A 144179-nucleotide genomic window follows, 5' to 3' on the forward strand; every position below is an offset into this window, starting at 1 on the left:
ATTCTGGCAATGCCAGACACGAGCATGTGACCTTAACTGCATGTACTAAAAATGCATGTAAACTATTTAAATCCCTTCATGTAAACTACTAAAAGGCTACTGTAAATATTGTCAGGAAGAGCTGGAAAGAGAGTGAGATCAAGCCGTCACGTTCAACTGCTTGTCCATAAAATCTCGGCGCAGGAACGAGAATCGCGGCAGATAAACAACCGAAGGTGTCATTACGAGGAAGTCACTTCTCTGCGAGCAAACAGGCCCGGGCCAAACGTTAATTCGTGCCATATCACGAGGATGACTCACAGACATCAGGAACGCCAGATGAAGGAGAGTCTCATTGATACATTAAAATTAAGTAAACAACTACAAAAGAAAAGTTCATCAAGGAAATAAGGAAACTCTCTGACATAAACTGTTTACATATAGGGTTCGATTTCAGATGCAGCACAAAACCATCTTGGAATTTAAAGTTTAAGTATTTTGAGGGATTTAAGAGAATAAAGAACCAGTAAAATAGTGCATTTGCAAATAATATTTTTATTTTGAAATATGCACACAACTCTTGATCGAATAGTTTTCGTGCTTAAAAAAAATCAATGTATGTTTCACTTTTACAGTGTTGTATTTTACATTTGATTACTTTCTTTGCATTTCTTATTTACTGTTAGACAGACTTACATGAAAAGTTGCTTTTTGTATCTTTGTTCTATTGTATTTGTTCTATCATTGTTTGTTCAGACTGTTCACTAAACTTCAATAATCTTGAACTATTCACTTATATTAGCTGTTGTACCTACTAGTTTCTACTGCTCAGTAGCTTGCAAAATAGTCTGAAAAAATAAAATAAAATAAATAAATCATGGATTATGATCCTTAGTGAAAAACATTATACTTCTGCCATATCTTAATCGATTGCCTAATGATGAAAACGGCTTGTCTTGCCCAGTCACATTCTGTTGCATTACATAATACTTCGCATGAGCCACATAACAATAAAGCCTTTTCAATTCAAAATGTCAAATCAATTTTGCATCACATGGCTTTACTGCTGGTCGTAATATTTCTATCGCTAACCAGATCAGTCTAATTCTAAATGTTTAACTACTTCTCTTTCTCTATCTCACACTCTTTCACAGTTAAAACAGAATCGTTGTGCTGGAATTAATATTTGCAAACAGCAAATCTTTGATTTGACTGGCTCCTCAATCATTTAGATGAGTGTTTTAGACCGCTGAGCCAGACCAGACTAAAAATGTAATTCTTTAGACTTCTTGTCATCCTTACATCAAACAGTGCGGCATCAAGAATATCAAATATTTTCTGAGACATTTTGGCCGTGTCTGATTATTGCGGTGGACTGACTTAGTGTCTTGTGTGATTATTATATAAATATGTTGAGACAGAGGAAGACAGACGTCCAAAGACCGAAGGGAAACACCTTTCATTTGTAATCATCAACGTCGGCATGCACAACATGGCTTTGCTAACTGATGTTTTACACCCTTATGTAAACATCTAAGCATGCAGCGTGTTCGACAGCACAGATGACAACCAAATAGTAGAGACATGCTGATAAGTGACGTAACATTCTTTCTTAAGAGTACAAACAATTGCTTTACGGTCTTAGTTCCAACATCTAAACACTTACTCATTTTTTTTTTTTTCATTTTATTTTTACTGCAAAATGCTCTTAATATAAATTTGGATATATAAATCCGTGAACATACAGTATATTCGTGTAGCAAATATAGAAAACCTCAGCTGCTTGATCGCATGTATTGTCGCCAAGTGTAAACTATGTTATCGCACATCTGAAGACACATGAAAAGTATAAAGTACGAATAAATTGTTTTGTACAACTGTTATATAATTACACACTATTTATAACAATATGACTCATTTCTGAAAAATGCAATTCTTTTGGAGTCATGTCCTAGTGGTGAGTGTGATCTAAGCATTTTCTGATCCCACTTCCTTGTCCTCACTTGGGTCAAAATCCTCCATATGTAGTATGAAATTAGAACTGGTACGACTCCATCTTTGTGCAATCCAGTCTCACTGGATTGGATGTTTGTGAATCCTCTTTGAAGACATTAATCTAAATTTTAAAAAGAAGAAGAAGAAGTAGAAAAAGTAAAAAGGAATCACTGGGGATTACTGTCAGTCACTGACATCTGGATAGTACCTGATTACATGTAATCTGCATTATGTAATCATATTCCAAAAAAATAAGTACTTGTAATTAGATTACATTTTAAAATACTTGTAATCAGACTACAGTTACTTTTTTATTGATTACATGATTACATATTATTCACACAATGGCAGTAACTTCATATGTAATGGATAGTAATGAATTACAGTACTAACTACAATTTTTGTCATGTAATATTAATCAGTAATGAAGTACAATTTGTGAGAGATCAGAGATTTGTTTAATGATATTTCTGTCATTAAACACTAGTCTAATACTAAATCTTTAGCTATTACCTCACACTCGTTCATCATTACAACCAAACTGTGAATATTAAAACCCTGTCTTCTTTGATTTGATTGCCATCGCAACCATTTTGACATTGACATGTGCTTTTGTTTTCCTGGCCTAGTGGTTATTTGGTTAGTGTGATCTAACCATTTTCTGATCCCATTTCCTTGTACTCTCTGTACTGTACAGTAAATATAACAGCAAAGACTTTTCGTGACCCTTTATGCAGTACTAAACAAGAACTGGTAAGACTCTGTCTTTGTGCAGTCCAGTCTCACTGGATTGGATAGGGAAATAGGGAAACCTATTTGAAGACATTAGTCAAAATGTGAAAAAAAAAAAAAAAAAAAAAAGGCATCGTTGGGCATTACTGACGGTTGTTGACAGAGCTGGGTAGTAACTGATTACATGTAATCTGGATTACGTAATCACTAATCAGATACCAAAAACAAATTACTTGTATTTAGATTACATCAGACTACAGTTACTTTTTTATTGATTACATGATTACATATTCATAAAACAAACAAACAAACAAACAAAAAAACTACAAATTATTCATATGTAATAGAAATTGGAATACAGTAACTACAATTTTTGTCATGTAATTTCAATCAGCAAGGGACTACATTTTGTAAGTAATCCACCCAGCACTGGTCATTTAATATTTCTATCATGAAAACACTAGTCTTATACTAAAAGTTTAGCTATTACCACTCGTTCACCATTATCTAAATCATGAATAGTAAAACCCATCTTCTTAGATTTGATTGGTATCTCAGTCATTCTGACATTGACGAGTGCTTTTTGTCTGGCCTAGTGGTTAGTTAGTTAGTGTGATCTAATCATTTTCTGATCCCACTTCCTTGTCCTCTCCATACTACACAGTATTGTAAATACAATGGCAAAGAGGCCAGATGTAGTATGAAATTAGAACTGGTACAACTCCATCTTTGTGTAATCTCACTGGATTGCATGTTTGGGAGTCCTCTTTAAAGACATTAGTCTAAAATTGATTAAAAAAAAAAAAAGTCATCACTTGGCATCACTGTCTGGTAAGTAACTGATTACATGTAATCTGCATTATGTAATCAGATTCCAAAATGAAGTATTTGTAATTAGTTAGTTACTTTTTTATTGATTACATGATTAAATATTAGTTGCACAGTAGCGATAAATTATTTATATGCAATGGATAGTAATGGATTTCAATACTAACTACAATTTTTGTCATGTAATTTGGAATCAGTAACGGATTACAATTTATAAGTAATCTAGCCAACATTGGTCGTTTAATATTTCTATCATTAAAAACTAGTCTAATGCTAAATGTTTAGCTATTACCTTTCACTCGTTTACCATTATCTATTCTAAATCAAGATTTGACTGGCATCTCAATTATTTTGACATCAACGGATGCTTTTTTCTGGTCTAGCGGTTTTGTGTGATCAAACTATTTTCTGATCCCATTTCCTTGTCCTCTCTGTTCTGTATAGTACATACAACCGCAAATAAATACTTTTCATGTGGGTAAGACTCTGTCTTTATGTAGTCCAGTCTCACTGGATTGCATGTTTAAGAATCATGTTTGAAAACATTAGTCCAAATTTGACTAAAAAAAAAAAAAAAAAATCACTGAGCATTACTGTCGGGCGTTCACAGAGCCGGGTAAAAATTAAATACTTGACTACAGACTACAGTTACTTTTTATTGATTACATGACTACATATTATTCAGACAATAGCAATAAGTTATTAATATGTAATGGATTACAATACTAACAATGTTTGTCATGTATTTTGGAATCAGTAACAGACTACAATCTGATCATTAAACACTAGTCTAATACTAAATGTTTAGCTATTACCTCCCACTTGTTCACCATTATCTGAACTGTGAACAGTAAAACCCTGTCTTCTTAGATTTAATTGGCATTTCAATCATTTTGACATTAACAAGCACATTTAACAAGCACTTTTATTCTGGCCTTGGGGTTGGTTTGTCTGATCGAACCATTTTCTGATTCATTTCCCTGTCCTCTCTGCGCTACGGTAAATACGACGGCAAAGACTTTTCATGACTCTGTATGTAGTACTAAACAAGACGTGGTAGGACTCTGTCTTTACGTAATCCAGTCTCACTGGGTTGCATGTTCGGGAATCCTCTTTGAAGACATGAGTTCTTTTGCAATTCTGCTCTGTGATGCCAGTGGCGCAGAAATGACACACTTCAGCTTTAAACAAGGACCCGGCTGCAGTCAGCATGCGGAGAGGAAATAAATATTGTTAAACGGGGCTGTCAGCTTTGATTGCATCACGGCGAACGTCCTGCCATTGATCAAACCCCTGGCGGCGAGCGGGGGCCGCACGCCGCCTACCTCTCATCAGACATCTGCTCGGACCACCAGCGAGCTCTGTTTACGAAAGCCCGCGGCAGACACGCAGCCGTCCTCCCCTGGCGGCTTGACTTTCTTCAGTTGAGAGGCAAAACAACGAGTCGATTTTCCCCAAGCCGGCCATTGAGCAGTGACTCAAATGTCATAACTCACTCCTGTTTTTCACTTATCTAAATTTGTTGTGACAGGGAGGCTGTCTGTTAAAGAAACTGAGAAAGGGGGGGCTGTGCGTGACTCTTCCTTTAATGCGATCGTAAAAAAAACGACAGAATAAGGCGGCGGGCGAATGGGTCAAGCAGGTTGGAACCCGCCAAAGATGACAGCAAACGGCGCTTTAATATGCATACAATAAAAGCAACAGGTTGGCATTCATCGTAAATCTGATCGGAGTTACGAAACATGCCCCGCGAGTGACTCTTGTTTTCATAAGCCATCTTGCTGGCGCACGCACACCCTCAGCGAAGTGTGAACCATTGAACCGTTTCTACGCATGTGGCCGTTTCGTGCAAAGCCCATGTTTCCACGCGCTCACCTGAAGGGAGTTCCTGACACTGTTTGCACGCAGGCCTCTTTGTTGCTGCGGCTGCATTTTTTTTCTTGTGCTTTTCCCTCCCCTCGCGCTTTGAAAATAACCCAAACAGGTTCTGCGTGTAGTAACTGTGATATTATCTAAGCCGCCTTCACCTGCAGGGGATCCCAGTCGAGTCTGCACGAAAGAGGCCCGGGGCCAAACAAGAGGAGCAGCACCCAGACAAGACCGGCCCTGCCGACACCTCCGACTCGCAGCCCGATACTTCGAGCGCCAGTTTCATCCGACGACGCTTTGCGGTCGGATTCGGGACCTCTGCTTTTGATTGTGATTGACAACCGCGCAAACATAGCAACAAAAATAGTCATCTTTCACCCTCGGAGCGCATGTGAAGGGTGTAACTGTTTACTCTGATGACTTTGGTTTTTGCACTTCAGATCTAAAATAGATGAACTAGGCCAGGAATGCAAGACTGTTAGACTGAAAAAAATAAATAAATAAATAAAAATAAATGCCGGATTCCCTTTAGAACTCAGAAATTCATACATTTCACAAATTATTACAAAGAAACACTGAATGTGAAAATTGAAAGTAAGATTTTCTTGTAAGACACACTCCGATAATTTTCGAAAAGTCTTTAATTACAGTCCATGACTAGTCAAATACTACTTAACTATTAATAGTGTCAAAAAACTATTTAACAGCCTGCTCCAACGTCATTTGAAAACTTCTGCCATGATTTACATTTGCACACAGTGATTTTTTTCAGCTGACCTTATTGCATATGCATTTGTAGGAGTTTTACTTTAGGGTTATGTTTACACGACAAAGATATAATAAAAATGGAAATGCATTTTTTGAAAGTTTACATACAGACGACAACATCAAAAATGATCCCCGTTCACACGGATCTGCAAAAAACAACTAAAGATGGTGTATTATGCATGCCAGGCCAGTAGTTGGCGATGTCGTCCCTTCGTAAAGAAACAGTACGCGCATGCGCACACGCCTACAAACTGAACGTGTAATACGCGTACACATGACATCACTTAATGTGTAATATGCGTACGTATGACAGAGGCGATAACAGTAGCGTTTTTAAAAACGTGCATTTTGAAACCTATTCTAAAATGTTTGCATTTCAAAAATGCCTTTCTTGCAGCCAACCCTGGTGAAAAAAACAGCATATGCTGGTAGGCATGTTTTGATGCTGGGATGCTGATTAGGTATGTTTTGGTCCTGGTTTAAGCTGGTCCTTTGCTGGTTTATGATGGTCCTTGACCAGCAACATGACCAGCATAAACCAGCTAAGGACCAGCTTAAACCAGCATCAAAACACACCTACCAGCATATGTTGTTTTTTTCACCAGGGAAAACACATCAAAAGTTTTCTGTTTTTATTAAACGCCTCCTTAAGCTCAGATTTACTAACAATGCTCTTCTTGGTAGATTGCATTGGTCATTATGGAAATTATCCACATCTGTTTTCTTTATTTTTGCGCATTGTCAATAGATCAGCCGATCTGACGGTAATTTGCCCTGTTTAGTCATTCTGGCCTGTAATATAAATTCATGAATTAAATTAGTTGATTAATATATTAATATTGTTTTTATTATTATTTTTATGATTATTCTACTTCCTTTTATGTAAGCACTTTGAATTACCTTTGTGTATGAAATGTGCTATATAAATAAACCTGCCTTGCCTTGCCTTGCCTAATAATACATTGATCATGACCATGTCTACTGTAGATGTCAGTATTGGCTGGTATGACCAGAGCTGGGAAAAGTTACTTGTAAAAGTAATGGATTAATATATTGCGCTACTCCCTAAAAAAAGTAACTAATTGCGGATTTTATATGGAAAGTAATGTGTTAACGTGTAAATAATGTGTGTTATGTTTTCTCATCTGGGCTGGGCTTGCTCATTTGGTTTTAATATAAAAAAGTTATATTTCTGGCAAACATAAAAGCCCTTTCATTCCCTTGGGCTGAAGAAAATGTAAATTCACACTCAAACAAACCTTTCATTTGTGCTGCCATTCTGGATTGCATGAAGAATAGGAAAAAGAAAGTTCAACACTCTTCAGCAATAAAATGAAACACAAATGTTTTGTTCCTCTAAAGTCATTTTTTGTTTATTAGTATAGTTTGGATCCTCAAAGGTCAGCAGCAAAGACGTTAGTTAATAAAATGGGATTAAATACATAAAGGATATTTGTGTTATTAATTATTGCTGGCCTGCGTCATATTCTGAGTTTGTATTTCACTGTTTTTGTTCATTTTGAGGAGTACTGAATCTGTTTTTCTCCAAGTGAGATGAGTAAATGCATGTTGACATTTAGTCAAAAACTACAGCATCACCATGTTCACACAGCACACACACTGCCTGTGCACTTACTCCCGATTTCTCTCAAAATGAGGACAGGAGAGAGCTGTCAATATATGGAAAACAAAGTAACTGGCATTACTTATCTGAGTAACTCGCGTATCTTCTTGTAAATTAAAAACTAATGCACTACATTAGTTACTCGGGAAAAAAAAATCTGATTACATAACTCACATAATAAATGTCACTGGTCACACAGTTCTCTTAAAAATGACTAGATGTTATGAAATATGCTTACACAAACTAAGGTGAAGTTGACTGATAGATTGATGGGTCTGTCACGAAAATCTCCTTTGTTATTTAAGCCCAACAATATGTGAGCTGTTTTTGGCTAATGTGAGTAAGGAGGAGATGATTAATGGTTTTGAGATTCAAAATCTTAGACAGTCATGGAAAATCCTGCTTTCTCAGTTAAGTAAAAAACTGGAGTGAATTCTGATTTATTCAGCGGTGAAAATGGAGTTGTTGACAGTGAATCAGTAAATGTGAATGGATTTGATAGTGCTGTCTGAACTCTGTTATTACCGGAGTTCATGTCGTCTGCTTTGATGGTTTGATGGATTCGCTGTAGCGCTTCTCCCGTAGGCTGTCGGTGATTCATTAAAATATGTTTGGAAGTCCCACAGATTTTCAATGAGACCCCATTCACGGAGCAGACAGAAAACAAGCGCTCTGCTTTGCATTTGCTTCCCTTAACTGTGCATTTGAATGTAATTGACATTGCATAAGCTGCCGTGGTTTGGGAGCGAGATAAGATTGTTGGTATATCATCGCATGCCGCGTTCAAACCGTGCATTTCGATTTGGCCATAATGGTCGACATTGTGACACTTCAGCATCCAGACAACTGTATGCAAACAAGCGCAAACCTATCAACGTTCAACAGGTCACCGGGTTTGGCTTTGCCCGCAGAACACAATGGATCTCCAGACTAACAGAAGATCTGCAGAGAACTAGCTCAGTCAAAGAAACATCACATCAGATAAAACACTTGATTCTGGCAATTGCAGTTTGGTGTTATTCAAATGGCCCGTTCCCTAAACACTTTCACTTTTTCTCATTTGCGGCTTTGCTGCAAATGAACCTTTCAACTCTGTGAAAAATTAAATGGCGATGCTGTAAATAACCTGGGCGGCTTTGTGTGGAACAGGCTGCTGCCTGCTGAAGTTTCTATTTTGGTTGTGTTGTCTTCTCACCTCAGGGCTGCGGTAAACAATCTGTCAGAGCAGGTGGAAGCAAAAATGCACCGGTACCATCAATTAAGATTGCGAGAAACCAAGTTCATGTACAGGTGAGGAGAAGCACTGTGTTCCCTCCTTCATTTCTGTGCCAGCTGTAATTGCTGTCTTTGATGGGTTTCGTTATGAAGAATGAGTCTTGACTGAAAAAAAAAAGAGCTGAACACAAAAATAAAAGTGCAAAATGTCAATGTGAGTTTGGATTCATCTTGACTTTTCCACACACTCACACACACACACACACACACACACACACGTTTGTTTTTGTGAATTGTGGGGACTTTCCATAGACTTCTATAGATTTTGTACTGACCAAACGATATTGTCTATCCCCTAACCCAACCCTAACCCTAAACCTAGCCCTCACAGAAAACATGTTTGCATCGTTACACTTTCAGATAAACATCATTTACTATTTTTAATCATTTTTTAACATTGTGGGGACCGCAGGCCGGTCCCCACAATGTCAAAAATTTCAGGTTTTACTATCATTGTGGGGACATTTGGTCCCCACTATGTAGCAAAAACAAGTACACACACACACACACACACACACAACACCTAAAGACTGACTGAGATTATTGTGGCTCTGGTTGTGCTGCAGTGCAATTATTGCATGTTAAAATTAAGCAAGCACTTAGCAACCACACAGTAACACATTAAACACCTTCACAACCATATTCCGACAGCCTGGCAACCAACAACAAACTAGTATCGTGGTGATGAGTTTTGCACATAAACACCACAATCTTCAGAAAATGCAACAATCTTGTCTTGCATGAAAGAGAAACTTATAGATGGGATTTTTTTCCCCCTAACTGACTGGTTGTAGGTGTAGGTGTATTGCACTTGTTGAGTGCAATATTAGAACATTTAATTTTATTTTGTTTATTGTGATTATTATAATTTTTTAAGTAAGCAGGGTGATTGTAACAAGGGTTGTAACACCGAGAAAATTATTCAGACTGTAAAAAGAGCTTGGGTTCCCTTTTGAGATTTAATTGCATATTTAACCTTCTCTTTTGCTACCTGTGATTAATGCAGGACCATAGAAATGTATTATATTAATATAAACAAAACTAAACTGATTTGTTATAATACATTTTATTACATCCCAGTAAATTCACACATAACAAAGAACAAATTGGAAATGCATTTAAAAACAAGTTCAGTGATTTTGTTCTCATTTTCCAAAAACAACAAAACAAAACAAAAGAAAACAAAAGAAAGAATGAAACCCTTAATAAGACATATTTGTTTGGAAATTTACCTGTTTTTAGTGACTATATCTTGAATTAAATGTTTTTTTTTTTTTTTTTTTTTTTTTTTTTTGCTGAATTAGCAAAACACAAACAAACAAACAAACAACAACAACAACAAAACCAAAACAAAACAACAACTTATAATTCAAAATATATGCAGTTTTGCATCTCTTATCAATTTTACATTTAATTTAGTGTAATTTTATTTTATTTTATTTTATGTTATTGTTTGTTTTCTTACTAGAAAATAAGCCAAAATACATATTAAGCTTTTGCAATATTGCAGATTTAACCTGCCTCACACTACCTGTGATTAACACAGACTCAAAAGACCTTATAAATCAAATTATTATGCATTTTGTAATGTGCAATATTTTGTTAAAAGGAAAATGCGTGATTATTATTATTACAAGCAAGCATCACTTTTACTGCATATTTAATATAACTTTTTTTTTTTTTTTTAATTGATCAGCATTTTTAAGGGCTTACTATGTCTAGATGATAGATTTGACACTGAATATTTGCAGTAAGTAACCACCTAACAACTACTTGTAACAGCCAGACAGCATGTCTGTGACTTTCTAGTTCTACTAGTGAATGCATTTAAAATAAACCTTTTATTTTTTACATTTCACTAGTCACTAGTAAATCGTTATGCAATATTCAGTGAACTGCATTTATATTTTTACCCTGGAATGGCTAGACGGCCGCTCAACAGCTCTGCATACCAGCTTGCAAATGTCAGTCAAGAAGTAAACTATTAGCGCCCTTGTTAAGAGCTGTCATTATACAATCAGCTGCTTTAAAGCTCTCCTGTTTCAGAGCGTTACACTAGTCTACACAGGATCCTGACCTGTCACGGCTTGTTCTACATATCTCATATGGGGCAAGTTGCGTTTGAAATCTAATGTAGAGCGAACAAATAAAACACTACAATCCTCTGACTTTAAAATCTGTGTGTGTGTTGAATGGCGACTGACTGTAAATATAAAACTTCCACTAAAATGTAAAAGTCCAATGCTACAGGACACAGTAAACATCAGGGCAGAAGCAGGATTTCAGCTCTGTGTGTGTTCTGATATAGAGAACAAATCATCGCCTGACATTTGACAAGCACACAGAGCTATTACACCCATTAATATTTACTGACTTTATCCACCTGTGATATATTACATTGCTGTAAATTCACCTATAGCAAAGAAGAAAAAAAAGAAAAGAAAAAGAAAAGAAAGAAAGTGCACTGAAAAATGTGCATATCTTAGTCAGTTTTTGTTATAATTTTTCGGAAAAAAATCTTGAAGTATAGTGATATTTTACCACAAAATGTAAATTCTGTCATCATTTACTCAACCTCATTTTGTTCCAAATCTATATGAGTCCCTTTCTTCTGTTAAACACACACACAACTTATTTTGAAGAAAGTTGGTAACCAAACATTTCCTGGTAGCCACTGACTTCCATAGTATGGGAAAAAAAAAAAAAAAAAAATTTTACTATGGAAGCCAATGGCTACCAGCAACTAGCAACAGAAAATTCATATAGGTTTGAAGCAATATGAGTAAATAATGACAGAATTTTCATTTTTGGGTGAACTATACTTTTAATTTTTATTGCCACATTAGTTAATCCTTTACTTAAGTAAATATACAGCAAATAATAATAAATAAATAAATACCCCTCCCCCCCATTTAAGTATGAAAACAGTTAGTGGAAGGAATACAATAATTGTTGTATTTTTTACTGGAAAATTATCCAATTATCCATTTAAGAAATTATTATTTTGCACTGTGAAATCTCTGGAATGCATCGAGAGCAAGTGTGGATTTTTGTGAAATTTCTTACATGTTTGTCCATAGAAAACAAGTTTAGTTTCGATCTTAGATCTAAGATCTAAGATCTAAGATCTCAAACTGTGCTCTAATTTGCAGTGAAAAGAGATCTTAATGGGAGCTCAAACATTTCATGACCTTTTCCATGACATTTTATAGCTCTTACAATAATTGTCCCAGTTATCCATTATTATTTCTCAGAAGTAATTTTGGGAGGAACATGTATAACATAGTTGATACTTGAATGAAACTCAATTATGTTTCCTGAACCACGAAAGAGCAACTCTGGCTGGGCGAGAACATGCGAGAAGAGTCTACAAACAAAGTGTTTTCCCCTTGTTTCTGTCATCTTTAATCTGAGGACAATTACTCTTTCAGTGCTCCTGCACAGGACAGCACGGCAGCGAGAGAGGCGCTCGTCAGATGGGGGAGGGACGGCAGATCTCGTGCAAACCTCATGCGTGAGTAAGTTGTTTGGCTCTTTTTTCAAGTTAAGACAGAAAAAAAAGAGTAGCGCGAGGGAGGGAGGGGGAAAGGTTAGCGTGGATCCTGCCAGGGGAGTGGTGTGCTTCGATACTGCGGCGGGACAGATTACCACCGTGATTCTGATCGCATGAAAGAAAGTGTGCAGATCTCTTTCTCGCTGGATGACGGGGTTATTGCGTCGGTGCAGTGATAATGGATCAGTCAGCTGGGTCACTGCTGCTATTTGGTGCCTTTTGTGTCTCTAGTAAAGATCAAGATCTTAAAATGCTGAACAATATACATTTTAAAGTTGTAAAAATAATAATAATAATAATAATAATAATAATGTGAAACATTCCACAGCATTTTAAACCACCAAATATCACAATATTCCCCATGCCCTGAGACTAGTGTATCTTATTTTCATGATAAATACAATACTTACAACGATGGATTTCCCCCCCCAAAAATCCAATTTTTGCATATACAAATACAAATAATTATTTATAATTTTTTTTTGAATGTATAAGTACTATTTATTTTTAAAGCATTTAAAAAAATATATTATTTACATTTAATTTAATATAATGTACAAAATGGACATCCTGTTAAAGTCATGTGTTTATTTCTGCATTTTATGCTGTCCAAAAGGTACCTTTGCACCATTCACTCTGTTATTGAACTGAACTGAACTGAATTGAGCTGAATAATGACATGACTGTCTTTACAGAGCTGCTTTACAGCTGAAATTGCTTCACAATTGATACATTTTACAACATGAACACTGTCATTACCCTGTTTATAGCTGCTATCTTGTATAAAGCATTATATATAAATATGACTTGACTTGATTTGACGAGGTGGAGCGATTAAATGGCTGGATGAGGCGTGACGGCACACTTTCTGTTAGATATATAGAGCTCGGATGTATTTATTCACACTATTTGACAACACTGAAAATAGCGAAATGCCATTAGTTTGTGCAAAAAATGGCCAATCCATAAATTGTTCAAGTGGTTCTGTCTTGATAAAGTAGTTATTGTGTGTGTCTTGCTTTAAAATGATTCTTCAGATAATAACCAAATTTAGATATCTTGACGTCCACATCATATGTCTATGGAAGCCTGATTGCCCATGGAATTAAAACAACAACAACAACAACAACACTTTATAAACACTCATAACTTGAAGACTTTTTAATCTCACAATTCTGTCTTTTTTTCTCACAATTGCAAGTTTATTTTATTTTATTTTTATTTTCGATATGTCATAAATTGATTATACAATCCTCCTGATTACATCTCCAGCCCGGTGTCCTTCATCGCTTCACATTGTGTGACTCCAGAATTCAACTTTTCCCTTGTGAGTAACTTTGTTCTCTGTCATTTTAACTGCCAGTCTCTGTGTGTTCTTGTTTCCATCAGGGCTTCTACAGTATCAAGGTGAGAGACCTTGGTACCAAAATAGATGATTCACAATGGGCTCCGCAGGTCGAGACCTGTTTCTGCACCAGCCTCTGTTTTCTAGCCCTCATATCAAAGAGCGTGAAAGAACTTGAACCTTGCTCACCTTCAACTGCTGATCCTGTACTGTAATTACAAAAGAAATAAAATCAGCTAGTGTGCTTTGACAGACGCCACATGTCTGCATTTTAGCAGGAAATCTAATACTATCCAATGGATCTTTCTTTATCATCATATTTATATCATACATATATATATATATATATATATATATATATAGTGAAATTCTTCAGGATGTTTAAAGATTTAGTTTGAATTGGGGACAAGTATTCCCACCCAGAACAGCGTTTATAGATGATCATCAACAAGACATGCCTAGGAACTTTAAATATAGTCTTCTGAACTTTTAATATCACCCTAGAATGCATGCACATTTCCAAACAACAGTCATGCTTTTATAGTTAATTATGGAACAGAAAGTGTGAACGACTGTGATTATTTGCTTGATGGAGAATAATGCGAAGAATGCATTGTATTATGCATTATGTATAGGTGTTAAAATGACAGAAAACTATGCCTGGAATTACAGGCATGTTCCCATTAAGGTGTTTGTGTCCGGCCCTGATCTGGAATCTGTAAGGACGTTTATTCATATAATACAAAATGAATATTGCATAATGTTGCGAGCAAATACATTTTTAATGTTATGTTTTCTTTCGTGAAGTCACTGAGTCAATGAGGCTGTTTCTAGAGAACACACGTAAAGCGACATTCTCCTAAATTGGCAACTATTCTGGGGTGCATTTCCCAACAGCATCGTTAGCCTACTATGGTCGCAAGTTCCGTCGTTACCAACATAGTTCAACGACTTGGTGTTTTCATAGTTCAAACGAACTTTCGCAAACAGCGTCACAAACTTACAGTGGTTGGAGCTACAGACAAAAAATAGTAAATTAGTCATCAGGTGCCATGTTTAATATCGCTGCATTTTAGAGATCTCTAATCAGTTAAATAGCATAAATTATTACTCGGTGACGTCATTAACAACGGCCCTACATTGTTGAACTAATGTGGTTCAAATGACGGAGATGCAGCCGCGTTCAGGAAACAGTCGTGACTAGCTAGTTCGTTTCCACAACAATGCATCCTACTATGGAGGTTAATCAGCGAGTTACGTCGTTGTATGGGAAACGCACGCCTGATCATTTGTGATTGGCGTATTTTCAAAATATAAAGCCAAATGGCTAAACCTCTTATGAAATACCATTTTAAATGTCTAAAGATCTCGGAAAACCAGTCACACTTTAGTTTGGAAAATAACTTTTGCCTCGATTAACTCCTAATCAGGGGTGCGTTTCCCGTACAACGACGTAACTCGCTGATTAACCTCCATAGTACGATGCATTGTTGGGGAAACAAACTAGCTAGTCACGACTGTTTCCCGAACACGGTCGCATCTCTGTCGTTTAAACCACATTTAGTTCAACATTGTAGGGCCGTTGTTAATGACGTCACAGAGTAATAACTTATGCTATTTAATTGATTAGAAATCTCTAAAATGCAGCTATATTGAACATGACACCTGATGACTAATTTACTAATTTTTGTTCCCTGTCATTTCGCTCTATTTGATGTTTGATTTATCTTACGGGGTTCCCTTAGGTATTTGCATGCACAATTCAAAAATGGTGCTTACAGAGGAAGCTTAAAATGTTAGCAATGCCTTTTCAAATATGACCTTTCATGCAGTGTGTCATGTAGCTGTATGTGAACATAAATGATCTGCAAAGTTGTGAAACCAACAGTGCACCATAAATAAAGTAATTGTTAATCAAAAAAAGAGTCGCTCACAATCACCTGAACTAGTCGTCAGGAATTCAAATCTTATTCTGTTACAGCTATACGTCACGAAGTAATACGTTTGCATAAAGTCCGCCCAGGTTCTACGTTGCAAACAACTTGCCCGCCCACAAACACAGTAAAATTTCCATGTGGTTTAGGTCATGTCGAGAAGACGCTGTATCCTACACTGTGAGTAAATTTGTTTTATATTCACTTCCAAAAGATGAATCTACAAAGATTGTATGTTCTAGGGATTGTTGAAAATACCTAGTCGTGTATGTTATGTTGTGTAACAACCCTGCACATGTCATGCTAACCGGCTAACTCATGCTTCTGTAGTTCTGTTGTTCAGCTGTGGACCCACTGTAGTCTAAAAATTTGTAATTGATGCAGCTTGGCTGTTGTCTGTCTCATTAGTTGAAGTAAAGGATGGTGCACAAAGCGGCTTTCACACCGAATGCTGAAAGCGCTGCGCTATGAAACCCATTCTTTTCAACTGATTGTGCTGCTCAAGGAAGGCTTGTTTCTGCGTCGACCACTGGCGCGCACGCTGCACTCAAAATGCAAATGAGTTGAAAATGCGCTTTCCGAGTTCGGTGTGAAAGCCGCTTAATGCATTATCCAATGTTGAAGTTTACAACATAGAGGTGAGCCCGGTTCGCTTACATAAGCAAATTGCGAGCACTTTCCACGGTAGACCCTGCTAACTTGTCGATCAGCCACTTCAACCGCTTCATCGTCAGATTCCGACTCGAATTGGTAAGATAAAATCGATGCCATCTTTTCTATATATCGACAATTCTCCAGGGCTGTCGTTCAGTTATGGCAATGGGCGTTTCGTTTTCCAACACCCGCTGTACGCGGTAGACCAATCATAAAGGACTGCGCTTCTGACCAATCACAGCAGTGAGGGCTCACGGAAATGAGGGGATTCTTCGAACTGCTTTGCACGAGTTGTTCACAAATCATTTAAAAATGAGGTCAAATTAAATCTGTTTTTGGAGAAAACTAAAGTGTTTTTTGACCTTGCAGACATGTAAACCTGTTTTAGGAGACTCATAAAACAATATTAGCAACCTTTAAATGGCATAATAGGAGCAATACATGTACTGCAATAATTGTACTGCATGTTAGCTTGCTTAATGTGCTCAAGAGCATACCTTGCATAAAGTCATTGCATCACTGGAGCGGTTGTTAGAAGCTCAGGTTCCCATAGAAACCTGAAGCTAGACCAGCCAAGGCGCGTTATGACTGCGCATGCACATTGGCTGGTCTGTCTTAAAAAACAAGCTTTTTAAGTGATATTTGAGCATAAGAAACAACATTCAGTTCATTTCAGATTTCATTGCTGATTTAAAATATGTAACTTAATTATGATCTTAACAAGCCATTATTGAGATTTTAGGATTTCCCCTAAGGGAAAAATAGGACTTGGTCTTGTGTGAGCAGCCCAGCATTGCAAATATGGCCGCTGAGTGAACAGACTTTCCTTGAAAGGGGACTTTGTAAGGTATTGGCAGAGTTGGGTAGATTACTTACAAATTATAGTCCATTACTGATTACAGATTACATAATGAAGTTAGCAACGTAATCTAGGTTACTCATTTTGGGTAATGTAATCTGACTACTTTTTTTTTTAGATTACTTTTAAAATTGAACTTGTTGAAATGTATACCATTGAACATACCATATTGATATAAAAAGCCAAGAGAAAGTATATATATATATATATATATATATAAATTACACACACACACACATATATATATATATATATATATATAATTTTTTTAATCTACATAAAAAAATGGTTTCCCAAAGTGGGTTTAATCTAAGAACTGCAGTAGGTTTGTGAATTGATAAAAAGTTAATAATTAATTTTTACAAAAATAAATAAATAATAATAATAATAAATAAATAATTTGAACACTTTAATATTAAAAATAGAATATTTGTTTTCCTGTTTGCCAAGTCAGTGTGATCCTTAATCAACATCAGAAAACTGAAAACATGCAAGTGTGTGTTAAAAAAGTGAAATATTAATTTCATCATTTATTGTTTCTTGACATAATCAGCATTATTGCAGGTACTTAAAGAAGTTTTGGCATTAAGAAACGCAATCAAGTAGGGAATAGGTGATCTTCTCACCTCAAAGAGGTTTGGCTGACAAATTGTTTGGGAATTCATGCATTACATGAACAAACATTAATAAACATGAAAACAATGATATGACACACCCAAAGTCTTTCAGAATCAACGATTAATGATTTACTGCCATTGTGTGAATAGTATGCAATCAGGTAATCCATAAAAAAAGTAACTGTAATCTGATTATGAGCATTTTTGGAATCTGATGCAGATTACATGTAATCAGTTACTACGCAGCTCTGGGTATGTTGTAGGATCAAGGAATCTAAATTACGGGCATGCTGAAAAAAGGCTAATAAGCAGCTAATATGCAAGTAATATGCATGCTAATAAACAAGCAGTTAACAGTAAAAAAATTGGTCCCTAATAAAGCATGAAAATCATCACGTAATCAATCAACAGCTGTTTCCTAACAATCAGATATTTCCTGATGTATTTATTTGGTTATGGTTGAGTATCATTAAGTGCATTTTAGTCATTTTGGTTTAGGAAACTGTGGTTTGCCCTTCTGGTTAATTCATTGCAACAGCGGTGACATAAATGCTGCAGCTCCTGATGGCTTGTCACCGCGTTTTAATTTTCGTCATGCGGTAACTCTGCTTGATCACACCTTGACAACATTTGACCGCATTTTCATAGTTCATTGAAATGAGCGAATTTAAGCACGCAATACTTCTCAAAGAGGCCGTCGGACTGTGTGCCAGTTGTTCCTGAATGATTTTCGTTATAATGTGACTGTGTGGAAAGAATCACTCCAGGCTTGAATGGTGAATGCGCTGTTTCTGTTTGCGATTATAAACAAGCGTTATGAAACTAGGCTGTGGAAAACAAATCGCAACCGTGGTTCGTTCACCAGTTTTTGAGCTCAGCAATGGCTTTGAGGGATCGAAACGGTGTGGAGATGCTCATTTGATGATATCCACATGAATCTGAGGAAGACTGTAATGTAAACTGCATTAAAGGATCGCCGAGTCTGAAGGTTATTACTGTTGTCAGCGCGAAGGAGATCATCTGGGCAAAACAATGGACTAAAGACTGATACGCGGAGTTTAGCTGTGATAAATTTCTCAATTGCACTCGCATTGTTCGAGAAAAAGCCCATCAGGACTGGCCTACACTCATGACTGTTTATGCTCGGGCCTGTTAGTTGTGCGCTCCAGATTACTGGAAACAATTTCAATCTGGAAAGCCACATATAAACACAGGAGGGGAAAATTAGAGGGTGCACATGCCTATAACTCCACTGGTCCATCATAATTTTCTGTTGAACCTGCCCTGCAGAACGCAGCGCTACAGACCGCAGTATGTGCCGTATTTATTTGGCTAGGCTAGTGTGGAGTAAGCAGGTCCAGGCCAGGCTTTCATAGAGGAATACCCATTCATTCCTGACTGCTGGAAGAAAAATAACTCAGCCTCTGACATTTCACATCACGGATTCGGCCAAGTTTTAATGAACCGCATTCAAATATCAGTGCAAGATCCAAAATCTTATGCTCATTACGGCGATTCGGTTAAGTGTAGAAAACCAGGTGGTGTGCATTTATTGCACATTTTGACCAATTTGAAAAACGGCCTGATTTCCTGCAAATCTCATCATCAGAGTTACTCACGTTCATTAAAAACAAGCTTTACATTTTCTGTTTTGCGTGTGGCGACCCGCGTATGACAATAATTACTTTTGTCTGATCTAATTAGCTCTGACTGCTTCAAAAAATGAGCGAACCTTGAAATGATATTTACAAATCTAATTGAAATCATACATTAGTCACTAAATAGACCAATCTTGCCTTTTGAAATTTGAATTGCATAGGTGAGATCGAAATAATACGTTGTGGACATTCAATAGACGACTTATTATAATGGCTTAATTAGTGACGGACTGTATGCATCACACTTTTTCCCCTGTCACGCCCTTAAGTTGTTTTCACGGTCTCATACGGCGAAAGACCATTAACTGGTGATGAGGTACTGCAGGTATTATTACGCGGTTGGCCACAGTATGGAAGTGGAACCTACTGCTTCATCCAGTGTGCCGACTGTGAGGAGTGTGTGGTAAACCTCTTCTCACACATTAATGAATATCTGCAAAGCACTTCAAATCTAAATATTTGACTTACGGTTCAGACTGCTGGTGAGAGCAGGATTCTCTCACCGTCACACCTGCCAGAAACACCGACCCAACACATGAAACCTGTGTGAGAGAGTATAATATTGCATCGTCTGGTTAATGGAGAGCAACATGCAGTCAACAGGTGCGTCTTCAGAATGATGAGATTGGAAGATGGTAATGTGTGTCTCAAGCAGGTTCTGTAACTAAATAAATGTCCATTAAAAACGTGTAGCGTATTAAACTTGACAGCTGATCTTTCCCTTGTTTCTTGGCAAAAGAGAAGAGAAACCATTCATGAGCCATTTAAAATATGCATTTCAATTCTTCAGTACTACGAGAAAACAAAAAGTGCGTGTATCAAAATGTAAATGTAGATTTAAAAAAAAAAAAATCTATTTCCTATCATTCATCAGAGAAAAGGGTAATCAAATGTCAAATGATTATTATATATAGACCAATCTAATAATTACTTCAATAAATAATCAAATAAATCTTAATGTTTTGCTGATGTTTTGATAGGTGCTAATAAGCCCTACTTAAAATGAGACAATAGCAATTGCATTGACAGAAGATGTAAGCACAATTACTTAAAAATATCAACAACTACAAAACTTATGAGCTTGTGTCAACCTTAAAGCTGAGGGCTTTTCAGGTTTTTAAAGGGACTTTTTTTCATTATTGGTTAGGGTTAGGGGACAATTGTTTTTTACGAGGTATATTCAAGAAAAGATGTGACCCTGGACCACAAAACCAGTCTCAAGTAGCACGGGTACATATTTGTATATTTGTAGCAATAGCCAAAAAATACATTGTATGGGTCAAAATTATTGATTATTATTATTATTTTTTTTTTTTTTTTGTATCTCGGCCAAATATTGTCCTATGCTAACAAACCATACATTGATGGTAAACTTATTTATGCATCAATCCCAATTTTTTTTTTTTTTAAATTGTAAGACCGGTTTTGTGGTCCAGGGTCTCATCTCATGTATGAAATGCCTATGAGTCTCCAGACACAAATGATGACACTGAAGCATATATGGAATATCCACACTGCTCCAGATTTACAATCATAAAGACATTCTGACACCACTTGAATGTTCAAAACAAAACTATTATGTTTGTGCGGTGCATGTTTTAAGCATAATTCTAAAACACATTCTGCTTGTTTATGTAATATAAGTTGTTTTTCTGCATTAGACATGCAACACAGGTCAAAATGTGTCCATTCAGTGTTTAATGACTGAAATCTTTGATACAACCTAAATCCAGCTTGAAAAGTAGAAACAAGCTATACTCTAAATTCATCTTATTTACCTGGCTGAATGACATTCATCATCAGTTCTAAGTGTAGAAATGTGATGCTAAACAACTCATGATATCACTGTTTTGTTTTTTAAAACGCCCTCTTTTTAAGCAATTAAACAGTTATGCTCTACCCATAGGAATGTTTTAGACCAGAGGTTAAGCATAATATCATCAACGAATGTAACACTGCGGTTAATGACTAATGAGTAATGTGATTAACAAACTAAACTGACATCAAAATGTTGGCAAGTGGATTACAGTATGTTGCGACTTATTATAAACAACACCATAGAGCAAAGTCTATAGCAAAGATCACATACAAAACTGGTTGTATGATTAAACCAATTCTAACTTTTTTTTTTTTTTTTTTTTTTTTTTTTTTTTACGACTATTCTTTCTACAGGTAAAGCTTTGGTTGACTGCGCGGCATGCCATGTCTGATAAACGCACGCCACCTGGTTTCCTGAGGTGAAATTCTTCTGCGAGCGCATGGAGCAAAGGTGAGCAAAGACGCAGGTGAAGCCGCCTCGCTATGACGAAACTCGGCTCAAATCAACAAAGCAATTCATCATGAGTCTATCTGATGTTTGTCCACATACGCTCGACCGCTTTATTTCAAAACAGGGTGTGCATGATCCGTGTGTTTTTCTAAGAGTGTTTTTAAGACTTAAAGGCAGCCGCTCAGGCCACGCCCCCTGTAGGCATACCCGGAGGTGAGCGGCTATATTAGACAGCTGAGCGCTTGCTCGGGATGTTAAGTGCACTTATCTGCAGCAGGTACAAGTCCTGTCACTCTCACGCTTTGGATTTTGGTTGACAGCTCCGCGTGGCTATTCTAGCACTCAAGCAGCTTCCCTCGTGTCTTTCTGAGGACCCTTACTGGACAGAAGCGTTTGGACTGTTAACAGTGTCACAAATGAAACTGGAGGTTTTCTGCGGGGGTCACTACGACTCCAAGCCCGCGGAGCTCTGCAGCGACGCCGAGGGCAGCATCCCGTCGCCGATGTCCGCGGAGGAAGAGCTGGGCTCGGATGGAGACTGCGTGGCGCACAGTCCGGCACCTGTTCCTCCGGGCGCTGAGAGCAAAGGCAAGCCCTACACCCGGAGACCCAAGCCTCCATACTCATACATCGCTCTGATCGCCATGGCCATCCGTGACTCAAACTCGGGCCGCCTCACTTTGGCCGAAATCAACGACTACCTCATGAAAAAGTTCCCGTTTTTTAGAGGCAGCTACACCGGCTGGAGGAACTCGGTGCGCCACAATCTGTCTCTCAACGACTGCTTTCTCAAGGTGCTGCGGGATCCCTCCAGACCGTGGGGGAAGGACAACTACTGGATGCTGAACCCGCACAGCGAGTACACCTTTGCGGACGGAGTGTTTCGCCGAAGGAGAAAGCGCATCAGCAAAAAAACAGGCAAGGAGCCAGAGGGGCCGAGCCAAGCTCCTGCGGTGGACACCAGGGACTCTATCGTTACGCCTCCTTCCAGCGCCAAGTTTACGAGCTCTTTCGCCATTGACAGCATCCTCAGTCGACCTTTCAGGAAAGAGGAACGCCCCGTTTACAAACCCGACACCTGGCAGAGGGGAGTGGACATGCTGCCTTATGTCATGCGGGGCTCCCCTGTGGCTCTTCCTCACACGCAGGTGCTTCGGTCCTTCGGGCCCCCAGAGGACCCCGCCATCAGCTGCCGTCACCAGCGGGACTTTTTCCCATTCCAGCTGACATCCGAGTGCCTGTCGATCCCACACACGACTGCGGCGGCAGCAGCGCCCGTGTCGGCGTCTGCGGGCTTTCACCCGTTCAAGATTGACTATTTGTTGTCGTAATATGGCGCGGGTCTAGGGTGGGCAACTTTGGCACTTTCTGAGCACTTGTGACTTGACAAAGACATACATTTCATCTGTCTGCATAAAGGTCGTCCGGGAAAGTTTTATGCAAAATGACAAAGAGTGAAAGTTGTGAACTATTTAATATTCTATTTGTACTGTCCTACTGAACGGTTGTGTTGTTTTTAAGCTGTCGTCTGTCGTGTATTTATTTGTCGGTTGTGTTTGTGTTGAACCAGGTGCCTCAAACGATTCTTAAAAAAGTAAACTTGTTTTCATTTCAGATTTACTGTTTAAGATAAACCATTCAAGAGAAAAGCTGAATTTGAGTTCTTACAAAGGAAGTGAGGCTCCTGCATCTAAACTGGAATTATTGTAAACTATTTTTCTGACAGAATGCATGCGCATTTTATATTGAATAATAAAACATGTTTTCAAATTAAACACGATCTAATTGTTATCAGTCAATAAGTTCATGGCCAGATGTTTTAAAAGATGTGTTATCCTGTGAGCTAATCATAGCGTAGATTTTTGCCCAATTACTGGCGGTGCTGTTGATTGAAACTAATAAAACAACGTATAGGTGAATTCAGGTAAATTGGGATGCTTTTTTTCCATTGAGATGACTGTTGGGGGGATGATGTTATAACAATGTTATAATGTTTGCTATAGCCAGAGAGTTTTATAGCAGTACCTGCAGGTGGTGTTATCATAATGCCCTTCTGTCTGGGCGCCTCTGTTTGTTTTCAAACTTCCCTTGCATCCGTATCCTTAACATGTGTATATTAATAGTTCAGCCCGTTGAAAGCGTGGCAGTTTTGAGACTTTGGTGAAGGACAATAAAACAAGATAAAGCAGCTCTAGTTTGAGGCAGCTATGTTGAAATGAATTCCCAGTTCCATACGTTTCCACGAGCTGTCCACGGTCCTGAAGATAAGATGACATAACTCAGTTGTCAAGGCCAAGTACAGTATTTACCTGCTAAGATAGGTAAAACCATACGATGCGTCATTTCTAAATCTAGTGTCTTCCTTTCTGCCTTAAACACTACCCTTTAAACACACCCGTCAAATATTTTTATTATAATAAATGATTACAAGTAGTAATATTAGTTATTAAAGTAGTATCAGTTTTCGTTATTGGTGTTACATTTTCGTTCGTTTGTTTTATTTTATTTTTATGTATTTACTTATTTGCTTTTATCTATTTATTTTTATTTCATTTAATTTTTATTTTATTTATTTTATTCTTTTGGCTAAATAGACACGTCTCAATAGATCAGTTTCCTAAAAAGCAGACCGTTTCAGAAGCACAAATTATAATATCAAATCCACAATAAATTGACGAAATAATAAGTTAATGAAGTAAAAAAGTGAATGTAAACATTCGTGTGCATGCGCGGGAAAATTACCCACATAAGTTCAAATATCGATATATTAATGTCAATATATTTGTATCATTTATAGCTCCTAAATGACAGTCACAAATGTTGTTCACGTAACTGAAATCGAAATCATGTTACGTCTGCAACACTGTGATTAGACACCACTTGTGTCTGCCAAACTAAAAAAAAAAAAAAAAAAAAAAAAAAAAAAAAAAAATCGACCTCAACTTATAAAGTGTAATGTGACGTTAAAGAGAAAGTCATTAGCACCCAATCAAACTGACAGGGCCCTTTGCCATTTAAGGCATTTAAGGGTCTGTCATCTGGAGAGACTATACTGCAACCTACAGGATGTAATGTACAATATCTACTACACAACAGCAGGCAAAAGTGTGGTATATTAAAAACAAGATTACTGTAATGAAAAAAAAAAAAAAAAAAAAAAAAAAATTTGCACGGTTAAATAGTACTCTTATTTTATATATATATATATATATATATATATATATATATTTAAAAGTTTGATTGTGAATTCACGTTTTATAGATATGTAAAATAGTTTATTTTTCTTTTTATATTTTTATATCATCAAAATGAATATGCAGCGAAAATTAAAACCCACGTCAGCAATTCCCCAAAGAGCGTAATCTTTGTTATCATCATGCAGTTTATTTGTTTGATTGCAATTTAAACAATTGCTGAAGTTGTTGGACTTGTGAGGGAGAGAAACATTCGTCATTCGTAGGCGCCTCGAGAACTCAGGGCTTTGTTTTTTCTTTGCAGAGTTTCCCCGAGAGCGGACACAGATATATTTAGCAATTCAATATTTATATTTTCTGTCCAGAACTGCAAATATCCGTCCCCCGAAGTGCCTCTTGTCACGCGGAGAGTAAAAACCTCTAATATTGGCATTACTCGGCTCTAAGTATTGACAAACAGCACTCAAATGCGGACTCAGAGACCCGACGTAGATTTGTCACCTTTAGTCAAAAGGTCACCTATACAACAGTGGAGGAACCCGGCGGTCCAGTAGCTACAACAATATTATCCCCGCAACGAGAAACCTTCAAAGTCTTAAACGTATTTTTCTTCTGCACCGAGCACGGCTTTTTCTAAGCCAAGCGTGCATCCTGAACGCAGCAGGGATAGCGGGTTTGATGTTGCCGGGAATTTTTGGGGCGATTATTTTCTTTACCTTTATTGTTATGACGAGGGCTGATTTTATCTCCACATCCTTTTGTTGTCTTTGATAAAGATGTGAGGCTGCTTGTTTCTGCCTATGAAGCACGGCTGTGAAAATTGCCCTCGCACTGCATTCGTGTGTTTTAGTGCGCGTATTCATGACGAAGCCAAATTAAAAAAGACCAACTGCTGTGTAGGCCTAATGTTTAAACTGTAAGAGTCTAGTAAACAGTAGTAGAATCGATTAGTTTACAGAGCAAATAAATATACACACAAAGAAAGGCCTAATCATTGACACGTGTAATGATAATAAAACAAAATTCGTTAATTATAGAACCGTCTATTGGATTATGCAAGCACAAAAACAATTATTATTAGTAGTATTGGTATTATTGTTATCCATTTTGCACGCACTGTTACGTTTTAAATGAAATATTTAAAACAAAACCAAGTGACTGCACATTTATTGTTGTTTTTCTTTCAAGATAATCATGAATGTTGCGTTGAACTGGAGATTTTCCCCCCTTTTTTTTCGTATGGCCAATTAAGCTCACTTTCCACAATTAATTAGTCCTTCTCTCAGGGGGGATGATAGGGGTCCGGGATGGTAAACTGACACTGCGCTGTGTGTGGTATCCGAGCACTGGCGCAGCGGCTGATGGAAAAAGCCTGCTTCCACTCATGTCAAAATCATTTATCCAGAACAGCCCTTTACAAGAACTTGTATACACTTGGAGAGGGACTTTTTTCGCCCACCCCCATCATGCGTACTTGACAAGATGCTCAACCAGGTCACTGCCTTACGTGCTCGCATTCTTCTCTCTTCGGCGAAGCGACGAACGCTTATATTTCGCACGTTGTTCCCTCGACGTTCAAACGCGCCATTACATTGTGCCACTCACTAGAAGTGCTTTTCTATTTCAGCCTCCTGTCCTCCAGTGCCAGAACTCTCACCAAAACACGCCATTAATTACTGGAGGTCTGACAGCTTTCGCCCCGGTGTTTGGCGTGTGGCGCTGTTGATTGAAACGTCGGACTAGGCTTGATAAATGGCGTTATTGCGTGTATTTAGGCTGTCAGAGGGGAGGTGGGGAGTCTCTCTGCTCGGACTCTGCACAGCCTCCTGCCAGACCGATAGCTGGAGGCATGCCAGACATGGAAAGGGGTGGGTCTCCGCAGTTTGAGGAGATTTCTTGGAGGAATTTAGTGGGGATCTAGGGGGCAGAGAGAGATTTACGAATTGATAGGTGGTCGCGTTTTGTTTGGCCGCACGTCTTTGCGCCAGAGGACTCTGGAGCATTGAGTTTCCTTCTCTTAAAGGATTAGTCCTCACGATGGCCACCAAGAGACTAAGGAGGGGTCGCTATCCTGGCGACACACAGCTGGTGGCTTCAACCGGGAACGCGTCCTGCGAGCAGAGCAGAATTGTGGCGCACTGACCTCGGCCGCCTTGAAGAGACACTGGCTTTTAGGAGAGATTTGCCTGGAGTAACCACAGTTTTCTCCTTTATTTTTTAGTCCTGACTCTCGTTTTTGAAGGTTGAACCCGTCTTTTTTACACCCATTCAGCTTCCTTTGGGCTACAAGGCTTAGCAATGACGACTGAAAGCTCTCAGCAGCAGCTGGACCCGCCGCCTCCCCTCAGATCCAGCCCGGCATCCAGTGCCATGCACTCGGCGCTTCAGAGCACACAGACAGTGCTGGAGAGCACAGCTGCGACCGGCAGCAAGGGCAAAAAGTCCAACTCGGGCATGAGACGCCCCGAAAAGCCGCCTTACTCCTATATCGCTCTCATAGTCATGGCGATACAGAGCTCTCCGACCAAAAGGTTAACGCTGAGTGAAATCTATCAGTTCCTCCAAGCTCGTTTCCCGTTTTTTAGGGGTTCCTACCAGGGCTGGAAAAATTCTGTCAGACACAATTTGTCCCTCAACGAGTGTTTCATCAAACTTCCCAAAGGCCTCGGGCGGCCGGGCAAAGGCCACTATTGGACCATCGACCCTGGGAGCGAGTTCATGTTCGAGGAGGGCTCTTTTCGACGCAGGCCCCGTGGTTTCCGAAGGAAATGCCAGGCTCTTAAGCCTATGTACCGCATGATGAACGGCATCGGCTTCGGCGCTTCGATGCTGCCCCAAAACTTTGACTTCCAGTCGCCCTCCGCGTCCCTGGCCTGCCATGCCAACGGCTACAATCTGGATATGATGAGCAACCCGGTACCTGGCGTCCACGCGGGTTACGATGGCCTCAGTACAGGCCATCATGTCTCGCACATGTCACCGAGCCCGGGTTCTACATACATGACGGCATGCCAAGTCGCTTCCAACGGCGAGTACGGCCCAGACAGCAGCAACAGTCCGCTCCACTCGCCGCCGGCCATGAGCGGCTCTTTGGAGTGCCATTCGCCGTATGGAGCCGCCTCGGCACATTGGGCTTCATCAGGTGTGTCTCCTTACATTAAACAGCAGCCACTAGCTTCCAGCAGCCCGACTTCCTCTGGATTACACTCGAGTATGCCGCCTTATTCTCTGGAGCAGGGCTATCTGCATCACAACGGCAGAGAGTCGGCCGACATCTCAGGTACAAAGTCGCTAATGCACACACTCTTTACAATGTCTCGATTTGATATTTCTTCATATAGTTAAGCAGGTTAAGAAAGCATTATATAGTTTCCCATTAAACAATGTTTTAATATATATATTAATACAATGTCGTTTAAAATAAGAAAGGCCGCCTAAATATTACAAGCACACAAATCTATGTTAAATCAGGTTTGTGTACTATTTAACAATTTAACCTATTAAAGTAGCACAGCTTGTCGGAGCAATTTTATTAATGCTTTTAAAATGTATTTTATTAGGCTATAATCATTGTGCCTATTCATCGATAATTATTTACAATAAAAGACCATGATATTTGCAGAAAGGGCAAATTCCTTGAGTCATTTATAATTTTTTATTCCCTCAAACTGGGACATGTGAGTAAATTGTTTTCAGAGGCCTACATAGTTTTATGTGTTACATGCGTGTTAAGAGCGCATTTAGACGAATGAATTAAAGTTTCTGCGTGACAATTAAGAATTACTCACGCATTTTGAGTTGATTTTCCTGCGGTGCTTTTTTTGCAGACACAATATAATTAGGAAAATAGCAAATGTCTGACGCAGAAGGCCTTTGTGAGCTGTTTGGGATTTTTTTTTCTTTCCATCATTTCTTAAGGTTAAGAAAACAGTGCTGTCTTTAATGCAAACTAAAGAGGATTTTACACGTGTATTTAGTTTAGCCAGTGTGGGCTGTTTAACTGTGAGACTTCGTATGAGGCCCGGGTGATCAAAAAAACAAACACCTAGCCCCCTAAATGACGTTTTAATATAAGAAAATACAAGAAATATATTGTTAAAATTCCATTAATGCGCTGAAACAAAAATGGGAGGAAGTTTGATGTTGGTTGAACTGAGTTCATTCAGAGATACAGAAAACAATACCATTGTTGTTAAAATACTGGCTTGGCGTTGAAAGGACTAAAATACATTGTCTGAGCTGGTAATAAGCATGTCGTCTATTAAAGCTAAAAACAATATTGTTTTTCTGTATAAAGCGCTTAAGCTCTGATGCTTCCACTTCTAAGAAGATTGTAAAGACAATTAAGCACACTTTCGATGATGATATTATTCTAGCAATATATATCAATAATGGTGTTTTTTTCGTCAGCAGGAATGTCTCGATACCAAACCCACACATCGCCAGTCTGTGACAGAAAAGACTTTGTGCTGAACTTCAACGGTATTACATCGTTTCATCCATCCAGCAGTGGATCCTACTATCACCATCAGCTACATCATCACCAAGGAGTCTGTCAAGATGTAAAGCCATGCGTTATGTAATTTAAACTATGACAAGCAGAAAAAAAAAAATCCGAACGTACGGACTGAACTCGCAAATGACGAGATTGAGTGCGTTTGATGCACGGTTATCTATGAAGAATAAATAAAATCAATGGAAGGCGAAGTTGAGCCGCTCATCTCTCCGTATTTACTGAGAGAATCTATGAAGGAAGAAATGAATTGATCGGAACTGAGGACTCCACAGGGAGGGACAGCATTTGGGCTTTTTTTTTTTTTTTTTTTTTTTTGGAAAGATTGTGACATATTTACAATCTTGGAAAAACCTCGTAATGTCCGCAAATGAGGAGACACGATGTTTAACAAAGCTGTTTATCCAGTCCATAATCAATAGCCAAGTCTTTTGTTTGATTTGACCACGATTCTAATGAGAATGAGAGGGGGGAGTGTTCAATAACTGAGCATATAAAGTCATAGTAAAATTAAACCTTGTTATTTTCGAGGCACTCAGCAACACAGCGAAATACTGAATTCAATGGCGTGGGAATCGATGCATGTCACAAACCCACTTGAATACAAAGTATCTTATTTGTCTAAACCTTATGTGTGTTTCTTTTTGACGGCTCTTCAGTGATTCCACCTCTTATATTTTCAGGGGTGAATGTGTAGGTCTGTGGGTAATTAAAGTGTAAAGAGGCCTACGAAAAAAGTATTAGAATAATAATGATTGCACTTTTGTTAGTTTAACAAGTTGACAAATTACAGTTATGTACAGTACAATAAAACAATGTATTCTCAAAATCAATAAGTGTATTTATTTATTGCTTAACCATGTTTAAACGACAAAGACTCCTTTATTTGTAACTGGTTTGAAGGAAATATATTTAATTGTTTAGCCTTATTAATTAAAACAAGTTTACCAATTCCCTTAGCAATACACGAAATTCCCTCAAACTTGTACTTACAAGCTTTTTAGGCTTCTTAAAAATAACCGGTTAAATATTTACGACATCTATATTTTAGTTTTATTTATTTATTTTTTCAGTATTGATTTATTTTTTTAGTTTTAGTATGCATTAAATAAATTGTTTGTAAAATCTTAGATTTTAGAAATAAAAACTCGCTTTTTCACCATCAAATACGCGTTCTTATTAGATTGTTGTAAAAAATAAACAGCTAGTAGCATAGGTAAAAATAAATAAATAAATACAATAGAGACAATAAACGATTGAAACTGGGTTTCGACCGTTAAGTCAACATAACCCTAACAGAGAAAAGAAAGCCACACTTTTGACCAATTTATGATCAATAATCACAGCGGTTTTCTACCTCGTCCGAAATAGGCGCACTTATAATACGCCTTTTATATGCACTCTGATGCCCTCTGAATCAAGCATACAATTAATAATTAAAATATACATTTTAATACATTTCATTTAAATTTACACAAATGTCTCAATGAAATTTCGATTTAAATAAAATCTCAATGGTCAAAAACACAGTTCCGACTCCCATGAAATCAGTGACAGTCCAATAAAAGCAGGGGCTGAATTTCTTAGCAGAATTTGAGGATTATTGAAATTACCAACGAGCAGAATGAATAGAGAAAGTCAACAAGCGTGCCGAGGTTAACTCCGCTTAACCCCTACCGCTCAACTCAAGGCCTGTGCTTTACCAGCCTACCGAATTTCAACAGTTTAACGCGGTGCAATATCGCCATCTACCGTTATACCAAACACTCTGCAATAATGAAATAATGATGCATAATCGTCCGTTTTTGCCCTCAGTCTTTGTATAGTAAGTATATTTACGAATATGTGTATATGTCGAAGCTTATTTAAAATGCCTTTGTGTATACTCTTTTCCCTCAAAATAATACACAACTAAAACAAAATTTCTTACTAAAAACAAAACACATTTTATCCATTGTCAAATAATATCACTTCTGTGTCTTAAACGTGGACTTCCAAGCCTCAAATTATAAAAATATTAAATATAATTAACATAAAGGAAATATTATTTAATTTGTACATAAGTATATCACAATAAACTTTCATGCCTAACACTTCGATCTGTGTTTTCCCTCTCAGAGAGGAACAGCTTACTCTTCTTCACAAGGCATTTAAAGAAGCTTTAAAAATAGTTTAAAAACACAACGAATGCGTCATTCCTTAACATACTTCAGTAAAATGAGCTAACCTATTTGCTTATCGTTTGTAATGTTATTTCTACTAACATTTCATTTAATTTCTACATATTCAGTATTAACAATTAACCAACAGTTTTCCCCTAATAACCTACCAATTTGCTGTATATTGATAGTAAGCAAGTCAGGTGGTGTACTTATTATGTTTAGGTATGGGGTAGGGATAAGAAATCTAAAATATGGTCAAGCAGAATAAGGCGTTAATTTCGCGCTTTATAAAGACTAATAAACAGGCAATATGCTAGTAATACGCATGCTAATAAGCAACTAGTTAATAGTAAATAGTGATCCCTAATCGAAAGTGTTACCAGTTTCAAATTACAGTTTGAATTGCCTTTGTCCTTATTGCTTTAGTAACCGTACATAGTCAAAAGTATACCGTATCTGCTGGTCAACTGTAATGTTTAAAAAAAAAAAAATCCTAAAATCTATTACTTACAAATTATTATTCATTTGGTGGAAATACGCTTCGGTGACAAACAGAGGGTGTGAATAAATAACAAAAGCGGTCGCTAGGTGATTACTAAGACAGGTGCAGGTAAAGTGTGCACTTAAAATAAGTTCTTTTCTACTCCTTCTCCTCGTTTAATGAGACGTGAAGGTAATACGTCTCAGAACAACCCGATTTTGATAACAAATGTCACCTACCAACTGTTTCTGCTGAAATTTCTCTCTCTTTCAGCCACACACACCGATTTAATACTGGCAGTCGATGACAAAATAAATGATCAAACGTAACGTGAATCTCACCGACACCGAATCTGGAGCCTAATTCATGGAATGATTTTAAACCGATTTCCTGTGATGCGCATTTACAGTAGAAAGCATATCTAAAAGCACACGTTAGAAATGAAAATAAAAGACACATTTTGACGATCTTTACGCAACCTCCTTTCAGATATGTGACCGGCTCCCAGATAGCACACGTAGAGCCTACGTCTGCAAGATGACTGTTAAGGATTGTTTAATCTAGGGTGCGTTTCCCAAAAGCGTCGTTAGCTAACTATGGTCGTTAGTTCCATTGAAATTTATTGGCAATGACGGAACTTACGACCATAGTTGCTTACGGGAAACGCACCCCAGGATAGCATCTGCTGTGCACAAACATCTGATAAACGTTTTTAAGATGTCGGATTTACAAACGTTCTAAATCATAAACATCTTAATGACATTTTCTAAACGGCTATTTGATATTTGATAGGAAACGTCCTATAGACGTATTGCAGATGAGCAAAACTATAAAAATATGTCTTGCAGATGTAAATGCAGACGTCACATTGAGGTCTCCGTGATCAGGGCCGCTGCTGGCCAAATGGGTACCCTTAGCAGAATTGTATTGTCGTGCCCCCTCCCTCGAATATTATGGAAGTAAAACAAACAAACATAAACACCTATTATGCGTGGTCAAAATAGAACTTTTAAAAGTAAATAGATCAATAAATAAGTTGTAATTAAATTGTATTATTTATAAATTACACTTGTAGCTGTAGACAGTTATATGATACAGATTTAATACAGTTGTCTTGCTGTTGTTGTTTTTTATTGTCTTAAACATTCAGAAATCACACAGCAGAAATTACGCAGTTTTACTATGATAAAACTATGGTTAAATTTGTTTTTGTTGAAGAAATTATAATAGCTGTAGAATTTCTATCGCAAGATTAAGTGGATATTTGAATTAAATGTTTAAACACTATTTAACAAGGATTTAATCGTCCTCTAAGTGTAGCAACAACAATTATTAGGCCTTTTGGCGCCCTTTGCAGCCATTTGTAATAATATTTACATGTTGTACATAAATTGTTTATTTCGTATTAGCCCACATTATGTATTTTAACAGTGCTATTTAATGAAACAATTTGATTTTTTTATTAATTAACCAATCATTATTGCCTCATTGTTTTTATATAGTCTAATGTATTTTAAGCATGGAAACGAATAGTAAGGCAGATGAGTTTACCGACATTAAAACAAGTTATTAACGTCAACAGCCAAAACAGTTTCACAGGGTTATGATCGTAGCCTACCTGAAAGTGATATACGGGCTTCATTTTGTGCTTTTTTTCCTTTTCTTTTCTCGGCGCCGGACTGCTTATTATGATGATTTGCAGACAGCCGCAAACATTACGTGAGATGAGGTGATGGCGGTCGCGGGCGCGAATGCGGGAATGGCGCGTCACGTGTGCTTAATTTACCGCCTACTGCTTTCACAGTTAAATAAATAAATAAACAAATAAAGTTGCATTTTTTCTGGTGCAACTGGGAATGTGCCCCCCTGAGAGTTGGTGCCCTACGCAGACTGCATAGTCTGCGCATAGGGAGCGCCAGTACTGGTCATTAGGGCGCTTCCCTTACGAAAATTAACCATGGTTTTACCACAGTATTTCATTATCGGCCGGAGCAGTTATCCTACTGTTCAGCAGTAGTCGACAGTACTATACATTTGCCGGACATATGAAACGTGTTCTTTGCCGGTTTCTTTGGCCTCTGTTCACGGTGTACCACACTGTAAAAAATAAAAAACACAATTTGTTGAGTCAACTCAAAATAATTTGTTTCCCTGCTGCCTTAAAATTTTATGTTGATTCAACTCAAATATCTAAGTTGTCACTTAGTATAATTTAACATTTCAAGTTGAATAAATTTTTTTGAGTTGACTGAAGCCAGGTTACAAATTATTTTAAGCTGACTCAACAAATTGTTTTTTACAGTGCATGTCTGACCTGAGAAATGTTTTCCCTGAAAATATTTCATAAGTTATTATAATAAGGTGACCAGATTTATGAAATAGACCCTGGGGGTATAGTTCAGTGGTATGTTAGTTCATAGCTGAGTTTATTTATTTATTTATTTATTGCTATGGGTTCCATACACTGTTAATAATGTTTGCTGGCTAAACTGACCTGACTAGTTTTAATACAATTCATCAATGAAATATAGTAAACAGTAGGAATCTTTGCAAATAGCAAACAGATCAAAACAGACCAACAAGTATATTGTAACAACATTTTGACTTTACGAAAAATAATAAAACAAAATAAAGATGAGAACACAATAAAACTGCATTTAATAATTATCTTGAACATTCTCTAATTATTTTTAATGTTTTCTTTGTCATAAAATATGAATAGCCTATGCTGTAGCTAGAGTATCTACAACTTACATGTTTTATATTTGTACTTGAGCAGTATTTACTATTTCTTATTTAGGCTTATTATTTTGCATTAAACTCTTTTTGCTTTCTGCAAATGTAATTGTTCAGTGGATTAATATTAAGTGTTTTATTTATTTAATCCACGGGGTGTAGTGTGGGAACTTTTGTGAACGTTTAAAATTGTGTGCAAAATAATCATGCACGCCGTTTAGGTCCTTTTATTTAGTTCATAAATTTACTTTAATTACTTTAATTTAACATAAATAGTGAGTCACTGCCGTGTCTTGCTGGTTTGCAGTGACAATGAAGATGGGAACATGACATTTATTTTGGTATTCTTCTGATCATTATTTTTTATGGTCTATTACATAAGAAGTTAGACTGGTTTCATTTGAATCCGATAACAAAAAAAATAAAAAATAAATAAATAAATAAAATAAAATAAAATAAAATAAAAAAAATAAAATGATTACCCATTGACTAGCTGCCAGTGGGTAAAACAAGTTGCTAAGCCACGGTCTTAACATTGTGACTATATGTATGCAACTGTCGGTAATTTAAGTTCGAGATAGTAGTCAGTTAGCTTGCGGCGCCCTCTGTTGTTGAAAATATAAACTGCATAGTTCCGTTTCCCAAAAGCATCGTTAACTAACAATGGTCATAAGTTTTTTTTTTTTTTACAAACTGTTTGAAACATGCTGTAAAACACGTTTCTGTAGACAGGTCCACTCGTACACAGGACACCAAGATATGTGCACGGAGCACCTAAAAGCAACTGGGGTCTAGTGGGTAACTTAGTTGACAATGGTTTTTTAGACACGAATAAAACAAGTTATATCACAATAAACGCTTATTTTTTTTAAGCGCAAAACTATGAAATTAATTTATATTTGAGGTAATTATCATGCTTAAATGCAGAGTAGAATGAGCAACTTTACATAATAGGATAGCTGAATACCAGGGTTGTATGTGATATGAACATAATTTTTGAACAAAAGACATGACTTTTTAAACATATAGTAGTCAGATTGGGAAAAACTCTAATTGTGTACTAGAAAATAAAGCATCTGGGCTTTATATTGATGAAAATATATTAAAAATATACTTCACGGACTTGAGATGTACCCACAATTATAGAATGACCCAACTGCTTTTTGAGAAGTAACTGTAAATTCAGTCACAGTCATGTCAGTAAGCAGACAGTGAGTATCTGGGAATGAAACATTCTAGTCGTGTTATGGGGGTCCAGCATATTCTGCATAGTTTTGCTCCAACGTGCCCCAGCACACCTGTCTGAAAGTGTCAAGTGATCCTTCGAATGGCTGGTTCAGGTGTGGTTAATCAGGTTTTGAGCTGAACTCTGCAGGATATTGGCCCTCCTGGAGCAGGACTGGACTCCTCTGATCTAAGGATTATCTTAACAGGGTGTTGCTTCAGCTGTTACTGTAGAGAGATGCATTTGACTTTAGCTCTAAAGTTCATTTATAATTGGTTGACATAACATCACTTATCCAAGGTTACACAACAATCAGCAACTTCTGTCATGTACAGTTGTCAGTTATCACAGTCGTCGCTTAAAAAGAGCTTAAGATTAGACAAGTGATATGTGAATAACTGATAACTGTATTTTCATGAATATTTTGTGCTAACCAGCCAAACCTTGACTCTTTGGGTGTGCTAGCAGTCCATTTATCACAAGTTCCCTGCATCTGTATGAGGCTGACACCTAGTGGACATTTGTATTATTTGGGAATTTACAGACACGCCTGTTTTTCCTGTCTCTTAAACAGAGAACCAGGAAGCATCAGTGTAGAGAAGCTGAAACTTAAGTGCTGTTGTCCTGTTGCAATTTTATATCAGTGCTCACTTGCAAAATGGCAGACTCCTGTATTTCAGTGGATCAGTTCAGCTGTCCGGTGTGTCTGGATCTCTTGAAGGATCCAGTGACCATCCAGTGTGGACACAGTTACTGTATGAGCTGCATTACAGACTGCTGGAATGAGGAGGATGAGAAGGGAGTCTACAGCTGCCCTCAGTGCAGACAGACCTTCAGTCCAAGACCTGCTTTATTTAAGAATGTAGTGTTTGCTGAAATGGTGGAGAAACTGAAGAAGACCAAACTTCAAAGTGCGGTTCCTGCTGGAGCTGGAGATGTGCAGTGTGACGTCTGTACTGGAAGAAAATACAAAGCCATCAAGTCCTGTCTGGTGTGTCTGAACTCTTACTGTCAGAATCACCTTGAACAACATGAGAGTTTGTTTAAAGGAAAGAGACACAATTTGACTGATGCCACTGGACGACTGCAGGAGATGATCTGCCAGAAACATGAGAAGATCCTTGAGGTTTTCTGTCGCACTGACCAGAAATGTATATGTGTTCTGTGTACGATGGATGAACATAAAAACCACAACACTGTATCAGCTGCAGCACAGAGGACTGAGAAACAGGTATTTAAAACTAGATGATAGTTGTGATGAAATATTGCTGACACTTCAGCCGTTTCATATGTGTTCATATTGGCACCTTACATTTACAGAATTCACACATCACATGGAAGCAGAAATGAACAACAGCTGCAAGAAAAGTTTCAGTTTGCTGAAAATGCACCATAAGCTTTCATCAACACAATCTTTAACAAAATAGACCTTGTTTAATCAATATAAAATAACATGAGTTCTTTGACCAAATGCAAGTTAAATTCAGTAACATACATTTTTTGTTCAGTAAATCTGGTAACAGTATAAATGTGAAGCCCTACATCTGTGTCAGTTTCACTTTTCATGTTTAGACTCGCCCTGCCTTATGCTTCATGTTAGTTCATGTACAACAATCAGTCATCCCTTGTGAAGTTTGACAATTTCAGTTTACATTTCAGGAGTGAATTTCCTGTATTTAGATGGGCTTATGTATTTAAGCGTGTATGTGGCTGCTCAACAGGCCACTTAACCATAAAAAACAACAACAAAAAAAGTTTTATCCACATTTTGAATGTATTATAATATTATTACCTAGACATGGTACTCATTATCTTACAATGTTCCATTATAATCAGTGGTAACCTTTAAACTGCTTCTCCCTACTTCTACTGGGTTCGTCTGTTCACATGATGATTTAGTGTCAGTAATTTTCTGTGACATTCACTATCATCTGTTTATCCTGCAGAAGCAGCTGAAGGAGACGCAGAAGACGTTCCAGCAGAGAATCCAGCAGAGAGAGAAAGATCTTCAGCAGCTGAGAGAGGCTGTGGAGTCTCATAAGGTGAGTCTGGAGAAGAAGAGAAGTTTGTCTCAGTCTCAGTTCAGACTCTCTTGTCTCTTTCAGTCCCACTGAAGCCTGAATCACTGTGTGTCCTAACAGCGCTCTGCACAGACAGCAGTGGAGGACAGTGAGAGGATCTTTACTGAGCTCATCCGCTCCATTGAGAGAAGCCGCTCTGAGCTGATACAGATGATCAGAGATCAGGAAAAGCGAGCGGTGAGTGGAGCTGAAGGACGACTGGAGCGACTGAAGCAGGAGATCAATGATCTGAGGAGGAGAGACGCTGAGCTGGAGCAGCTTTCACACACACAGGATCACATCCAGTTCCTGCAGGTAACACAGATCTAGAAGAACACCATCATAGTGGACTTGAGACACATCCTGCTGTGACAGGAGACTCACAGAGAAACATTTCATGAGTGTCTTATTATATAATCATCAGTCAGACTCTCATCTGATCATCTTCTTTTGAAAGAGACACTGCTTACAAATGACTTTCAGCTGTGGAAATCTTGCTCAAATTGGTCTCGTGTCAGAACTTTTCTTTCACTTGTATACGCGGCGTCCCTGTGTGGAGCTGATGAGTTTTGAATTCCGTTTTCTATAGAGTTTCCAGTCTCTCTCAGCACCTCCTGAATCTACAGACATAAATGACAACCCTTTCATTCCTCTTGTCTCTTCTGAAAATCTGTCCATCAGATGAGAGACAAACTGAAGGATTTCTGCAAAGAGGAGCTCAGGAAGATCTTAGACAGAGGTAAAGTCCTGGAGATTCATCTGCTCTCAGAAACGAGTCCATCATCATCTCATATCATGGAGAACATCATATTAGAAATGTGTTAGGAATGGATGCAGGATCATGAGAATCACACTGTTCATGTCTGTTGATTTCCACAGTCACATTCATCAACATTGTTCCCAGGACCAGAAACGACTTCCTACAATGTAAGTCAGTAAGAAAACAAGCAGAAAAACTCACTGAGTGTGTTCATGTTCTTCCTGTAGAAGGCGAAAGAAGAGTTTTATAATTGATGATGTAAATGATGATTTGCACAGGATATCTGCTCATCTGTACTGACACACTGATGATACACTGAACATGAAGAGTTCAGCTACATGAAAACATCAAACAGATTCATAATTCCTGATTCTGATGTGTTTTATCTCCATCAGACTCCTATCAGCTCACTCTGGATCTGAACACAGTGAATAAATACCTCCATCTGTCTGAGAGAAACAGAGTGATTACATACACTGACACAGATCAGCCGTATCCTGATCATCCAGACAGATTTGAAGTGTATCCTCAGGTGTTGTGTAGAGAGAGTGTGTGTGGACGCTGTTACTGGGAGCTGGAGTGGAGTGGAGGTAAATATGATAGTGTGTATATATCAGTGTCATATAAGAGCATCAGCAGGAAGGGACGGGGTAATGAGTGTTTATTTGGGTCTAATGATCAGTCCTGGAGTTTGTACTGCTCTTCCTCCACATACTTATTCAAACACAATAACATACAGACTGATCTTCCTGTGACGTCCATCAGCAGTAGAATAGGAGTGTTTGTGGATCACAGTGCAGGAACTCTGTCCTTCTACAGCGTCTCTGACACAATGAGCCTCATCCACACAGTCCAGACCACATTCACTCAGCCGCTCTATCCTGGGTTTTGGGTTGGTTCTGGATCATCAGTAAAACTGTGTTGATAAATCAGAATAGACTGATGAGGGATTCTACTCATAATGCTTTGAGCTGCATGATAAATCAGTAACAGTGAGATGTTATTGTTACGAAGTGAACAGAGGAATCATGCGGATCCATACGCAAAGCTATATTTAGAGATATCGTCAAAACATAGTCAGGGTTGAACACTGGCAAACAGGTATATAGAGAGCAAGACACAAGTCCAGAAGACAGGCGAGGATCGATTAATAGCAAACGTAATCCAGAGGGCAAGGCAAATGGGTAATCCAACAGACAGGTGAGAAATCCAGGGCAGGCAGAGAAACAGACAGGACGAGATAAACCAGGCTGGGATCAAGACACAGATTAAACAGGACTAAACTAGAATATCACTCAGGAAACACGGAAAGGCTCTGTAATGTTGCTATCGTTAGACACAGAGATAAACGCAAACAATACTCAGCAATCAGAGAAGCATCTGGGTGCGTGTTAAATAGTGTGTGTAACTTACTGCAGGTGAAAAAAACGCAATCAGTGAAATGGGACATGGGAAATGGAGTCCGGAGTACCATGTAACAGTCTGTGTGGTGTGAGTGTCAATATGATGAGAGGGCGACATCTGGTGGTGAGCGGACAGAAAGCCACGGACAAGATTCGTGACAGTTATAGAGTCTCTTCTTTTCTCTTTGTGACATTAATACTGCAGCTGAACTTCTGTCACTGAAATGACATGAATCGGAATAAATGTGTGTAATAAATCGTCATATAGACAGTAAGATCAGTGTGTGTGTGTGAGTCCTGCTGAGTGACCATGTGTTTCTGTGCTTCACTCTTTTAGTTATAAAGTATTAATATTATTATTATTAATGAATATTTTCATCTTTAAAGGTAGGGTAAGTGATTTCTGGTAGCCAGTTTTGATATTTAAAATCACCAAAACAAAAACGTCCCTACCCCAAAAGGCTCTCGCCCCTATTTTGATAGCTCCACCCCACATATACACGGCAACAATTATGGCAGAATCTGCTGTGCCAGCCACCGCTTGCAGATGAACAAACAAGCGAACGTAGCACATGAACATATTCAAGCAAAAGCTAGCATATATTAGTTCTGTGAAACAAAGCAAAACCAATGTTAAGAAACAAAGCAACCTCGGTGTCCGATCACAGGCCTACCTGCCCCTCTCTCCAGCGCTGGAAAGCTGGTCTGATATTTACACAGGATCTACTTCTTGCCTTACGGCAGCGTTTCCCAATCCCAGTCCTCTCGCTTCCCTGCTCTGCATATTTCATATATATCTCTTATCACAAACAACGTTTGTTCTATTTGACCGTAAGTGCCCTGCAAAGTTGACATCACACAATATTTCGCCATGATTCCAGTTCGAAACGAGTGTATGTTCCATTCAGAGGGCATTAATGTGTGCAAGACATGACTTTTAATTGTATTTATTTACAGAGGTATATGATTACTTTTATTACACAACATTTCACCACATTATTAAGTACTAGTACTTACAGTACTAGTTTGTTAGTTATCTTATAATCCATTACAGTGTACAAAACAAAATAGCAGCAGCTGTGTTTGTGTGAAACAATATAGCGAGTCCACAATACCAGGATAACAGAATTAAGAGACTGTACACATAATATTGAATTGAGATTTAATATTTTATTAGCTAACCAAACACAAAGCTTCCACCAAGAAAAACTGTTAAGCTTATAGCACCGACTTAAGTTGCCCAGATGAGTCTGTGTTATTAGCTTTTACCAGTTATTATCAGGGAATAACATACCTTGGAATGTCATGACTGACCAATCAGAATCAAGCATTCCACAGAGCTGTGTAATAATTTCATTTAAAGCACAGCCAACACAAATTCAGACTTAACACTTCTTATTTACTTTGAGATCATTCTGAGGTTAAATACAGATTTATCATAAGAAATAGTTTAATAGCTTTGATACTGGTTTTGAAATCAAATGTTTGCATAGTGATGAGAGGAAACGCTGGCATCTAACAGTGCCTTGGAAAAAAAAAACACTCTTAAAAAATAAAGTATATGCATAAAGCCAAATAGGATGTAAAACTGTTATCGAATAGGCATGTGTCATATTCTGTTTTAAACTCCTGAAACATTGGTGTCATTTTAGCGCAGTCAATGCAATTTATGAAAGAAGTCAATTAAAACTGTTTGTGTGTGTGTGGAAAAAATCAGATGTAACCCCCTTTGTAATAATTAACATTTTCAAAAGTAACTGTAATTTAATTCTTCCTAACTACTGAGATAAGGTTCTGTGTTATAACCCTTATTGTTTGTATACATCCATTATTTTGGAGTTTGATGTGGGAGTGGTCTGCATATTATAATCATTCAGCAATGGTGTTTGATCAAATTAAATACACTTTTGAAATCCTTGAGGCATTCCGACATATTTATACAGTTTATCCTGGTCTAATTTTAAAGAGGTCATGAGATGAGAAACCAAATTTCCCTTGATCTTTTGACACAGAAGAGGTCTTTTTATGCTTAAAACATCCTGCAAGTTTCATAACTTAAAATGTCCTTATCATCAATAATAATAATAATAATTAAAAAAAAAAAAAAAAAAAAAACCCTCAGAAAACGGCTAGTTTGGATCCGAGGTGCAAGGTGACTTTACCAGGGTGCAGTCGTTTGCATAAACACTGCCACCAGAGTAAGACATCAACGAATAGTCATCTTCTCACCACAGGCCCTGGTGTTCAGTCGCTTAATGGCTGATCACTTAAATATGCTGAATGCGAGCGTTGCATTGAGTATACAGATGCATGTTCACTTTCTGACAGTCCACAAGCTTGAGTCTGTCAATACGACAAATGGAATGAAACATCATTCGCTTTGACACATTTGGTTTAAACAGCTTGTTTGCATCTTTGGATAGATATCAGAAGAATTCCTGCATAAGAATCAAGCAGGTAGTTTACTTTTAATGGCATCACGGATCATGCCAGAGGATTGTTTGGACTTCAGAGCATGCTGTTTTGTAAACAAGGCACAGTGTCATGGACAGTTCACAAAGAAACATTTGTTGAAAGATGAAGCGGTGCTAGATCTGACTGCAGCTGCATCATGAACTGTAAGTAAATGATTTCATAATGTTTTTTTCTGGAAATTACTGTTTTATTTTGATTGTGTTGTCAAAACACTCACATGCAATAGTGAGAGGACGGGGCATTGCCTTAAAGGACACACCCCTTAAAACAGGCCATTTTAGACGGAGGGTCAGAATGAGGGTTGAAAATAATCATTTTCCACATATTTATTTAATGTATTTATTTATTGTGCAAAAAAAAACTTTATTAACTTCATAAGTAAACCTCAAGGAACAAAAATCCATGTCATGACCCCTTACATTTTAACTAGGATAACAAATTTCACTAAACCTACACCAGTACCATATTAAGACCACAGTCTTCCATTTCGTTTTTTAATCCATTTATTCACCACCCCTGGGATCATAATGGCAGCACACAAAATTTTAAGATATTTATTTTATTCATTTATTCTATTGAAAAAAAGAGAGGATTTTTCTGCTCGTTTAATCATTGCTCTTAAGCATTTGACCAGCTTCCTTTATTTACATACAAAGTAACATGAGTGAGTTTGTACCCTTGAATGAATGTACCCTTCTCAGCTTGTCTTGTGGGACATTGTGGCCCTATTATTATGTATTGTGAAATCAATAGAACTGTCCTTGTGTGTCATTTGGCCTTTTATTTTCCCATTGACTCACTTGTTGGCAAATGTTCTGTCTTTGGCCTTCTTGTTGTGGTCTTGTCCAGTCTCTTTTGTTTGGGTGTTCTGGTCTTACACAGACTACAATTTGTGCCAGTGGCTGCAGCATGTTTCCAGTGGCATTCGTCATGTTCTGGATGACAGGGGTAGATACTGCTGCTGTACTCCAACTGGGTTAGGCGTGTTTACAGGAGCCATCACTGTTTATTGTTCGTCTTCTTTGTCTTTGATCTTTAATCTTCCTTTTCTTGCTGGTTAATTCTTCAAGTTCATATTCTGTCAAATTTCTTTGTAGCTTTCTGTCTTGGTTTTTCAGCTTCTGTTCATTCTTCCTACATTGTTTCACAGCATAAGTTCTTGTGAGTCTTGGAGTTCAAACAGACCACATCTTTCAACCTGACCTTCACTGTTGGTGGCATAGTATCCAGATTCTCTATATCACCTTAGTACTCCTTCCAGCCACATCAGGTTCATCTGCGTTGGGTATTCAGTTCTTAAAGCAAGCCATATCTCAGCTCTGTGTCTGTTCTTGGATTGTCACTTGCTTGATGCAGATGCACCCCTCCAAGGACTTCATTTATCTTGGATACTCCCAGTCATTGAAATTAAGCCCAAATTTTAGTCCAGATCTGTCAATGAGATCTGATTAAGGTCTAAATATAATAGATCATACACATACACTTTTTTTTTTCTACAGTGCTTACTCTATATTGCAGTATATATCCTGTTCAGAGATCTACAAAGATTCTAATATTGAATACAATTATGTCAGGATTTGGCGGTAACTGTCGCAATTCAGCAAAATATGTTTCCTCTTCAGCTACCAACTTGTTAGATGTGAAGTAAGAAGACTACTGTTATTTTGCTCTATTATTCCTGACAAAGGATAAATTAATCTACGTAGGCACAGTCACAAACGGGTTGTTCACTCTACTACTTGATCTAATCTTTTTATCACTAAAAACTAGTTGCTTGTTTATTGATTGCTGCTTTTTATTTAAATTCTTTGCTTACATAAATCCTATTTTGACCTCTTTTAATGTCTCTTCTCCTCTAATTCAAATCTCCCTTCTAACAAACGTTTTTCTCTCAAAGTCCAAATTCAATAAATTATGCAAATAAGAGGCACTTATAATCTCACAAGTTTTCTCTCACAGTCACTCCTTTCTCTGTCACAGACACTCTTTCTTACTTTTATCATAGGAGAGAAATAAACTTTGTTTAACTTTATAAATAGTGACAAATTGGAAAATATTTAAATAAATAAATAAGCAAATTTCTTGGAAAGTTCTTAGTTTTTAAATAATGCTTCTAGTTTTTCCTCACACTCTTTTTTCTCCATTCACACAGCAATACACACACACACACACACACTTGCTGCAGCTCTGCCCCCCTTTCACTCTCTTTCAATTACTCCTGCTCACACGTCACACAAACAAAGTCTCTATTTATTTTGCTAAGGGCAGTAAAACCCTTTTTCTATTTTCATTCAAAAAAATCTCTACAATTTTCAGGGCTCTCAAGTCTCACACATTCACCGTGAGACACACGCATTTTAACCAGTTCACACGCTCACGCCACACACTGTAAAAAAATTTCCTTGTAAAAAACCGGTAATCTACTGGCAGCTGTGGTTGCCAGCATCTTACTGTAAAAATACAGTGTGCTACTGTTTTTGAAATTAACAGCAAAGTGCCGTTTTGTCATCTACAGTATACAACTGTAATTTAGCAACATATATCTGTTATAGTACATACCTTATATGTCACGGTTCACAGATCTGCCGTGTTCTCACGTCTCGTGATCTGTTGGTTTGTCATGTGATCGTGTGCTCGCTCAGCTGAGCTGCCAATCAGTCCGGCACAGGTGTTTCCCATTACCTCAGCCTATAAATACTCACCTCATTCTCTGTCCCCTCGTCCGATAGTTCGACTGGATGTCGCGGTGTTGGTTCTGTCTTCGTGTGTGTCAGTCTTCAGTTGGGATCATTTCATGTTGGATTTCGTCGTGTCTTCGTGTCTGCACCACCTGGACTTCAACCACCACGGGACTCACGCCACTTCACTGCCTGCCATCTAACCCCTGCCTCACCCAGCCGAGAGACTTCACCATCAGACTTTGTTCACATTCTGTCTTCTCAATAAACCTCCATTTCACCTGCATTTGCTTCCTCCCTCATTTCAGCTCGTCACATTATATTTCTCACGCTAAAAAGTAAGGGATAACTTGTCCCGCTATATAGTGTTAATGGACGAGGCGGGTGAGTTCGTAGCTTTCTTGACAGTTAAATGTAACCTACCAGCACATATCAGAAATTAGATTTTTTTTGTTTTTAGGTAAATTACGTGATCCCGCTTCAGTCACGTTCGTCACTCGGCAACCCATTCTTCTTCTTCTTCTTTCTTTTTCTTCATTTTACAATTCCTGGACAAAATCACTTGCCTGTGATCAAAGATAGTGAGAGCTGATGTTGGGGGATAACAGCTTAAACTAAGTTTTGGCTACTGGAAACTAAGGAAAGGACTACATATTGGTAAATCTGATAAAACAAATTTATCCAAATTGATTACTTCTCTAAATTTCTAACTAATGTTTTCAACTGTTAATACTTTTGAAACGTTTAAAGCAGGCAGAGTTAACCTTACAGCAGCACTCAACAATAATTACTGTCAGACTTACAAAATCCTTCATCACTTGAATTAAGATTATTATAATTTATTTTAAAGCACAGCCACCACAAAATCAGACTTCAGCACCTAGTTAGGTTAAATACAGATTTTAAATCAGAATATATAGCTTAATAGCTATAATACCATTTTAATGGTATTCATTTTAATCAAATCCTTATGACTGGAAACACTGGCATCTAACACTGCCTTGGTGGAAAAAAAAAAAAAAAAAAAAAAACAGTTAATCTTAAAAAATAAAGCGTATACATAAACTCAGATATGGAAATAAATCAGTTATTAAAAAAGCATGTGTCCTATTTTGTGTCCTAAACTTTTGAAACATTTTGTCTCATTTAGAGCAGTTTGGGAAAGAATTTAATCAAATCTGTGTGAAAATATTCAGATGTAACCCCTTTGTAATTTTCATTACTAACTGTAATTTAACTAGGCTATACGTTGTTTCTCAGCAACTGTAACTGAGTAGTTACAATTATTTTGTAATTAAATTATGTAAATCCATTACATGTAACTAGTTACTAGTTAAGTTTGAGCCTCTACCACTGTCATCAAGGCATCAATATGTGCAACAAACTCTTGCCATACAAAATGCCATTCTGAAATATGTACTTTCTCTCTCTCACACACACGGCTTGACATGCTCAGGGCAAGTTCTGCAATACTGTATGTGTGGGCCTACAATATGTACTTTGAGCACTGCTGTTCATTGGCTTTTGGGGCCAAATTTCTTTTGATTTTTGATACATTTGTATTTTTGAAACATACAAGACATTTTATTTTATTTTTTATGAATTTGACTTTAATCAAACTTACCAATTGTTATAGTTTCTATTTTGTGCTGGTCAATTATGAACAATAGATAAAATTTAACTTCTAGCAAAAACTGGAGAGAATTTGCATGGGGCTGAGGGGCTCCTCTCCTAACAGATATAATCTCACTCCAAACTTTTTCTAAAACTTGAGAGCCCTGATTTTACAATTATTTGCATTGTTGTGTTCCATATCACAGAAGCCACAAACAGACACATGTGTGAATAAATCTGTTTTCAGGAATATTTTAATGCCTTATAAGCCATATGTTGTTTATATAAAAAAGTATTTCTTAGCATATCATGATAAAAAGCCAAACCTGACACTTTCTTTGTGCTAGCAGTCCACTTAGCATTAACTCTCAGTCTCTTTATGAGGCTGACACCTAGTGGACATTTGTATTATGTGAAAATTCTAAAGACAGTTTTTCCTGTTTTTCCCATCTCTCAAACACAGAACCAGGAAGCAACAGTGTAGAGAAACAGAAACCTAAGTGCTGTTGACCTGCTGCAACTTTATATCAGCGCTCACTTGCAGGAAAATGGCAGAAGCCCGTATTTCAGTGGATCAGTTCAGCTGTCCGGTGTGTCTGGATCTCCTGAAGGATCCAGTGACCATCCAGTGTGGACACAGTTACTGTATGAGCTGCATTACAGACTGCTGGAATGAGGAGGATGAGAAGGGAGTCTACAGCTGCCCTCAGTGCAGACAGACCTTCAGTCCAAGACCTGCTTTATTTAAGAATGTGGTGTTTGCTGAAATGGTGGAGAAACTGAAGAAGACCAAACTTCAAAGTGCGGTTCCTGCTGGAGCTGGAGATGTGCAGTGTGACGTCTGTACTGGAAGAAAATACAAAGCCGTCAAGTCCTGTCTGGTGTGTCTGAACTCTTACTGTCAAACTCATTTTGAGCGTCATGAGGAGTTTCACCCTGGTAAACGACACAAAGTGATCGAGGCCACTGGACGACTGCAGGAGATGATCTGCCAGAAACACGACAAGCTTCTTGAAGTTTTTTGTCGCACTGATCAGAAATGTATTTGCTTGCTGTGTATGGTGGATGAACACAGAAATCATGACACTGTGTCAACTGCATTACAGAGGACTGAGAAAGAGGTGAGGACTGAAACTTAAGGAGAAATAAAACACTATATTATCCCATTATATTAGTAGTAGTATAAGTATACATGATATTAGTATTAGTATTCTAATGTTAGTCTGGGGAGTGAATCTTGATCTGAACACTGATGTGTAAGTTGTGGCATTACTTTACTCTGGTATTACATGGCCACCCACATCCCTCTGATCCCAATAATTTTTTATAAAATCTTTTTAGAGAACAAAACATGTTCTTATGAACCTATATGGTTCTTTTAATAAAATACATTATGGAATATAAACATATATGGGTATAATTGTTACACTTTTACTTAAACGTTACTATTAATCATCACTGAATGTTTGGAATAACTTCTGACTGCAATCCATTGTGCATTTTGGTCAAATGACGAGGCAGGAATATATTGTTAGTAATATTTTAGATTAATTTTATGGGGAAGATATGCATTTACAACTTCTGCATTTACTCAAAATTAATGTGACTAGTAGTGTAACTAATAACTGTTGCCAGACAATAATACATAAAGTATTGATAATACTTTTGAAAGAAGTAACTAGTAATGAGTAATATATTATTTATTAACTCAGAACTGCCAGATATAAATTTGTGACAGACATGAGCTGTTATTTGCATTGCTTTACAAACATATGTTCAAGGGCGTGTAGAGAAAAATGGTGATCATGGTCACAAATGAGGCTATTTCAAATCCTGGCATTTCAAGAGGGTAAAAACAACAACAAAACAACAACAACAACAACAACAATAAACTTATATTTTAAATTAATGAGTTAGATTTAAGATATGGAATGTGCAACATGTTATTGTGGAGTAATCTCTTAATAAATATCAAGGACATTTTGAGCGAATCATATCCACTTTTGAGCTAACATTACAGAAAATAAATAAATAAATTTCCGCCACTTATCCACTCCACCAATATCGGAGTCACAAAACCTTAATATAATGATTTAGTGGTATATTGTATTTTATGTAACATTTTTTAACATTCCTTAACAGAGAGACTTAAAGGAGATGCAGAAGACGTTCCAGCAGAGAATCCAGCAGAGAGAGAAAGATCTTCAGCAGCTGAGAGAGGCTGTGGAGTCTCATAAGGTGAGTCTGGAGAAGAAGAGAAGTTTGTCTCAGTCTCAGTTCAGACTCTCTTGTCTCTTTCAGTCCCACTGAAGCCTGAATCACTGTGTGTCCTAACAGCGCTCTGCACAGACAGCAGTGGAGGACAGTGAGAGGATCTTTACTGAGCTCATCCGCTCCATTGAGAGAAGCCGCTCTGAGCTGATACGGCTGATCAGAGATCAGGAAAAGCGAGCGGTGAGTGGAGCTGAAGGACGACTGGAGCGACTGGAGCAGGAGATCAATGATCTGAGGAGGAGAGACGCTGAGCTGGAGCAGCTTTCACACACACAGGATCACATCCAGTTCCTGCAGGTAACACAGATCTAGAAGAACACCATCGGAGTGGACTTGAGACACATCCTGCTGTGACAGGAGACTCACAGAGAAACATTTCAACCTTTCAACAGCTTGAGCTGTTAGATGAACATTTAGGTTCTTAGCAGATGTTTTATCATCCAGACTATTTTCTAGGAAATTCACATAGAGTCTAAGTGTCAAATACTAGAATCTGTAGCTCTAATGTGATATAATGAATATGAGAAGAATGAAGCTGATGCTGTGAAAGTGCTGGATTGAGTTACTAAAGATCAGTCAAGTCAAATCTGATGTTGGTGCAGGTTATTGGGTGAAGTGTGGAGCTGATGAGTTTTGATTTCTGTTTTCTGTAGAGTTTCCAGTCTCTCTCAGCACCTCCTGAATCTACAGACATAAATGAGAAACCCATCAGTTCTCTCGTCTCTTTGATGGTCTGAGAGAATCTGTTCATCAGCTGAGAGACAAACTGGAGGATTTCTGCAAAGAGGAGCTCAAGAAGATCTCAGACAGAGGTAAAGTCCTGGAGATTCGTCTGCTATCAGAAATGAGTCCATCATCATCTCATATCATGGAGAACATCATATTAGAAATGTGTTAGGAATGGATGCAGGATCATGAGAATCACACTGTTCATGTCTGTTGATTTCCACAGTCACATTCATCAACATTGTTCCCAGGACCAGGAACGACTTCCTACAATGTAAGTCAGTAAGAAAACGAGCAGAAAAACTCACTGAGTGTGTTCATGTTCTTCCTGTAGAAGGTGAAAGAAGAGTTTTATAATTGATGATGTAAATGATGATTTGCACAGGATATCTGCTCATCTGTACTGACACACTGATGATACACTGAACATGAAGAGTTCAGCTACATGAAAACATCAAACAGATTCATAATTCCTGATTCTGATGTGTTTTATCTCCATTAGATTCCCATCAGCTCACTCTGGATCTGAACACAGCTTTTGAACACCTCTGTCTGTCTGAGAGAAACAGAGTGATTACATACACTAACACAGTCCAGTCGTATCCTGATCATCCAGACAGATTTGATGTGTATGCTCAGGTGTTGTGTAGAGAGAGTGTGTGTGGACGCTGTTACTGGGAGCTGCAACGGAGTGGAGGTGTGTATATATCAGTGTCATATAAGAGCATCAGCAGGAAGGGACGGGGTAATGAGTGCGTGTTTGGATCTAATGATCAGTCCTGGAGTTTGTTCTGCTCTTCCTCCAGATACTCATTTAAACACAATAACATAGAGAATGTTCTCCTTGTAAAGCCCATCAGCAGTAGAATAGGAGTGTTTGTGGATCACAGTGCAGGAACTCTGTCCTTCTACAGCGTCTCTGACACAATGAGCCTCATCCACACAGTCCAGACCACATTCACTCAGCCGCTCTATCCTGGGTTTAGGGTTTATTGTTCTGGATCATCAGTGAAACTGTGTTGATGAATCAGAATAGACTGATGAGAGATTCTAACCATAATGCTTTGAGCTGCATGATAAATCAGTAACAGTGAGATGTTATAGAGTTTCTTCTTTTCTCTTCATGACATTAATACTGCAGCTGAACTTCTGTCACTGAAATTTATTGGGCTGTTCAAGAATATATTGCCCACAATGCTGTGCTGGACTGAGAGCGCTCCAGAAGGAAGAGAAGTGAGTAAATGATTCAGTATATGTGTGTGTGCTGCTAAAGTAACTCATCCCTGTATAATGCTGCACAAAACTTAAGTAAAAATGTTCCTTTGCTTTTAACTCAAGTTGTCAGTGGTCATTATTGCCTGCTAAGCAAACAAAATACAACGCCACGTTTTAGTTATTAAACCTGAATATTTGGTCCTATAGGGATTTTGCTTATAGGAGCACAGCCAGGAGTGGGTCGGGCTCCTTGAGACATTAACAAAGTAATTTTGGGATAAACAGATTCCTTGCTCAAATTCTTTCCACAGGAGATAATGAAAATCATCTACAGTATTAACATCACATTTGGAATCATGTCACAAATAAGCATTTCGAGTTTGTTGAAAATCTGGACATAGAATAAGTCTAATAGTACGTCAAGTAAGTAAAACACTGTATAGACAAAAGTATAGGGACACCTGACTGACACCAACAAGGACTTTAATGACATTTCATTCTAATTACATATTGTTTTACATTAATAGTCAGTTCATTATTGATTCAGTGATGTCATCGTCATTGTCTGTGCAATCAAGGTGACAATATTGCCATAATTGCCCCCAGCTGAGCCAAAGCTGACAGTGGCAAGGAACCAAAGCTCCATCAGTGTCAGCTGCTTTACAGAGGACAGAGAAAGAGCTGAGGACTGATGAGAAATGACACTTTTGCTTAATTTATAGTTGTATTCTTTACTAGGAAACAATAAAGAGGTAACAATGTTATTTGTTCTTTAACAACAATAAATTGTCATAATAATAAACCCTAACCAAGTGATCGGTGCTTGTATCAAGGAAAGGGTGCTTTGTAATGATTATCAACTAACAGTATCCCATTATAGTAGTGTTAGCAGGCTAATATTTGTGCAGAGTTTAATTATTCAATTGTTGATGTAAATATTTTCTTTTATGCTCTTCACAAATGTATAGAAGCCTGTTTCTCTCACAGAATAAATGAATGAATAAAAAGGTAGTTGTGACCTTTCTGGCTTTTTTTTTTTTTTTTTTTTTTTAACTCGCAATTCTGAGTTATGCCAAATTGTGATATATAAACTCATCACTGTGACGGTGATATAAAGTTAAACTTAAAGTCTTTAGGATCACACCTCCTTGACTTAAGATACACATCCCTTACAAAAAATTAACCATGGTTTTATTATAGTAAAAGTGTAGTAACCATTTTTTGGCGTATTGATTACCATTTGTATAACCACAGTTTTACTACAAATAACATGGTTAAACTGGTTAGTGCAACAAAACATTGTTAATTTGTGGTTACCATGGTTTAACTATAATATACCATATGGTAACTGTCTTTTTTTATTGTAGTAAAACATGGTTCATTTTCATAAGGGATGTTCAGGGGTGTGTAGAGACAAATGGTGATGTCACAAACAGAGCTATTTCAAATCCTAATTTCAAAAAATTAAAAAAAAATAATTCATATTTTAAAGTGGGGAGTTAGATTTAAGGTGTGAAATGTGTGATATTTTATTTTGGAGTATCCTCTTACATTAATAAATATCAAGGACATTTTGTAAGATGTGATATTATTTCCTCATGAATTTAAAGTCCAGGAACTCCTCCCTCTCCTCTCCCCTCCCTGCATCTCACTCCTTTCCCCCAAAGATTCCACTGAAAGTCACTAAGAATGTCCATATACATGTGTTACATCTTGTGAATATGTTGAATTTTCCCTTTTATGTTTGGTATCATTCTAAAGGTCTCAGTGCGAGTGGTAAATTGGTCTCAATTTCACAGCAGTCACTTATATTATGAGAAAGACTGAACACTTTTGTAGAATTGTGGTTTGCTGCTGAGGGGTGTGTTTTCTCCTTAGGGTCGGGTGAGAATCTCCAGCCAGGTGTGACCCTGGGTCACGAGATCTCCTGGCAAACCAAAAGGTCTTTATGTTTTTACAACTGAGTGGAAGATTTGTTTGTTTTGGTCTGGGTATATAAGCGAAGTGACAAAACACTACGGGGGGATTCTGTATTCAGAAGAACCCCCACACTGTGTGTGAGAGTCTCTGGAGCTTTGCCTCCAAATCTCTTACATGCTGCTGTGTATCTCTCTGCGGTCAGGTGTGCATCTCCCACTCTTAGATTTATCTTTGAGTAATTGATGTTATGTATTTATTTGAATTGGAACTGAATTTAATTCTGAATTGGATTCTCATGGTTAAACTATATAATTGGCATGATACATTTTTACCTGACAAATAAAACATTATATTTGATTCATTTTAGACTCTTCTGAAATCCTTATTTCTAGTAGATTGTGAGGAGGCTGTTGCTACCGCAAATTATGACCAGGATAGAGCAAACTGCAGGCTCAGGATTGAATGGAGCAGTAGGCACATCATCTGAGACCTCCTGATTTCTGTCTATCACTGATGTTAGCAAGTTGTACGGAAGACTAAAGTAAACTACACTTTTTGTGAAGGCAAGCAGTAGGCGGCTGTCAAAAAGGGTATTAGTCACCTACATACCTCTGACTCAGCATCAGACTGGCGTTTTTTTGATCGTGAGATCGGTGTAATCGGCCGGCGCCAGACTCAAAAGAGGCATCGGGTCCCCGGTGAACGAATAACTGAAAGTATAGCGAGTCCGAAATGATCAGATATCTAAATTAATACATAACTAATATTTGTTATCAGCCTAAATTAAACACCAAAATTCTAACGATCGTATGAAATTGGGGTCAGATTAAACATGGAGCTAGATTAAAATTGAAACTAAATCTTGATAAATTAAGTGAACTTTGCAGAAGCGCTGTGAAAAGACCAAACATGCATTAAACCTTCAACCAGACAACTGGACTCCGCGTTTGGGCCAGTGGATGGATCCTACATTTACAATAGCCACTGGTCCACTCCACTAATACTGGATTCACTCAACCTTTATATAATGATTTTATGGTATATTGTATGTAATGTGACATTTTTATATCTGATAAAGGTAAAATAGAGGAAATGTATTTGTTCTTGGAAATGAGTCAAAAATAAATTCAAGAGTCAAGTGAGCCAAAACATTATGACAACTCATAGGTGAAGTAAATACTGTTGATCATCTCAAGGTACTTGCTGGACCAACCAGTCCAGTTCACTGCTCTACCTCACAACTTAGGACATGAAGGATCTACTGCTAATGTCTTTGAGCCAAATATCACAGAACATCTTCAAGGGTCTTGTAGAGTCCATGACTCAGCAGGTCAGTGCTGTTCTGGCAGCACAAGGAGAACCATCAACAAATTAGACAGGTGGTCATAATGGTTTGCCTCATCAGTGTATTATCTAATATACATACATTATATATGTATATAATATTTTTTACATTATGTAATATAATGTAAAAACTGTGCAGTGCATATAGGATGGATGTGGATTAATTGTTTTTAAACTGAAAACATCTAATGGTTTCCTTATTGAAATGCATCAAGATCATTCTCTCCACTGAACACAAGACCAGAAAAGAGTTCCTACAATGTCCTACAAAGTTACTATAAAGATTTATTTATACAGCTGTAGCTCAGTCTAGAAATCTGAGGTCACACTGAAAATCTGGGATTTGTTCACATCAGCTCCAGTGCTGCATCAACGCAAAACTGACTCCATCAGTCTCCTGCCAATTGACTCTGGATCTGAACACTGTGAATCCATTCCTCAGACTGTCTAATGGGGACAGATTACTCAGACTGATTTTTACTGTGAATATCCTGATCATACAGACAGATTTGATTACTGAAAGCAGGTGTTGTGTAGAGAGAGTGTGTGTGGACGCTGTTACTGGGAGCTGCAGTGGAGTGGAAATGTGTATTTATCAGTTAAATAAGAGCATCAGCAGGAAGGGACGGGGTAATGAGTGTAGGTCTGGATCCAAAGATCAGTCCTGGAGTTTGTACTGCTCTAAATCCAGGTACTCATTCAAACAAAATAACATAGTGACTGATCTCCCTGTGACGTCCATCAGCAGTAGAATAGGAGTGTTTGTGGATCACAGTGCAGGAACTCTGTCCTTCTACAGCGTCTCTGACACAATGAGCCTCATCCACACAGTCCAGACCACATTCACTCAGCCGCTCTATCCTGGGTTTAGAGTTATTATTGATCATCAGTGAAACTGTGATTGTTAATCAGAATTGACTGACGAGAGATTCTAACCATAAAACCATAAAGAACCATAAAGTGATTTTTTATTATATTTTTCTCATTGTGTTATTTCTGTTTTCTGACTGTTATGATTAAATATTCTACCCAACTGATGAACAAAGGTGACATATCTTCTGATCACAGCCCTCAATTTATGTCTTAGTTGTGGGCAGAGGTGCTCAAATGCTTGGAGTCAAAGTGTTCCTGCTCCATATTGGGCACTATCCTGAAGGAGTTACTTTTGATCGACTTAAACAGCTCTTGGAGACCTGGATCAGCCAATGGTTTTGGTGGCGGCTCCTAGAAGAGTTTGTCCATCTACCAACAAGCAGGTGGACTTCAGGGATGAGACTTTGACTGCCAGTGAATTCCAAAGTGGTGCAGGTTCACAACACTGCAGGTCACATGACCCATCAGTAGTGGTCAGAGATGGCAAAAGTATCCTTTACTCAAGTAGAAGTACAGATACTCATGTTTAAAAATACTCTGGCAAAAGTAGAAGTATTGACTACACTTTTTTAAAAAAAAATACCCATTACTACTATCTGTTTTAATGCCACGCTGGTAACTGGACCTCATGTCATATTGACACATTAATACAAAATAACTTACATTTAAAATTTGCTAGCTAATGAATATATCAAGGCTAAACAACCAGAAAAAAGATCTGTCTTGAACTTCCACTTTCCTTTTCAGTCTCTTCATTTTTCATGATATCTCTTTGCCTGTCACTTTGTGTGTGTTTGCTTTTTCGCTAATTTTCTTGTCCCTGTCACTTTTTTCATCAGCCATTTACTGTTATGAGCAGAACTGTCTCCAACTTGTTGCAAAACAACCACCTCATTATATTCTATTTGCAGTAACAATTTTATTTTGGTTCAATTTAAAGTATCACATTATGACCAGGTGTTGTTGTTTTATCTTAAAATCGCTTAAATACTATAGATTTAAGAAAACTATTTTCTAAATTGCCTAAATGTCAAAATTAGTACAATAATGATTAAATCATGACAGTATCTTTACAGAAAAATCCTAATACTGAATGTTATTGCATTATCATTGTTACGAATCTGGTCGGTGACCTGCGGTCCGCTCACCACCAGATGTCGCTCTCACCCTGTCACAACACGGAGACTGTTGCACTACACCCCGGACTACATTCCCCGTCATTCAGCGCGCTGATTGGGTCAGCACCTGTGACCAATCAGCGGCGCTTTAAAAGCCCCGGTCTTTCCCCATGCAAGCCACGGTGCGTTGTTGTTGTGTTAATCATTGTTAGCATTTCCTAGTTCCGTTGTTCCTAGTTCCCTGTGTATAGCTTTCTCGCCTGGCCATCTTGTCTCGACTGTCTCGCCGCCTGCCTACTGGACTCTTGCTCGTTTATTGGATCATTCTCTGGTCTCGTCCCTTTTCGGATTACGTTCGCCACGGATCGACCCACGCCTGTTTCACGGACTTCCATTGTGCCACGCCTGTTTACTGTTGTTTTGACCCTGGCTGTGTGACCATGTCTTTGCCTCGTCCCACTAATAAAAGCTCGCAAATGGATCCGCTCGCCTCTCATCTCACTCACTCCGTTACAATCATGAGTCATATTTTTCTCTTACCAAAATTAACCATGGTTTATTACAGTAAAAGTATAGTAACCATGTTTTGTTTGTTTGTTTATTTTTTGGCGGATTGATTACAATCTGTTTTAATTGAACTACAACTATAGTTTTACTACACATCTCATGGTTAGACTATGGTTAGTGTAGCAAAACCATGGTTCATTTGTGGTTACTATGGTTTAACTATAGCAACCATGGATTTTGGTTTGAATTTTCGTAAGGGTTGTGTTGTTATCTGCCCTAGCTCTTTCTGAACGCATTACAAAACAATGTTTTCTAACATTTGTTTGCTAAATTACTACTGTAACTTTACAGTAGATAATAATGATGTTGTCACACCCCTGGACTTTGAGTTGGTTTCTCCCATCCCCCAACCCCGTTTTTTTTTTTTTGTGTACTATGGTTTATCCCTAATTGCCTTTGAGTTTGTAATCACCATGTCTATTTATTATGTGTGTTCACCATGATGTCTTGTCAAACCTTAATGTTGCCACCCCGTGTTCCTGTATTTACCCCGCTTCATTGGATTATTAAAGACTTTCACGTTTTACTTCGTCGTTGTTCGTTTGTTTTGTGTAATCGTGACAGATGTCCTTCAGCATAGACTATTTTGAGTGATGACAGCGATTTAGTTTAGTTTCATTTATAGTACTACTGCTGTAGTTTTGTCTTTGTTTACTTAGTTAAGCATTAAACTGCTAGCAGCTCTTAGGAACCTGTTTACAGATGAAACTGACCTGCACTTGAAGTCCTGAACAGGTCAGTAGTTTTGCCTCTATGATCCACCTGGGCGCTTCCACTCTGTTCTCGAGTCACTGGCAATAATTACTCTGATAGAAACCGTTTGGCGGAGAGGTGGAGCGCATCCAAGCCGAATTGCATTGCCAGTCAAGACTAACCGATCCATGATTTATTAGAGATTGGTTATCGAATGGTGATCCACCAAATTCTGATTAAAACTAAAGTAACAAGCCTGGTTTGAAAATGTAAGAAGAAGAAGAAAGTACAGATATTTGTGTAAATATGTAAGGAGTAAAAGTAAAAAGTAGTCAGAAAAATAAATAGTGAAGTAAAGTACTGATACCAGTAAAATCTACTTAAGCACAGTAACAAAGTATTTGTACTTAGTTACTTCCCATCTCTGGTAGTGGTTCCTGCCAGCTGGATGAAGACTGAGAAAATCTGATCCATCGGTGTGATCATGAAGGAACTGTAAATCTGGACAGATGTTTTAGTCCTGCAGTACAAGTTCAGTAATTAGGATTCAGTGTACTGCAGTTTTTATGATTGTTGTCCTGCTTCTCTGTAACTTGTGTTCTTTGAGTGTTGTCTGAGACTGACATGTAGACATTTTATTATAAGAGTTCCCCATTCCTAGTCCAGAAGAGTCACTTTCCCACAGAGTTCAGTTTGATCTCTAATTAAACGCACATGAATCTACTAGTCAAAGTCTTTCCATTTACTTTAACAACGGTCAGATGTGTCTATATTCAGCAGGAGCAGGAATGAGGAATCTGCTTTATAGACTCGCAGACACGCCTGTTTTACACACGTCACTCAAACACAGAACCAGGAAACAGGAATCACCTGAGTACAGGAAAGGAGAGACTGAAGTCTAGTTGAGCTGTTGTGTTTCTGTCTCTGTATTCATGCAGTAAAATGGCAGAAGCCAGAATTTCTCAGGATGAGTGGGGCTTGGATATGTTTAGGGGCTTGTAGAGAAAAAAATAGTGACGTCACAAACAGGGCTATGTCAGTTCCTCGTGATTCAAAAGGGTAGAAAACAAAACAAACAAACAAACTCATAATTTAAACTGAGGAGTTAGAGTTAAGATATGAAATGTGCAACATGTTATTGTTGTGTAATCTCTTAATAAATATCAAGGACATTTTGAGTTGCGAATCATAACCACTTTTAAGCATTCCAACTTAAAAAAAAAAAAAAAAAAAGGTTTTTAACCACTGATCCACTCCACCAATATTGGAATCACAAAACCTTTGTATAATGATTTAGTGGTATATTCTATTTAATGTAACATTTTTAAGCATTCCTCAACAGAGAGACTTGAAGGAGACACAGAAGATGTTCCAGCAGAGATTTCGGGAGAGAGAGAAAGATCTTCAGCAGCTGAGAGAGGCTGTGGAGTCTCATAAGGTGAGTCTGGAGAAGAAGAGAAGTTTGTCTCAGTCTCAGTTCAGACTCTCTTGTCTCTTTCAGTCCCACTGAAGCCTGAATCACTGTGTGTCCTAACAGCGCTCTGCACAGACAGCAGTGGAGGACAGTGAGAGGATCTTTACTGAGCTCATCCGCTCCATTGAGAGAAGCCGCTCTGAGCTGATACGGCTGATCAGAGATCAGGAAAAGCGAGCGGTGAGTGGAGCTGAAGGACGACTGGAGCGACTGGAGCAGGAGATCAATGATCTGAGGAGGAGAGACGCTGAGCTGGAGCAGCTTTCACACACACAGGATCACATCCAGTTCCTGCAGGTAACACAGATCTAGAAGAACACCATCATAGTGGACTTGAGACACATCCTGCTGTGACAGGGGACTCACAGAGAAACATTTCAACCCTACAATGAGACTCCACTGATGTGCTTGAGCTGTTAGATGGACATTTATGTTCTTAGCAGATGTTTTATCATCCAGACTATTTTCTAGGAAATTCACATAGAGTCTAAGTGTCAAATACTAGAATCTGTAGCTCTAATGTGATATAATGAATATGAGAAGAATGAAGCTGATGCTGTGAAAGTGCTGGATTGAGTTACTAAAGATCAATCAAGTCAAATCTGATGTTGGTGCAGGTTATTGGGTGAAGTGTGGAGCTGATGAGTTTTGATTTCTGTTTTCTGTAGAGTTTCCAGTCTCTCTCAGCACCTCCTGAATCTACAGACGGAAATGATGATTCCTTAATTTTTCTCTTCTCTTCTGATAACATGAGAGAATCTGTTCATCAGCTGAGAAACAAACTGGAAGATTACTGCAAAAAGGAGCTCAAGAAGATCTCAGACAGAGGTAAAGTCCTGGAGATTCATCTGCTTTCAGAAACGAGTCCATCATCATCTCATATCATGGAGAACATCATATTAGAAATGTGTTAGGAATGGATGCAGGATCATGAGAATCACACTGTTCATGTCTGTTGATTTCCACAGTCACATTCACCAACATTGTTCCCAGGACCAGGAACGACTTCCTACAATGTAAGTCAGTAAGAAAACAAGCAGAAAAACTCACTGAGTGTGTTCATGTTCTTCCTGTAGAAGGTGAAAGAAGAGTTTTATAATTGATGATGTAAATGATGATTTGCACAGGATATCTGCTCATCTGTACTGACACACTGATGATACACTGAACATGAAGAGTTCAGCTACATGAAAACATCAAACAGATTCATAATTCCTGATTCTGATGTGTTTTATCTCCATCAGATTCCCATCAGCTCACTCTGGATCTGAACACAGCATATAAACTCCTCTGTCTGTCTGAGGGAAACAGAGTGATTACATACGCTAACACAGTCCAGTCGTATCCTGATCATCCAGACAGATTTGATGTGTATGCTCAGGTGTTGTGTAGAGAGAGTGTGTGTGGACGCTGTTACTGGGAGCTGCAGTGGAGTGGAAATGTGTGTATATCAGTGTCATATAAGAGCATCAGCAGGAAGGGATCAGGTAATGAGTGTTTGTTTGGATATAATGATCAGTCCTGGAGTTTGCGCTGCTCTTTCTTCAGATACTCATTCAAACACAATAACATACAGACTGATCTTCCTGTAAAGTCCATCAGCAGTAGAATAGGAGTGTTTGTGGATCACAGTGCAGGAACTCTGTCCTTCTACAGCGTCTCTGACACAATGAGCCTCATCCACACAGTCCAGACCACATTCACTCAGCTGCTCTATCCTGGGTTTTATGTTATTGGTTCTGGATCATCAGTGAAACTGTGTTGATGAATCAGAATAGACTGATGAGAGATTCTACCCATAATGCTTTGAGCTGCATGATAAATCAGTAACAGTGAGATGTTATAGAGTCTCTTCTTTTCTTTTCATGATATTAATACTGCAGCTGAACTTCTGTCACTGAAATAACATGTTAGAAGGAAGATCAGTGTGTTCTGCTGAGTGTCCATGTGTTTCTGTGCTTTTCTCAACCTCTATTTGTGTTGATGGAAATCACTCTTTTAGTTATAAAGTATTAATAATGAATATTTTAATCTTTAATAAATTATTTTTTAATTACACATTTGTGTTATTACTGTTCTCTGACTAATATAAATAAATCTTTTACTCACTTGATGAACAAAGGTGATGGTTCCTCCACCTCATTATATTTCTTCTTTCACCCTAAAATCAGTTGTCATTCAAAAAAAAAAAAAACACTCATTAAAGAAACCATATGTTGCCCTGTGTAAGTATAAAATCAGAATATTGCTTAAAAATAGGAGTTGTGAATAGCATTGTGAATGAAGCAAGCAGAGTTCCAGAAGTCAAAACAAGACTTTACTGAACACAGCAAGAAAACCTAGATGACAGCGCCACATCTGAATCTGTTCTGTCCGGGCTTCAACTTTTATACCTTATTCTTATCAGCTTTTGACCATTGGTATCACCGTTTCATTGATTTCTTTACTAACTATACAATCTTAGTGGCCAAAACACTGAATCAAAAAACAAATCAACAATTTGTGTTAAAGCATGTGCATGGAATATCATAGCTTTGCCAATGGTTGTCATGGCTATGTAGAGTACATCAGTTAATTACACGTAATATAAGATGCAGAAGGGACACTGATATTGGTGCACTGGTTATCCTCCAGTGCCAGAGGAACGCCAGACATTTCCAGTAGCCTAGAGCACTCTCTGGTGGTGTTTCCATCATTGCCGGTGGTGCTTTCCTGTGGCATATTCTGTGGCCCAAAAAGCATTATCTGGTGTTGGAGCAAACAGTGGGGTTTTAAACCTCCAGTTGAACTTACTCACGCTGCTAAGCACTGAGGGCTTGTCAATCCTTTCTTCTCATTTTTGATGGCTCAGTCTCTAGATTTCCAGTGTAAGAAACTAAATGCATATTATACTCAAAAAGATTTTCAGCAGCAGTGATCAGTAATACATTTATATGCTAGTAATCAGATAATCAAAAACCTTTTTCCCTTTTAAATTCTTGTTCCATCCTAAATATCAAGGTGGGAATATCACCACATCTAAATTATATAACTCTGATCAAAAGCTACAGAACTGCTGTGGGACCAGAGAATAATCAAAATGCAATTAATATGGCCAATCAAGAAAATTTGAGGTGGCCTCTGTAGTGATCATTGGAAATGTAGCACCTGTGCTGCTTAGGCAATGATGAAGTCCTTTTTGCTTGAATCAGTGATCAGTTGAATGTGTTTTGCTGCAGTTTGGGTGTCTCTTTCCTCCTCTGATCCATTTGGTCTGTCACTCTGTGATGGCCTTCCAGGGCCTGGTGTTGCAGTGTGACATAGAGGTTTGACTCTGGATGCTGTTGTCTCTTTGCCTTTTCTCAATCTGGTATTTTATCAAGCCAGAGAAGAGGCAATTTTGCATGATGGTATTATACTTTTTTGTCATTTCTGTATTAACTCAGTGTCTCTCTATCACAGCCCCTCAGAAGTGTCAGCCTCCTCTTTCAGAGAGCAAACGAAGGCCCATCAACCAATGTCTCTTCTTTTCTCTGCAGCCATGTCCTTGTGTCTCTCCGTCAAACATGTTGGACAGTCTTGTTGCCTTTCATTTGTTTATGCAGCTGTCCCAGTAGACTGCTTATTGATTAAATTCACCAATAAATCGGTCAAGTAATATTTCTGCAATATTATCGTTTATTTCAGGTTGATTTCCTTTCAGTTCATATGTTTTGAAATATTTTACTGTAAGTTTCTCAAATTAAATCTCTTAATTACCTTCTTTACGGATTGTTATGGATTCTTCAGAAATAATATTAATAGAACTAGCAAACTAGGCAGCTCTAAGAAAGTCTCTGTGTCTTCACGTAGGGACCTACTGTAACTGTCTTTTCCTTCAGACCATGAAATAAGGTTTTGTGTTATAATGCTTATTGTTTCTGTGCATCCATTATTTTGCAGTTTGATTTGGGAGATGTCTGTTTATTATGGTCACTCAACAATATTATTTGATGAAATTAAACATTTTGAAATTCTTAAGGCAAACCCACATATTTATACTGTTTACCTTGATAGGAAAAGGGAAAAAAAAACGTGTCTGCCTTTCTCTTCTAAAGGGACACTGAAAAAGCAGAACAAAGGTCAATTACAGTAAAACATTATCTGCAGGAAAAACAGTAGATAGCAGCACATATGGATTTGGGCCTTCAGGAGACCAATCTTCTACTACTCCATTAACCGCTATTAAATCATGTACTAAACAACATTTTGATTTGTATGTCTTGGCAATATGCATTTATTACAATAACTGGCTGATTCAATCAATACTGCTACTTCAATCAACCCCTCAGCAGTGCTTTTAATGGCTTCCACAACCTCTTGTCTTAACAGATATTGTTTTCTTGGTAACTGCACTCTTGGCCCAATTTTAAAGGGATCATGACATGAGAAGCCAAAATTCCCTTTATCTTTTGACATAGAAGAGGTCTTTTTATGCTTAATACATCCTGCAAGTTTCATGTCCTCATTATAAATAAAAAAAACATTTATGTAATAACCCTCAGAAAGTGTCTCAGGTGCAAGGTGACGTCACCCATAAACACTGCCTCCAGAGCAAGACATAGACAAACAGTCATCTTCACACCATAGGCCCCACCCACTGGTGCTCAACTGCTAACGACTGACACTTGATCACACTGAATGTGAGTGTCAGGTCGTGTCAAAAGCAAATAGAAATTACAGTCACTGCCGCAGTTTGTCTACATTGGATACAGTATAAAGATGTGTGTTCGTTCTCTGACACAGGCCACAGTCTGTCAGCAATAGGACAACTGGAGTGAAATAACGTTCACTTTGACATGTTTGGTTTAAACAGCTCACATCGGGTTCATCTGTGTTGGGTTTTCAGTTCTTAAAGCAAGCCATATCTCTTGATGTTTGTCCCATCTATTCTTGGACTGCCACTTGCTTGATGCAGATGTCGCCCTCCAAGGACTTTATTCATCTTGGATACTCTTAGGCATTTAGCCAACAATGTCTCCTATTACCAGCAGCTTGCCTGTTGTCTCCAAGCACTTTGATCAAGGTCTTGATTTTCATAGGCCATGTACTGTTTTTGCCTTTGCTTGATCAGGATTGGACACTGCATTGGATTTTTACTGGGTTGATTCATGCTACTAGTACATCTCACCTGTCTATGTTTTTTTCCTTGCACCCAGCGTGGCTCTTCTTCCTTCTGCACATCCTCAAGGAGCAGTGTACCTCTTTGTACTCTCCTCTATTAGGGCTGTACTCTGGTCTTTGATTGTATGTTTCTTTCTCTCGATTTCTTCTTTGCCAGCTCTTTTCTCAGGGCTTGCTTCCCTTTTCCCCCTCTTCTCTCTTTCTTTTTTGGTTAGAATCACTCATTAATTGTGACTCTTTCTTAGTCGCAGTCCCCACTAAGTCTGTTCAAATAGGTTAAAGATGCCCATCTACATATAATAGATCACACACAATTTTACAGTGCTTACCTACTCTATATTGCAGTATATATCCTGTTTAGAGATGTGCAAAGCTTTGAATATCTACTACAGTTACTGACAGTAATTGTTGCAATTCAGGAATATTTTCCTCTTCAGCTACCAACTTGTTAAATGTAACGGAAAAAGTTGACTGTTATTTTGCTTTATTATTCTGAATGAAAGATAAATTAAACGTAGGCAGCCACAAGCTGGTCGTTCACTCTAGCACTTCATCTAATCTTTCTTTTTTGTTTTTTTGTTGTTGTTTTTTTAGCACAAAAAAGGAGTTGCTTGTTTATTGATTGCTGCTTTTGAATTAAATTCTTTACTTACTACATACATCTTTTAATGTCTTTTTTTCTCTCTCTCTTCTCTTCTCATTCAAATCTCCGTATTTTATAATATCATAAGTTTTCTCTCACAGTCACTTCTTGCTCTGTCACAGACACTCTTGCACTCACTTTTATCATAGGAGAGAAACAAACAACTTTGTTTTTATTATACATGGTGACAATATGGAAACTGGAATTTTTTTTTTTTTTTTTTGTTCTCGCTGATTGCAGGCCTCAAGCCAGACTACTGGTTGGCTTGCCAATTTATGTTGTGGAGAAAAGTCATCTCCACAACATAAAGAAATGTCCTTTGTGGGGTAATCCTTAAATTGCGAAACTCTACTTTGACCAGATTCATCTGTTCACATGATGATTTAGTGCCAGTAGTTTTCTGTGACATTCACTATCATCTGTTTATCCTGCAGAAGCAGCTGAAGGAGACGCAGAAGATGTTCCAGCAGACAATCCAGCAGAGAGAGAAAGATCCTCAGCAGCTGAGAGAGGCTGTGGAGTCTCATAAGGTGAGTCTGGAGAAGAAGAGAAGTTTGTCTCAGTCTCAGTTCAGACTCTCTTGTCTCTTTCAGTCCCACTGAAGCCTGAATCACTGTGTGTCCTAACAGCGCTCTGCACAGACAGCAGTGGAGGACAGTGAGAGGATCTTTACTGAGCTCATCCGCTCCATTGAGAGAAGCCGCTCTGAGCTGATTCGGCTGATCAGAGATCAGGAAAAGCGAGCGGTGAGTCGAGCTGAAGGAGGACTGGAGCGACTGGAGCAGGAGATCAATGATCTGAGGAGGAGAGACGCTGAGCTGGAGCAGCTTTCACACACACAGGATCACATCCAGTTCCTGCAGGTAACAGAGATCTAGAAGAACACAACAGTGAGATCTGATATTACAGGACACTTTCACTAAATTTGTTGACATTTTGATCAATTAACATTTATAACTTCACCAATATTATGAACGGATGTTGCATTTTTTCATGAGGGTAGAATTATCAGAGTAAATTCTATCAAGTGATGATCTCAGTAAACAGAGAGAAAGACTTTTAATTCATCTTCATTTCTTCAGTTTGTGTGTATTTGACTGTATTCTGATGACTGTGTACATGTCTTTGTCTGTAGAGTTTGCAGTCTGTGTTTGTTTCAGAAAATCTGTCTTTCTACTGAGAAAGGAGCTTGAGGATTTCTGTAAAGATGAAATAGAAATTCTGTCTGATAAAGGTAACATATGACATTTATTTGCTCACATAACTGAATTAACCATCAGCAATGTAAATGTAAAAGCAGTACCTGTGGGATGGATTGTTTCTGAGCTAAAAATGTCTGCTGGTTTCCATAGTAAAATGCGTCGAGATCATTCCCTACCCTGAACCCAAAAGCAGAACGGAATTCTTAAAATGTAAGTTATGAAGACATACAAGCATACAAGGAATTCATTTATATAGTTGTGGATGTAACAAGGGTTCCAGAAGTCTGAGACTAGATTGAAAATCTGGGATTCAAGAAGTAAATTAAACCAGGAAATATACTGAAAGCAGTAATGAATATGATGCGACTAATCAAATACAAGTAAATAAGTGTCATTGATCATGTGACTCTTTGTACAGATTTTCTTCCATTAAAACACAAGATACTCTTTTGATGATCTCAAATCATGTTGAAGAATCCAAACCTGATCATCAGAAATTCTTCTGCAGCACTTCAGTATTCAGCCCAAAATATCAGAATCTAATTGGTAGTGGACAGTTCGAAAAAACTGTTTAAACTAATTTAAGTATTAAATCCAAGTAATTTTTTAGCTGTAAAATGGTTTAGCTGCTTGGCGGTATTTCAACCAAATATTATTTTTATTTTATATCTAAAAAAAGAGAGAGATTCAAGCAATTAAAACACAAACATACATTTATTAGGTACATTAAGTTATTTTTCTCTAAAAGGTTGAAGTACTGTTACCTGTGTTTTTTTTTTCCCTCCATCAGACTCCTGCCAGTTGACTCTGGATCTGAACACACTGAATCCAGTCCTTGGTCTGTCTGATGGGAACAGAGTGATCTTTCAGGGTGACACAAACTATCGGTATCCTGAACATCCAGACAGATTTGACTACTGGGAGCAGGTGTTATGCAGAAAGAGAGTATGTGGACGCTCTTACTGGGAGGTTGAACGAAGCGAGAATGGTATTGTGGATGTAGCAGTGTCATATAGGAACATTCGTAGGAAGGGAGAGGTTGAGAGGAGGGATTGCTTATTTGTAATGTAATGATCACTCCTGGAGTTTATGTTGCAGCAAGTACTCTGGATACTCATTCAGTCACAATAATGTAGAGACTGATCTCCCTGTAAAGCCCACTGGCCGTAGAATAGGAGTGTATGTGGATCACAGAGCAGGAACTCTGTCCTTCTACAGCTGATTTTCTGCTGTGGGTTAACTGTTTGAAATATTGCATAAATTACAATTGACTGAAATGCTTGTATTGAAACATTTTGCATTCTACCTGTGATAAAACTGTGCAAGATATTAAGTTTTGTGATGGCCACTGGTAAAAAGCCTTTTGGCTGTGTTTATGATCAATCTGCACAAGGGTGACTGTAAAATATACATTTTAGGTATGGAAATGAAATATTTTGAGTTTTGATGTGGGGTACTTTGGGGGCTTTTTAACCACCCTCAAATACATCCGACCCCAACTGTCCTCTTTTTTGCAAACTAAAATGATCACCCTACGTTAGTCAAACGCATTTGCGCTTTACGTTAAGTGTTTCCCACTTGAGGTACTTTGTGTTGTACATTACCATGACGTTCATGCGCACACGAAACTACTACGATGGTACCTCAATGTTTCACAGACACATTTTGCATAGTTGTGTTTGACACATAAAAACTGTAACAATATATCTTACAAGGTAACATGATGTAACCTTGCTCTCACTTGAAATGTGTCCCCACATTAAGTCCTTGAATTTGAGGGCCTGGAAAGTCCTCGAAAGGTCCTTGAATTTGAAGTTAACCAAAGTGTGGGAATCCTGTGTAATACTGATTGTTTACTGTAAAATCTAAAAACCTGATACTGATGTTTTATGGTTTTAAAGCTATAATAACTAGAGGAAATGAATGCCTAGTACACAATGCAATGTAATGAGTCTGGATGTTACAGTTTTGTTGATAAAATATGAAATTATGAAATACTAACAGTTTTTTTTTCTTCAATAAAGATGCATGACAGCACTGACGAGTGGGAGAAAGAAAATAGGCTAAATTATTTTATTTTTAGCTACTTTTGTGCAGTTTCTATTTAATTGATTTTAAGTGGATGGGTATGTAAAATTGTTAGTACAAGGTAATCTTCTAGTCTAGTTTTATTTTTTGTTATAATGCATGTAGGTGAAAGTAGTTTTTGTGCCGTTTTGGTTCTTTGGTGTTATTTATATTTTATTTATTTATTTATTTATTTATTTATTTTCTTTCCTACCTAACAGTTTTGCCAGGTTTTGCTAGAGAAAATACAAGCTAAACAAGCAAGCCCAAAATAAGCAACCCCTGGTTTTGGGGGTGAGGCATATGTAAATCAGTCAGAACTAAACAATAAATGTATTATCTACAGCATTTAAAGATGAATCTGGAACAACTGAAAGAGATTTTGTTCCAAGTTTCTATTATGATCTGCCTAATATGTTAATTTTCGTTCCTTGAACCATCAACAGTGCTGTGAAAAAAGCTGTGACACAGACAGTAAGGAAGATACCTCATTCTTTTGGTGAGGAGCAGAGAATGTGAATGTTCTGGAAAGTGATTTTGTGCCTCTCTGTGATGGTACCACAAGGCACCACTCACTCACTAAGGTCACACAGACCTAATGATATATTCTTAATTGTTATTGAATTTCCACATAACTCTATTTGTAGATTAAGACCTTAAAGGGATAGTCCACCCAGAAATGAAAATTACCCCATGATTTACTCACTTACAAGCCATCCTAGGTTCATATGACGTTATTCTTTCAGGTGAATACAATCAGAGTTAAAAAAAAAAAAAAAATGTTCTTGCTCGTCCAAGCTTTATAATGGCAGTGAATGGGGGTCAAGGTTTTAAAGTCTGATAAAGTGCATCCATCCATCATAAAAAGTACTGCACACAGCTTCCGGGGGGTTAATAAAGCCCCTCTGAAGTGCATCAGTGTGTTTGTGTAAGAAAAAATATCTAAAACATTATAAACCGTAATCTCTAGATTCCACTAACTGTCATATACACGTGTTCACAAGAGAGTGGCATTCCAGTGGTTGACACTGGATGTTGACATTTTCTTCTTTTTTTTTTTATCTGTTACCCAGTGATAAAATGAGGCATCTAATTAGATTTGATTTTGTTTCTGGAGGTGTTTCTGTCAGACCAAAGGGCGAGATTGGTGACATTATAGTACAGAAAGTTGTTTTGAAAACCGCTGTCAACACAGAAGAAAAGTATTATTTATTATTATTAGAAATGCAACGTTTTATTCTTAAAGCACAGCATACTTTGTTTCTTTTTCTAACAAGGCAAATAGAATGATAACACACTCAGTGTCAATCTACGAAACTCCCTATTCTCTTTTCTCAAAAATAGAGAGAAAAATATGTCTTTTTCTTTTCGTCATTTAATAAAACAAGAGTTTATCCTCCCTGCTGCTGGTAGACAAAACCATTTTCTTTCTTGTTCAGTGCTTCCAGAATTAAATCACTGAGATGGTACTTCTGAAATTAGTAAGGGCGCTCTAGTCTTAATGAACATCTATTTTGACCTGTCCATTGCTATGGTTATTGCGATGTCGAAAGGGAATCCCAACAAAATATGCACATCAACTGCAGCATGTATGTGTGAACGTGTATGTTTTATTTTCTTTTACAAACTGAATGGATTATATACAGCCTAGGGGACATGTATAAATGCTATATTTTCAGTGTTTTAGGTAGTTTTTAATATTTTATTACAATTAAATACTTTCTTTTAAATTTGCAGTTGGATTAATGTGAAGGACACTTTGCTCAATAATAAAATGTATGTTATAGCTAACTTTTATTTGTACATGTCCTGGGGACAGAAATGGCACTCATTCAGTGGAATTTGCATTAAGGGATCATTTCACATTTGGTATGGAATCTTGAAATGCTCCTGAATCTTGGAGTATGGCCTTGTGTACTGACTGTGAATTAGCTGTAGACCAGAGTTTCTCAAATCTTATCCAAAGCCGCTGTCCGGCAGGGTTTTTAGCTCCATCCCTGATCAAACACACCTGAACAAGCCAAACAAGCTCTTCAGGATTACTAAATAATTTCACATTGCAGGCAGATGAGTTGGATTAGAGCGAAACTCTGCAGGACTGTGGACCCCATGGCTGGATCTGAAGAACCCTGCTGTAGACCTTAAGTGAGCGGGAATGATTGTGTTTTTCCTTTAGGAATCAAATCCTCTGAAATTGCTGTTTGACCATCTCAGAGGACTCTTTCCCACAGTTTACAAGTAATGGGAGTTCTATTAATATTTCGTCAATTTATAGTTTTATATACTTTTAAATTATTTTATATTATTTTATATATTCAGCCTATTCCGGAACCTGACAACTTTATGCTATGTTAAATATTAGAAGTATTTTTTCTGAAATGGATACGATCAAGATCTGGGGTGCATTTCCCAAAAGCATCATTAGCCAACTATGGTCGCAAGTTCCGCCCGTTACCATCATAGTTCAATGATTGTGTGTTTCCGAAACCATAGTTCAAACGAACATTCGCAAACAGCGTCCCAAATTTACGTGGTTGGAACTACAGCTCTTGACCTGTGGTTAATTCAATTCAATTCAATTCAAATTTATTTGTATGTGCTTTCAACGATACATATTGTTGCAAAGCAGCTTTACACCAAATTAAAGTTTCTACAATATATTTAGTAGTAGCGTACTAGTGGTGACTATGTCAAGTGGATGTACATATGACAGAGATGTATGACGTAATCAAACAAACAAAGAACACTATAAATTAGTAGCAAAATTCAGTAGTGCTGTATGTTGTTTCAGGGTTGGCATCATCTGAAGTCCTCTGAGGGGTTGGCATCATCTCTTCTTAAGTGTTCTGGATCCAGACTGAAGCTAGTGAATTCCTAGTTACCACGGGATGTCAATCCCATGGCAAAAACGGAGAACAAATAGGAACATAATTAGCGTAGCTGCTGTTCAAACCAAGCAAAGAAAGATTTGTTAAACCAGAGCTAAAAGATTAATAATGAGCATTTGATCAGATATAACTGCAGGAAAAGTTTATGAGATGCATTATTTGAATGCTTGGCTAAAAAGATGAGTTTTTAATCTAGATTTAGACTTAGATCTAGAACAGAGAGAGTGTGTCTGAACCCCAAAAGTTATCAGGAAGGCTGTTCCAGAGTTTGGGAGCCAAATGCGAAAAAGCTCTACCTCCTTTAGTGGACTTTGCTGTCCTAGGAACTACCAAAATAGGGAGCGTGATGGATTGTAGCGTGGTAGAAGACTAGTTAGGTACGCAGGAGCTAACCCATTAAGGGCCTTATATTTTGTAGCTGATGGGGAACCTAATAGGTAGCCAGTGCAGAGACCGTAAAATTGGGGTAATACGATCATATTTTCTTGACCTGGTAAGGACTCTAGCAGCTGCATTTTAGACTATCTGTAGCTTGGTTATTGAAGATGCAGGACAACCACCTAGTGGTTACAATAGTGCATTACAATAGTCCAGTCTAGAGGTCATGAATGTGTGAACTTGCTTTTTTACATCAGAAATAGGTAACATATTTCGTAACTTCTGACACAACAGAAGCAAGTCATTAGTGATTTTAACAAGTGCAGTTTCTGTGCTATGATGGGCCTGAAACCTGACTGAAATTCTTCATAGAGATCATTTTTTGCAAGAAGGAACACAGTTGAGCAGACACAACTTTTTTCTAAAATTTTAACATAAATGGAAGATTAGAAATGGGTCTGTAATTTGCCAGTTCACTAGGGTCTAGTTGTGGTTTCTTAAGAAGAGGCTTAATAACCGCCAGCTTGAATGGTTTTGGGATGTGACCTAAATATAACAATGAGTTAATAATATTAAGAAGCGGTTCTTCTGATACAAGTAACAGCACTTTCAGTAATTTAGTGGGTACAGGATCTAATAGGCATGTTGTTGGTTCAGACGCAGTGGTAAGTTTATTTAACTCTTCCTGTCCTATAGTTGTAAAGAACCTTGGTTGTTTTAGTTATGAGTTTGTGGATATGCTCTGCCCTAGCAGCTTTTAGAGCCTGTCTGTATCTGGACATGCTGTTTTTCCACGCAATTCTAAAAACTTCCAAATTAGTTTTTCTCCATTTGTGCTCAAGATTACGAGTTTCTTTCTTAAGAGAATGGGTATTAATGTTGTACCATGGCACAGTACGTTTTTCTCTAGCCTTTTTCAATCAACAATGGGGGCAACAGCTTCTAATGTATTAGAGATTATGTTGCTAGTCATTTTGTCTAGTTTGTGTGTATTAATGGGTACAGTTGAGATAAATCAGGCAGGTTATTTCTTAAATCTATCTTTGGTGGCTGGAACAATAGTTCTGCCAAGACGATAACGTGGAGCCATATAGTTAATATCAGTAATGCGCAGCATGCACGATACAAGGAAATGGTCAGAAACATAATCGCTTTGAGGTACGATATCTGTATCAGTAAGATCAATTCCATGTGATATAATTAAATCTAGCGTATAATTAAAATGATGAGTGGGCCCGGTGACATTTTGCTTGACTCCAAAAGAGTTTATTAGGTCAGTAAACGCAAGTCCTAACGCATCATTTGTATTATCAACTATCAATTATCTGGATGAAATTTTGCATACATTACATACTTCTAGTGGAGAGGTTAACATTTCCCACAAAAAAAGGGCCACCCTAATATATCTAGTCAGGTACATATGGCATAGCAAATGGTAGACCAAACCCTGTCTTACATGACACCCTAAACCCTCACGGTCTTCCTCTGAGTCCACACTTTCGTGATGTAATGCTGCTTTGACTGTCGGGTAGAAGTCTGCTTCGGAGGAGTACGTATCGAGGACACATAATGACCACAAAGGGGGCGCTTACGAGCACCCCCTCTGAATGCTAAAATGATGAATGAACCACACGGTACTGTAGACTTAACAGGCACATGCACGCAGGTAGCCATTGTAAGTCCGTAAGACCGCAAGTGCATATGAAGTGTTCCATTTGGGACAGGGCCAATGAGGCAGAGGGAACTGTGCACTGATATGAGCAGCGTGATGAGCATGTACAGGTGATGCCAATCAGCAATCAGGTGAGAGAGATCTGGTGAGCGTTGGGGGCGGGGACTGTGGTGACTGAGGTGACTGAGACTCCCTGACACAGTTTATTTGGTTTCTGGGGGTGGTACAGCCCATGGTGCAAAATGTACCACATAGGCCCTGTCCCTAATGGAACACTTCATGTATACTTGCGGTCTTTCGGACTTAACAATGGCCGGTGTGTGCACGTGTCTGTTATGTCAAGACCGTAGGGTGTCCCATTCGTCATTTCAGCATTCAGAAGGGTGAGCTCCACAGCAGACTTCTACCTGACAGTCAAAACGGCATCACGTGACAGAAGTGCGGACTCTGAGGAAGACCGCGAGGGTTTAGGGTGCCATTTGGGACAGGGCCACAGTCCCTCCAGATGTCGCTGGGGCTGGTTCAGCAACACCATAAGGCCTTGTGGTGATCGCAATATTGCTTGTTATACTTGAGCCTTTTCTTCAAGCACCTAACTACGTCTATGCACATTAATTCAAATAGTTTGTTTTCCCCCACAGCATAAATGAATATGACATTTTCATGGCCGTTCCCAGCAATGCCAACCATTACACATTGGAAAGATCTATCTATCTATCACAGCAGCTGTTTTTCACGTACAGTTGTGCGTTATTACAGTTGTTGTGTAAAAGGAGCTTGAGATTTAGTTAGAATACCCTGCCAACCATGTATTGACTCTTTGGTTGTGCTAGCAGTCCATTCAGCTCCAACTCCCTGTGTCTGTATGAGGCTGACACCTAGTGGACATTTGTATTATTTGGGAATTTACAGACACACCTACTTTTCCCATCTCTCAAACACAGAACCCGGAAGCAACAGTGTAGAGAAACAGACACTCAAGTGCTGTTGACCTGTTGCAACTTTATATCAGCGCACACATGCAGGAAAATGGCAGAATCCTGTATTTCAGTGGATCAGTTCAGCTGTCCGGTGTGTCTGGATCTCCTGAAGGATCCAGTGACCATCCAGTGTGGACACAGTTACTGTATGAGCTGCATTACAGACTGCTGGAATGAGGAGGATGAGAAGGGAGTCTACAGCTGCCCTCAGTGCAGACAGACCTTCAGTCCAAGACCTGCTTTATTTAAGAATGTAGTGTTTGCTGAAATGGTGGAGAAACTGAAGAAGACCAAACTTCAAAGTGCGGTTCCTGCTGGAGCTGGAGATGTGCAGTGTGACGTCTGTACTGGAAGAAAATACAAAGCCGTCAAGTCCTGTCTGGTGTGTCTGAACTCTTACTGTCAAACTCATTTTGAGCGTCATGAGGAGTTTCACCCTGGTAAACGACACAAAGTGATCGAGGCCACTGGACGACTGCAGGAGATGATCTGCCAGAAACACGACAAGCTTCTAGAGGTTTTTTGTCGCACTGATCAGAAATGTATTTGCTTGCTGTGTATGGTGGATGAACATAAAAACCATGACACTGTGTCAACTGCATTACAGAGGACTGAGGAAGAGGTGAGAACTAATGAGAAATAAACTTATGCTTATTATGCTTATCAAGTTGTATTCTTTAAGAGAAAACAATAAAGACGTAATATTGTTGTGTGTTCTTTAACAACCATAAATGGTAACACTTTACTTGAAGGGGTGTGCATAAGACTGACATGACACCTTCATAGTCATGGCATGACACGTCATGAATATGAAAGAGGTTTTATGCATGTTTATGTCAACTGTCATTACGTGTCATTCGCTCAGTTATGTCATTTTTAATGCAAAGATGACAATGATTGAGATGCGTTTGTTATGACAACTTGACATTACCAAGACAAAATAACCTGTCATAAACATGACATAGCAGATAGCAATAAACTACTTAGCTTTATGTGTGAACATTACATTAAACCGTCATGTGGTTGGTTTTGACACTGGCTGTCATGAGGCCATTATAATTGTGTCGTTAATTTTTTTCTTACCACTTTTTTTTTTATAGTGGTACAACTTGAATTTGTCACTAAAATGTCATTAAGTGCTAATACTCAAATTATTTTATAATAGCATCATGAATATTTTTCATTTCATAATGTTTTTTTTTTTTCTTTAAGTTTCCTCCAACAGAAGGTCAGATAATAGTCCATTTCAAATGTCGTAAAAAAGATGAACAGGTGTTAGAGAAATAAAATCCATAATCCAATAATAATAATTAAATGGATAAAATTGTATTTTATTGCATTTAGAAAGCGATTCACCCAGGGTTATGCTGTATTTTTTATTTTTTCAATCACTGGAGTCCTCTTGAACGGTTAACAGACTGATCCTTCTTATCTGGCTTGATAACAAATAATTGCTCAACAGGTGCAAATGCATTTTTATTTCTTAATGTTTTTCCATTTTCATCATTTTATTTCCTTACAACAAAAGATTGGTTCCCATTCATGAGCAAATGCTGTCATATAGTACAACAGAAATAGCATATAACATATCTTGCTGTCATATAGTACAACATTGTCTTGGTAATGTCAAGTTGTCATGACAAAGACACTGACAGGTTATGATGTATTGGTTTATGTCAAGATGTCATAACAAACGCATCTCAATCAATGTCAACTTCGCATTAAAAATGACATAACTGAGTGAATGACACTTAATGACAGTTGTCAGTAACATGCATAAAACCTCCTTCTTATGCATAACATGTGTCATGTCATGATTATGAATGTGTCATGTCAGTCTTATGCACACCCCTTCAAGTAAAGTGTTACCCAATAAATTGTCATAGTAAATCATAAACCTTAACCAAGTGATCAATGCTCAAAGCCAGTTTTTCTCTTATGGAATTAAAAAAATAAATAAATAAATGCATAAATAAGGTTATTGTGATATATTAACTCAGAACTGCAAGATATAAACTGGTGACAAACCTGAGTCGTTAAGAACATGTTTTCCTGATTTACTTATGCATGTTTAGGGGCGTGTTGAGAAAAAAATGGTGTTGTCACAAACAGGGCTTTTTCAAATCCTGCCATTTCAAAAGAGTAGAAAACAAAAACTCAGAGGAGTTACTGAAGAGTTAAATTTGAGACATGAAATGTGCAATATGTTATTGAGGAGTAACCTCTTATATAAACAAATAACAAGGACATTTTGAGTTTGCATTTCATAACCACTAACATTACAAAAAATGATTTTTAGCTACTGATCCACTCCACCAATACTGGAATTACACAACCTTTATATAATGATTTGGTGGTATATTATATGTACTGTAACATTTTAAGCATTTTTTCCTCAATAGAGACACTGGAAAGATATACAGGTAAATTGCCATCAGAGAATCCAGCAGAGAGAGAAAGATCTTCAGCAGCTGAGAGAGGCTGTGGAGTCTCATAAGGTGAGTCTGGAGAAGAAGAGAAGTTTGTCTCAGTCTCAGTTCAGACTCTCTTGTCTCTTTCAGTCCCACTGAAGCCTGAATCACTGTGTGTCCTAACAGCGCTCTGCACAGACAGCAGTGGAGGACAGTGAGAGGATCTTTACTGAGCTCATCCGCTCCATTGAGAGAAGCCGCTTTGAGCTGATTCGGCTGATCAGAGATCAGGAAAAGCGAGCGGTGAGTCGAGCTGAAGGAGGACTGGAGCGACTGGAGCAGGAGATCATTGATCTGAGGAGGAGAGACGCTGAGCTGGAGCAGCTTTCACACACACAGGATCACATCCAATTCCTGCAGGTAACACAGATCTAGAAGAACACCATCATAGTGGACTTGAGACACATCCTGCTGTGACAGGAGACTCACAGAGAAAGATTTCATGAGTGTCTTATTATATAAGCTTCAGTCAGACTCTCATCTGATCATCTTCTTTTGAAAGTGACCCCGCTGTGGAAATCTTGTTTAAATTGGTCTCATGTCAGAACTTTTCTTTCACTTATATAATCTGTGACCCCATGTGGAGCTGATCAGTTTTGATTTCCGTTTTCTATAGGATTTTCAGTCTCTCTCAGCACCTCCTGAATCTACAGATGGAAATGACGATCCCTTCAGTTCTCTTGTCTCTTTTGATGATCTGAGAGAATCTGTTCATCAGCTGAGAGACAAACTGGAAGATTACTGCAAAAAGGAGCTCAAGAAGATCTTAGACAGAGGTAAAGTCCTGGAGATTCATCTGCTCTCAGAAACGAGTCCATCATCATCTCATCTCATGGAGAACATCATATTAGAAATGTGTTAGGAATGGATGCAGGATCATGAGAATCACACTGTTCATGTCTGTTGATTTCCACAGTCACATTCATCAACATTGTTCCCAGGACCAGGAACGACTTCCTACAATGTAAGTCAGTAAGAAAACAAACAGAAAAACTAACTGAGTGTGTTCATGTTCTTACTGTAGAACGTAAAATAAGTGTTTTATAATGTAAATGCACAGGATGTAATTTGCACGAGATATCTGCTCATCTGTACTGAGACACTGATGATACACTGAACATGAAGAGTTCAGCTACATGAAAAGTTAAACAGATTCATAATTCCGGATTCTGATGTGTTTTATCTCCATCAGATTCCCATCAGCTCACTCTGGATCTGAACACAGTGAATAAATACCTCCATCTGTCTGAGAGCAACGGAGTGATTACTGACAGTAGCACAGTTCAGTCGTATCCTGATCATCCAGACAGATTTGATGTGTATGCTCAGGTGTTGTGTAGAGAGAGTGTGTGTGGACGCTTTTATTGGGAGCTGCAGTGGAGTGGACATGTGCGTATATCAGTGTCATATAAGAGCATCAGCAGGAAGGGACGGGGTAATGAGTGTTTGTTTGGATATAACGATCAGTCCTGGAGTTTGTTCTGCTCTCCTTCCAGATACTCATTCAGACACAATAACATAGAGAACGTTCTCCCTGTAAAGCCCATCAGCAGTAGAATAGGAGTGTTTGTGGATCACAGTGCAGGAACTCTGTCCTTCTACAGCGTCTCTGACACAATGAGCCTCATCCACACAGTCCAGACAACATTCACCCAGCCACTCTATCCTGGGATTTGGGTTGGTTCTGGATCATCAGTGAAACTGTGTTGATGAACCAGAGTAGACTGACAAGAGATTCTAGCCATAATGCTTTGAGCTGCATGGTAAATCAGTAACAGTCAGATGTTATAGAGTCCCTTTTTTTCTCCTCATTAAGTCAAGTCAAGTCACCTTTATTTTGCTTTATGCTTTTACCAATACTGATTGTGTCAAAACAGCTTTATAGAATAATAATAATTAAAAAAAAAAAAAAAGTAAAATAGTGTGTCAATAAAGCAGAAGGACAATAGTAAACACTAAATTTTCTGCAAAAGTCAGTTCATCATTGGTTCAGTGATCATCCAGCTCAGTTCAGTTCAGTTTAAATAGTATCCGTGCGATCAAAGCCAGGTTAAGGAGATGGGTTTTTAATCTAGATTTAAACTGACAGAGTATGTCTGTCTCCCGAACAATGTTAGGTAGATTGTTTCAGAATTTGGGTGCTAAATAGGAAAAGGATCTGTCGCCCACAGTTGATTTTGATATGCTAGGTCAGGGGTGCTCAACCCTGTTCCTGGAGATCTACCTTCCTGCAGAATTCAGCTCCAACCCTGATCAAACACACCTGAAACAACTAATTAGGATCTGAAGGAGCACTTGATAATTACATACAGGTGTGTTTTATCAGGGTTGGAACTAAACTCTGCAGGAAGGTAGATCTCCAGGAACAGGGTTGGGCACCCCTGTTCTAGGTATTATCAAATTGCTTTCTTTTTTGTTTTGAGAACGCAGTGGACGTGAAGGACTATAATGCGATAAGAGCTCGTTAAAGCACAGAGGTGCAAAACTGTTCAGGGCTTTTTAAGTAATTAGCAAGGTTTTAAAATCTATACGTTTAATAGGGAGCCACTGCAGTGTTGACAGAACCAGACTGATATTTTCATACTTCCTGGTTCTAGTAAGAACTCTAGCTGCCGCATTTTGGACCAGCTGGAGTTTGTTTATTAAGCGTGCAGAGCAACCACCCAATAAAGCTTTACAATAATCTAGCTTTGAGGTCATGAATGCATGAATTAACATTTCTGCATTTGACATTGAGAGCACAGATCGTAATTTAGATATATTTTTTTGAGATGGAAAAATGCGGTTTTACAAACGTGGCTTTTGGAGGAAAGATTGCACGCTTAGGTTCCTATCTGATGATGAAAAACTGACAGAGCAGCCATCAAGTGTTCGACAGTGTTCTAAGTTATTACATGCTGAGGTTTTGGGTTTTTAACAGAATTTAACAGTAAGAAATTACTAGCCATCCAGTTTTTTATATTAACGTCGGGCAATCATTAGCATAACAGTGAAGCTAACACCATGTTTCCTGATGATATCTTCCAAGGGTAACATGTAAAGCATGTAAAGTAGTGGCCTAGTACTGAGCCTTGAGGTACTCCATACTGCACTTGTGATCAATATGATACCTCTTCATTCACTGCTACAAACTGATGGCGGTCAGATAAGTATGATTTGAACCATGCCAATACATGGTACTGGAAAACCTCACAGATACAATTTTTCTCTAAGAAGGAACATAGTTGTGAGGATACTACCATTTCTAGTATCTTTGACAGAAAAAGGAGATTTGAGATCGGCCTGTACTTAACTAGTTCTTTTTTGTTTGTTTTTTTTAATGACAGGCTTAGCAACAGCCTGTTTGAAGGTTTTGGGGACATATCCTGATGACAATGATGTATTAATGTTAGTCAGAAGAGGATCTATGACTTTTAGAAGCATCTCTTTTAGCAGCTTAGATGGAATAAGGTCTAACATTCATGTTGTTGGTTTAGATAATTTAACAAGTTTATACAATTCTTCCTCTCCTATAGTAGAGAATGAGTGGAGTTGTTTCTCATAGGATAGAGCACATTATCTGATGTGATACTGTGGCTGACGGCTGGTTACAATTTTGTCTCTAATATAGTATCGATCTTAGAGGTCAAGTAGTTGGGAAATGTTAACAACTGTTGATGCTTTATTTTTCATTAATTTAGTATTAAATAAGTACCTGGAGTTGTGTTTGTTTTCTTCTAAAAGAAATTAAAAATAGTCAGATCTAGCAGTTTTTAAGGCTTTTCTGCAGGATAGGGTACTTACCTGCCATTCGATACGAAATACCTCTAGTTTTGTTTTCTTTCAGCTGCACTCCATTTTCGTCGGACTGATTTCCTTAATCTTCCTTAAGCGTGAAGGAGCAACCGTATTTAAAGTGCTAGAAAAGAGAGAGTCCATATTTTCTGTTACATCATCAAGTTTTTCTGAGCTATTGGACACGCTGAGGAATTGAGATAAGTCAGGAAGATTATTCACAAAGCAGTCTTTTGTGGTAAAAGTGATGGTTCTACCATATTTGTAACAAGGAGTTGAGTTTACAGCTGTAGCTATAAGGAGTATACACAGTGATCCAAGATATCATCACTCAGCTGCAGAATTTCAATGCCATTAACATTAATTCCCTGTGACATTACATTAAAACTTCAGCTGAACTTCAGCTGAACAGTAAAACATCATTCCCTGAGAAAAAATGGTTCTTTAATGGGCTGATCTCCTTCAGGAAGGACATTATTGTTGAAGTGAACCCCTGCAGGGAAAAGGACAGTCCACATGTACAGCTGTAGCACAAATGACAGATGACTGATATAGAGGGTGGAGCAGTCTTATTAGATTTTACTGCTGCATGTGGCCTTATTGATCATAACCTTCTTTTGGAAAAACTGGAGTGTTATAGATTTAGGCAATCAGTAATTGCTTAGATTGAAAACTATTTGGATAAAAGATCACAGAGAGTTGTTTTTTTTTTTCTCAGATAGAAGAGGGAATTGAGTGTGGAGTTACACAAGGGAGCTGCTTAGGACCACTGTTGTATTCCCTTTTTTACAAATTATTTATATCTGATGTTAAAAAGTGCTAAATTAACTATGTATGCAGATACAACGATACAACAGTTTATGCATCTGCACAAATGTTGGCTGAATTGATGGCTATTTTGAATGAGGAGTTGTTGAGTACAGAAAAGTGGATTTTATCATATATATTGATTCATTTATAATTTCATTTAATGTATGGTACAAATATTAATAGTATGCATTTTAATTTTAAATGGCTGAGAGTGTACAATCCAATGTTCAGTCACATGAATATGCTACTAGACGAGCAACAGAAGGAAGGTTTATACATGAAAAATTAACAAGAAAAACAGATTTTAAAAGGCAGGTAAAGGCACACCTTGGAATTCTGTACTTGTAGGAGGTTGAGGTATATGAATTAATTGAATGAGCAATTGCCCTTTTTTTAGTAGGTGTTTTATACATTAAAAAAGGTGGAAGATATGTTTATAGAGATGTTTCGGAATGTGGAGAATGTAACTTTTTTTTTTTTTTTATATGTATGTAATAATGTATGAATTTTAAGTGCTGTGTGAACCCCAGGAAGACTAGCAATGCTTTAGTGCATAGCTAATGGGGATCCAAATAAATAAATAAATAAAAATGATGTTGTCTGGAAATATTCTACCTATTTCTGAGCCTGCCACCTCTATGCTGTGCTAAGTATTTTTCCTGAAACGGATACGATCAAGATCTGGGCATGAACATGATAAATGATTTGATTCAAAACTTGGCTTAAAGTCAGCATGAAATAAACAAACAGACAGACAAACAAACAAACAAACAAACAAACAAACATATTTTCTGAATTAGAGTACTGAGAATTGTGCTGGAGCTCTTTGATGATAAAAAAAAAAAAAAACACAAGAAAAAGAAAAAACAGTCAGGAGTCTGGGGAAGCCTGTCTTAAGGCGGCTCCCAAACAGGGTTAAGGCCAGAAGGAATACAACTCTAACTACTGGGCATGCACACATCAAACTAACAGTATTTTTGTCACACTGTACAACGATAAAACTGTTTCTGTATTATAGTAAGGGCTAAGTTTAGGGTTGGGGTAGGTGTAGACGTTAAAAAAAAACACAATCCAATAGGTAAAACAGTTAATTTCATTGTTAGTTTCCGGTCGGAGCTGTATCCCTTCTAGCCTGAAAACCACAGGGCTGAAAACCACTGATTGAGGAGGTGTTTACAAAACTCTAAGAACTGAAAACTTTTTATGCATTTACACAACAACAGTGTTTTAGGGAGCTGAAATACTAACTTTTGAAAACAAGTTTCAAAGAGCAAGTTTGTGAAAACAACACTAGGGCTGCCCTCGAATAATTTGTTTTCTAGTCAACTATTAGTCATCCATTTAAGCCATTAGTCAACGATTTGCACATTTATATTAATCTTAATTACATAAACACATATTTGGGAGGCCTTTAATACAGCCTATTCCACACAGACTTTGTCCAGTGTTTTCTGAGTCTGTGTCAGCTGCAAAGGTGCTGATGCGCCATCAAAGAGAAATGCACTTGTTTTCATTTCAAAGGCATTTTGAGTTTTCTGTAGGTATATTTCTCATGTCTGTGAGGGAAGTTTAAAATTTTAGTCAACTAAGCTTCTTCTTGTTAACTAATGTTTAGTTGACTATTAAGGGGCAGCCCTAAACAATACCATTATCACATCAGTGTAAACTGCAAAAGTGCGAATCTGTGAAAACGATGCACATATGTATTCAGTGCATTACAGTGTTTTAAATCGTTTTTGCAGACCCGCGTGAACAGGGATTGTTATGACAGCATAGTCATCTGTATGCAAAACTTCAAGGCTCAAGAGTGTCAAAAAAAAAAAAAAAGTTCACTACCTGGGAGTAAGAAAGTCTAAATAACCTATCAAATAAAAGTAGAAATCTTTCAAAAAGAACAAATCACTTCCTTGCTAACCCAACACAAGAGACAAAGGTTCAGACTGATTCTAAACTCAATAAAAATAAAGCAACACCACATCAACTTCTGCTGCATCAAAGCAGGAACAACAGCTTTTCATTTAAACAATATAGTTTGGTACACACACACACACACACACACACACCATTTATAAAGCACAGTGTCTGGGACAGATGAACACTCCCTGGGGAAAATTCTCTCTTCTCATTCCCTTTTGCTAAAAATACAAGCTTCTCTCCTCATCACCGATAAAGAACAGCTGGCACCAATCAAGAGAGGATAGAAAGGAAAAAAAAGCACATTTCCCAGCAGACTGTAAACCAGGTGGGACATATAATACAACATACAGACACTGACAATAAAAAAAAATAACACCAATAAATAAATATATATCCTGGAACATAATAATGTGACTGTGCTGTGCTGAAGCACTGTGCTGTGCTTGGATGGGTTAAATGCAGAGCACAAATTCCAAGTATTGGTCACCATTCTTGGCCACACGTCACATCCTTTCATTTCCTATATATATTTAAGCATATTTTAAAAACTAAATTACAAAATGCATATTTATTTGCAACAACTGCAGTGCCCCAGTGTTGACTTCTAGAGATTGCAGTGATACATGACATGGTGAACAATATTTGATTCAGACTGACTGAATCAAAGTAGGTTAAGATGAATTTTAAAAGTGTGCCCCTTAAAAGCACTAGTGGCTTCTGCCCCCCAATTACAGTGGTCTATAACTGCCATTGTCCAAGACAATATTAGTATAATGGGGAAATGACGTCTGTGTCTCAGTGCGATCTCTAGAGGGCGCAGCCTTCAAAATGAGACCCGTGCATAGGCTTTTATTGCCCCCGTTGACATTAACACATTATGAGACACAATTGCAATGCTCCGTACAGAAATCCCAAGGGATCTTCCCTTCAGAGTCAGTATCTACTCACTTTGAACATCATTTATATGCCCTACGGTTGTCTGCAACATAAACAGCTGTCTGTAGGCAATACAACTGACGACTTACCCTACACGTAAGTTTATATACATGACACGAACATGTCATGTATAGATAGAATTGTGGTACAATTCTTTACACTACGACCCGCATCTCTGTTTTTCGAACCGTGATTGCGTGTTTATGATGCTTTTGGGAAACGGGGCTCTGGTAAATTATTTTACTCCTGTGTTGTCACCAATGCTAATTATATATTTTTATTTATTTATTTATTTATTTATTTATTTAGAGTTATTTCATTCAAAGTCCCCCTGGGGAAAAAAAAAATCTTCATAATGAACGCAAGAGGGTAGCAATGTCAAGTTAATAAAATATAGTTTTGCACTGCCTGGAGTTACTACGCCATGCAAAAAGTCGGCAAGAAAAGAGGCTAGTACAGAAAAGATGGCTATATTTGCACTGTCTGTTTGTAAATTCAATTTCATGAAACTATATATATATATATATATATATATATATATATATATATATATATATATATATAAAACACTATTCTTGCTGCCATTGTGAAGCGCATTGTAATATGATTGTTTGGAATACAGTTTTTCCCTTGACTTATATTCTTCATCCGTTTATTTATTGTATTATTTTAATTAAATTTTTTATATGTTTATTTAGTCTTCTATACCTGTGTAATTAATAAAAATTGTGTCTGTCAGATAATCCGGATATGTAAATTTACCTACACTGGTGATTACGGATCGAAAGGGGGCGCTAAGAGCTCAGGACGCAAGGCAGTTTCTTTATTCTGTGACCATCAAAAGGCTTCCTCTCCTTTCGGACAGTCATGTCAGAACTACCCAAAAGCCAGTCGATTGTTGCATTTATGTACTTTTACTTTTTTTACTTTTTCGAATGTTTTGCAAAATGTTTCTTCATATGGTTCCTCGGGACTGGTCAGTACTGCTTGTAAATGATTTTTTAAATACATTTTATAGCTTATGCTGTCTTTATTTGGGATCCCGATGCTTTAACAACCTCGGAGGAGAACATTTTATACAAAAATCGTTATTATTGTTGCTCATTTCTGTATACGCCTGTGTATTAAACAGCTTTTTATTGTGCAGCGAGACAATGTTTGATTTTATCGGAACGCATTTACAATATTTTAAATTTTATAACTTCATTCGTTCTTGTTTTCGCGCACATCAGTAGTACAATGTATCATATCATTTGACCTCTTTTCACGTACCAAAGGTAATCGATTTTATTTGCTAACTGTATACAGATAGAATTGCCAGAGTATCGCCATGCATATATGAAGATTAAATAAAGCGATCAAACAAAAATATTACATGACAAGTACTGCATTTAAATGAATAACAAGAGATCGTTATTTTATTTATAAAAGTGTTATAGTCTGTAATTCACTACGACCACAGTTTAGTAGAAACGAGAAGCTGAATCGTGTTGTTTGTTTATACTACTAATGCTGCTGCTGCTAACTGGTTACAGTCCTAGCCACTGCTAACACACAATTGTTATATATGTCTGCTTGATCCAACCTTTAAAGTTAACATTTTTGGTGCAACATAATGTATAGTTATCTCGATTCAGTGCCATGAAATCATACTTTCACTAATAACATTTATTTAAATGTGGCACATTTAGCTAAAAATAAAAATAATAATAATAATAAAAACATAAACTTTTTTAATGAGCCTCGTATATGCTTTCCTTTTTATTTTACCTTTCAATAGACAACTGGACAAAAAATAAAATTGCCTGATCTTTGTTGACAAATGATTAGCCTAAGACTACAGCATTTCTTGTACATCACAATTACATCAGGCTTTTAACAGTCCTGTTTTCGAGTTATCCAGAGGTAGCTGGTTTAATTGGCTGGAATGGGAGTTCGGGGTGGGCAGGAGTTTGGGGTTAAGTAAGAGGCGCGCACTGAATTGTACAAATAGCCTGGGGCACAAGAAAAAGTTCATGCCCGGGTCCCTGTAAGGAGAAACCAGTGAAGTATCAACTAGTCCATGGTCACTTAATCAGAGCGACCTGTGGGGGATTAGGAAGATATTGTGACCGCAACTTGGCCTCACAATTATCATTCACAATTAAATGTTGTGTCCCTCCCCCAGTCTTCCTTTCATAAAGGATGCGTGGTCGTCGTACATTTTAAGAATTAGGGCGGATTGTTTGGGTTTTACCTCGAAATAATATGCGCGAGGTCCACAAAGCTTTCGCTTTCGCACTTTTTAGGCCCGCTTTATGAACACATATTAAAGGAGCTTGAAGAATCGTTTAAATGTAGATTTAACAGAACAGAAAACTGAAGTTGAAAAAACAAAAAAGTTAAATAGTAATTATAATTAAATACAAATAATTGTTTGCATTTTGCAATTTTTAAAAAATGAATCCCAATAATGATAATACTATTTTAAAGTGCTCGCAATCCGTTAAAACCTTAATGGCAGATAAATAAACATTTAAGTTCACAGCATTAACTTGGGAAGTGAACCATTTCATGAAGACACCGATTTTATTGGCATGCCATAAAACAGCGCAGAGGCGCTAAGGTGAAGAATGGCATGATTCTCACCCGTTTGACCAATGGTGACACATGTGAGGTGTTTTGCTTTACCCATTTGTTTCTCAGGGCTTTTAATCTCGCTCGCACTTGGAGCAAACTTTCGCACCTCAGCTCTTTCTCCAGTGTCTTAACTTACTTAATTCCAGCATAATGAGCTCTCTGCCCGGGATGATGGGCTTTGATCCGCTCACCAGTGTTGATTGAGACCGTTAACTAGCAGCCTGTGTTAATGAAGAACTAGCATTACGACTTAAAAATGCAGGAAGCCGGAGATTATTTACGCTAATTCCCATATTGATTATTTGAAAACAAATGTTCTCCAACGCTTCTAATGGACTGGTGCGAAAAACAAGCCATTACAATTCATTATTAGCACTTGTTTGCACTAGGGCTGGATCAAAGCTTGTTTTAAATGTTTACGTACAAATGAATTAATCGAATAATTCAGAGAAGAGGTATGATGAATCCGTTCGTATTTTATATTTTTTTATTTGTATTATTTATATCTATATACAATGTAATAGCGTAAGATTATTACACCCGATACTATTTATTGAAAGAAAACGTTTTGAATGTTGCATTCGAATCTCTTAATTAATGCTTTTTCAATCTGGTGCGTATCCGCGCTGGCTAGTTTGCGGAGAGTATGGTTCTTTAAGGTCTGGAGAAGTGTGTGTTTGGCTAGGGTGGGCTGGGACGTCCCAACACCTCTCGTTTTTCTTCAACCTTGTGTGTGGCCGCTCGCTTTGCACGGCCCGACCTCCCATTGGACAACTTGGATGTTATTGGGAGGAGTCTTACTGGCAGCAAAAGGGGAAAAGAATTGAAGTGCGCAAAAGTATTATGTAGTGACCGATGCTTAGCGTTCAGAAGTTTTCCAATGCGCGCTCCGACAGAAAGAGGTGGCCAGCACGCGAGTCCAATCCACAACCGGGCCAATAGTCACATTTTGTAAATACGGTGGCAGAACGTGGACTCTCGGGTGGACTGCCTTCCCAGATTCAGAGGAGGCGCATTTTAAGCGGACTTGTGGATTGCTTCAGACTTCTTGACGTCTGTTCTTCGCCAGCACCGTTTGGAGAGAAGTCATGCAGGCGCGCTATTCCGTCTCCAGTCCCAACTCGCTGGGAGTCGTGCCGTACATCAGCAGCGACCAAAGTTATTACCGGGCCGCCGCCGGAGGGGGGTACACCGGGATGCCAGCCCCCATGAGCATGTACTCGCACGCGGCCCATGACCAGTACCCTGCCAGCATGGCGAGGGCGTACGGACCGTACACGCCGCAGCCGCAGCCCAAGGATATGGTAAAACCGCCGTACAGTTACATTGCGCTCATCACCATGGCCATCCAGAACTCCCCGGACAAGAAGGTGACCCTAAACGGTATTTATCAGTTTATAATGGAGCGCTTTCCCTTTTACCGGGACAACAAGCAGGGCTGGCAGAACAGTATCAGACACAATCTGTCCCTGAACGAGTGTTTTGTCAAAGTGCCCCGCGATGACAAAAAACCTGGCAAAGGCAGCTATTGGACTCTCGACCCGGACTCGTATAATATGTTTGAGAACGGCAGCTTTTTGAGGCGACGACGGCGTTTCAAAAAGAAGGACGCCTTAAAGGATAAGGAAGAGCGAAACGTCAAGGAAGCGCCTTCCCGCCAGCAACAGAATCAGCCGCCGCCGCAGCAGCAGACGGGCCGCGACCAGGAGCAGTCGGTACCGGGCTCGCAGCCCGTGCGCATTCAGGACATTAAGACCGAGAACGGCACGTCCACGCCGCCGCAGGCTGTTTCGCCCACGCTAAGAACTGTTCCCAAGATTGAGAGCCCCGACAGCAGCAGCAGCATGTCGAGCGGCAGCCCGCACAGCATCCCGTCCACCCGCTCTCTCAGCCTGGACAGCGCCGGGGAACAACAGCAGCAGCAGCAGCAGCAGCAGCAGCATCACCACCACGGCCAGGCCCCCGCGCAGGGCTTCAGCGTGGATAACATCATGACCTCCCTGCGCGGCTCGCCTCAGAGCTCCGGCGAGCTCACCCCGTCTCTCGTGGCCTCTTCACGGACAGGTATAACTCCCACGTTGTCCCTGAACTATTCGCCCAATCAGACGTCCGTGTATAGCTCGCCCTGCAGTCAGAACTCTATCTCGACTACCTCCAACGCCACCACCTATCACTGCAACATGCAGGCCATGAGCTTGTACGCGGGCGGAGACCGCTCGGGCCACTTGGCGGCCACTACCACCGTGGACGAAACTCTGCCCGATTACTCGATCACCACCACCACGTCGTCCTTAAGCCATGGGAATCTCAGCTCGGCCCAGGAGGGCCACCATCCGCACCAAGGGCGCCTCGCCTCATGGTACCTAAACCAGGCCGGAGACATTGGCCATCTAGGCGCCACGTACCCGGCGCAGCAGCAGAACTTCCATTCGGTTCGAGAGATGTTTGAATCGCAGAGAATCGGTCTGAATAATTCGCCGGTGAACGGGAATAACAGCTGTCAAATGTCCTTTCCCCCGAGTCAACCCATCTACCGCACGTCGGGGGCTTTCGTGTATGACTGCAGCAAGTTTTGACCAAACAAGTGTTTTTCGTTCTCCCTCTTCTTCGTTTTGTTGTTGTTGATTTTCCCTTTTCTCGATACCGAGAGACGTTGACATTTACCGACTCTACCCCCGTGATGGACTGAAAAGAAACCGAACAAACGCGAGAGTCAGACACACTTGATCTTGGTTTGTTAAGGACAGTGTTACTTCGAATAACACGTAAGTCTTCTTCGTTTTTGTGAGCTATATGCTGGGCTGTGTTGACATGCGTCAGACGTTTATGGACTTGTTATTACGTGTAAATTGCATATAGTAATTTATTTCTAAAGTGTAGCCGGATATAATGGACCAAACACCAAAAAGTGTTTCTAAATTGAACTGCATTCATTGTCCAAATGTTCCACTATAACAAGGAACGGAACATGTATAACGCCATATTCTTTCAAATTATCTCCTTTTGTTGAAAAAGTATTCTGAAGGAACTGCATTGTTTGTTTAATAAATTGCCATGCTATTTGAGTTAAAATTAGGCTACGCCTGATTTCTTAACCCCCCTGTCAGGAACAGAGCTGTGTGCTAGTATGGAGCAATAATGCATTTAGAGCACAGTAGCTTGAAGAAAGTGCAAGTTACCTACATAAATGATCCAAATAAGCGTGTCGAAATTATTCGCACACTTGAACGTTTCTTGATCCAAACGCCTGCCTAATCCTAAAATGCACCAAGAAACGAATAAATATGCTCTGATCATGCACGCTGGTTCATGTGAAAATAATCACAGGCCCTGTAAGCAAATAAATAATTCAGCATTTTATGCAACCGTGCAATACTAAATATGCATTCATCTGTTTTAGATTTTTTGCTTTTTTTATTTTCATTTTTTTAGTAAATGTTATTCATTAAATGCTATTTATGTATAGATTTTAGTCATTTTATCATTATTCATTACATAACTTTGTTTAGCAAAATGTAACAACATTTTATAAATAAATGCATTGAACATAAAATATGAAAATATCACGTGCTTTAATTAAATTTAAATTCTCAAGAATCTAAAGCCCGCAATTAAGTAAGGCGGAATTCAGGCGTATACTCTTATTATTCTCACCACAATTAGTATTATTGTTATTATCTGTATGGTAACTGTAAAAGTCTAAACTAAAAATGTGTTTAATGTGGTACCATCTAATTCATCTGGTTTTAAGTCAAAATATTATTTAATGTGTCTCAATCAAATTCCTGACTAGGTTACACCACCAAAATCATTTAGAAGATTTAGACCAGACAAAGCTCTTTAAATAACAACTGCATATTTTTTGTTTTTACAGAGCAGTAGCAGTGGTAGTAATAAAATAAAATATTGCCCAGCAATTTATATTTTAATTGCAGTGAGGTAACAACGTGTTTTGTCATAATTTGCTCTTACGCAACTCCATATGCAAACTTGGACTGTCTGTCATCAGCGTGACCTGAGGCGTTTGGGAACAATGTTTCGGTCATTGTAATTCACTGCTTGTGTTCAGTGTCCACGTGTTTACTTGCGCATAGCTTGGTTAATATCATACCAGACATGCCAAAGATACTCAAATCACCACTAGAGGATTCAGCAGGACTTCTAGAAGGCGAGGCATTTGGGCTTCATAAATATAATACTTAAGAGGCGCGTCTTCAGAAAAGGCCTATACTGAAAACCAGCTGTGTGCACTTAAAAAAAAAAAAAAAAAAAAAGATGCGGATTATATTAAGTTAAATCTTCTGACTTTTATTTGAACAGACACCAGTCAGGTTAAAGAAACATGCCACTAAAATGCTCATATGTTTAATAGCAGTTTTTTTATTTCACATTTATTCAAAAGTGCTATTTGGGAATACGCGAGTGGCATCTTCTTTTATTTTTCTTCATTTTACTGAGATGTGATGCCACGAACATTTAGCGGCTTTCAAATGATCAAAATTTCCTGAACAATTAAGCAAAATATGAAGTATATACAAAAGTGTATTTACTGTAAAAGTGATGACCTGTAATTGTTACCTTGAAGATCGACTGAAGCCATAAAATAGAGTTTGACTGGTATAAATGAATGTATTTAGGTTGAATAATATTTTTAAATACTATTTTTGACTTGAAAGAAACCTGTTAACTAGATGTTACTATTCTTTTTAGTGTATGAAAGCTCGCTGATACTTAAACAAGTGCGTATATTTATTATTATTATTATTATTATTTACAGACAATATTATATTTTTTATGTATTTATTTTAGTCTGGGGCCCAGTTATAGGCCCAAAGACCTTGAGGGCAAATGCACACGTGTTCTCATTGCCTCACATATTTTCATTGCTTGAGCGGTTGGTAGTGATTACAGCGGTTAATTAATCGGCCAATTAACTAGCGTGCGTCAACAAAACGTCTCGGTTTTGCCTCGTTCACTCAGGATGGTATGTGGTAAATGTGCCCATATTCCGTATGTTTAAATGTTACTTTAAAATAGTAGTCACACTAATTAATAAGAACGTTCATATGCATACTAAGTATACATATAAACACATATTCATGATGAACAATTTTGGATAATTTTTTGGTGACGGCAATAATAATGTGCTTATAATAATAATAATAATAATAATAATAATAATAATAATAATAATAATAATAATAATAACAACAACAACAACAAAAATAATAATAGGTTTCAGTATCAGTACGCGTTCATATATGAAACGACACATAAATTTAGTTAGAGCTTACAGATAATTTGTGCCGCGCATGTGCGTCTGGTCACAATGAATTTTGGCCTTCTACAGCGCATTCTCTCCCCACAAAAAAGTTGTAATCATGCTCATAAAAGTCATTAGAGCCTTTCCCGAGTAATAAACAAACGTCGTGTTAAGCCCAAGATTGATGGCGCCCTCACAGAACGGGCCAGGTCAGGAAGGAATAAAATTCAATCAGTGCGCAGGAATCATTTTTCATGAGACGGAAAAGGCAGAAGGGGACGGGGGTCAACAGGGAGGATGTCGGCCGCCGGAGCACCATCAACAATGCCGCAGGAGAACAGCTAAATGAACGTGCTGCGTTCTCCAAATCAGCCTCTTAAATCTATATGATTTCGAGCTCCCTCACGAGCAGTCTTATCGGACTTGAACAGAGCGGACTGAGTTATAGGACAGTCCAGGTGAAGAGAAGTGTATGTTGCTGCTTGCAGGCCTTCATTTGAAATTCCACATGCAGGCTTTCATTCGAGCTCTTGGACTGAGAGAGACTCTGATTCCTGCGCCAGGCTGGAGGTTGGAGTGTTTTAGGCGTTGCAATCTCTCGGTTTTGAAACGAAACATAGCTGTTTTACACAAAAAATAATAGTCTACATGTAACGTAGAAAAGGCCTATCTTGCTTTGACGTCGTCTTCTAATTTTAATGTTCAAATAGCTGAAATGCTATTCGTTATTCGTTCAAATTTTACCATTAAACAGATTAAATGTCACTACATTTTAACAAAGCATAGCCGAGCCATATTTTAAGCAACATGAAAGCAGCTGTTGAAGCGTAAACCAAACAAAAAAATCCAAAAGAATATTTGCAACAATTTCTGTAAAACTTTCTCTTTAATACATTTTCCGTTAAAAAAAAAAAAAAAAAAAAAAAAAAAAAAAAAGTTTATCAATAAAATGCCACACAATCCTGATGATCTTCTTAAACATTATTTTATAGACATTGGATGTGTTTCAAGCACTTGTTTTTCTTTATAATTTTGTTGCTCAAACGTTATGCATGCTTTCCTCCTGTCCATCTATTTAGGTTGGCCGGCCATTTTGATATTAGCCTATATATCAATGTATATATTCTTTTTAAATAGGCTACAATATATGTTTAGTTCTCCAAATGGTTCCGCTGCATCCCTGTACGCGTATACATACAGCTTCCCTAACTGATTTGTATTAGACATCAAAAAGTGATTATCTGCAACATTTCTTTGATGTCAAAACATTCCAATTTCAATTTCCGTTTAATGTTGGGAGAAAAAAAAAAAATAAATATCGACGAGCAAGAACATTTTACAAACATTTCACTTGACAGAACAGGCAAAAGCAATTGATTTTGCTGATATGAAGCGTAACTCGATGCATTGGAGATTATATAATCTGTCCAAATGCCACAACAGCCTTATACTGAGGTTTACTGAAAACACCAAACAAATGCAAATGAAAACATACAGTTTACGCAATGGATAGCTTATTATGTAAATAACATGACAACATCTCAAATTATGGATTAAGTATATCCAGAGATATAATACGTTTTTAAATTAAATTATTAAAATAATTACAACCTTAAAATGCTAGTTGATTTAATTTAATAATCATGCACAATGTAGCGCAAGTATCTTTTTTTTTTCTCGAGCAGAATCACGCTCTGAAATCAACTCTCGTGAACCGATCTATTAAACTGTTTACCTACTGAACTATATTTATTTTACATCTACATTTGTTATTGCACAGACGAAGAATATTACGTTGTGTTTACGTATATATCCGTTTCAGTGTCAAGATCGTGATAAGTTGCTGGCGCTTTTGGTCTGCGGAGACTACCCGCTCATGGCAATGTGTGATCTATCAAAGAGACTGTGTAAAATGCATACAAATAAAAACAAAAGATGTTGTATGAATTTTCAATAAAGCCATCTCCAATATTTACGAGTTTCTTGCTACAGCAGAATGATGTCTGTACCTTTATCCACTAATATGACAGATGATAACATATGCGTTACACACGTTATTATATAATCACATGTGTTCATATTTCAGCATTTTTTTTTTCAGCCATCTTGAAAAGCAAACAAAATATCTTCTGATCAGATTATTTACTTATTGTCTAAAGGATGGGTAGGCAGAATTTTATTACACAGCCTAAACAAATATTGTTGCGGATATAAAACTAAGTGTGTTTTGAACATACAAACGCTTTAATCTGTGAAAACATCGTTAGTCCTTACTTTATTTTCCTTCAATTGTATTTTGAAAATACAGCGGGTTATTTACAGTTTTGTTTGAATAAATGAAACACGCTTTCCTCGTCCTTTGTCTCATGTTCTGATGATTTTGAAATTACAAAGCAGTATAATTGATAACAATATTATGTAGCTTCAAATGATTTCATAATATGGTATAATTTGTATTATTCGGTCTTTATTAGTCTAATTCAACTTTAACATGGACACCAGTGTAACCTAACTAACTGAACGAACAGTAAACACTCATCCTCAAATATGCAGTTCATTTGCATCGCTCAGGTCACGCGCTAAAACCAAACCCACATTCTGGATCAATCCGCGTCGGTATAGACGTTTCCATTTCACGGTTGAGTGAGGACAGAAGGGTTGAGGTGAGAGAGGGAGAGAGAAGCACACCGTGCACCTGTATGCTTGACTGAGCGCTGAGGCTGAATGGAAAAGAGCAGTGTCTCAAACTCACAGTTGCTGCACAGAGCCCAACCTCAAAGCGCCATCTGTTTTCAATTAGGAGTCCACATAGACTCAGGCTCTGTCTGACAGTCAAACTGCCAGTTAAAGGCTCAAAGACTTGTCCTGAAAAAATATCCCACCCCGTTGCCTCCTTTTTAGCGTACTTCGAAACCCACGGTTTTTCTATTTAAGCTGAATAAATGGCTTCCCCACGGATGAAGCTCTGCAGAATAGTTTTTGGGACGCGGATTCAGCAGTTCAGGTTTCAGAATCAAAACGGAGTCGGAGTCGACAACAGGTTTTCACTTAATTGAATTAAAAAACAACAGCAGCAATACACGTTTCTTTCTTTCTTTTTTTTTTTTTTTGCTACACGTTTGTTTTAGACCCAGTTTTTTTACTGCACGTTTAAATTTAGACCGCATTTCCAGACATTGGCCGGCCTACTGAACAAAACATCTGAAAGCCTCAACAATTAACCAATCGTAAGGCGCAAGTCGCCGTTTCTTGGCATCTCCATCCAGCCTGCAGCTCTCACATACATCCCACACGCCCATCGCTGGCTCCTGCCCGTTTGGAAGGCGCTCTTTGCGCGAATAAAGGGACCAGTGTGATTTTAGACTTAAGGGAAATGGCCGAGCCCACCGACCTTTGGATAACCCAAGCACCCTGGCACGAAAACGCGCAGCTTAACACAGGCTCGCCTTGAGTCCAGACCCTCAGCCCACCTCGCCGAGCCACGGGCTCATGTGCAGCCGCTCTAATTATAGCCGCTTTTACCTGAATATCTCGATTCTGCTCCTTTGACATAGAAGATTTTGTCTCCAATTTAAATTTACGATCAGATTTTCCCCCCTGACGTCTTGGCTGCCCTTTCCTATTTTAATTACCTCAACCAGAGAGGGAAAAACATGATCATTTGTGAGAGGTCTTGATGAATGAAACCTGCATGTGAACCTGCGCTTTTTTTCTCGGGTCAGAAAGTCACTGTCTCTTCTGTGCATGTCTTAATTAAACACATTTGCACGAGCTTTAAAAGTAGAAATGGATGTGAACATCGAAACGAACTTACATTCCGAACGAAATTTCATTTAGAGTAAATGTCAGTATTATTTGTGAAAGGTTTAGGCCTGTCTGATTAAAAAGCGTCAAAGTAACTAAGCTCCTACTAAATAAAAAACAAATACTGTATGTGTCCCTGATTACTCGATTGACATTAACCATAATACATTAGCAAATAAAGAACGAATCAATAAAGTTGGAATGACTTAATAATGATTTAATGTTTTTTTTTTCTTTTGATAAAATCACCGGGATAAAAAAAAAAAAAAAAAAAAAAAGCTCCGTCGTTATTCATAGTCATTTTTTTTTTTAATTTTCATTTATCGGTGCGTTTTGTTATATAATCTCACTAATAAATATAGTTTTATATCTGCATTTACGAACGATAAAGTTGCACCTTTTAAATTATACTCACTTTACAACGGTTTAAGGCTATATAAATAATACCCACAATGTCCTCTGAAATGCAGTTCACTGCCTTTTGATTTTTCTTTTCAGCGCTGTACCCCATTCAGAACTGAATTTCTTTTTTTTCTCATTCATGCCTTTTCTCCTTTTCACAATACGCGTGTGCACAACAAAATCAAAGCACAAGCCTGTGTAGATAAATTAATGAAATATTAAAATTAAACCCACAGGGTTCATTTTAAAGGCGTAACATTAATGTCATAAAATGTACTGCTAAAGTATGCTTCTACCAAATAACAACAAAATGTATTTATTTATTGTGGAAATGTATTTCCTTATAATATTTTTATATATATTTGTATGATAATGCTGATTATAGGTCACTGACACAGCATGGTTATGCTCACATATGGCTTTATTATCGTCTGCCTATTGTTGCAACCAAAAACAAGAAGGGTAATTAGACAGAGGTCTTGTAAATATAGATATGCAGGACATGATTACATTTCTGTTTTCTCAGTTATATTTTAACTAGTACATTAAAGACTTACTGTATGCAGGATCAGATTTCCTAAACCTCACCATCTTTAAAAATAAGTACTGGTCGAGGATGAGGTTTCTCTTCTTATGCTCATAAATAAGATATTATATGGGAATTGATAATAATCAGCACTCTGAGATTTATACTACATACAGTCCCCGGCAGATGTTCACCAATTTTCTTCAAGGGCTCTAGGATCTGTTTTTGTGACCAGGATCAGTATAAACATGCAGGAAATCTGAGCCTGGATCTCTTCTTCTGCTTTGAAATACATTATATATACAGGTGCAGAGATCTCAGGACAAGGCATAAGATGGGGATTTATTTTATTTATTTATTATGTATCTTTTTTTTATGTTGTCTTAAAAACTTTTCTCAAACAAATGTGTCATTAGCCAGAGAGAGTGTGGTTCAGAAATGCCATGTTTGTTTTACTAAAAAGAACAATAGCAGTGGACAGTTTGTGTCATACTTGTATAAAATGCTGGGAAATGTTTTGATGGACAGGTTTGATAAACATCCTAATCTCATCTTGCAAAGTACCCACTGACATATTGATAATCATTTTACTTATTTTACATCATTTTTCGAGCACTTACGCCTAACACCCATTGCTGGCTTTCTTTGGAATTTAAGGTACAGAAACACACAGAAAGTTAAAAAAAGAAAGAAACAAACAAAAAAGACATTGTTTTAGAAATAATTATCTTTAAAAGAATTGCGGTTAAATGCTATAGATGACAAACAGGAGAAAGGGCTTCCTCTGACTGCATGTATGCGTGTGTCCGGGGATATTTGTACAGGGGTTTTCTCTGCTCAAGATTATTTCATGTTTCCACTCTGATTATGATCTGTGCCTGTGTCCAGAATACCAGGAAACCAGGATTTGCCTCCTCAAGCGGAGTGTCATAAACACACACACACACACACACACACAAACATCACAGTGCTGGAGATTCAGCGTTAAAGTCACTATGCATTCGCAACCCATGTAGCTTAATTTGATGCATTTCCAACTGAAACAGGATATTCGATGAGAAAATGAAGAATGAGACTTTACTGGATCTCTATATGACAGGTAGCTGCATGGAAAGGTTAAAAAAAATATGATGGTTGACGGAGACATCTGAAATAGAAAATTAGAGGTTTTTTTTGATGTGGAGCAAATGAAATGAAATCTTAATGAAACATCACAGACAAACATTGTTTATTTTATAATAACATGCACAGTTAAATCATTCACAATATAACCAGAAATGTCTATTAGGAAAGTAGAAACACCAAGGTTATGGGGCCAGGGGAAGTAATAACTAATAATAATAATAATAATAATAATAATAATAATAATAATAATAATAATAATAATAATAATAATAATAATAATATAGTAATAAAATAAATGTGTACCTTGAGTACAGTGTAAGTTGCTTTGGAATAAAAGCTCCTGCCAAATGCATAAATGCAATTAAATAAAAGACCAATTAAGTATACTTAAGGAGAGAAACTATTTCTGAACACACTTAAGTGCACTTTTAAATGACACCAATGTGATTTAAGGACTAAATCCAGCAGATTATGAAATGCTCATATTCACAGCCTACATCGTAAGGCGATTGGCTGCTGCCAGGCAGATTTAGTCTCTCATTTGCTTAAAGTTCAGCATTCTTTAGCTTTTCATTGCTCTTACAGTTTGCTTTGCTCCCCTGTCAATCCCACAGTCCCTGCTGGAGCTCAGCTCCCATGGAGAATACATTAACAGTACTGCTCATTTCCACAACAGAAAAGAAAAGGAAAATCTAAATTTCGCCAAAGTCTTCTGTTTCTCATATGTATCATCTACAAAAAAAAGCAACCAACAAAAAACTTTAATCTCACATGTCCCCTTAAGAGATTCAGAAGAGATCTATGTCATTAACTCTACATGACCAACCAGAGGACAGTGTTTGTATGACTTCATCAAAAGACACAAGTGTCTGAATATCCACCCTAAAAATGTCATATGCACAAATGCATGTTTCAAATAATTAATTAGGAATTATGACCTGAGACAATCGGCATCATGTGGATCCAGTTACGGGCCGCAGCAGTAACTTCAGACAAACCAAATATGCCCTGTTTTATCAAATTCAACCTACCTTACTGAAAGCGCTCGCGCACACAGTGGAGAAACGGGTGGGGGTCCTGGAGAATTGCTTAAATTAAATCTGTTCAATTGAAACATTTGGCAGAGTTCACTCATATCGTACTTTGTTATAATGTCTCCAGGAATGCATACTGCACAAAATACCGGCTTAGGTTACAGGTAAGGCGGAAGGTAAAATCTACGAGAAATGCAGTAATATGCCAATGCCGATGGTCAAAAGCCGAAATGGACACTTGATAGTCCCTCACTGATGTTAGTGAGGTATGGCAAACATCCATGTTTCTCTTTGTCCTTCTTACTCGCTCTCTGAACCCCCAAGAAATCAAGAGCACACTTACACACTTACACACAGAGTTCAGAAAGACCCTGTCAACAGCTCCTTTATTTGACCTGGTTAGGTAGAGTTCTTGTTTACATGCTACCATTAAGTTTGGTTTCCTTTTCTTGGTCGAGTGTGGAAGACATCGTGTCAAAATATTACAAGTCATTGTGTGTGTGATAGTATGACTGGATGGAAGGTTTTTTTTTTTTTTTTTCTTTTTTAGCACATAGTTTGATAAGTTGCATAAATGACAGACAATGTAAAATTAAATGCCTTGTAACTCCCATTTTGGCTTCTGTATATACATTTATGCACATTTTAAATGTTAAAAGCTAATCTTGACCCTGAACAGACCACACAGATGAACATGCACACACACAGCCACAGACAAGGTGGTGAACTAAAATATGCTAAAAAATGTCCTAAATCTGACAAAAGCTGGAGACTAGGATTACATTTCTGTCCTCACGAGCAGTATGTAAATTACACAGGGAATTTACAAAAGCTTTTTCAGCAGGGAAGTGCTGTTCACTGTAAAAAATGACCTGTAAAAATGCTACAGTAAAAATCTGTTAAATGGTTAACAGTAGGTTCCCCTAATATATACGGTGAATAAACGTATTAGACATTGCAAATTGACATTCCCAGAATTCCCTGTGTTTTTTTTTTTTTTACGTAACTGTGTTTTTTCTTATCAGTTTTGTACATTAGGGTTTTATGTTACATCTAATGTTGTTAAATTACTGTTTATTGCATTATTTCAGTTTGATGTGTGTTACCATGATGGTGTTCACTGTTTGTGTGAATGACACTCTGCACCTTCTATATATGTTAGTATTTAAAACCTGCTTGTGATGGGCTTTGGTTCATCATGTGACTTTTTCATTCCCACCTGCTCTTGGTGACTATCATCGTATCAGATACAAAACAGATTTCAGTACTTTAGTAGGTTGGTACATTAACATTATATCAGCTAATGAAATTACGGTAAATTTAAGTTAAAACCGTAAAACCTAATATGTTGCTGCCATATTTTTTTACAGTAAAATTCTGTACAGTTTTTTTTTTTTTTTTTTTTTTTTTTTTTTTTTTTGCAGTGTTGGTAATTGTGTTGTGCAACACACACACAAAACACATTTTAAACAAAGCATTTTATGTTGCACACATACCCGTGCAGAGACTCTCTAAATGCACTCCAACAATGCTGATAAAGTGGAAAAACATGCCTCTTTTGCAAAACTTAGAAAACATACCAATACATACAATTCACTACAGTTTTCAACCAAAATGAACAGTAGTAGTAGTAAAACACCAGTGATGTTTATTCATTTTTGCACAAATTATGATTACGGTGCAAATTACTGATTAATAAATAGATAATTTCATGCTGTTCCTTGCACAATACTATGTTATGACCTCAGAACTTTTACCATAATGCATGATTTGTATTCTAATATTGTTTAATGGTTGCATCACATAACAATCTCCATATTGTATGTATGGCTTTTCTGATGTAGTAAACTTGCTCAGTGGCGCACCCGGTGCAGCAATGCACTTGGGCTACAGAGCGGTCAGATAAGATTCTGGTGAAACACGGTTTCTTCAGCGAATGTGTTTTTACCCATTTTTTGCTTTTGTTAATATTATCAGTTAGGTTTAGTGTATGTGGCACCTTCATTTAGAGCATTAACATTTTAGCACTCACAGGACATTTATTTTTTGCATTGCCTTAATATGCATAATAACAAATGTTTTAAAACGTAATACTTTACTGAACTGTAATTTCCGAACTGCCGCAAAACATCCAATGTAATAAAATTAAAGCTGAATGTGCTTTTGATGCCACTTACTGGATGTTTGACTTTGAAAATGTCAAGAAGCAATCATTTTGCAGGATAATATTATTTTGCCACTTTCCAGTAATCCTAGGTTGCTAAATTAATACCACAAACATCCATAATCAATTGTGTGACAAAATGCTTTGTCAAAAAGGCTTTTGAAAATGGCATATTGGTTGACAAAAACATAAAAAGATTACATCTGGGATCATGTGACGCCCACACCAATAGAAAACCCAAGCAGGATTCTTGAAACTGCATTAATCCATGAGGTGTTGCCTTCATGTCAGAGTTTCTGAAGGTAAGTTTCATCATACAAAGAAAAAAACTCTCCGCCTGACTACAAGATCAAAGTCAATGCCAAGTGCGGCTCGACCCCCTCTTCAGCGTCTGCTCTGAAACAGCAGCGTAGGGGAAAACCACAGACTTCAAAGGCCAGACAGAGAAAGTCATTTTTCCTTATCTTAATTGATGCACAATTTTAATAATGACCTTACACTTTTGGGACCATTTCAGGATGGGAGAGAGGGGGGTGTGAGTCAAATGAAGTGGACGTGAAATGGGCTGTAGTAAGTTTTGAAATGTTTGAAAACCCAATAACCTCAAAGTGAAAGTAACATGCTGAATAATGCAGCAGTACTGTACACTAGCACATCCATACTAGGGAGTCACATACATCACGGCCTGTTAGGACAAGCAAAGTTCATGTTCCTCTGCGAATGTGCATGTTTTAAAATCCATTTGTTTTCTCTGCTATTTTGGTTATCGCTTTCACAATCGAAGGTTGACTATCGTACAATTATGCCTCTTCAAGTCTGTCATAGAGCACAATTGCTACACTTTAAGCACTCTGACCCTTGACCCGCAGCGTTTCAAGTGACTGGAGTGGTCTTCGACACCACACTGCCAAAGTCCTTCCACCGCCAAGAAAAATAAACAGCACATCTTGCCTTGAGAAGTGCTCTACAGAGGAGCTGTCTGATTATCTTCTGGCATTGTGCAGCTCCTTCAGTGCCTGCGTCTGCAGCTCACACATGCGTCTTACATTTATCAGCTGAGCACAGACAAAATATAGGGAACCCTTGACATTATGTTCACATTTTATGTCCATATTAAACATATGTTAATATAATTCACTATAGAATCAATGCTGACAGTGTTTTTTTTTTTTTTTTTTTGGGGGGGGGTCTTTTCTCTCTCTCTCTCTCTCTCTCTCTCTCTTTTTTTTTCTACAATCTGCTTCATAATATAATTTCATGTTGTACTATCAGTGTAATTACAATGTAACAAGCACTCAGTAATGTATGCACTGACCTACACTGTAAAAAAAAGTTAAACATGTCAACATTGAGTCAACATGAAATGTTACGTTGTACTACATGAAAACGTGTATATCTGAATTGAGTAAACTTAACATTTTAAGGCAGCATGAACACTTTTTTAAGTTGATCAAACAGACCTAAACTCAGCTTTATTAAAATGTCTATTACTGATGCTGTAACAGTTCTAATTTATAACATGAGTTAATGTATTAATTAACATTAAAGAGCAGTTTATATTTTGGAACTGTTTTTGATATGTTTAGAAGCACCTTGCAAACCTCCTGAGAAACTACATTAAACACACTCTATTAAAGCTGCATTAAAGGCGATCTATTTTTGTGTGTACAAGAACTGGAATGACATAAGTCAAATAAATTCCAAAGAAGCCAGATAAAGTCATGTCAAAGTGAAATACATAGGAAATACTTTCAGCTGTCTTTTTTGGCTGTACGTTTGGCTGGCACGGCTCACATCAACCCACACAGGAACAAAGTGTCTCGAGGCCAAGACTTAGCAAAAGTTTCCTCACCTCATTTCATGAAGACTGGCATTATCCAATCAAGAGGCTTCGCTGCGAACATGTGAGCGGCGGCCAAGGGCCAGAGGTCACGCGACTCAAGAAGACAACCTTCACAAACAAGGCGAAGGGGGAAACACTGAGAGGAAAGAAAGGAAAAGAGGGGGAAGAGTGGAAGATCTGACTATCAATTCCTTCTTCCACACCCAAAAAACTGTCATTTCACAACCGTGCATCGCTTTCTCCTTTCCTGTTCTTCTCTCTATCATCTAAAAATGAAGGAAATGTGCGGTTTTGAGAAGTCATAAAGAGGTTAAACCACAAAAAGCCTTTTGTAGTAGTAAGGTAAATCAATCCAATGCAATTTTCTGCAATCAAACCAATTTGCCTTGACATGTTCAACCGATAAATACAGAAAACCACAAACAAACAACAACACTTAGATGAATTTCACACAATCACTTCTGCACAGAAACAAATGTATCCAAAATATCAGATTCATTAAAATGAAATGGACTGACAGGCATAAACAAACAAGAAAAAAAGAACAAATTTGTTGAACAACACTAGGACCTTTAGTGATAGGCTAGCAGTCGCTGTTCCAAAGTAAGTATTTTTTTGTTTTTTTTGTTTCTTTGTTGTTTACAAGGCTGCCAAAGTAAACCTTCTTTGCTGTTTTTCCCTTCCATTCAAAATAAGAAGTGAAAATCCCATCAGATAGGCATTTCCTTTGCTGAAGCCTCTGCTGAAACATACTTATCTTATCATCAGCTAGAATCTTGTGTCTTGTCGTGCCCAAACAGGGAGCCAGCGGCTGCTTAAGAAAGTGTGATCTCACCCGCTCCCTCCTGTACGCCCAAATGCATAAACACTCATAATGTTACAAACATTCTGCAAATGGAATTTTTGAACCAAAAATGTAACGTTCATATAGTTCCAAACTTTGAATTCAACATTAGTTACCACAAAAAAGTTTCAGGTGACCAGTGTTTTAGACGTTACTGCTTTATTTCATATCAAAACAATCAAACAAGTCATGCCATGATCAGTCAAGAGATTTGTATGAACAAATAAACCAATAAAACCAATGCATCTTTAGATCTGAGAGATGAAGGGGACGTTTTGTACCAATGACATAATTTTCAGTCTGCTCAAAGCAATTGCATGCCTTCAGAAGACCAGGATGTGCTTCTGTGCCATTTTCTACCACTTGGTTGCCGTAGTCCAGTCCAAACTGTAATAACAGTAAATTATGCAGAATTACAAGCAACTAACCCAAAATCAAACCATAATTCTTACCCTGTAGTAAGTACATATGGTAAAACAATGTTGCTAAGTACTTATTTGTATAATTACACTGTAACAATGACAAATAGAGTCATATAAAATCACAGCAGAGTTTATTTCATGTTGTTCATTAGTAGCAACAATGTAATTACAGTGTAACAGCACATGTACATACCTACCTACAAATGCAATAACTACACTATCTATCTATCTATCTATCTATCTATCTATCTATCTATCTATCTATCTATCTATCTATCTATCTTATGCTTGACTGCCCTAGTCCATTTCAAACCGTAATTACAGTAAATTACACATAATTACAAGCAACTAACCCAAAACCAGACCCTAATCCTAATTTTAAATTAATTAATTATTTGGAAAAAATAATGGTACACAGTACTAATTTATGCAATTATATTGTAATAATCACAAATAATGTCATATAAAATTGCATCAAAGTTCATTTCATGTTGTTCATTAGTAATAACAATGTAATTACAATGTAACAAACACATCTATCTATCTATCTATCTATCTATCTATCTATCTATCTATCTATCTATCTTTAATCTGTTGTACTTTAATTGTATTTTTTTTTTTTTTTTCCAAAATGTGCTCTTGTACTGACTGTACGAGTATTAAAGCGGTCAAACTAAGCTGCATATGTTCTCTGCCTCTCATATGCTCAAACACCTCTTTGAGACGAGTAGTAGTTCCCTTTTCCTTCCCCTCCTCCCTGTGAGTGTGTGTGTGTGAGTGTCAGGAATGATAAGAGAGGTATAAGTCAAACAGCACGAGCAGTCTGGGTCTGCACAGGAAATCGAGGCCGATCAGCAGAGCTGTCCGTCAGCGCGAGGGTCCCGCCCACCAACAGAACAATGGCTGCAGGGGAAACATCACAGGCCAGAAATCTCAGCTGCCACCAACACTGGAGATAAACGGCGGAGGAAATTCACTCTCACACACACTCACTCACAACCAGCAGAGGTATTGTTCTACCACACTCCAGTTAAAGCAACGTAAAAGATAGTTTGGCACAGCAGACGATTTTTTTTTTTACATGTCTCACAGTCTAATAGCTCACAAACAGAATTTCACACTTAGTCATGCTTAAAGTGTATGAATGTCACGGCATTAGATTACAAGGTATGCTCAATTATAAATCAACACAAAAATCTTGCTTTAACAGACATTAGCCTATTTTCACCTGGTGGATGATTTAATTAGTGAGAACACTTCAACTGACTGAAGAGAACTTCAGCCATATCTCTGACTTGAGACAGTAAAACCCAACCTAGAACCCACTCAAAACACCATAGCAACCACACAACAACAAAAACACACTTTTAATCAGTATATAGTACTTTTTAATAATCTAATAATCTAAATTATTCTTAATCATCAGTGTTATATATCACTATATATATATATATATATATATATATATATATATAATTTTTTAAATATATAATATTATTTAATTGTGAGTTTATTTTGAATTAGACTTGTAAAATTATTTTCTGTATATATTTTAGTAATGCATTAGGAAATGCTGAAATTAACATTAATTAAGATTAATAAATGTTGGATTGTTCATTCTTAGTTCATATTAACTAATGTGAACATTATTATAGTGATACTACTTAGTTTTAGTTATTTTAGTTCCTTTTTCAGTTAACGTTTATTGTTTATTAAAAGTTATTTTTTTCTTTTTTTAATAAACCCATGTGGTTTTATAGTTTCAAGTTTAGTTAGCGACAAGAACGCTACTATGCATTACATATTTCACCCATTTTTTTCTGGTTTTTGCTCTTAAAATGTGGTCACATTGTTTGGTGAATGTTTTCCTGGCAAAATCCAGTAGTTTTAATAGGAATCCATGCGATTTTGAATTTCATGTGAGGGCAAAGATGTCCCTGTGCAGATTTCACAACAGGTTCAAGTTTTCAAGTTATAGTAATATGACTGCACCCTCATATAGCGAACGTAACAATTCAATATGTTTAACACTGATTCAAACACTGTCTGAAATAAGAAACATTTTGGTGTTCAAATGACACTACATGTAGACATTCCTCATGGTCTCTGCCTGTATGTTTTTGTGTGTCACGCTAGCATGTGCTGCGGCGCTGCTAATACATTCCTGCAGTGGCTTCCATTACTAGGCAGGAAATCTAAAACCAATCATCCAATACAAAGTGAGGGTGAGATATACTGTGAAAACAAACAAAGCACCCCAGCTTGTTGATTTAATGCGTTTGTGGACACGATTGCTGAGAAAACTCTGAGCCCTGCCAAAAAACCAATGCGGCCTTCCACTGTGGCTTTCTCTCAACTATTCGATGAAAACAATTATTAAATCCAAGCTGAATTACTAAATAAATACGCTAGACATGTAATCGGACGTCTTTCAGGGTTATTCTTCTGAGAAGGCAGTTTCTAAATGTGCGATCCGACGAAACGTAAGACAAACACAACACGAAATGAAATGTCAGTCAAACGCCAAGTGTTTCAAAACTCGTCAAAAAGCGTGAAAATAAACAATCGCACATCATCCTCCTTGAACCTTTATGCTGAAATTCAGCCGTCCAGTCACAATAAACTGTGCGTATGTGCAGACGGAAATGTTTCAGTCCCGTTCTCTGAAAGTCCCTGAATTCCCATGTGGCCGGCGAGCGGACAGATGCAGGGCATGATGGGAGCCGAGCGCGTACTGTATGACATCACGCGCGTGGGGGTGGGGTGGGGGGGGGACAGAAGTGAAAGTCACCATTTATCACTGGCCACCAAACATTCTGAGAATCATAACATCCTGACAGGAAGATCTTGTGGAAAATTATCAGATGGGCTTTGATGAGAGGCTCGGCTGCCTCTCGGACACGATCCAGTTCTTTGTGGCGCTGCGTGTTCGCTGACCCTGCTGTCTGCCGACTGTAACAGGAGAGACCGTTTTTATTGTCTCTGTCTGTTTTTTTAATTTCTCTTTTTGACAGTTTATTGTTGACACAGATAGACTGACAGATAGATACGTACATACATTTAAAGAGTTTATTTGCAAAAACAGATAACTCCATTTTTATTTATTTATTTCTTTTTTTTTTTTTTTTTTTTTTTTTTTTGGTGCATTACAAGTAATATCAATCAAACTGCAGTTGGGTTGCTTTGACTAAGTAATAATAACTTAAATACAGGTAACTTGACTTATCAGCTTCTGTTCACAAACAACAAGGGTACTTGTTGGCTTCTGCAGTAAAAGGTGAACTTGCGATGCCTTAAAAGTGGACAATACCAGCTTTTTTGACCAAATGTGTTTAGGGTTCAGAACGCACATGCCATTTAACTTTTTTTTGCAAATAACCTCTTCATACACAGAATGACAGAATGATAGATAGAACGGTATAGATTAGTGCGTTTGTTAAATTGCAATTGCATTGTATTTACTAATGAACAACATGAAACGAACACAAACCATTACATGGTTTAGTGTAATTGAGCATAATTTACTGTTTTTACTGATTAAACTGTACTAGGGCCGCAAATTATTAAAAATGGCAAATAAACGATAGAACGATAGAACGATAGAACGATAGATAGATAGATAGATAGATAGATAGATAGATAGATAGATAGATAGATAAACCAACAGAATGGCAAAACAAATAATTGAACGATAGAACAAATGATTAACGATAGCTGGAAATGTGTTTGTTACATTGTATTCATCAGTAGAATAATATTATTTTACCATGTGGTTCAGTGCTTGTAATTAAGCATAACTTCACTGTGACTGTATATGACATTTTTACAGTATAATTATATAAATACGCAGTGAGAAATATTGTTTTCCCAAATATTGTTTAGTGCTTGTAATTTACGGATTAAACTGGACTATAGGGTGGTCAAGCATAAAAAAAAGAAACAAGACAAAAGGCACATAAATGATAGAATGATTGAGAGAACAATCAATAAAATGATAGATAGATAGATAGATAGACAGACAGACAGACAAAACAACAGAATGACAAAACGAACAAACAAATGAATGATAGATCGAGCAAATGCTAGAATGATAGAAGAATAATGGGTTTGTTACATTGTAATTACATTGTTATTACTAATGAACAGCATAACGAACTTCAGTGTGACTTTATATTACTTTTTCATTGTTATAGTGTAATTATATAGTGTATTACATGGTTTAGTGCTTGTAATTAAGCATAATTTACTGTTTTTACTGATTAAACTGTACTAGGGCCGTCAGTTATCAAAAATGGCAAATAAATTATAGAACGATAGTTTTGATGATTAACGATGGAAATTGTGTTTGTTACAATGTATTCATCAGTACAGAACAATATTATTTTACCATGTGGTTTAGTGCTTACGCATAATTTACTGTTTTACTGATTAAACTGTACCAGATAGAATGAATGAACATTGTATCGAAAGATCATTGTATAGTTGTTTGTAATTATGAGTAATTTACTTTTATTACTACATGTAATGTGTATCAAGGACAATATAAAATAAAGAGTTACCAGTAGTTTTTGTTTTAGACAACCTTTTAACTTAATTGTCACTATGCATCACATTTGTAATTACCACAAACAATTATTTAACAATTCTTTCCCAAAGTCTTTCTTTTAATTTTGTAAGAGCTTGTAATGACTGTTTAACGTATCAGGTTTTCCTCATAAACAGGGACGAGGGACATGACTGTGTTTTTCCCTCATTCCTCTTTCATTTGGGAACAAAGGATGGTCCTTCCTGTTTTACTGAAATGTGGTGCCTGTGTGGCTGCCAACAGTGAAAAAAGCCACGAGGCTTCCTTACCCTGTGTCAGAGGGGTGAGAGATGGGGCATTGTCTTATCTCAGGAGGGCATGGACCTCAGCCAAGCCTGTCCTAGTGCTTCCTATTTTCACACCCTGGAGCACCTGCCCTCCGCGGAGCATGACGAGGAACGCGGCTGAGAGTGGAGCAATGAAAGGCATTCTTCACGGACACGCCTGCTCACGAGTGATCACCACACCTCACCTTTCAGTCAACTGTAGCGCGGGTCACAACGACACACACCGCTGCCTCCTCAACGCCTCTGCTCAAACACTCAACTGTGACTTAGTACTTTAAACAAAAGAATAAAGTTAGTTAGGGCTGTCAGTTAAATTAAGCACACGATATGATGTCTGTTAATTGTTTTGTTTTTTTTTGTTTTGTTTTTTTATTAATCAAACTTTGCTTATATGTGTTAAATGCTCATAAAGCAATCAAAACCTGCCTGTGATTTTTGCTTTCCAGGTCCAAACAGAAAATAAGCTTCTAAAACAGTCATAAATTAATATTTTAATTTTAACTAAAACTATATTGTGTCTGATCAATTACATCTCATTATGAATGCTACTTTGTTATTACCATGTTATTACAATATTTACCCCTTTTTATTAATTAACAACTTTTGAAATGCTTTGAATGTCATTTTTTACGAAGTACAGAAAAACATTGCATAAAATATAATAAAATATATATATATATATATATATATATATATTATATGACATTTTTTTGAGAACATATCATTTGAGAAATTCCAATAAAATCAGCTGATTTAATTAAAATCATTTCAGCTTACGTACCACTTTATGCATACTGAATTACAAAAGTAAACATTATGTATGTTATAATGCATTATCTTTTCACTATTAGTTGTTCAATTCAATTCAAATTTATTTGTATAGCGCTTTTCACGAAACCAAATTACACCAAATTAAAGTTTTTACAATATATTTAGCAGTAGCTTACTAGTGGTGACTATGTCAAGTTGATGTACATGGCAGAGATGTATGGTAAAGGTCAATTAATGAAAATTTGGTAGTGCTGTATGTTGTTTCAGGGTTGGCATCATCTGAAGTCCTCTGAGGGGTTGGCATCATCTCTTCTTAAGTGTTCTGGATCCAGACTGGAGCTTGTGAATTCCTAGTTACCACGGGATGTCAATCCCACGGCAAAAACGGAGAACAAATAGGAACATAATTAGCGTAGCTGCTGTTCAAAGCAAGCAAAGATTTTTTCAGCCAGAACTAAAAGATTAATAATGAGCATTTGATCAGATATAACTCCAGGAAAAGTTTATGAGATGCATTATTTGAATGCTTGACTAAAAAGATGAGTCTTTAATCTAGATTTAAACAGAGAGAGTGTGTCTGAACCCTGAACGTTATAAGGAAGGCTGTTCCAGAGTTTGGGAGCCAAATGCAAAAAAAGCTCTACCTCCTTTAGTGGACTTTGCTATCCTAGGAACTACCAACAGTCCAGAGTTTTGCGACCTTAGGGAGCGTGATAGATTGTAGCGTGGTAGAAGACTAGTTAGGTACGCAGGAGCTAAACCGTTAAGTGCCTTATAGGTACAAAGTACTATTTTGTAGCTGATGCGGAACCTAATAGGTAGCCAGTGCAGAGACTTTAAAATTGGGGTAATATGATCATATTTTCTTGACCAGGTAAGGACTCTAGCAGCTGCATTTTGGACTATATGTAGCTTGTTTATTGAAGATGCAGGACACCACCTAGTAGTGCATTACAATAGTCCAGTCTAGAGGTCATGAAACAGGCATCAGAAACAGGTCACATGTTTCGTAGCTTGGCAATGTTTCTAAGATGGAAGAATGCTGATTTGTAACATGGGAAATATAATTTTCAAAAGACAAGTTGCTGTCTAATATAACACCCAGACTTTTGACTGTAGTGGAAGTAACCGTACATTCATCTAGTTGTAGATTGTGAGCCAAGAGATTTTGTGTATTGTTCTTTGGTCCAATAAGTAATATCTCTGTCTTATCTGAATTTAATAGGAGTTATCTGAATTTAATAAAATTATTGGTCGTCCAATATTTTACATTTTTAACACACTCTGTTAACTTCGATAATTTAGAAGTTTCATCTGGTCTTGTTGAGATATATAGTTGAGTATCATCAGCATAACAATGGAAACTAATCCTGTGTTTTCTAATAATATTACCAAGGGTCAGCATGTATATTAAAAAATTGTAACCAAAGTTAAATGCATTATAATATTTAAAGAGGAATGTGTTTTAATGCATGATAATTTCTAAATGTGTAACAATGAATAGATAAGTATTGCAATACTACTTTGGTATTGCCGTGTTATTGCTGATTTACCCCTTTTTAGTATTTAACAGCTTGTGAAATGCTTTGAAATGTCATTTTTATGACTACAGAAAACAGAAAACAAACAAAACAAACAAACAAACAAACAAACAAAAAAAAAAACATTGCATAAAATGTACCTTTTTTACATTCTTGGGAAATTGTAGTTGAATCTATATGAGATTTTTTGAGAGCATATAATTTGAGAAATTCCAATAAAATCAATTCATTTAATTAAAATCATTTGAACAGAGGGTAATACTTCATACAAAAGTAAACATTATGTATGTCATAATGCATTATCTTTTCACTATTAATTGTAACCAAAGTTAAAATGCATAATATAATATTTAAAGTTTTTTTTTTTTTTTTTTTTTAATGCATAATAATTTCTAAAGGTGTAGCAATGAATAGACAAGTATTTCAATGTATTATAACTATGGTTACAATTATTCATGAGATAATACAATGCATTATAAGGGTTGCTACAAGGTATAAATACTGCATTAAAAATACTTTATATAAAGTGCATATGAAGTTTTTAAGTGTTACTAAACTTATATTATCAAAATGGTCAAAATTTCTGAAAACTTCACATTCATTGTCTAAGAAAACAGCATCAAAACAACATCACTATTACTCTGGAATGCTTAAAAATAATTTGCATAACGTTTTAGATAAATATATGATCAATTTTTTCATGCTGCAGTGGATCATCAGTAGGTGTGCATGACCATGTTTATCAACATAAGTGTGTGTGTGTGTGTGTGTGTGTGTGTGTGTGTGAGATATGTGAAAGATGCTAAATCTATTTTGCAAAAATGTAATTTGTAACAAATCTAACTCAAGAAACCCACATAACTTCATACACACTGAATTATGAGGGTAAAATGACAGCTCTAGTAGTTCAGCTACACAACAAACTCAATGAAGGTATGAGAGGCATCTATGAAAGTGAACATTAACCAGCATTGCTAATGTAAACGGACCACTCAGGTCATTCAAGATCGTTCAAGATCGTTCAAGTATAGTTCCTCCTGTCACAGAGAGCAGGGTGTATCTCTAGAACTCAGTTTGGGAGACTTGAAACTGAACTGTTACACCACAGCATGAACAGTGAACAAATATGTTCGTTATAAAACAATCATAGTGTGAACCTCATGTTCTTCCATAGTACATATTGTAAATATCATAAAAAGGACATTGCATAATAGTTTGGGCAAATAAATGAAAGAAGCAACTCTTATTTTTTTCTTTATATGTCTTCTTTTCAAACTTTTCAAAATCTGAGATCAAACAACACTTATCTGATATTTACATCTTTGCACTTTTCACGCATACAGTTGAACTGCAAACCCTCTGGATACGCATCACTCAATTGTGCTGTTTTATTGGTTGATGGCCAGCTCATAATCTGTGTTAACAGGAGTTATATAATAACTCATCCAGTAAAAACACTGCCTGACTAATGAATTGTCCTCAGTTAAATGTTTCTCTGTCTAAACATTGAACAGCTCGAAAGGTAAACAGAGTTACAGTGCAGTGGGACGTCTGACGGAGTAACAGTACACAGCTGTTATCCTGACAGTCCTCATACATGAACGCTTCACACACGCTCACATTCAAAGACACTTCATTGAGAATAAACTGCACTGATAGAGATGTTTATCTGCACGTGCGCTGAGCACAATCTGTCAGAATAAACTGAAACCCAACAGCATCAGTCCACAACTCTGATCCTCACAAAACACAATGGTCCAAATAATATAATGTTTTGAAAATTCTCTTGAAAAACTGTCACAGTATAGAAATGATACATATCGGGGTGTATTTAAATGCAATCTGACTTCATGAAATTGTTATAGTATATGCTGCAGGGCAATATCTTAAAGGGATAATTTAGCCAAAAAATGAAAAATTGTTGAAATTTACTCCCCCTCAGGCCATCCAAGATGTAGATGATTTTGTTTCTTCATCAGATCTGAAGAAACGTGTCTATCTATCACTTGCTCACCAGTGGATCCTCTGCAGTGAATGGGTGCTGTCAGAATGAGAGTCCAAACAGCTGATAAAAAACATCACAATAATCCACAAGTAATCCACACCACTCCAGTCCATCAGTTAACATCTTGAGAAGACAAAAGAATCAAATCCACCTTTGAATACAAGTCCATAATCCATAATAACACTTTCTCCAGTAAAAAAAAAAAAAAAAAGTGGTCAGGAGAGAAATCTGCACAGATCAAACACCGTTTACAAGCCCAAACAGTCCAAAACAGCTCTAAACAAAAATGTGGCTGGATTCTGAAGTGAGAGACAACAGGAGATGTTTCTTACAAACATGCAGCTTTTGGGTTCTCAAGATGTTAATTGATGGCCTGGAGCTGTGTGCATTACTTGTGGATAATTGTGATGTTTTTATCAGCTGTTTGGACTCTCATTCTGACGGCACCCATTCACTGCAGAGGATCCGTTGGTGAGCAACTGGTGGAATGACACATTTCTTTGAATCTGATGAAGAAACAAACTCACCTACATCTTGGATTGGCCTGAGGATAAGGACATTTTCAGACAATTTTCATTTTGGGGTGAACTACTCTTTTAAGACTGTTTCATGTAACCATGGCATTGTTTCAGGTGACGTTTTCTCAGCATTCAGCACCTGTCGTTGCAAACGCAGCAGAGAAAGTAGAGAGCATGAACTGGTAAATGCCAGAGTGAAAACTACAAGCATAAACATGGACAGTGACATTCCAGACCGCATCTAGTCTAGAAATGTCTGTAAAGGTCAAACTCTATTGGAATCAGTAGTAAGCATTTCTCACCTGTAGTTCACGTGGAGAGCTTCAACTGTCTGATAATGAGAACTGTTTTCTTATAGAGTGCTCTAAATCAGGTTCTGTTGAAGTTACACTGCTGTTGTTAAAACATTTTGCAACAGACAGCAAAATATAAGTAAAATACTAAATAAATAAATACATACATGCTTTTGAATGGCTGTCAGTGGACAGATTACCTCAGATTGGTGTAGTTCCAGTCTCTTCCAGCAGAGGCTCACTGCAGAGGAAAAGCAGCCAAACCCTGAGCCCTGGGATCCACTGCTAACTGACAGCAATATTTCAAGGAGTTCATTCCACATACTGAAATTAAGAGATGACATGTCACTTTTAATAAAGGACAAACAGGTTGGCGTTTTGGCAGGAGGGTGATCTTGCTGATCAAGTCTTTCCCAAGCACATAAAAAGACAAAACCAACACACTGTCAGCATGTCAATTTATACTTGGAACCAATTCTAAAACTGTCACTAAACCTGTTATTAACAGGAAGCTGAATGCTCATTTTGTTATTTTCCACTCTCCGCTTGAAACAACAGACATGATGAAGCTCACATTTGTTAAGAATTTGGGTTTTTGAGACTGTTTTTAGTAGATTACAAGGGGTGACATCATGACCACAGATTGCTCCTCATGCTCTAAAAGAGCTTTCACTTCTATCTACTTAGTACTCAAAGTTTTTGACTAGTTTTAGGATATATGATTTTGCTGCTATGGCAATAGTGTATTCACAACTTAAGTAAAATATAGAATAGAATGAAATTTACATTACAAGTTCACATGTGAATTGGCGTTATTGTCTGTACAGATGTAAATAATATTTTGTTTATGTTGTGGATATATCTGAACATCCCTTATATTGTAGTCTATTGGATTATCAATTCTTTATTCTTTTTTTCTTCTTCTTAAAACATTGTTAGCACATTGTTAGTGTATTGTTTTTTTTGTTTGTTTGTTTTGTTTTTATTTAAGTCTTGTTTTATTATGTAATCATGATGTGTCTTTTTTTCACTTTCATTTATAAAAATAATTATACTTTTATATACTTTTATACTATTTCTACCCCATTTAACCCATATAATGTAGTTTTGGTGGTATAAATGAATATTTATGCTGTTTCAGCAATATTACATACTATTTTTGACCATAATATCATCAGTTGAAGGGATATTTCAGACACACACACACAAATAAATAAATAAAATTAAATTAAATAAAATAAAAATTCTGTTATTATTTACTCAGCCTTTGTTCCAAACCTGTATGAGTTTTCTTTCTTCTGCTGAGCACAAAAGAAGATATTTTGAAGAATGTTGGCAATCAAACAGTCGACGGGTGCCATTGATTTCCATAGTAGTTCTTTTCATACTATGGAAGTCAGTGGCTACCATCAACTATATTTACTTTTTTTTTTTTTTTTTTTTTTTTTTTCCCTCCTCCAGTGTGCTAGTGTTAGGATTTTGACAAGTATTCACACTCTGTATGGATTTCAGGTAGAATCCGTTCTGGCATGTACTGTAGAAGCCCTGGTAGCTTTCCAAGCAAAAAGCAAACAACAAAGCTTTTTCACCAAGGAATTAAAGAAATGCAAAACTCTGCATGATGTCTGAAGCAGCTCAGATATGTTGTGTCTGAGTAGCCTGCCGCCCCACCCGCTCGCTTGCTGCCTCACATTCTTTTTTACTGCATCTCCGTCATCGGCCGCTGGAGATTTTCAGAGCGATGAGGGCCTCCCCCATCCCATCAGCCTGTCTGCACAACGATGAACGCTTACTATTACTCTTCTGTCTACCTGAGGCAGCCAGACCAGGGTTAATGCGGTTCAAATAAATCAATGTTAAACCCCAACTCATCTTCTGACGGTTAACCTTGTCCCATACATCCTACAAGACGTATTGCCGGGTTGTTGTGACAGCTCCAGCGTAAAAAATGAGCAGTGAGGTTTATGAGGCTTTAAACGACGAAAAGAACTCCTTTATGCAAAAAAATCAAAAAGGAGAATGTGTGTTAAAGAGCGCAAAGATATTTTTGGTTCGCAAACTCAAAACAGAGAGTCGACTTGGCCTGGAAACGCAGAGGATTTGACAGAGTCCAGGGCGCGCAGGCCAATGGCTAATTAATCATTCCTCTGGACTGGCCAGGATAAGATAATGAGGTCTTTAAGTGGTGATTAATTCACACCAAAATAGAGCGTCATGTCAGTTCCCAAGGGAGGCAGGATGTGGATTAAACAGTGACCTGAGTTTACGGTTTTGGTAAGGTGACTTGTGGCCCAAATCCCATTCAGTACCTGGCTAGCGTACTAGTTGAGCTTCCCGAAAGAGAAGATGTCACGCAAAGGTCAAACGCTCTTGGAAATAATAGGCCTGTGGTGGCTTCCTCACCTGTGTGCTTTCCTGGCCCGACACAATTCTGTGAAACAGATTTAGGTGGTTTTCACTCTTTGATTTCAAACCCAAGTTCATTCCAGCCTGTATCCCTGTAGTTTACTGTTTTTGACACTTTAGATCCACCGCCAAATCTTTACACCTTTATTCTCTGAAGGTGATTTATTTGCAGACAACAACTATAAGAAATGAAAGCATAGAAATAAATTACACTTGTCAGTGGTGCTCAAACAAACCAGTTGAGCCAAACTATGATGGCAAATAAATGAAAATCCACAACAAAATCTATAGTGTGAAAACACACTTTAATTACATTAAAGCCAGAGTGTTTTCACGACACGTCATCATTCGGCTATACTGGCGCGAAGAACGTAAAACAATGCCACTGAACCAATCAGTACTTGCAAATTTTTGTGATTATTGCTGCTGAAAAGTGTCTATTATTGTTATGTTTTGGACTGTACTACACTGTAAAAAAATAAAATAATACAAAAAAAAAAAAATTAAGTTCAATCAACTCAAATAAGTTTAGTCAGCATGAAATCTTAAGTTGTACAAAGTAAAAACTAAACTAAAACAATTTGGTTTGTTAAACTTAAAATCTGGGCTTGTTACCCAGCTGCCTTAAAATTTTAAGTTGAATGAACTCAAATATGTAAGTCGTCACTTAGTACAACTTAACTTCAAGTTGACTAAACTTTTTGAGTTGACTGAACTTAAAATTTTAGGGCAGCGGGGTAACAAATTATTTTAAGTTGAATCAACAAATGGTTTTTACAGTGTAATTGGTCAGACAAGGAAAAAACATTTGGAGTACTATAGACTGCCAAAAGCTAGGATAAATCAAGGAGAAGTGCGCAAAAGACTGTCTGAGGAAAGAATAATATCTTAATTAATACTACTCGTACATATCTTTACCTGTTAACTTTAGTTTGTCAAAATATCGCACCCCTTTCCTGCTTGCTAAGTCCTTCTCTATATGATTTGGCAGCTTCCACACATTTTTTTTCCGTAGTTTAAGGTTTGTGCACACCGGGACAATTATCATGCGCAATTATCGCTGATGTTTACCGCCTCGTGACTAAACAAAGGGCGCCAATGTGAGTGTGCACACTGTCACACAAAATGGTAGGCGTAAAAGCAGCATTTAAAAAATTGCGCTTTTGTTCACGTGTCTGGAGCTGCTAATTATAGTAAAACACTAGCACAAAACGGTGTTGCTGAGCACACATTGATACCCAACGACGAAGAGGAAGTAAGTAGACGAAGAAGATGCATCAAGGCAAGATGAATGTAGAGCTGCTGGTCTCATTGGTGTCTGAACACAAAGAGTTTCATGACAAACACAACAGCTACTACAAAAATCTCAATAAGAGGGAGTTGTTATGGAGAAGAATTGCAGATCGAATAGGGTTCGATGGTGAGTTTCATTTCACTTCATTTTCATTATGTGCCATCTAATGTCAGGAAGTGAATTTGCACGTTCACTTGGCTCATCGCCAGTGAAAATCGAACACATAGACACGTCGAAAAAAGTCTTGAAAAACACTGGCGATAAGTGTGCACGATAATCGCCCCGATGTGCATGACACTTTAGACAGCATAAATTAGCAGAACAACATATCGTCACAAATCCAGTCGATGGTCTGTGGTCTGCCCGCCATCAGAGGTCGCCTTCAGATTACATTCGCTCTCACACTACAGTGGACTACACTTCCCATGCTCCACTTCACTGATTATGCACACAGCTGCAGCCAATCACATATAGTATAAATACAAGGCCGTCGCCATTATTCAGGGCTGAGTATTGTATAGCGTTTATCACTTTCCTAGTGATAGATACATTACGGAGCCACTCTGAGTTTCCTTAGTCTAGTTTAGTCTTGATCTTTGCCTGTCTACCTGAGTCTTGGATCCTAGTTTATCTTGTCCTGTCTGTCTGCAGCCTGCCCTGGATTTATCGTCTGTCTTGGATTACCCTTTGTCTTGCCGTTTCAGACTCTGTTCGCCCCTCGTTTGGACTATTATCTGTCTGTACTCGTTTGCCTTGTCCCCTGGATTACGTTCTCCACTGATTGACCCTCCCCTGTCCCTGGATTAGTCTTTCGTCTTGCCCTGTTTGTATCTGTTTGCTGGTGTCGTCCCTGTCTGTGTATGACCATGTCTCTGTTCAATAAAAGCTTGCATATGGATCTGCCTGCTTTACGTCTCGTTCACTCCGTAACACATATTCAGTAGTACATTAACTGTGCAATCCATGCTGTTGTTTATATCCAAGTATCTCCAATATGGCTGCACATCCAGGTAACTGACCAGACCGTGACGTAAGTGCAAACTGTCTATAGCAGGGGTGTCCAAACTCAATCCTGGAGGGCCTGTGCAATTTTCGTTAACTGTACAATTAGTAAACCACTTCATCAGCTCTTAAACATAATGTTATAGATAGAGCTACCACAAAAACAGGTGACTCTAGACTCTAAAGGTGGCTGTGCACTTGTTTCTCTGGCAATAAGGTCTATACCAGGGGTGCCCAGACTCAGCCCTGGAGGGCCGGTGTCCTGCTGAGTTTAGCTCTTACCCCAGTTAGACATGCCTGAACCAGCTAATCAAGCTCTTACTAGGCATACTAGGAACTTACTTGGAGTTGTGTAGAGGCAAGTTGGATCTAAACTGCAGGATAAGGGCCCACCAGGACCAAGTTTAGGCACCCCTGGTCATATTCATGACTGACATCATTATCAAATGATTCAAAATATATAAATAAGAAAGATGCAAGATGCTTTTTAAAATGGTCCTGCTGCAAAACTATGGCGCCATATGCTTTTTAAAACCATTTTCATCGGCTGAGAAAATATGTTCATTTGACTAGATCAACATCAGAAACCAGAAATGTATTCTAGTATGAGTCAGTTGGTGGGTGGATAAGCTGTGTTTTTTTTTTTTTCTCATCTGAATTGTGCTGCTATTTATATTCCAGTGCATTTCATAAAATGCAACTAATGTAAAGCATGCATAACATGCGCATGGACACACATTTGAATTGGTGCGGAATGAAAGCACAAGTGTATTTGTATAACGATTTTCTTACACATCGCTGGTTTCAGTTTCGGTTTGAATAAATTCATCTAGGCTTGGCGTTTATGATAAATGTTGTTTGTAATTTATGTTTGTTTTATACTTTATATTTGTGTTCCCCCCATTCTTGTTTTGCTCTGAGCAGCATTTTAAGGGAACTTAAACATATGTTTGTATAGTGTTTAATTCCCCCCCCCCCCTTTTTTTTTTCTTTTTTTCTCAACAGTGCAGTTTGGACGTGGTGCCATATATTTTTCACACAATACAGTATAAATGCCCTTTTGTCTTTTACCTATCAACAGCGTGTCTGTTTACCTTACTTAGTTTCCAGTAAGTTTTAAAAATATGTCAAGCCTGTCATTTTGTGGTTAAAACAAGAGTGATTTGCATGTGCGACCGTACACACCTGCGTCACAAGTGACATCTAGATTTGATTGAGGACGTACATAAGCAGCTAAGCAATTTGATGGTCTGCAATACTGACAAGAGACAGCCGTGATATAAATCAGATTGAGATCCCTGAGGCGAGCTGAACACAAAGGATCTTTTACCGGGCTCACGTACAAACTGATTCAGTGTTATGAAGCTGTGGTTTAATGTGACAGTCAAAGATACAGAAGGAGAACTCCCTTGTTCACCTCAAACCACGGGCTGTCGATTACCTTACAACCGCTCGTCTCCTCAGGCGACGGACGCGCCCACAGGTGTGCGAACGACTCCGTCCCAGTCGACAACGCATGCAACCCTATCATCTCTATCAACAGCTAAGAAGAAAATACAAGCGTTTAACACTTAACGATTCTGTGCCTCTAAATAACTTTAACAAAAACAATTCATAAACAGACAAGAGTTGCACAGAAACCACATCAGTTTCTGCTCCTTTTGCTGCCATTTAAAGTTGGCACCAGCACACATTCACAAAGCCACAAACCCATCAAGATGCATTAAAACAAATCTCTCTCTCTCTTTCAAATTGTTAACGCCTATTTGGACTTGGCATGCATGCAGCCATAACATTCTTCAGACATATTTTCATATCTGTGTGATGATCGTTGGAGACAGTAGTTGCTATTTTGCCACATATGTGGTTCAAAAATAGGACTGCCGTTAATGACGACATGAGTAAGAACTAACTGCTAATTCATTGATTCAACATCAGTTTGATGTCAGACTGTTATTGTTTGTAGCATGTTTATATTGTGTCATGTTTTTCAAGATATTTATGTCACAGGTTCAGGGTACTGGAGCACATACCTATGCTGTAAAATAAATAAATAAATAAATAAATAAATAAAGTCACTGTAAATGTGAATGCACCTTAACCCAACTCACTAGCAATGCACTGATGAATCAGTTTTGTTAAGAATAGTTAACACAAAAATTAAAATTTCCTGAAAATGTAGTTTAAATGAAACGTCACTTGCTGCAGTGAATGGGTGCTGTCATAATGAGAATCCAAGTAGCTGATAAAAAATATCACAATAATCCACAAGTAGTCCACACCACTCCAGTCCATCAATTAACATCTTGAGAAAACAAAAGCTGAAAAAAAAAATCCATCATTAACACTTTTTTAAAACTAAAATCTGAGTCCAAAATCCATAATAATCCTTCCTCCAATGTAAAGGTGGCCTGGTCTGAATGAAGAGAGAAAACTGCACAGATCATGCACCATTTCCAAGCCAAAACAGTCCAAAACAGCTCTAAACAAATATGTGGCTGGATTTTGATGTGAGAGACAATGGGAGATTAACTTTTTCACTGGAGGAGGCCTTATTATGGATTATGGCCTCATATTTTAGTTAAAAAAATAAAATAAAATCATCTTAATGATGGTTTCGTTTCTTACACACCCAACTTTTGGCTTCTCAAGATGCTAATTGACTGGAGTGGTTTGGATTAATTGTGGATTATTGTGATGTTTTTATCAGCTGTTTTGAATCTCATTCTGACGGCACCCATTCACTGCAGAGGACCCATTGATGAGTAATGCAATGTTACATTTCTCCAAATCTGATAAAGAAACAAACTCATCTACTGCATGAGGACATTTTCACGCAAATTGTAGTTTTTAGTAAAATTAACTTCAGTTTCCTTTAATGTAATTTAATTTTAAATGCAAATGTCAACACTGCTGAACTCTGGGTCTTGTTTCTCAGGTGGGATCTCCTCTGACCGGTACGTTTACGGAAGTTGCTCAAAGAGTCTCTTGTCTCTCTCAGGACTGGAAAAGAATAATAAGAGCGAAACAGTACAGAGAGTGAAGGATATGATCAGATCCCCTCCTCGCACTGTCAGCTGCAGGGCTCCCCGCGTCTAAGCGCAGGTCAAAGGTCATCCAGCTGCGAACCCGCCCGCTCTCATGACACTGCAGTTGCAGACGTGGAGGAGAGCGGCGAGGTGTGGGGTCCACGAGCCCATCTGGTTCTGATTATGGCCAGACAATCCAGGCTTTTTATCAGCCTCATCGACAGCACGCTTGCAGGTACCAGGGTGGCTGCGCATTTCTCAATCTGCCGGTGACAGCTTTAGTGTGACCCGCAGATGCTGGGTTTCTCTGATGCCCGGCGGACAGTCATGCAGATGGCAGTATATCATCTTCAACACATTCAATTGGTCTCTGGGCAAAAAGTGCATGTGGAAATGAACTCCATTTCTGATGAAAAAAAAAAAAAAATCACAGCTTTAATGAGAAATGGCAAATGTTTTGGTCACAGCATGACCTTTTTTAGTGCCTCATGTGAAAATGTAGCCACTTTTATAATGTATGAATGTCACTGCATTAGATACAACATGCCAAAGCAAGTGACATCTGCTAACAAACACAAATAACATCACTTTTTCTAAGCACAAACGTTTTGTTTTTATTTTTAAATCTAGATGCACAAAAAAAATGTTTGAGCATACATTTAACATTTATGTATTTAAATTTATATCAATTTGAATTAAAATGAACAAACTAGTAAACTTGTTGCGATGCATGTTTGTCAGTCCTACATAAAAGAGGCACGTCAGATTTCTGTAATAACAATAATAAAACAAATGTGTTTTAAATATACAGTAAGCAGGCTCATATATTTATCACCAATAAATCTCATGCATTTTAAATTCAGTATTGCTTGTTCTACAGATTTTAAGCATTTTCCTTTTCAATTTAAAATTAATGAAATAGAATGAAACAGATTTGTACTGATTCTAAGGAATTTGAATAAATGCATTTTGAAAATATGATTAGTTACATAAAATCAAATATATGCAAATAGTTTTGGATGATTTTTCTTAGTGCAGAAATCCTGACAGACAAATGTGCATTGCATTAAGTTTATTAGTTTGTTCAAGCTAAAGCTGCATAATGCAAACAGATGGAACTGTATGCAATTCAAATACACAAATTGTACATTTAGGAACTTTTTTTAAAATTATTACTTTAAATATGGCACTAAAAATACATGCCACTTTTTGGTATATAATGCAATGACATTCAGATTTCAAAGTGTTGCTCAGGTGTCTAAATACATTTGGGGCAACTTTAATAAGGTGCTCCATAAATTGGTGAAACATGTAAAAGGCATGCATAAGTGTCAGTTTAATTGGAAGCAGTGGAGTAAAACACACACCTGTGCATGTAGCACCACTCCTTCACATAATTCTTGTTTTGAATCTCATATCCCTCTCTTCGCCTGAGGCTGGTGATAAATCCATACATGTCAAACACACATAATGACAACTTTAATGATATACTGCAACCTACATTAACTAAATCCCAAAAGAGTGTTGGAAAGCGTCCGTTGGGTGTTTACAGAGATATGCAGTCTGCCACTTGCAAGTATGCTTTTCGGCTTTTTGGATACAAAATACACACGGTACAAGGAATGTGCATTTGTGCCTGGCCTTTTATCTCAGGTTGTGCTTTTGTGTAGTACTTAAGCGTGCTTAGCAGAAATACTTTGCACCTGCAGGAAAATCCTCATATCCATAAACAGGGTGCAGTTTTCTGTGGGAAGCGAAGACTGGAATCATTCATCACTGTAGTGCTTGATTATTTTGTCAGCACGGCCGCTGAGAAACTCCTCCACCCTGAGCTTTGTGTTCGTGTTTATGCTCGGATATTAAAAATCAATCCAAACAAGCAGAGCGCAGAATACCTGCTAATCAATTTCCAGTTTCAGCCCAAGGAGATCAGGGAGCATGTCAAGCTCATTTTGTTTAATGGTTGAATTTGAACTTTAAAATAGCTTGTGGCAAATGGTTTTATTGACGGAGGTCTGGAATACCTGAACTATCTGTTAGCATCCTCATTCATCACAATGGCAGTGGTTTGGTAAGTATGTAGCCTGTGAGTATGTGTTCATGTGCGCTCAGTTTCACATACATTTGACTGATCACTCTGGAGCCACAGGAAAGCGACATTATGACAATGTGGACTGACTGATGGCGTCGCAAGGACACACACAGGCTATACTGAGCTGAGATGCCACAAACAGCAGACAGGGAAAAAGTCCATTTCACAGTTTGAAAAGCAATCAATCAATCAATCAATCAATCAATCAATAAAAATAAACTCTTGAACTAGTTGCTATCTTGACCGTGCTAATCTATAACCGCCTTGACAGTGACAGTGACATTTTAAGTGTAGTGTTTTTATACAGGTCCTGTTTTCCTTTGTTTAAAAGAAGTGCACTTAATTATATTGAATGTGCACTTAAAAGTGTTCCAATAGTAAAACAGTAATTGATTTAAAATGCATTTATTTTATACTAAGTGTAGTTCAAATCTACTTTAAATTTACTGACATAACACATTACTTGAAGTACTACTTGTGCACAATGCACATTTTTAATATTAAGCCTAAAATATGTTTTAATGTCACTATTGATGAGGATTGTATTATATTGTATTATTGTGATATTGGTATTTAAATGCAAGGTATACCTAAAGTATACTTGCAATAGTTCCACTTTAGCACAATCAGATATACTTAAGTATATCTTTAGTTGGACTTCAGCACTACTTCCGCACAATTAAAGTGCATTAAGTACCAAATCAGTTGTTCCAATTTAGCAGACTAAATATACCAGTTTAGTATAATAAAAGTACAATTGCACGGTATTTTTATTAAGTACATAAAATGTAAATGTATTTGTAGTATACTTAGCAAGAAATAAATGTATTTTAAATACATTTTAGTATATTTATTTTTCATTAGGGTCAAAGGGTCACTCCAAGTCTTAAAAGTATATCTGTATACATAAAATGTAAATGCTTAAAAATGTACTTGCAGATAATATAATATTAATGGAATAAAGGTCACTTAAATGCACTTAAAGACAGACAGTGAAAATGTTTCTTAACACACTTAAGTACACTTTTAAAAAGTGTGCATTGTTATAATAGCAAATTAAAAGCTTTATTTTAAAGTATTTTAATGTACATCATGTTTAAAAAAAGTACACTTGTTTCGATATGTTACTAACATACTAAAGCACATGTGAAGTACTTGATTGTAGTTTTAACTGTAGTTTGTTATTCAATAATACATTTAAAGTTAAACTATTTTACATTATTAATGTGTAGCAACAAATATATTTAAATACATTAAAAGTTTCTATAAAAATACATGAAAGTATATTTCAGTGTAGCATAAATGCTTATGTGTAAATTCAGCAGTACTTTAACCATATAGTTCGAAGACAACATACTTAATTATGAAATTACATACAAGATGTACTTAAGTGGTTTAAAAACACTCTAAGGTTCAACTGATTGCATTTAATATAAATGTAAAATAAAATACATTTTCATTTAATTGCAATTAAGCAGCAATTGAATGTAACATTACAGTCAGTTTGGACTTAATTATTTGAAATATTGTTCTTTTGAAGTACATAATTTCCATAAAAAGTACACTTCTTTTTAAAAAAATACACTAAAGTATACTTTAAAAGGGTTTAAAAGACAATCAGGTGAGAAAAAAATCTGAATCATGACTGTTTTGTGGAGCTGCTTTACCGATTACATTTCATTTCATTATTGATGAATTTAACAACATTAACACTGTTATTTTCTATCTGTATTATATAAAGCACTTTAGAAATAATGGTGACTTCTTTACAGAAGGGTCACAGAAGACTCTTCCTCAAACTCATTCCAGTCATGACTTCTCCACACTGGCACTCTCTGCATGTCATCAGCAGGGTGTTACGGTTTGGGCCATTATTTTTCTCTCCTGACAGGCTTTCACCCCGCTATCAGACCCCCTATGGTAGGAAGAGCTTTCCTGTCCCACATGCCTCAGGGTCCCACTGACAACCTCCAACTATTCCCAGTAAACAGCCCTAAAACTGTCAGCACCTTCACCGCGTTTAGTCTTCCTGCTAGGGTTGCATTGCTGATACTATATATAAGACTCTCACAAAAATACAGCATTTAAAGGGACAGTTCACCCAAAAATGAAAATTAGGTTATCATTTATTCATTATCAAGCTGTTCCAAACCCGTATGAGTTTCTCTCTTCTGTTGAAGATGATAATTTGAAGAATGTTGGTAACTAAACAGTTTCTAGTCCCATCTGACTTCCACAGTACTTTTGTCCTACTATGGAAGTCAATGGGAACCAAAAACTTTTTGGTTGCCAAGATTCTTCAAAATATCTTATTTTTCTTATGAAGGACAGATTCTGGTCGTCTTCGGCTGAGAAAGGAACCAGCAGCTGTTTGGTTACCACCATTCTTCAGAATATTAATTAGTTAATTATTTATTTATTAAGAATGATGCAAACCAAACAGTTGTTGGTTTCTATTAAATAAATAAATAAGTTTACCTGGATTCATGCAGTTACATTATCATGTAGCTTTCCTCAAAGATTTTCCATGTCATAACGCTTCTGAAGACAGAAGGCCTGAAGTGAATGAACAGATGGCATTTACTTATTGTCCATCTTTCCGATTAGTTTCTCCGCCCTTGATCTCGGCATGCCTGGAAATGCAAATGCAGATCTCCACCTCCTTCACCCTCATCAAAAGCATCAGCGCTAACATTCAGCGCTCCTGCTAAGACCACCTAGGTGGCGTTGTGAAGCGCTGGGGGTTTGTGTACAAATGCAGGCCATTTGCTTCATCCTAATTGGGTGTGTGGTGTGAATGCAGGAGTCTGCTTCACCTGAGCAGGAAGTGAGAAGAGCTTTTTGTTGCTGCTCAGCTAACAGGGCTGATGAGCTCCAAACTGCTTCCCATCTGCACTAATAAACACCACCAGGTGATCACACCTCCAGTGCCACGAATAACTCCAGGAAGATGTGCGAACAATTCAATGCCATGGACAAACTGGGGTTTTATGTGTTATACATCTCTAGTAAACATCTTAAAGATCTTCTCAGGCACCAGTTCATTCACTTCATCAGTGTTTCCTTGTAATCTCAGAATCTTCCGATCTCAGGTGTTGATTCTAAGACAGAACATATTAAGCTGCTTATTTTCTAGTTTGTCTTTATTTATTATGAACACTCTTTAGGAAAACTTATAGCTAAATTATTTAGTTAGGTCATTGGTCTTGATCTCATGTATTTGTTTTATGAAGGTTGTAGTTAAAGTTAATATATTATTGGATATTGGATTTTATGCTCACCAAGGCTGAACCAAAATATCAATAAAAATCAGTTAATTTAAAATTATCAAAATAAAATTAATGAACTAATTTTCATAAATAACTAAGCAGCTAACAAACTAAATCCTAAATAATATAAATATCTAAATAAGTCTGTATTCCAATAAGTAAGTAAGTCAGTAAATAAATAAATGACATCACAAAGAAGGAAAAAAAGAATGGCAATGCCCTCTTTAAAACAAATAAATAAATAAATAAAAACAGAATGACAATATCCTCTAAATAAATAAATAATTAAATAAATATTAATATGAAATTAAACGGCACGCTTGGTAGACTTTTGGCGAAAATTACACTTCAAATCCATAGACTTATCAGAAAAGAAGCATAGGTTGTTGCTGTCATATATTATATCACATGAAAACATAGTAACACTGTGTGCATTATCATGCCTTGTGATTCACCTTATAATGCACTATACGATAATATTAATAAATGTAATCAGTTATAATACATTGAAAACAATAAATAAATAAATAAATAAGAATTGTGAAATATTATTGTAATTTCAAATAGCTGTTTTCTATGAGAATATCTGTTAAAACGCTATTTATTTCTGTGATCAAAGCTGAATTTTCAGCATCATTACTCCAGTCTTAAGTGTCACATGATCCTTCAGAAATCATACTAATATGCTGATTTGCTGTTTCATTTCTAATTATTATCAGTATTGAGGTTCAAAAGAACAGTATTTATTTGAAATAGAAATATAAAATAATAGATACAAGTATGCTGTATTGAGTTGTAGTGTATCATTGTAGTGTAAATAATAATAATAATAATAATAATAATAATAATAATAATAATAAAAAAAAAAACCAAACAAAAAAAAAAAAAAACAGTATGGTAGCACTTCTTTGTGAAGTATGAATGCTGATTTAATAGCTTTAGCTGTGTTTTAGTGATATATTCTGTGTTTATCTGCTGTATTTAGAGGTTTGATCGGGGTCTGGTTAGGATTTGAACCTCAACAACTTCTCCAATCTTCTTGTCACCTGAGGAAGGTGGTTCCTCTGCCCCATAATGTTCTTATGATCTATTCAAGGCCAAATGTATGAAGTGCTAATCAGCGGTCGGCGCTCGCCGCGTTTGTGACGCTCACCAAAGCGAGCCAGTTGGTCAAACATGTGCGGGAGTGTTTTTGTAGGGCCGGGGGGCAGGAGGAGGCCTAATTAGAACTCATTCACCAACTATGGGGCCAAATGGAGCAATTATCTGCCCCAGTGAGTAGATAATTCTCCCCATTCATCTGTCAGCATCCAGCCTCTGACTCACCACCTCCACGAACCCTCCACACCTTCACACACACACAACGGCTAAGTGTTTGCTTGTGTATCCAGCAGTTTGTCTCTGACACAGTAATGTCCAACTGCCCCCAAATATGACTACATGTTTATTAATGTGAGGTGGGAAGATGCAGGAGGAACGGTGATTAATGTTGTGCCAAGATAAGTTTATGAAATGTGCCTCACTCCACTGCATATTAATAAAGAGCAGCACATTAAGAACGTGTGGACTGGAGAACATGAAGACAGAGGAAGGTTTCGGTAACACTTTAGTATAGCGAACAATTCTCACTATTAACTAGTTACTTATTAACATGCCTATTATTAACATATCAGCTGTTTAATAGTACTAATAAAGCAACTATTCTGCATGACCATATTCTACATCCCTAATCCTACCCAATACCCTAACCTAACAACTACCTTACTAACTATTAATAAGCAGCAATTAGGAGTTTACTGAGGCAAAAGCCATAGTTATCAATGGTTTGTTAATAATGAGAACTGGACCTTAAAAGTCATATATGGACCTTAATATATATATATATATATATATATATATATATACACACACACACAATATTGCACTTAGAAATGCAGCTTAACCTAAATATCAATAAAAATCAGTTAATTTAAAATTATCAAAACAAAATTCAGGAATAAAATTTCATAAATACCTAAAGTAACTAATAAAGTAACTAAATCTTAAATAGCATAAATATCTAAATAAGTATGTCTAAAAAATAAAAATAAAAATAAATAAATAAATAATAATAATAATAATAACGACAAAAGTAAAAAAGTAATTCATTTTTTAAAAATAAATGTTAATATAAAATTAAGTGGCACACTTGGTAGTCTTTTGACTTAAATTACGAAAGCATAGCTTGTTCCTGTCATGTATTGTTATTTCACATGAAAACATGGTAACACTGTATGCATTAGATAAGTAGTTTTAATGCATTAACCATGCCTTGTAATGCACCTTATAATGCACTGTATGATATAATTAATAATTGTCCTCAGTTATAATACATTGATAATACATTAATAGAACCTCCGCTATACATTGCAATACTATCTATGACACCCTTAGAAAGTATAATGCATCAAAACGCACAACAATTAACCAATTTCCGATGCAACAAGGAATCTGCAAATATTATAAAGCATACTCTGGAAACAAAATAATTTTGAAAGGCTATAATGCATTACAATGTACATTACAGATACCTCAAATGCATTATAGGGTTCAGGTAAAGTGTTTGTAGAAGCATGTCTCTGAAACATGACTCTTATCTTCTCTGCTCTCCATGAGTGTTCAGATGAAGCACAGATGCAAATGCTGTTGGTGCAATGACAGACTGATGGACTAATGATTTCTGCACCTGAAGAGAGAGAGAAACACGGGCCAGAGAAGTTCAGACTGAAGACAGAAGACTCATTCATTACCGGGGCGAACCTTCATCTCAGCTGCCAAACATCGGCCTGAAAGGTTCAGCAACAAAGACAAAAAGGCTGAAGTGCAAGTGAAAAACTGTAAGCATGTTTAGACACCATTAGCACATAAAAATACTGTCTACTGCTCATATATATTAGATCACATTACAATGAAGATAAATGTAAAATAATGACAGATGTTAGGTAGTTTTACATTATTATTTAGTGTTAAGTGATTTGGTTGAATCATGTGGCACAAACTTGATTTGGTCCCGATTTTTGCCTGTACTTGCATCATGTTGTTGCTGTTGTGTTGAAAAAGTCTCATTATATCAGATTTCAGTGGAATTCACTATTTTGTTCACATCAGATGCAAATGTTTATTTATCTAAGCCATAGACAGGTCACATCAGTACAAGACAATAATGTCATTTAATCATTTGAAATAAAGAGACTAATGGAGAGCATTTGTTTTAATGACAGTGCTAGAGATCAGGCTACACAAACATGCAGAGACACATTTCTTATGCAACTTACTGTAATTATACATTTCGTGCATCTGTACCGTTTTGACAGTCGTTTGGCATCTGTAACATGATGAAATATGAAGACGGGTTTTTGACAGTCAAGGAAAACAAACAAAACAAAGCAGCTCTTAACTGAGCTTAAGTACTTTGTTTGCAATTAGTGCTGCTTTGAGACTCGACACAGGAGTGTGAGTGTGTGTTAGTGATGATAATGAGTCTCTGTCATCATCAGACCTGCTCTTACTGGTGGAGCTGCTCAAGAACTCGTTAACTGGGCTGGAGTGGATTAAAACTGAAATAAATAGAACCACGTTAAAGCAGGCAGACGCTAGCAGGCTTGCTACAATGACTTTTGAAGTGAGGATGAACCTGAGGATCTGTTATGCTGGTTGTGCTTCTGCCAACTGCTTCATAAAACCGCTCAAACTTTGTTTAGAACTTTCTAAAAATAAATAAATAAATAAATAAATAAATAATAAAATAAAATAAAAAAATATTAAATAAAATAAAATGCATAGTGTAGTTAACTTAAAACAAGAACAAACAAACAAAAAGTCATGTGCCCGGTATTTTTATTTTTAACCTGTTCTCACACTATAGACTAAATAAATGGATGAATTCAATGTAATTGTATGTGTGTAGTTATAAACACACTTGATTTAAATCTATTTAATTCTATTAGAATTATTATTATTATTTTTCCTCACTTGGGTTTGGGGTTTATGGTGAGTAAAGTCTTTTATTTTATGTAATTTTATTTTTTACATTTAGTTTTATTTAGTAATGATGAGTTAAATTGATAAATTAAAATGTATGATGGTTTCCACCAAAATATTGGGCAGCACAACTGTTTTCAACATTAATAATAGTCAGAAATGTTTCTTGAGCAGCAAATCAGCACATTAGAATGATTTCTGAAGGATCATGTGACACTCAAGATTGGAGTAATGATGCTGAAAATTCAGCTTTGATCACAGAAATAAATTTCAGTTTAACAGATATTCACATGGAAAACAGATATTTGAAATTACAATAATATTTCACAATTTTTACCATTTTGATCAAATAAACACAGCTTTGGTGAGCAGAAGAGACTTCTTTAAGTATTGTATATGCATGAGAGCTCATATGTCCATACCAGAATATCAGAGATGTGAGAGTCGACTCGTTTAACACTACTGAACACCATAGGAACTTCCTAGTAACCATTAAAACAACCTAGTAACTGCATAACTTTGAGTTTATTATGACCAAGTATCTCTACATACACACACACTGAAAACGTGCAAATCTCGTTTGGCCTGTCATGTTAAAATGTCACTCACAAATGTTGCTCTCTTACAAGTGCTCAAAGAAATCAGGCTTTTTCGAGAACTTTTCAATAGTCGTCTGCCATCTCTCACTGGTCCTGGATCAGTCTGTGCTGGTCTGAACCTGCATCTGTTCTTCAGTCTGTGGAGGGGTCTGGCTCCGTCAGACTTTCTTCCCGTCAAACCCGTCTGTCTGACAGCCGATCGACCGGCTGGAGAATCAGATATGTGCTTCTTTACGGTGTGCTGGTGAGATCCATCAACAGGCTTTATGACTTCAGCCCCATTAAACGCTTCCAGTTGCTGTTCTCTGGTTTTGAAGAGAGGGAGTTGAGAACAGAGAGGATGAGCAACCAATAAACAGTTTGAAAGCAAAGAGCAAATGTTTCATGTGAAAGACAAGCATGTTTCATTTCTCAGGAAAAGACTTTCAATATGTCACTTTTACTCAGTTTGTGAAGCAAAGATGCTGAAATAGAGCGCATGCACCATTAATAGAGAATAATTAAGAAACACTTTACAGTAAGCTTGCATTTATTAACATAAGAACTAACAACGAACAACACTTCTACAGCTTTTTATTGATCTTAATGATAATTTCTACATTTACTTATACATTTTGAAAACCAAATCTGTTAACATTATTAACTGTGAACTAACATGAACAAACAATGAACGACTGTATTTTAGTATCTAACACTAACAAAGATTTTAAAAAGCTGTAAAAACATAATGCGTATTAGCTAACGCATTACCTCATGAATAGAAAACTATTGTAAAGTGTTACCAATTATTCAAATCAAACAAATGCTGCTCTCTTTTTGTGTAAGTGAACATACTTTCTCTTAATAGTCAGCTATAAGTAAACCATCCATAAGTTGAGTCCCCTGAAATGTTTAACATTGCAGCCTTTAGTAATACTCACTATTCTGTTGAAGTATTTTTCTGGTTGTACTCAAATGTTAAATGATTTTGTCAGTAAACCACACATCTAATGATCACCAATAGAGTCCAATAAACATCTTTAACAGGATAAAGAGAGTGAATGCATTAGCGGTGTGGTGTGAACACTCTGATCACCCGCAATTGCTAATGCTAATGACTCTCTACCATAAACAACATGTGAGCTTCAGTTAGTGTAAGTACTATACACACACACACATAAACTGTGTATACATTAAACCTTCATTGTTAGATGTTGCCACTATCTGTTTTGATTTCAGCCTGCATTATAACACCTCATTCAACAACTAGAAAAGTTCTGTGAACGACTTCTACAACCAACTACTGGTGTCCGATTCACACACATTGTGAATTAAAATTGATTCACTTGTAAATCACACAACAGTAAGACTTGCTCTTGGACTTTTATGTTTTCATCTATACATAGATACCATTGGTGTTTGGGGTTTGGGAACACCTTGCAGAATCAGAGAAAATATGAATAATTTTAACAAAATAAGACAGATCATACAAAATGCATACTATTGTTTTTATTTAGTTCTGTCCTGAGTATGATATTTTACATAAAAGTTTGTTATTTTACATAAATGTTTACATGTAGTCCACAAGTCAGGAAAAAAAAAAAAAAAAAAAAACTTAAATTATTAAAATAACCTATTTCAAAAGTTTGGGAACCCTTGGTTCTTAATACTGTGTGTTGATACTTTTTTTTTGATGGTTATGAGTCCCTTGTATATTTTGTACAGCTAAACTGAGCACTGTTCTTCAGAAAATTGCAAATGCATATTTGAACCCTTTCCAGCAGTGACTGTATGATTTTGAGATCCATCTTTTCACTCTGAGGACAACTGAGGCACTCAAACACAACTATTAAAAAAAGTTCAAACATTCACTGGTGCTCTAGAAGGAAAAATGATGGGTAACACTTTATTTTGATAGTCACGTTAGACATTCTACTAACAGTAAGTAACTTTGCAACTGCATGTCAACTAGTCATTAGAGTATTAGTAGACTGTCTGCTTAATATCTTCTAACAATCTTCTAAACTTTGCGAGTATATGTCAACTTATTCTACTAACCCTAAACCTAACCTAACAGTCTGATCTGAGAGTTAGTAGACATGTAGTTGTAAATTAATGAAAATTAGTTGACATGTAGTTGCAAAGTTACTTATATTTTGTAGAATGTCTAAAGTGGACTGTCAAAATAAAGTGTAACCAAACGATGCATTATGAGCCAGGGGGTGAAAAACGGGATGAAGATGTCCAAATTTTTCTTATTTTGTTTAAATATCTTTTTTTTTTTTTTTTTTTTTTTTTTTCATTTAGTACTGCCCTTCGGAAGCAACAGAAGATACTTGTATGTTTCCCAGAAGACAAATTAAGTACAATTTACCTTGATCTTCAAATTCAAAAAGTTCACAAATGAATAAAAGGTCCAAAGAAAATGTCTGAGTTCTTGTGTGTAGATTTTCTTTTTTGTGTTTGGATGAAATATCACTTTTAGTGTTATTTCAGTCAACGCTATTTAAAGGTAATGCATTTTCTTCTGCACACTGAATAAACATTTAAAGTCTATAAACAAATATACAAGGGATAAGCATTTAGGACATTGATGTTTCAGAAAGCGTTTAGATTTCTGTATAGTATGTGCACCATATACTAATATTATTTTGTGAGGAATGTAGATGCTGGTGATGAGTATGTGGGTTTCTGCACTGATGGCATGTTCATCAGCTCATGCGTGTGTGACATAAAGAGAGAAATACTGCAGCGCCGGCCGGGTCACCTGACACCGACAGTTACCACTCACTCCAGCAGCTCTCCCAACGACCATTCCAGAGCTCTCAGCTGCTGGGGCCATTAGGGTCTTTCACAGCAGGGTCCCGGTCCTCCCCCCTGCTCAGCTGGACCCGGGGCCCCTCGCTGACTCTCATGACTGCTCTCTACTGGAGCCACCAGTCTCCAAACGTCCCCTGGGTCTGTGTGTGTGTGTGTGTGTGTGTGTGTGTCTGTTTGCCTGCACTTCACCAGCTCACGTCCCATGCCATCCTCTGAGCGAGAGTGTGTGTGTGGTAAAGGTCATGACCCTCAATCTATGTTTACAAACAATCCTTTATAAAAAAAGGAAATTATGCACCAAATGACTCTTTGCTATACCCTGCCTTAAAAACAGTACTGCATTACTGACACATCCTACCTTAGCAACTGTTGACAAGATCTGCTCTTTTCTAGTGTACATTTACACTGTTAAAAAAACAAAAAAAAGGTACAGTTCTGTCTTGGGGGCGGTACCCTAAGATACAAAGGTGAAAAGGTACCAATATGTGCCTTTAAGGTACCAACATGTATTTTCAAATGACTAAAATGTACCTTTAAGGTACTAATATCTACTGTTTAGGGGTAGGTAAGGTACAAAGATGTACCTTTTCACTTTTTTTACTCTAGGGTACTGTCTCAGCGAAAATATTGTACCATTTTTAATGACAGTGTATTAAAGAATTTAATACTGTTATTCATCAAGGACACATTAAATTACAGTAAAGACGTTTATAATGTTACTAACAATTTCTATTTCAAATAAATGATTGTTTTTTGAACTCTCTATTCATCTGTGAATCCTGAAAAATACAATGTATGACCATTTCCACAAAAAAAAAAAAATCATGTGACAATGAAGACTGGAGTAATGATGCTGGAAATTCAGCTTTGATCACAGAAATGAATTGAATTATAACAGATATTCACATAGAAAACAGATATTTTAAATTGTAATAATATTTCACAATTTTACTATTTTTATTGTATTTTTTATCAAATAAATACAGCTTTTGTGAACAAGGTATCCACAGACGATATGCATGTGCAGTATAGTTTTTTTTTTCTCAACTTTTCAAACAAATCTTGAGATGTTTGTGCAATAACAATGGTACTTAATGGTCTTTTAATTTTATTAATAATTCAGGTCATTGTAGTGCAGAACCTGATTTTACCAAGTACGACACGTTCCTGGATCAACATCGTTGTTGACCCTGGAACAACATTGTGATTAACCAATCAGATTTGAAAAAAAACAGTTGATAGTTTTTGTGAAGTTTAGGCTTACAATCAGTGTTTGGTGCTTGTACATCAGTGTCATTCATCCATCATTTCCTCTGATTTTAGGGATTACTCATGGGTAAGGTTAGGTTTAGGTGCAGGGATGTGGTCAAGATTACATTTTTGGATTAAAATGTTGTTCCAGCAAATCTAACTCAGCAAAATCAGGGTGTGCCATTGTGGTCATTAAATAATTCACAGCAATAAGTGTTGTGTATAAATATTAGGAACACCTCTGTTAACTTCCATTAATGTAATTGTTTTTTCATTTAACTGTGTGTTTGCTTTGATTACACACAGTCTCATCTCCTCAGTTTTCCTAAAAGACAATAGCAGACTGACATGAAGCCTCACAGTGATCTGTGATGAGTGCTTTGACAAAGATTGGCTGGTAATGCTGAATGATGGTATTCCTGTACGGATGGAGCAAACGCAGGAGCTGCAGCATTGATAAACGCGCTCTCCGGCCTCATGCATCACATGTATATTTGCCTTGGCACGGCGGGACAGCTCACATCTTTAATCCTGACTGATGTCAGTGTAAACACAATCAGAGATTATGTAAAAACATTTTAAGGATTATGTAAAAGAGCAATTAGCCAGCTGAGTCACTGACTCACACAGTTCAGCACAGACTCACTGTTTAACTGGCTTTTCATCTGGAATTAATAGTCAATCTTATTAAAAGTGCATTTTCTTCCCATTGAGCAGTTCTTCCATATCTTGACAGATGTTGAAATCTACACAACGCTACTGTACGGCTCCATACGGGGCCAAGCTGATTTTCTCTTACAGTATATCGCATTTCTGTGTTCTCTTTGTGGATCTTCGGGCTGTTATAGAGGAGGAATTTCTCACTTTCATCAAACAATGGGATCGGACATGGCTTTCTCATCTGTCGGGTGTTTACAAAGATGCCTGCTTAGACCCAAATCCCGGCTTAATTTTGCGATATGAACTCATTTCCTCGCGGTGGTCTGTGGATTTTTGTTAATGTAACCCGAGCGCGGGCAGGACTGAGGATCTCTGGCGGATGAAAGCGCCTCCAAAGCCCTAGAATTAACCCTCGAGGTCAACGGCATTACTCGCCACTATTTAAAGTTAAACTTTAATTTTTGCATTGCTGACAAAAAATCCCTGAAACAGATTACAAAGGTCGTCTGAAGAGATTTGCGGATAATTAAATCAATTGGCAAGATTCAAACCAGAATAGTCCTGAAAAGAAATTCCTCCATTATTGGAGTCACGTTTGACACCTTTTTCACACACCGTTATTGGTGGTTTGTTGAGAATGAATTACAGAATATCACTGGTTATGAAAACCAATGGCAGTGTAAGTGTTATCAGAAGACAGGACCTAAATAAAGCAATGAGCCTTCAGAGGTCATGCATTACAGTCATAGCATATTACTAATTTGACCAAAAACTTCCTTTGATCCATTTTTTCTCCATTTTTTCATATAGTGCTGTTACACTATATACCACTGAACTAACCGCTAGGATATTTGTACCGACACTACAATTTCAAAAAGCTGTTTTCTGCGTCAATACAGTGTAAAATGTAATGTATTCCTGTGATCAAAGCTGAATTTTCAGCATCATTACTCCGGTCTTCAGTGTCATGTGATCCTTTAGAAACCATACTAATATGCTGATTTGCTGCTCAAGAAACATTTCTGACTATTATTAATGTTGAGAACAGCTGTGCTGCACAATGTGACAACTGTGATACAGTTTTTTTTTTCAGGATTCGCAGATGAATAGAAAGTTCAAATTACAGCATTTATTTTAAAATATAAATTTGTGGCATTATAAATGTTTTTATTGTCACTTCTGATCAATTTAATGCACCATTGCTAACCCCAAAGTTTTGAATGGTAGTGTGTAATTTAATACAACAATTAATATAACAGTCTAATGAGAGTGTATGAAACATGTTTATTAAAACAAATGCTGCTTAAAATGCTCTCCCAAAAATTACATTTTTGTCATCATTTACATTAACGGTAACACTTTACAATATATTAGTTAACATTAGTTAATGCTATAGTCAACATGAAATAACAACAAACAGTGCACCTGTTCAGCATTACTTAATCTTAGTTAATGTTAACTTAATTTTAATGCATTTACTATTACCTTAGTGGTCACACTTTATTTTAAGGTCTAATTCTCACTATTAACAAACCTTTAACTATGACTTTTGCCTCGATAAACTCCTAATTTGCTGCTTGTTAATAGTTAATAAGGTAGATGTTAAGTTTAGGTATTGGGTGGGATTAGGGGTTTAGAATATGGTCATGCAGAACGTACTTTATAAGCAGTGTTGCCAAGTCTGCGGGTTGAAGTGACCCCAATAACGTAATATTTAGCCCATGGAATGCTAATTTGACCAGAAAACCTATATTTTACCCCCTGGAATGTGATTTTTACCAGGGGACCCCCCTCGAAATGCGACTGAGCTTCTTTTGGGCTAGTTTTGAGTAGTAATTGAGTGTTTTTTTTTTTTTTGTGAAAACATGGAAAACCTGTTTATAAGTACTAACAACCATTATGCTAATAATATGCATGATAATAAGTAGCTAGTTAACAGTGTGAATTGGTCCCTATACTAAAGTGTTACCACATTATTTAATGCATTAGTTATCATGAACTAACAATGAACAACACCTGTTCAGGATTACTTCATTTTTTTGTTAATGTTAAAATAAACTTAATATACTAGTCCATCTCTTCATCTCTTCACATTAACAGCTTAATTAGTTGATGTTGTGGTGAATTCATTAGTTAACATGAACTAACAATGAACAACGCATTTGTTTAGAATGACTGCTTATTTTGTTAATGTTTACTTACAGAGCTGGGTAGTGACGGATGTGATCTGGATTACGTGATCAGATTCCATAAAAAAGTACTTGTAATAAGATTAAATTACAATTGAAAAATACTCGTAATCAGACTACTGTTACTTTTTCATGGATTACATGATTACATATCATTTACACAATAGCAATAAATGATTCATAATTGATTCTCTCTAATCCCTCTTTTTCACTAATGAACACATTATTTGTATTCAAATTATTACTCTGTAGGTTAATTATCACTCTGTGTGTGTTAGCTGATAGGTAATAAACTTATGTGTATATGTAATATTAGCATTACAAAAGATTAAAGCTATTTATAGACATCGTTCATTGTTGGTTCATGTTAACTAATGCATTAACCAGCATTAACTAATTAAGCTGTTATTGTAAAGAGACACATTAGTAAATGTGTAAGTTATCATTAAAAATAAATAAATAAAAAATGAAGTAATCCTGAACAGTGATGTTGTTCATTGTTATTTTATGATAAATAATGCACTAAATAATACAATCTTATTACGAAGTGTTACTACATTAACTTTTTTTTTCTTCCATAATATGTAAGTCAATGGGTACAATCTACTGTTTGGCCACCAACATTCTTTGAAATATCTGCTTTTGTGTTTAGCAGAAAAAAGAAAGTCACACAGGTTTGGAACAACATTTTTGGACAAGCTGTTCCTTTAACAGTAAACCTTAAGTCCTACATACACAGTTTTAGCAAATCTATGTTGATATATATTGTGAGGTCTCTAATATCAGTTTAAGAGTTAATGTCAGAATTTCCACTCATTATTGCTAAATGCATGTCTCAGGAGGAAACAGCTCTCCTGCTCACAGGAAGTCTGCATCAGTCTTCAGCTACACATCATTTCTCCCTGTGTGACTGAAGAAGAACTGCTGCCTCACCGCAGTGTGTGAAGATACGCCTCCCTCAGCTTACAGCCATTCCCACCATTAAATACTGATAAGTAGGGTGGACATGAAAAGATGGACAGGATTGTTAAAGGACTGTGAGTCAAGACTCAAGCCACATTTCATGCAATCAGCTCAAACAGGGTTTCTATTTTAAGCAGCATCTTTGGCATACTGTCGGTTGTAAGTGCATTACTGTAAGCAAGTTTTCCATCCACTTTAACAAACTGAGAAATGAGCCAATGGCATATTCAGTAACAGCATGGCACATAAGGATGAATGTTAGGATAAAAAATACAGTTTCATTTATCATCATTCAAACACAGACACATGTTCACATTTGTGTGGTTAGCAGAGAAATCAAACTTTGATTAGACTCACATGATGGTTTAATGCTGTCATGGTTATTTATATACACAGTCTGTGCATCAGATGATGATTTCACCACATGAAGCCAAATATTATGATTCATTCATCACAACTGCTGGTAACTGATGTGGAGCGGTTCTGTGTGTGTGTGTGTGTGTGTGTGTGTAAATGTCTGGTTGTTGATCATAACACAATCATAAATCTGCCCAGACACCTTTTCAGCCACACACACACACATGTTTGTTTTTGTGAATTGTGGGGACTTTCCATAGATTTCTATTGTTTTTATACTGTACAAACCATATTAGTCCTCATTTTTACTTAAAAAAAAAAAAAAAAAAAAAAAAAAAAAAAAATCATTATGTTTGATTTATAAGCCTTTTGTATTATGGGGACACTCTAAGATGTCCTCATATTTCACCCTCTTCTTGTAATACCTGTGTCATACCTATGTCATTATATAAATTTGTGTCCTGATTTGTCACAAAAACACACGTGCACACACACACAGGGGAACTGATTTGTAATGTCCCTTGACTGAAGAAACAATACAGTTGCTTTAACAATGTTGACATCTGTGCTGTGCAGGAGCTAAGTGTAATAGAGCAAAACCACATGCAATTTAACACAACTGTTTAAAATTACCAATAAACCTGAATGTATTTCTACATACTAGAATAAACCTATATATATATATATATATATATATATAATACAAACCTGTCTGCATTTTTATAAAACGTCATTCTGTATAATTTATAAGCTTCTCTGCTCACAGCAGACATGAACTCTTAACAATCTCCTTCACTGAATTTCTCCTTCTTCCATTCATTAACTTCCTCTCAAACACACTGTCTGTTAGCTGAACTAATGATTAGCAGGTAAATGTCATGCCTGGATAACCTTTCACACCTCTGCTGATCTACCAGCAGAATTATCTGTCTTTTATCTCACTAATTGTGTTTGCATAAACAACATAGCACTGATAATGATCAAAAATTATTTTATGCAAATTAATAAATCTTACAATAAGCATTATACAGTTCACCTGCTGGTAACTGCTGTGAGATGTGCATGTAAACACACACTATGTAAATGTATTCTATAGCTACAGTACCTACTTTTATTCCATTCAAAATATACACATACTGTATATATTTTAGCATGTCCTCAATCACTGTTAATTTTAAAGTGCATAATGCATAAGGGTATAATGTAAGACAGAACCAGCTGCAAAACAATGGCAATCAAAAATATGGATGTAGACCTCCAATGCCATGTTCAATACAGCAGCATCCAGGAGAAATACTGTAATAATACTGTAAACTTAATTAAAAAAAAAAAAAAAAAAAAAAAAAGACTGCTTTTTGTTTCAGGAAAATTAACTATAACAGTCTGGCATGGATTGAAATCTTGATTCAATTATTAGCAGAAGCTATTACTCTACTATGTTATCAGGATTTCAGGAAATAGTCCCAGATAATTATAGGGATTATTTCTTCTGCTGAACACAAATTAAGACATTTTGTAGAGTGTTGGTAACCAAACAGTTGTTGGTCTTCATTGACATGCATAGTATGAGGGGATAGATAGATAGATAGATAGATAGATAGATAGATAGATAGACCTTTCCAACAATATATAGTTTGTCATGATTAGATTAGGATTTATTTGTAATATGGTGAAGTAAACGTAGGCGTCCCGTATACAGCACGGTGACAGTTAGGGGGTTAATTTCGCCAGCAATGTATCATCGTACCTGACCGGTGCGAGTAAAAACAATTACAGCAGTTCCTGTGTCCCACAGTAGCATACAACATAGCCACGCTTGAATCGCTTGTTTGGGTGTGCTTTCTTACAACATCTGCCAGAAGAATCACACATTCAGGACAGTGTTTTCACAATATGATGTTGTTACATGCATGTTTGACTATCTTCAAATGAGGTTTTGGTGAAAAAAATTGCGAAACACTTTTACAACTAAACTTAGTGATCTGATAACAATGGGGTCATAAAGTATATTTCCATCATAGTACAGGACAGGACTTCCAAAACAGTGCCAGTGCCCATGAATGACACATTAAAACAGACTATGACTGCAGCCATTTACAGCCAACGTGAGTGACCACAGCTGACACTTTGACAGGCATGAAGTCATTTGAGCACCTAGCAGTGCTCTGTCTAAAAGTCACCAGTCCTTTCAGGACCAGGATACAGTTCAGGATTCAGTGTATGACTCTTTCTGCTGAGAAGATCACTATCGGCCATCAATCATCAGGAGTTGAACTTTGCATCAAATGGAGCTCATAAGCTCTTCTCAGATCTGTCGCATCCTGGACATCAGTTTTACTCACATGCAAGAACTTCCAGTCATCATGACAGCTTCTTCCGCGAGGCTATTAACCTCCTCAACAGCCAGAAGAAACAAAAACAACTGCACAAGCTAGAACTGATTCAGCTGTATTTTTGATTTTCACACCAATATGAATATCATACTGTATCTCATAATTATGTTTTTTTTTTTTTGAGGAAAACATTTCAAGGTTTCTCTCCATATAGTGGACTTCAATGGTGCCCCGTGAGTTTGAACTTCCAAAATGTAGTTTAAATGCAGCTTCAAAGGACTCTAAATGATCCCAGCCGAGGAAGAAGGGTCTCTAGCAAAATGATTGGTTATTTTCAACTTATATACTTGTTAACCTCAAATGCTCATCTTGTCTAGCTCTGTGTGAACTCCAGTGTATTCCGGTTCATGACAGTTAGGGTATGTCGAAAAACACCCATCTCATTTTCTCCTCCAACATCAAAATCGCCCTACACACTGCAGAAGTACCAACCCAGAGTTTACAAAGATAACATGCAAAGAAGGTCAAACATCCTCTACTAAAAAAAAAAGGTAAAACAGCGATGCAGGACAATTTTGAAGTTGGAAGAAAAAATGAGATGGGAGTTTTTCGACATACCCTAACTATATTGACCTGGAATGCACAGAATTCACGCAGAGTTAGACAAGACAAGCATTTGAGGTTAACAAGTATATCAATTGTAAAATAAATAAATAAATAAATAAGAAGAAAATAACCAATCATTTTGTGAAATCATTTAGAGCCCTTTGAAGCTGCATTTAAACTGCATTTTGGAAGTTTAAACTCGCAGGCACCATTGAAGTCCACTATATGGAGAACATTCCTGAATGTTTTCCTCAAAGAACATAATTTCTTTACAACTCAAGGAAGAAGGGCATGAACATCTTGGATGACAAGTTTTGTTCTGGAAGTGAACTTCTTCTTTAAAAAAACATCAATCAGATGACAAAATGCATTTAATAGACTGCATTGTTTTATGCAATGACAGCAGTTTTGATCATTTAGAGGCCAGTTCATGTATCAAATACAGTAGGCTGTAATATGATTTTCAAGTTTAGACTGCAGACTGTTCACTTCCTCTAGAGTCTCATTGCAATGTGATAAAACATGAATGACCTCATTAGCAGAAAAAAAAATCCTTTTCACCTTGACTTGACTTGTTATCATCTGTCAAATGTGCGTCACACAGCATTGTGCTAGAATTACAGCATGCATGACCAGACAATGTTTTAAATAGCTGATAACAAAAAGCGACATATTGCTCTGTGTCTTCCGTAATTGGCTTCCTCTCTTCATTGTGTGTGTGAGAAACAGATCACCGATATCTACAGCCGACTGATATCTGTTCTCATATGCAAATGAGAAAAAAGGGAGATTTGGCTGATAAACGGCAGAGGACCGACACGATCAGCCCTGTTGTCTGGAAAAAAAATCCTAGTCAGGAACTCTAATATGCTGCATATGCACAAATGATGCATCATAATAAAACTACCATGTCATGATTT

General features: G+C 37.2%; 6 protein-coding genes and 1 pseudogene across 6 annotated transcripts in view; all 7 read left to right on the forward strand.

Annotated features, from left to right (window-relative positions):
* Positions 1-22195: 22195 nt before the first annotated feature.
* foxq1a (forkhead box Q1a) lies at positions 22196-23869 on the forward strand. Its single transcript, XM_051123538.1, has one exon. It carries the CDS (start codon positions 22376-22378, stop codon positions 23288-23290), a length of 915 nt encoding a protein of 304 aa, XP_050979495.1. The 5' UTR covers positions 22196-22375; the 3' UTR covers positions 23291-23869.
* Positions 23870-26897: 3028 nt separating this feature from the next.
* Positions 26898-29912, forward strand: foxf2a (forkhead box F2a). Its single transcript, XM_051123356.1, has 2 exons — positions 26898-28433; positions 29567-29912. Exons 1-2 carry the CDS (start codon positions 27452-27454, stop codon positions 29734-29736), a joined length of 1152 nt encoding a protein of 383 aa, XP_050979313.1. The 5' UTR covers positions 26898-27451; the 3' UTR covers positions 29737-29912.
* A 6966-nt stretch (positions 29913-36878) lies between these two features.
* LOC127173268 (E3 ubiquitin-protein ligase TRIM16-like) lies at positions 36879-40108 on the forward strand (annotated as a pseudogene).
* Positions 40109-47732: 7624 nt separating this feature from the next.
* Positions 47733-61341, forward strand: LOC127176434 (E3 ubiquitin-protein ligase TRIM16-like). The gene is given in 12 exon segments (XM_051128113.1): positions 47733-48381; positions 49403-49498; positions 49598-49831; positions 50188-50251; positions 50254-50346; positions 50487-50534; positions 50763-51280; positions 59288-59428; positions 59528-59761; positions 60133-60292; positions 60433-60480; positions 60709-61341. Coding segments are annotated over 12 exon segments (2730 nt in total). The 5' UTR covers positions 47733-47808; the 3' UTR covers positions 61230-61341.
* A 13071-nt stretch (positions 61342-74412) lies between these two features.
* On the forward strand, positions 74413-79214 carry LOC127173289 (tripartite motif-containing protein 16-like). The gene is made up of 6 exons (XM_051123064.1): positions 74413-75058; positions 76839-76934; positions 77034-77267; positions 77524-77683; positions 77824-77871; positions 78100-79214. Exons 1-6 carry the CDS (start codon positions 74486-74488, stop codon positions 78615-78617), a joined length of 1629 nt encoding a protein of 542 aa, XP_050979021.1. The 5' UTR covers positions 74413-74485; the 3' UTR covers positions 78618-79214.
* Positions 79215-87817: 8603 nt separating this feature from the next.
* Positions 87818-93902, forward strand: foxc1a (forkhead box C1a). The gene has a single exon (XM_051123125.1). It carries the CDS (start codon positions 88052-88054, stop codon positions 89537-89539), a length of 1488 nt encoding a protein of 495 aa, XP_050979082.1. The 5' UTR covers positions 87818-88051; the 3' UTR covers positions 89540-93902.
* Positions 93903-127291: 33389 nt separating this feature from the next.
* cacna1eb (calcium channel, voltage-dependent, R type, alpha 1E subunit b) overlaps positions 127292-144179 on the forward strand; it is a 411785-nt gene continuing 394897 nt past the window's right edge. Inside the window, 1 exon segment of the mRNA XM_051122724.1 lies at positions 127292-127305. The gene's annotated coding sequence lies outside the window, so the exon portion shown is untranslated.

Source organism: Labeo rohita, chromosome 2 (assembly GCF_022985175.1).
Source record: "Labeo rohita strain BAU-BD-2019 chromosome 2, IGBB_LRoh.1.0, whole genome shotgun sequence".
Taxonomy (NCBI): domain Eukaryota; kingdom Metazoa; phylum Chordata; class Actinopteri; order Cypriniformes; family Cyprinidae; genus Labeo; species Labeo rohita.

Excerpts from the sequence above, each read along its gene's own strand:
- foxq1a (XM_051123538.1), top strand. The coding sequence starts at position 22,376 with ATGAAACTGGAGGTTTTCTGCGGGGGTCACTACGACTCCAAGCCCGCG.
- foxf2a (XM_051123356.1), top strand. The coding sequence starts at position 27,452 with ATGACGACTGAAAGCTCTCAGCAGCAGCTGGACCCGCCGCCTCCCCTC. Across the intron at positions 28,434-29,566 it reads AGAGTCGGCCGACATCTCAG|GAATGTCTCGATACCAAACC; the intron begins GTACAAAGTCGC and ends TTTCGTCAGCAG.
- foxc1a (XM_051123125.1), top strand. The coding sequence starts at position 88,052 with ATGCAGGCGCGCTATTCCGTCTCCAGTCCCAACTCGCTGGGAGTCGTG.
- LOC127173289 (XM_051123064.1), top strand. The coding sequence starts at position 74,486 with ATGGCAGAATCCTGTATTTCAGTGGATCAGTTCAGCTGTCCGGTGTGT. Across the intron at positions 75,059-76,838 it reads TACAGAGGACTGAGGAAGAG|AGACACTGGAAAGATATACA; the intron begins GTGAGAACTAAT and ends TTTCCTCAATAG. Across the intron at positions 77,872-78,099 it reads CAGGAACGACTTCCTACAAT|ATTCCCATCAGCTCACTCTG; the intron begins GTAAGTCAGTAA and ends TATCTCCATCAG.